At 39.8% G+C, this 131,941-nt stretch overlaps 5 protein-coding genes and 1 long non-coding RNA gene across 7 annotated transcripts; 3 read left to right on the top strand and 3 right to left on the bottom strand.

Moving 5' to 3' along the window:
* The first annotated feature begins 10,875 nt into the window (after nt 1–10,875).
* LOC145439456 (uncharacterized) lies at nt 10,876–13,392 on the top strand. Its single transcript, XR_013915221.1, has 4 exons — nt 10,876–11,013; nt 11,519–11,709; nt 12,267–12,365; nt 12,718–13,392. It is a non-coding gene; the product is annotated as an uncharacterized LOC145439456 (long non-coding RNA).
* Nucleotides 13,393–14,302: 910 nt separating this feature from the next.
* Nucleotides 14,303–15,517, top strand: LOC145440007 (baculoviral IAP repeat-containing protein 3-like). Its single transcript, XM_080317669.1, has one exon. It carries the CDS (start codon nt 14,303–14,305, stop codon nt 15,515–15,517), a length of 1,215 nt encoding a protein of 404 aa, XP_080173795.1.
* A 1,426-nt stretch (nt 15,518–16,943) lies between these two features.
* On the bottom strand, nt 16,944–18,158 carry LOC145440006 (baculoviral IAP repeat-containing protein 3-like). The gene has a single exon (XM_080317668.1). It carries the CDS (start codon nt 18,156–18,158, stop codon nt 16,944–16,946), a length of 1,215 nt encoding a protein of 404 aa, XP_080173794.1.
* Nucleotides 18,159–30,492: 12,334 nt separating this feature from the next.
* LOC145439454 (uncharacterized) lies at nt 30,493–31,602 on the top strand. Its single transcript, XM_080316938.1, has 3 exons — nt 30,493–30,595; nt 30,667–30,895; nt 30,977–31,602. Exons 1-3 carry the CDS (start codon nt 30,515–30,517, stop codon nt 31,138–31,140), a joined length of 474 nt encoding a protein of 157 aa, XP_080173064.1. The 5' UTR covers nt 30,493–30,514; the 3' UTR covers nt 31,141–31,602.
* On the bottom strand, nt 31,557–33,262 carry LOC145439455 (uncharacterized). The gene is made up of 3 exons (XM_080316939.1): nt 32,507–33,262; nt 32,157–32,446; nt 31,557–31,905 (listed from the first exon to the last, which is right to left on the bottom strand). Exons 2-3 carry the CDS (start codon nt 32,363–32,365, stop codon nt 31,728–31,730), a joined length of 387 nt encoding a protein of 128 aa, XP_080173065.1. The 5' UTR covers nt 32,366–32,446; nt 32,507–33,262; the 3' UTR covers nt 31,557–31,727.
* Nucleotides 33,263–38,960: 5,698 nt separating this feature from the next.
* On the bottom strand, nt 38,961–95,347 carry LOC145439459 (kelch-like protein 24a). Of its 2 annotated transcripts, XM_080316941.1 has the most exons (12): nt 95,228–95,347; nt 90,469–90,592; nt 90,213–90,366; nt 87,850–88,067; nt 67,394–67,537; nt 59,622–59,715; nt 55,916–55,992; nt 54,653–54,842; nt 54,331–54,462; nt 51,500–51,661; nt 39,212–39,365; nt 38,961–39,111 (listed from the first exon to the last, which is right to left on the bottom strand). In XM_080316941.1, exons 1-12 carry the CDS (start codon nt 95,290–95,292, stop codon nt 38,997–38,999), a joined length of 1,629 nt encoding a protein of 542 aa, XP_080173067.1. In that variant the 5' UTR covers nt 95,293–95,347; the 3' UTR covers nt 38,961–38,996. The 2 variants fall into 2 exon arrangements, with proteins under 2 accessions (XP_080173067.1, XP_080173068.1); XM_080316942.1 differs by lacking the exon at nt 51,500–51,661.
* Between the last annotated feature and the right edge of the window lie 36,594 nt (nt 95,348–131,941).

Below are 131,941 nucleotides of genomic sequence, written 5' to 3'. Positions count from 1 at the left end.
CCAGAAATCCTAATCACATAGAAACGGGATCTGCAGTAGTGTTGGGAACCCGGGAATTATCGATCCCTGGATCCTGGGATCTCAGGCTATTTTTATGATCCCGATCCCGGGATAAATTCCCATGAAATCCCGGGATTTCTAGAATGCATATGCCAAAGCTGAGTAGCGCCATTTCTCTTATTTTTACCGTAAGGCACTGTCAAATCAAAGTATCGACTGATTGTCTAAAACAATTCATATCTGTGTGATATCAAAATCAACTATGGCATGGCAATGAAATACGCAATAACTGTCAAGTGCTGCACCGGAATAAGTTTCAAACTGCAGAGTGCAGCCCCATCAATATATTTTATGGCTCTTTGCGCGCAACAACCAGATTTTGTATTTTTCAGTGTTAAGCCGCCGACGATCGATGCGTATGATCCAAAAACAAATTCCTTGACGAAACTGATCACGATGGACGGGATATCGATGCACAATTGTGAATCCTTTCTACCTTTTAAGTAATAAAATTCGCATACAGCATACCATACAGATATACCGTGGTAACAATTTCGATTAGACCGAATATTGAATCAAATTTGGCGTTTGTTCTTGTGCTTGTTACGAACGTTTCGAAATTGTATTCGAAAATGTTGAACATTTTATTAAACGTCGACTCGGACATGCGATCTGACTTGTCACTCTATACCAGTGGCTCTCAACCGGTAGTCCGCCGACCCCTGGGGGTCCGCGAAGCCTCAAAATAGTTGACCACCTAATTTGAATTTTTTCAATTCTGAAAATCACGAGGCCGTTTCGCTTCATTACTTGTAAAACTCCAGAGCTCACATCAACAGAATGGCCATCTGAGATGAAATATCCCACGGTGCAGACTCAATAGCCTACGGCAGTGGTTCCCAACCTCTATTTAGACACGCTCCCCTTTGTGATAGTGAAAAATTTCGCGACCCCTTATCGTCATATCACAAAATCCAACCGGGAGGCTAGCAACCCCAACAGATTGTATGTTGGCATGGCAGGTTATGACTGTGGATGAGATAATTTAAAAATATGAAAATCGATCTATATATGGATAAACATGCGTGAATTTGAGGTGAATCGCGCAGAGCGCTAAAAAAAATCAGTTGCCGAGTCTTCGCGCCCCTTTCAGATGCTTTCACGCCCCCCAGGTTGGGAACCACTGGCGTACGGAATACCGATTCAAACATTTTGCTGTTTGGAGATGTTTTGTTTGGGATTGTGGAAAAAATTGGATGAGTAAGGTCAATCACGGTGACTTCGAGATATTTAAAAAAATCTATTTTCTCCTGTGATATACACAGAGGTGGTGAGTAACGAAGTACTTCTACTTTTTTGAAGTACTCAAGTAGTTTTCCTCAAATTCTGGTACTTACTCAGGTAGATGTGATTTTTTTCTACTTCTATTTCTGCTTCGTAATATTTTCTGATCTACTTACTAACTTTTACCTATTTTCAGTTTGTCAAGTAGAAGTAGTTCAATCCCCCAATACGAAAGATAGCCTGAGGAATTTTGGGGCTGTTTTCACGGAGTATCAACATTTACCATTCATGAAAGTCAATTAAAGCGCGAAGATTTTGTTGCGCTTCGTGCACAGTAGTTATGGAGTGACAAATATGTTTTCACGAAAGTATCAGTGAATATAATTTAGGTATCGGATTGCTTGGTTCCGCTCACACCTCATTGTCGCCCATATCAAATATTTAATCACAGTAAATATGGCCAACTATGACGTTTGAAACTACCGTTTCGCATTCTAGCAATTACCTATCATATCGTAATCTTGCAGCCCATTACGTGTCTGACTAATCTGAAAAATCCAGCGTTTTTGAACGTATAATACCTGTTTTATCATATCACCTTTGAAGCTTAATGAAAAAAAAACATAATATATATTTGTCCGCTTTTTAGAAGAGGTACATGTATTTCACTTTCAATCGCGAGTATCATACTTTAAGTTCTGAATACTTTCAGTTCTTTTGTCGGCAGAACATACGTTTTGAAGCATGAAAGCAAATGTAGTAATGCCTCAATTTTCCGAAAAGAGACCTAAACCAAATATAACTTTTACGATCCAAATATTCTTATTAACGTAAATAAAAGGTTAGTATCACATTTTTATGTCAATACTATATTCCCATGATGCGAAAGAATGCTTATTCTGTCGAAAATTTATACCTTCTGCGATGCATCCATACGAATGAAGCTCTAGGCACCTTCCGCATTGCTGGATTCGCAGCTTTTGATACTTTTAGCAGTCGATGCGAACGAATAAAGACTGTTTTCAAAACTACTTACTAGTAGTAAAGAAATGGTGGATATAGCCGCATATCGTCTTTTAACTTAAAGAAACTAAATTCTCCAATAAAATAAAGAAACAAAGGATAACGGACTTACGCATTTTGCAGAAATGCAGAGGGTAGTTCCCCGCGTGACGGATTGCTGCAAGCGATCTGATCGATATGTGGCTGTCTGATTTCCGATTGAAATGAGTTTGGTGTAATATTTCTGACGTAATTTTCGCGGTTGTAGCGTGACTTGTTATTTATGAGTGGATTGATAACTGGTTCTGTCTGTTGATTTCAAAACCCGGCTGACCTATCGTGTCGCGCTTTCTGGAATTGAGTAAGGTTGCTATCTGCGTGTCAAAACTCGTTTGCGGTGAATATAATTTTATTATCAAGCGAGTAATATCGAAGTTATCGTATTCTTTGCTGTAATTTTCCACGTATGATCATCGAATCTTTCTGGATCTCTATGGTGTGTACTCCGACGAAACGGAAAAGTTCTCCCGGCATGACACGGTGTATAATCGTGGGTTGGTTGATCCAGTTTCTCTTGAATGTGATGGGGTGAGGGAAAATTTGTCCATTGAACATCACATCTGTGAAGTGAACGCTCCTCTTGATTCGTATATGGGAATCTATGCTATATCTCAAGTGCACGGTCAAGGCGTTGGGCCAAACGAAACGATGCAAATTCACGCTTGCCGTTTGAACTGGCATACTCTGGTCCGGAACGATAACCTTTCAGCTCCGTATTAGAGTGATATATGTGTATTCTTGATATCATTTTCAAGGCTACTTGCAGAATTACGTAACTCACTATCGGGCGATGAACGGATTCCGAAACTAGAAATGGTCCTGCCTGGCGATTTAAAACTCGGCTGACCTATCATGTCGATCAATGATTTCCGGTTCAATTGAATACGGCTGCTATCTGCGTATAATCAAAACTCGTTTGTGTTAAATTAAACTCGTTTGAATTTATTATCAGGCGAATATACTCAAGGTTACTGTATTCTTTGCTGTAATTTTCCGCGTATGACGATCGAATCTTTCTGGATCTCTGTAGTGTGTAACCCGACGAAACGGGAAAGTTCGCCAGGCGTGACTCGCCGTGTCAGCGTGTAATGGCGGGTTGATTGATTGATGGGTATATGATGACAATTTATGCTATGTTTCAAGCGTACGGTCAAGGTCACACGAATCGATGTAAAGTCTCGCTTGGTTGGATTGTCGTACTTGGATGGGGTGGGGGGCGGCTGACTAAGGGGCAACACATCCAAAACTACTTCCGTAACCCAATGTCAGTCAGGCGCAGAGACGAGCGGATGTAAAAATTTGGTATTCTGAAACCATCTTGCTCCGGCTTATATTTTAAAACTCAACTGGCGTATGATTTCTGTTGAATCTCTCAATCAATAATTCCCGGTTCAATCGAGTGTGAATGCAAGCTGTCTGTGCGGTGCACGCGTTATCAAATCAAACTCGTTTGTGTCATTGAGTCCATGGTAGGCCTATATCACATTGATATCATTGTAAGCAGACAGTTTTGAGTAACTATGTGGGATTCTATTGAAAACAGCTTTATGACAAAGAAGCCGAGATAAGTCCATCGCTGTTGCTACTTGCTAGCCGCCATTTTCAAGTGGTTTTTAACGACGTCCAAAGCTACTTCCCGCAGCTTACGACAGTAGAGGGCGAGTGTGCCAGGAGCGAGCCTCGTATATACGGTACAAAGGAGTGTGGATTTGAATGGGAAAACAAGGCATTGGGGGATCTTTACTGGATTACTTTTGGATTTACGTTTATCCGGACCCGGATTTGTGGATTTTACATGCTACTCGCGAAATAATATCGCGGGCAAGTGATCCCCATGAATCAGCCGTGATCGATCGGGGGTGATGCGATGATGTCAGTCGGGATTCAAAATACTCGTTTGGATTAATTACATCAAAGTAATCAGTTTTCTTCTGACTCGTGACTCTTGCATCGATGTGGTTCCTGTATCGAGAACTCCGATACTCGATTACATTGTACGCCGATGAATCGGGGCTCGTATACTGTACAAATGAGCGTGAATTCGGATGGGAGTACAGCGCATTGGAGGAGTTTTACTGGATTACTTTTGGATTTACGTATATCCGGACCCGGATTTTTTAAATTTTACATGCTACTGGCGGGATAATTGCGCTAGCAAGTGATGGCCATAAATCAGCCGTGATCGATCTAGCGTGATACGATGATGTCAGTCGGGCTTTAAAATACTTGTTTGGATTAATTATATCAACGTAGTCATTTTCTTCTGACTCGTGACTCTTCCGTCGATGTGGTTCCTGTATTGAGAACTATACGATACTCGATTCCATTGTACGCTGACGTATCGGAAAAGTTCGCCTCGTTTCGTAGGATACTGGTGGAATGGCTTAATTTCGCTGAATATGAGTTTGGGAATATTTGGCGTTATATTTGAGTGATAAAAAACTTATCTCTAGGCAAATAGACGTACTTGCTGAGTGATTATAGCCTGCGACCCAAATTCTCATGGTCTCTGTCCACAATCGCTTGTGAAGTGGTGCAATGAATCGGTGATCCGGCTCCTATTTTTCATATAATCCGTGTAAGCGACGCCTTCTAGAAGCTCAGAAGTGGGCAGTGCTACAAGTCGGTAGCTAAGGGACACAAATGACGAAAATCATCCTGGTGTAAATGACCGTATTAGTAGTCTACAAGCCCCATGAATATAACAAACAACGAATCAAACTCTACCCGCCATGCTATCAACTCCAGCAGGACGTATTTTCAATATATTGAGATATGTAAATTTCATTGCTAATATTTTCAATCTTGCAAGCGAACCATCTTAAGGCGGCAATAATACAAGATTTGTCGTTATCGGCTAACGCTCTCAAGGGCGATTTGGTGTATGGAGATGTGAATATTGATTACGACGGTGCGATCTTGGATGGTTCGCCGCGGTAAACAATCCTTCATATCAGGAAAGAATCATGCGCAGTCTGAAAATATAGTCGAACATTCGTACCATGCTACAATACCAAGCACAAAGCGTTATTGGAAAAACATTGCGATGAAGCAGCGATCGACATGCATTGTACAAAGACATAACAATAGTCACGCACACATACACACTAGAATACTAGTCAGATTATCGGACCACGACCTAACATATCGATCTGGCTTTCCGCCCCATGCCACCTCATTTTGTCGCTTGCCTTTCATATTCTTTGCTTTAGTTTTCATTCGGTGTGCATTCCTCTTTTCTACTTTACCTATGCCAAGGTGGGTATCTGATTTCAATGACTACTCCAAGCTCCAACTCGTTTCGACACCTTATGTCTTTCATTGTATCGCAGTTTTGTATAGTGTTTTGAAACGATGAAAATATTAATAAACTGACAATGATACACTAAATTCTCCCAAGAACAGCTACAATACAGTAACGGTCAGAGGTGGTCAGTAACGAAGTACTTCTACTTTTGGAAGTACTCAAGCAGCTCTGCTCTACTTCTGGTACTTACTCAAGTAGATATGATTTTCTCTACTTCTATTTCTACTTCGTAATATTTTGTGATCTACTTACTTACTTTTTCACTATTTCCAGTTTATCAAGTAGAAGTAGTTTTATCCCCCAATACGAAAGCTAGCCTGAGGAGTTTCGGGGCTGTTTTCACGGAGGAACAAGATTCAATATTTATAAAAGTCAAGTAAAGCCCAGAAATTTTGTTGCGCTTCGCGCATAGTAGTGATGAAGTGACAAATATGTTTTGATGAAAGTATCAGTGAGTATAATTTAGATACCGGATTGTTTGGTTCCTATCACACCGCATTGTCGCCCATTCAAATATTTCATCACAGTAAATATGGCCCACCATAACGTTTAAAACTACCGATTCGCAATCTAGCAATTACCTGTGCTAATCTGGAAAATCCAGCTTTTTTGAACGTTACACCTGATTTAGCAGATCACCTTTGAAGTTTTATGGACAAAAGACATGCAATATATTTTCCGATTTTAAGAAGTGGTATTTGTATTTCACTGCAAGTATCATACTTTAAGTTCGAATTACTTTTAGTTCTTTTGTCTGCAGAAGATACATGTTGAAGCATATAAGCAAGTGTAGTAATGCCTCTATTTTCCGAAAATAAAGCTACACTAAATATAACTTTAACGATCCATAATATTTGTTATTACCGTATACTAATCACGTAAAAGTGATGAAACTGTATCCGATACAACTTCCACGTGTTGCTGTTCGCCTAAACTTGGGGCCTTATAATATAGGGCAGGGCGCCATGCCATGATATTCTCTAAAAACGGGGTCTTCTGGTAAACAAAGTGTTAGTGTCGCCTTTTGATATCAATACTATAAATTGCATGCCCATGATGCGAAACAATGCTTATTCTGTCGGGAATTGATACCTCCCATGATGCATTAATACGAATCAAGCTCTCTGCCCCTGCCGCATAGCTCGATTCGCAGATTTTGACAGTCCATGCGAACAGATTAAGACTGTTTTCAAAACTACTTACTTACTTGAGTAGATGTAAAGGCAGTCAATTCTACTTCCACTTCAAGTAGTTTTAGGGGATCATTTTCGTTGAGCATTAAAATACGGTCTCTTGCAGAGCGTGACGGTCAAAAAAAATGTGTGTCTCAAATATTCAGCGGAAACCGCCGTGCATTATTATACGAGACTCTTATATATGGCTTGGAATACAGCACCGATGCCTTGTAATTCAGAGGCTGGTGTATCGAGAGCGTCCATGGCAGTTGATCGAATAACCATATGAGAAGATGGTCAAATATGATTGTTTACCTCTCTATTATAAATATTCTATTTCGGAGTGTTTCCTTGTATATTCCCGAAAGCGACGACATAGAGCCGATTATTACTGATCTCCCGATGTGAGAATGAAACTCGTGAAAAGAAGCTTGTGATCTATAATGGGTTACAGAATATTCCGATGTCAACGCTGACGTTCGTGAAAATGGTGCGATTCGTTATAGTTCTGATCTTGTGTGACTACCCCAAACAGTAGATTCTCGACTATAAAACGTTTGTGTAGCTATAATTCGTAACCAAGTTGTTGAACTAAGACATATGACAGTAGAATCGAATGCCATACATAAAAACTTATTCAAATACCTATACTAAGAGTGGGCATTACAACGTTGAGTCACTTGAAAAGTTGTCGTGGTAGCAGAATATTGTTTATGAATCGATATGGCCAGTAACAGTTGCATTGTTCGCACATTTAATGCTATTTATCGATATCGGATTTCCTTATGAAATATCAGTGTGATAACCAAGTGCGTGCCAACTGCTCTTTGTCGATGGAAATAAACACCTGTCTCCCATATTGCTGTCTGAAAACAATCTGTTTTCATGCAATACGCATATTTGCACGCCAAGTCCTGCTAATTATGTTGTCCGTTCGATTTTGTATTGACATTAAGTGTCTTGTATTGCTCCTTTGGCGATGGTAATTTGCCGGAAAAAGTCAGCACCTAAGATTAAAAATTACCCAGAGAACGAGCTCTGTCTTCGTGACCTTTCAATATTCACCTACACTGTAAATCCGCAAGGTCGCAATGAACACTTCATAACACTTTTTTCTGCATACAGACACACTTTTCGGGCATATAAACGCATTGGACCATTATCTTCGCAACGCTTCTTCGTATTTCTCCGTTTACATGTAACACTTCGCCACTGCGGCTTATTTTCAAAAAAATTCATACTTGGTAATTTATCATCAATTTTGCATTCATAAACCATCGGTACGTTTGGAGATCACACTAAATCATGTTTTATGTAAAATAATATTACTCACTTGACTCAACACTAAGTTTAAGGGTAATATTTCAATGAAATATACATATTTCCCCGTGACACAGAGGGGTCACGACCTTCGTTACGGTAGAGCGCGCTCGATTTCAGTTTGGATTTGAATTGGTGGTTCGTCAGGCTTCAGGCAGAGAGTAGGGTACACGAAAAACTTATGCGAAATGGATATATTGAAGCAGTTTCTACTACCTGATGGCGTAAAGTATCATAACATCCATGTACTGTAAGGTATGGACATGCGGTAAATGTTATTGAATGTATGTAATGTGAGTATAGTCATTAAATGAACTCGCTTTGACATTGCAGTAACGTTGTTTGTTTTAGATGTTTCAGTAGGCTACTGATATCCCTTATTCATATGAATGTTCTTTAGATGTTTTGTAGTATATGATTCGTCTGATATTATTGCTGGATGATCGAGCTTCGAATCTGATAATATACCAGACTGCGACCAGGTCCAGTACTACGGTACCGATGGGAAGCTGCTATAAAAGTAACTTTTTTGACATATAATGGATAAAGGGATGTTCTCTCTATACACACTGAAATATCACTATGTAGGCGATATTGTGGTCCATTGTTGACAAGTACTGCAATGTCAGTAATTGAATGCCGGTATGACAGTCATGCAACGGTTTTGATTGTTTTTTAACTGCAACACATTTTACACTGTACTGTTTATTCCAAGTGGTAAGGGGTTAGCTAAAGCGATTTTTTGACATGTCAAAATAAGTCAACCGTTAGGTCAAAAATTGCCAAAATTATTTACAAAAGCAAAATTTTGTTGGCAACTTGCATTTCGTTTGTATCATAGATGATTGCACTGTCGGGGAACTTATCATTTTACAATTTACATCTTGTAGCCTACTTTATAGTCCTACCGTTGTAGACGGACCATCATCTGCTCATTGTGAATCATAAACTATCAAATGAAACAAATACTTAACGTAGCCTATTGCACTATCCTAACTGAAGCAAGAGTGCGTGGGCATTGGTTCTTCTATTAGAAACCGTATGATGAAAAATTGCGATGTAGACAACTTTGTCATAATGAGAGAGAGAGAGTGCAGTGTACGCACAACTTCAGCGTTGCCAGCCAACAACTGCAGCTGGTGAACATTCTTTCCTAATTCTTGTCAAGCTACTTAGTTAGGACAGACACTTTCTACCCAAAAATCTAGGAAAGTATCTTTCGTTGTACTACAACCAATTTTTAATTATATCTACCATAATACGAGGTGTAACTAATACTAGAAATATTCATGGGTCAAGATTTTGATAAAATAAGTTCTTTTTCATGTAAAAATTTGTCAAAATTTCCATGCCAAAAGATTTTTCAGGTCAAATTACTTTGGAAGAACAGACAGCTCCAGCCAGAAATAAAGATAAGTTCCGGTAATACAATTCTAACACTATGTGAGAAACACCTACGGTAATTTAAGTATATGGGGTCAAAATTAAGGTTTCATCATCAAAATGTGTGTGAATTTGAATTTTTTTAGTCAAAATCTTACCTTTTTAGGTCCAAAAAATCGCCCCAATAATAGCACAGCCAAACAGACAATCTTTTCAACAAACCATGGATCACAAGGGGTAGTATTTGTTTTGCCCAATCCCCAAATTTGACTTTTCTGAGGTTATTGTGATACGGTAACTGAACTAAACTCTATTTTGCAGGTAGTATGGATTGAACTTGGCACCTTTTTAAAATGCATTTGCTGTATAGAATACTGGTAAGCAACACGGTGTTTTGTAAGTGAACTGGTATATCCTTAGAGAATGAATTTGATTCTGTTGCAATCGGTTATCTTTGTGATAAAGATTTTTATGAATGTTTGATGATAAAATTTCACAAAAATTGTTAACAATCCAGGAAGTATTCTAACTGTGCCAGAGTAAAATTGGTGGTAACGTCATGTGCAACTTTCCATTCCATTACTTAATTATTCTATGAAAGACACCCTTCTGTCACGCACAACTTATTGCAGTATGTATCCAGTATGATATCTGCGTGATTAATGAGCAGATCATTTGTATTGCGAATTTTGGCAACAAATATTTCTTTTCAATAGTCTTGGATTGATCTTCAAATTCGTTCAACTGATGTCCAATCTTTGAAAAGAGCCCCCTGGGTCTACCGTGCCTGCGCTATCAGACAATGTTGACAGCGACGTGAGGAGTCGTTCGTAACTGGTTTCGTGCCAACACAGTCATCTTATGCGATGCAGACCTTTGTCTCAAAAACCCATGGACACATGTGATTACGTAAGCCTATTTATTCATTTTATATATCACCATTGATTATGTACTTTGCTGGTTTTTGCAGTCCTTCTTTTCTCACAAACTATTTCGCAGAGTAGCTAACGGACTATTCGATAGGAGCTGAAAAAGGCTTCATCTCTGTGTACACTGTACACTGTACAGTGTACTGTAGACAGTACAGTGCACTATACACTGTACAGTGTACACTGAACTGTATACACTGAACACTGAACAGAGATGTAGTTGAACGTAATGAGCTCGTGTAACTAGTACTTTAACTATTGCTTACTGAACTATAATGGACTAGGTCAGTGGTTCTCAACCTGGGGGGGGGGGGCTGAGCACCTCTCTTGCGCTTCTGTAACTTACCTGTGTAAAATATTTATATTTACTGCTGCATAAAATTTACAATTTTCCTTTGGTATTTATTGTATTTTCTAGGAGCAGCATTTGGATTTGACCAGTAAAAAAAGCCGCCATGGCATGCCACGAATCAGGGACTCATCAAGTCTGGGTTGCAGCTGATGGAAAGACTATGATGTCCTAATGTGCAGGCATTTGTTGTTTAAGATACTGGTAAGCATCGCCATGTTTCGTAAGTAAACTGGTATATCCTTAGATAATGAATTTGATTCTGCTGCATTCGGTTATTTTTATGCATGCTTGCGGGTAAAATTTCACCAAAATGATTAACAATCCAAGAAAGTATGGTACCTGGGCTGGAGTAAAATTGGTGGTAAGGTCACATTCAATTTTCCATTACAATAAATAATTGTTCTATGAAAGACACCCTTTCGTCACATACAATACATCCAGTCTGATATCTGCGTAAATACTGAATGCTGGTGACCTCATATTTTGTGATACGATTGTTGATGTACAACGTTCTTTCGAGTTCTCCACTAGTTGCTGACGATTACCCCTGACGAGTCTCAGCCGAAAATATTCGGGCTCATTTCAATATGCATAATTGCATATACTATTTAATTTTATATTGAAGTTTTGTACCACGAAGACGCTGCTCGAATATTGAAGTTCCCTTGCATTGCAAATATTTAAAACAGATGTTTTTTTTCAACAGTCTTAGATTGATCCTCAAATTAATCCAACTGATGTCGACTCTTCGAAAAGACCTCCTGGTTCCTCCGTGTCTCTGCTAACAGACAATGTTGATAGTGACGTTAGCACTCATCTGAACGGATTTTGTACCGGTGCAGTCATCTTTTGCGATACATACTTTTGCCTCAAGAACCCATGGAAACATGTGATTATGTAAGTCTATTTATTCCTTTCATATATCACCATTGATTATGTAATGTGCTGGTTTTTGCAGTCCCAATTTTCTCAAAAACTATCTATATATGCTATATGAGCTGAAGAGAGGCTTGTTCTGTGTACATTGAACAGAGGTGTTGTTGAATGTAAAGAGCTGGTGTAACTTGTATTAAAACTACTGCTTACTGAACTATACTAGGAACATCTAATGGAGATCATTTCCCATGTCGTGCAAATTCCAATGAATTTCGTTAGTTAAATTTAATCAGGAATGAAGGATTTTGAAAGATTGAGAACAGTTACAATTACTGCAATGAAGGAAATATATTCAACACCTTCGATAAGATGTCACTAAGTTTTTGTACTAAAGACAATCGATGTATCCTTTGTCTGTTATATTTTCTCGTCTCAATTCAAAGCAGCCATAAAATCTTGGAATCAAAGTTATATGTAAAGCCTACCGTATTTCAATTATTATAATGGAAATCCGAACCCATAAGGATAACAAATCTACAATATTTATTGATCTTGTTTGCAATCAATTACATTTTCAGCCAAACGAGGTTGATGAAATCAACTGTCTTCTTCTCAAAGCCAAATTGAGAGACAAACAAATATAATCCAAGACCCAAGCGCATGTCTTATTGAAACAGGTACCGTAATCTTTCTTTTTTGTGGACCATACAAATTTACATAGACCTGCGACATTCTGGTATAACTGTCATTCTGAGTTACAGTTTTGCATTCTCACTGTTGCCTGTGCGTCTGAATGTCAATGTAAATGTCAAAATGGCCGAATTGAAAAAAACACAGACCCGATTCAAGATATTTTTATTAGTCGATATGCTAATTTTAGTCCTTCTCAGTGATAGGATTTTACATGTATCCGAGCGTCTTTCCTAAGCTTGTGTAACCTGCATGTGTGAAATATTTATATTTATTTCTGCATAAATTTAGAATTTTCATTGACATATTCAAAACTTTGGAATTTTTCTCATTTTCAAGGAGCACAACTTGGAGTCGACCAGTAGAAAAGAACAAACACCATGGCACGCCACGAATTAGAGATTGACCGAGCCTGGATTACAGCTGATGGCAAGAATATAAAACTGCTTCGGTGAAAATGGAGTATTCAGAAACATTCTTGACGATTTGAGCTGCTATGCATTGGATTATCATAAACACACTAAAGGAGTGGTTCTCAAACAGGAGAAAGGATTTGAAGCGGCGTGAAGCCGCTGTCAACTAAAATCTTTTTCGCACATGCATGCATGGCAGCTTGCATGGCAGCTTGTAGTTATTTCTCTGTCTATGGTCAGAATTTAATATTTGAATATTCTTTCATCAACAACCATTACCGTCACTGCCACTGGGATTTCTAGCGTCCCGGTTGCTTTTTTAAATTTTATTATACGACAATAAGGAGTGTGTGCAATTTTTTGCTATCATATGGGAGCGTGTCCAAAAATGTTTAAGAACAACTGCCCTAATGACTTCCAAATTTCATATTTTGCAGCAGACTGGTAAATAACAACAAAATCTTTTATGTATATCTGCAAAATTTGTATGGACTCCAAAAAAAAACGATTTCTTTGTTATTTAAACAAAAGTGATTGGCATTAAGCTGATATAAATACTTCTAATGCAAGCCCTAGGATATTTTTAGCACCAATAATTTCATTAAAGAGTAAAAGATACTTATGGTTTGTTTGTTTTGGGGTATTCATGGTGTTTGGCGACTACTATGGTCATTTACACCAGGCCGATATTCTTCTTATTTTTCCGTAACTGCCGACTTATAGCACGGCCCACCTCTAGGCTTTCGTAAGACACCGCTGACGCGGATGAGGTGGTTGTTTATCGTCGTAGTTTTTGTTTACAAAAAATTATAAATTTACAAGCCGTAATTTGATCAGTTTTAAATAAGTTGTAATGATTTGTGTTGGTCATGTTTTCCGCTAACGGACGTAACCAATGAATTTGATTCCATGCCCCTGTCACGAAAGTTTAGGATTCTAAATGATATTTTGTTATCACTATCCCTAATTCGCTGTGCATTCATTTTCATGATTGAGCGAGTTGCATGATATCTGTAGTGAGTTTGCTCGTGATCATTTGTGTTATTCGTGATTTCATCGACTCTTCCGGAACGGTTTCAACTGCTGATCTGAATTTATGAAACCCTGTCACAGCAGCTATTGGAAATTTCAATGTTTGCATGTATTTAATCACCCAGGTTGGGTATTATAAGCGTCATTTATTCATGAATCAATAAAATCAGATTTAATTTTGAGCCCTGCGTTCCGGTGACTGGTCAATCAGCCACTTTAAGACTGAACACTTTTTAGGTAAACACCTTTAATTTGAACACTTCGCAACACTTTTCGGCGTTCAATTTTTGGATCACATTTCGTGTTCAATTTTCCGGGCTGAGCAACACTTCAGAATTTACAGTGTATGGTTTTGAATTCACATCAAATGACATTATTGTTGCCAATATGTGAATTGCTATCGAAGATTCGTAGTAATGGTTTTGTGTGTTTTTAGGATGATATATTTCTCAAATAGTTTCCCAAAATGAGAGACTGTTATGGAAAAACACTTCGATCCGGATCCGCCAGTACAAGGATGTGTATATATCGCGTCGGGCTCTCACCGCTCCGAATTATATAGACTCGCAACGTTCGCCAGGTTTTCGAGATTATCATACCCAAAACGTGCAGATTTAGCATCTGACGGATATTACTGGCTAGGGTTCGAAGACAAAATTAAATGTTTCGGATGCAGTATTTCACTCGAAAAATGGGTTGAAAAGGATTCGAATGTAAGTTGTCATGAAGCGAGTTGTGTTCGACACGTATTCAATATTCCCGTTGAAAGATCGAATTTCAGGAGTCTATTACGGGAGTTTAAATTCCAAATCGAGACACCGCAAGTCAATAACAGCGACATAAAACTTGCGAATATCATTGACCGAGAACAGGCGTGTTTGATTAAGAACCTCGACTTGAAAAGGGAATCGAAGCGACGCGAAACCTTCAAGAAATGGCCTAGCTATCCAATACCCCACGCAGTAGGCGAGTTGGCGAAACAAGGGTTTTTCTATCTCGGTAACTTAGACAGAACGCAGTGCTTTAGCTGCTTCGGTGTTCTTCGCAATTGGAAACCCATAGACGACGTATCTGAAATACACCTTACACATTTTCCAAAATGTACTTTCGCGCGTGGTAGCTTTTCAGGAAATATCGCACTAGCTGAGCACGACCGCGGCAATTTGGACGACTTGCTTCACGAGAAAATACGACGGCTCACTATCAATGTGAAAGAACCAGATGAGCCCTCCGATGATGAAAAACACTATCTTGCTGAACTATTCCCTTGCCTAAACCCCGCGAATCCTGTAATGTCGTCCTTGTCACGAAGAATAGCAACCTTCGACGAAGGTTGGGATCCCGCTAAAATCAATGCTAGCGTTGAGCAACTAGCAAATGCGGGGTTTTATTACATCGATTCGGACAAGACGAAATGTTTTTACTGCAATGGCGGACTTCGGTGGGACCGGACAGACGAGGTTTGGACGGAACATGCTAAATGGTTTCCGCAATGCGAGTACGTACTTCGTATGAAAGGTATCGAATTCGGGCGACGCATCGAAAACACATATCCAAATCTCAATCGTCCGATTATTAGAAACCCCATCACGAAGTTGGAGTTGACTAAACGCCAAAATGTTCTGCGGAATCGTCAATCGAACGATGGATCACCGTTGAATTGCATCGAAAATGGGAGAGGCCGTGACGTGTAAACGATGTGAAATAAACATAAATGAATATGACTATAGCATGTGGACATCTTTGCATTGTTTCTAGACTTGTGGAACTGACGTAGAACGCAGTGGTGGCAGTCATGAAGTACTTCTATTTTTTCTCAGAATTGTGGTAGGTTTTAATATGTGAATTGCTATCGAAGATTCGTAGTAATAGTCCTATAGAATTTGGGTTCAACCTATAGAAAAAATTCTTATGGAGACGTATTATATACCGTTGGAAGGATAATTTTATCAGCTTTTCAATGATGGGTTTTGTCATTTTTTTTACCTTGGGGAAAAAAAGTTATGACCAAAAACGTGCCAGGGGATAAAGCACGATTTTGCCTAGCATTATAATACAATTATAAGCTAAAATACGATGAATACGATACCTTAATAACAGAATACAACATTGTAAATTGAAACATTACTATCAGCAAAGCAAACTAACAATCGGACAGCAAAAAAAATGAAACATAACTTTATTAAGAAGTATTTATCACACGTTTAAGGGGTAAAAGTTGACCGATACGGAGATAATAGGCGAGATTTCAGCGAAACAAAGGGTTTTTCTTCTATAAGCAAGGTCATGGTTAAACCAAGTATAAAGATGTAAAAACGATATTTACAGGTTTTACCTAATTACACTACATACTCAAGTGCCTTGAGTTGGACTACTTCTATTTCTATCAGTTGGATTGATGGGACATTCTAACTGGTAGTAAAACTGATAGAAATAGAAGTAGTCCAACTCAAGGCACTTGAGTATGTAGTGTAATTAGGTAAAACCTGTAAATATCGTTTTTACATCTTTATACTTGGTTTAACCATGACCTTGCTTATAGAAGAAAAACCCTTTGTTTCGTTGAAATCTCGCCTATTATCTCCGTATCGGTCAACTTTTACCCCTTAAACGTGTGATAAATACTTCTTAATAAAGTTATGTTTCATTTTTTTTGCTGTCCGATTGTTAGTTTGCTTTGCTGATAGTAATGTTTCAATTTACAATGTTGTATTCTGTTATTAAGGTATCGTATTCATCGTATTTTAGCTTATAATTGTATTATAATGCTAGGCAAAATCGTGCTTTATCCCCTGGCACGTTTTTGGTCATAACTTTTTTTCCCCAAGGTAAAAAAAATGACAAAACCCATCATTGAAAATCTGATAAAATTATCCTTCCAACGGTATATAATACGTCTCCATAAGAATTTTTTCTATAGGTTGAACCCAAATTCTATAGGACTATTACTACGAATCTTCGATAGCAATTCACATATTAAAACCTACCACAATTCTGAGAAAAAATAGAAGTACTTCATGACTGCCACCACTGCGTTCTACGTCAGTTCCACAAGTCTAGAAACAATGCAAAGATGTCCACATGCTATAGTCATATTCATTTATGTTTATTTCACATCGTTTACACGTCACGGCCTCTCCCATTTTCGATGCAATTCAACGGTGATCCATCGTTTGATTGACGATTCCGCAGAACATTTTGGCGTTTAGTCAACTCCAACTTCGTGATGGGGTTTCTAATAATCGGACGATTGAGATTTGGATATGTGTTTTCGATGCGTCGCCCGAATTCGATACCTTTCATACGGAGTACGTACTCGCATTGCGGAAACCATTTAGCATGTTCCGTCCAAACCTCGTCTGTCCGGTCCCACCGAAGTCCGCCATTGCAGTAAAAACATTTTGTCTTGTCCGAATCGATGTAATAAAACCCCGCATTTGCTAGTTGCTCAACGCTAGCATTGATTTTAGCGGGATCCCAACCTTCGTCGAAGGTTGCTATTCTTCGTGACAAGGACGACATTACAGGATTCGCGGGGTTTAGGCAAGGGAATAGTTCAGCAAGATAGTGTTTTTCATCATCGGAGGGCTCATCTGGTTCTTTCACATTGATAGTGAGCCGTCGTATTTTCTCGTGAAGCAAGTCGTCCAAATTGCCGCGGTCGTGCTCAGCTAGTGCGATATTTCCTGAAAAGCTACCACGCGCGAAAGTACATTTTGGAAAATGTGTAAGGTGTATTTCAGATACGTCGTCTATGGGTTTCCAATTGCGAAGAACACCGAAGCAGCTAAAGCACTGCGTTCTGTCTAAGTTACCGAGATAGAAAAACCCTTGTTTCGCCAACTCGCCTACTGCGTGGGGTATTGGATAGCTAGGCCATTTCTTGAAGGTTTCGCGTCGCTTCGATTCCCTTTTCAAGTCGAGGTTCTTAATCAAACACGCCTGTTCTCGGTCAATGATATTCGCAAGTTTTATGTCGCTGTTATTGACTTGCGGTGTCTCGATTTGGAATTTAAACTCCCGTAATAGACTCCTGAAATTCGATCTTTCAACGGGAATATTGAATACGTGTCGAACACAACTCGCTTCATGACAACTTACATTCGAATCCTTTTCAACCCATTTTTCGAGTGAAATACTGCATCCGAAACATTTAATTTTGTCTTCGAACCCTAGCCAGTAATATCCGTCAGATGCTAAATCTGCACGTTTTGGGTATGATAATCTCGAAAACCTGGCGAACGTTGCGAGTCTATATAATTCGGAGCGGTGAGAGCCCGACGCGATATATACACATCCTTGTACTGGCGGATCCGGATCGAAGTGTTTTTCCATAACAGTCTCTCATTTTGGGAAACTATTTGAGAAATATATCATCCTAAAAACACACAAAACCATTACTACGAATCTTCGATAGCAATTCACATATTGGCAACAATAATGTCATTTGATGTGAATTCAAAACCATAGGTGAATATTGAAAGGTCACGAAGACAGAGCTCGTTCTCTGGGTAATTTTTAATCTTAGGTGCTGACTTTTTCCGGCAAATTACCATCGCCAAAGGAGCAATACAAGACACTTAATGTCAATACAAAATCGAACGGACAACATAATTAGCAGGACTTGGCGTGCAAATATGCGTATTGCATGAAAACAGATTGTTTTCAGACAGCAATATGGGAGACAGGTGTTTATTTCCATCGACAAAGAGCAGTTGGCACGCACTTGGTTATCACACTGATATTTCATAAGGAAATCCGATATCGATAAATAGCATTAAATGTGCGAACAATGCAACTGTTACTGGCCATATCGATTCATAAACAATATTCTGCTACCACGACAACTTTTCAAGTGACTCAACGTTGTAATGCCCACTCTTAGTATAGGTATTTGAATAAGTTTTTATGTATGGCATTCGATTCTACTGTCATATGTCTTAGTTCAACAACTTGGTTACGAATTATAGCTACACAAACGTTTTATAGTCGAGAATCTACTGTTTGGGGTAGTCACACAAGATCAGAACTATAACGAATCGCACCATTTTCACGAACGTCAGCGTTGACATCGGAATATTCTGTAACCCATTATAGATCACAAGCTTCTTTTCACGAGTTTCATTCTCACATCGGGAGATCAGTAATAATCGGCTCTATGTCGTCGCTTTCGGGAATATACAAGGAAACACTCCGAAATAGAATATTTATAATAGAGAGGTAAACAATCATATTTGACCATCTTCTCATATGGTTATTCGATCAACTGCCATGGACGCTCTCGATACACCAGCCTCTGAATTACAAGGCATCGGTGCTGTATTCCAAGCCATATATAAGAGTCTCGTATAATAATGCACGGCGGTTTCCGCTGAATATTTGAGACACACATTTTTTTTGACCGTCACGCTCTGCAAGAGACCGTATTTTAATGCTCAACGAAAATGATCCCCTAAAACTACTTGAAGTGGAAGTAGAATTGACTGCCTTTACATCTACTCAAGTAAGTAAGTAGTTTTGAAAACAGTCTTAATCTGTTCGCATGGACTGTCAAAATCTGCGAATCGAGCTATGCGGCAGGGGCAGAGAGCTTGATTCGTATTAATGCATCATGGGAGGTATCAATTCCCGACAGAATAAGCATTGTTTCGCATCATGGGCATGCAATTTATAGTATTGATATCAAAAGGCGACACTAACACTTTGTTTACCAGAAGACCCCGTTTTTAGAGAATATCATGGCATGGCGCCCTGCCCTATATTATAAGGCCCCAAGTTTAGGCGAACAGCAACACGTGGAAGTTGTATCGGATACAGTTTCATCACTTTTACGTGATTAGTATACGGTAATAACAAATATTATGGATCGTTAAAGTTATATTTAGTGTAGCTTTATTTTCGGAAAATAGAGGCATTACTACACTTGCTTATATGCTTCAACATGTATCTTCTGCAGACAAAAGAACTAAAAGTAATTCGAACTTAAAGTATGATACTTGCAGTGAAATACAAATACCACTTCTTAAAATCGGAAAATATATTGCATGTCTTTTGTCCATAAAACTTCAAAGGTGATCTGCTAAATCAGGTGTAACGTTCAAAAAAGCTGGATTTTCCAGATTAGCACAGGTAATTGCTAGATTGCGAATCGGTAGTTTTAAACGTTATGGTGGGCCATATTTACTGTGATGAAATATTTGAATGGGCGACAATGCGGTGTGATAGGAACCAAACAATCCGGTATCTAAATTATACTCACTGATACTTTCATCAAAACATATTTGTCACTTCATCACTACTATGCGCGAAGCGCAACAAAATTTCTGGGCTTTACTTGACTTTTATAAATATTGAATCTTGTTCCTCCGTGAAAACAGCCCCGAAACTCCTCAGGCTAGCTTTCGTATTGGGGGATAAAACTACTTCTACTTGATAAACTGGAAATAGTGAAAAAGTAAGTAAGTAGATCACAAAATATTACGAAGTAGAAATAGAAGTAGAGAAAATCATATCTACTTGAGTAAGTACCAGAAGTAGAGCAGAGCTGCTTGAGTACTTCCAAAAGTAGAAGTACTTCGTTACTGACCACCTCTGACCGTTACTGTATTGTAGCTGTTCTTGGGAGAATTTAGTGTATCATTGTCAGTTTATTAATATTTTCATCGTTTCAAAACACTATACAAAACTGCGATACAATGAAAGACATAAGGTGTCGAAACGAGTTGGAGCTTGGAGTAGTCATTGAAATCAGATACCCACCTTGGCATAGGTAAAGTAGAAAAGAGGAATGCACACCGAATGAAAACTAAAGCAAAGAATATGAAAGGCAAGCGACAAAATGAGGTGGCATGGGGCGGAAAGCCAGATCGATATGTTAGGTCGTGGTCCGATAATCTGACTAGTATTCTAGTATGTATGTGTGCGTGACTATTGTTATGTCTTTGTACAATGCATGTCGATCGCTGCTTCATCGCAATGTTTTTCCAATAACGCTTTGTGCTTGGTATTGTAGCATGGTACGAATGTTCGACTATATTTTCAGACTGCGCATGATTCTTTCCTGATATGAAGGATTGTTTACCGCGGCGAACCATCCAAGATCGCACCGTCGTAATCAATATTCACATCTCCATACACCAAATCGCCCTTGAGAGCGTTAGCCGATAACGACAAATCTTGTATTATTGCCGCCTTAAGATGGTTCGCTTGCAAGATTGAAAATATTAGCAATGAAATTTACATATCTCAATATATTGAAAATACGTCCTGCTGGAGTTGATAGCATGGCGGGTAGAGTTTGATTCGTTGTTTGTTATATTCATGGGGCTTGTAGACTACTAATACGGTCATTTACACCAGGATGATTTTCGTCATTTGTGTCCCTTAGCTACCGACTTGTAGCACTGCCCACTTCTGAGCTTCTAGAAGGCGTCGCTTACACGGATTATATGAAAAATAGGAGCCGGATCACCGATTCATTGCACCACTTCACAAGCGATTGTGGACAGAGACCATGAGAATTTGGGTCGCAGGCTATAATCACTCAGCAAGTACGTCTATTTGCCTAGAGATAAGTTTTTTATCACTCAAATATAACGCCAAATATTCCCAAACTCATATTCAGCGAAATTAAGCCATTCCACCAGTATCCTACGAAACGAGGCGAACTTTTCCGATACGTCAGCGTACAATGGAATCGAGTATCGTATAGTTCTCAATACAGGAACCACATCGACGGAAGAGTCACGAGTCAGAAGAAAATGACTACGTTGATATAATTAATCCAAACAAGTATTTTAAAGCCCGACTGACATCATCGTATCACGCTAGATCGATCACGGCTGATTTATGGCCATCACTTGCTAGCGCAATTATCCCGCCAGTAGCATGTAAAATTTAAAAAATCCGGGTCCGGATATACGTAAATCCAAAAGTAATCCAGTAAAACTCCTCCAATGCGCTGTACTCCCATCCGAATTCACGCTCATTTGTACAGTATACGAGCCCCGATTCATCGGCGTACAATGTAATCGAGTATCGGAGTTCTCGATACAGGAACCACATAGATGCAAGAGTCACGAGTCAGAAGAAAACTGATTACTTTGATGTAATTAATCCAAACGAGTATTTTGAATCCCGACTGACATCATCGCATCACCCCCGATCGATCACGGCTGATTCATGGGGATCACTTGCCCGCGATATTATTTCGCGAGTAGCATGTAAAATCCACAAATCCGGGTCCGGATAAACGTAAATCCAAAAGTAATCCAGTAAAGATCCCCCAATGCCTTGTTTTCCCATTCAAATCCACACTCCTTTGTACCGTATATACGAGGCTCGCTCCTGGCACACTCGCCCTCTACTGTCGTAAGCTGCGGGAAGTAGCTTTGGACGTCGTTAAAAACCACTTGAAAATGGCGGCTAGCAAGTAGCAACAGCGATGGACTTATCTCGGCTTCTTTGTCATAAAGCTGTTTTCAATAGAATCCCACATAGTTACTCAAAACTGTCTGCTTACAATGATATCAATGTGATATAGGCCTACCATGGACTCAATGACACAAACGAGTTTGATTTGATAACGCGTGCACCGCACAGACAGCTTGCATTCACACTCGATTGAACCGGGAATTATTGATTGAGAGATTCAACAGAAATCATACGCCAGTTGAGTTTTAAAATATAAGCCGGAGCAAGATGGTTTCAGAATACCAAATTTTTACATCCGCTCGTCTCTGCGCCTGACTGACATTGGGTTACGGAAGTAGTTTTGGATGTGTTGCCCCTTAGTCAGCCGCCCCCCACCCCATCCAAGTACGACAATCCAACCAAGCGAGACTTTACATCGATTCGTGTGACCTTGACCGTACGCTTGAAACATAGCATAAATTGTCATCATATACCCATCAATCAATCAACCCGCCATTACACGCTGACACGGCGAGTCACGCCTGGCGAACTTTCCCGTTTCGTCGGGTTACACACTACAGAGATCCAGAAAGATTCGATCGTCATACGCGGAAAATTACAGCAAAGAATACAGTAACCTTGAGTATATTCGCCTGATAATAAATTCAAACGAGTTTAATTTAACACAAACGAGTTTTGATTATACGCAGATAGCAGCCGTATTCAATTGAACCGGAAATCATTGATCGACATGATAGGTCAGCCGAGTTTTAAATCGCCAGGCAGGACCATTTCTAGTTTCGGAATCCGTTCATCGCCCGATAGTGAGTTACGTAATTCTGCAAGTAGCCTTGAAAATGATATCAAGAATACACATATATCACTCTAATACGGAGCTGAAAGGTTATCGTTCCGGACCAGAGTATGCCAGTTCAAACGGCAAGCGTGAATTTGCATCGTTTCGTTTGGCCCAACGCCTTGACCGTGCACTTGAGATATAGCATAGATTCCCATATACGAATCAAGAGGAGCGTTCACTTCACAGATGTGATGTTCAATGGACAAATTTTCCCTCACCCCATCACATTCAAGAGAAACTGGATCAACCAACCCACGATTATACACCGTGTCATGCCGGGAGAACTTTTCCGTTTCGTCGGAGTACACACCATAGAGATCCAGAAAGATTCGATGATCATACGTGGAAAATTACAGCAAAGAATACGATAACTTCGATATTACTCGCTTGATAATAAAATTATATTCACCGCAAACGAGTTTTGACACGCAGATAGCAACCTTACTCAATTCCAGAAAGCGCGACACGATAGGTCAGCCGGGTTTTGAAATCAACAGACAGAACCAGTTATCAATCCACTCATAAATAACAAGTCACGCTACAACCGCGAAAATTACGTCAGAAATATTACACCAAACTCATTTCAATCGGAAATCAGACAGCCACATATCGATCAGATCGCTTGCAGCAATCCGTCACGCGGGGAACTACCCTCTGCATTTCTGCAAAATGCGTAAGTCCGTTATCCTTTGTTTCTTTATTTTATTGGAGAATTTAGTTTCTTTAAGTTAAAAGACGATATGCGGCTATATCCACCATTTCTTAACTACTCTTACTTACTTAAGTAGATTTAAAGTTAGTCAATTCTACTTCTACTTCAAGTAGTTTTAGGTGGCTTATTGACGAAGTACTTCTACTCGTACTTGAGTACCTTGTTTCGTCGCTACTTCTACTTCTAGTTGAGTAGCTTTCTTGACTACTGTGACCACCTCTAGATATACATAGCCATGTTTTCAGTAATAAGTTCAAGATAAGCTCCTAGATAGAAATGACCAGGCTTGACGTTATATGTTCATTAAGAAAAATTGTATGTCAATTTTGGTGGCATATATATTTGTTGCGATCATACCCAAATTTTTCGTCGGAAGTGCTACGCGTTATTATTGCATTCGCTACCACCTATATTTGCGGAAATGGATTTTTGGCACTCGTTCATATCAAATCGAAGGCACGGATTTCCAAGACACGACTACGTATTTCAAGAAATGCAGTTGCAGAAGTAGCTCTGAACCAAATGCGACCAAATGCATTCAACCCAATTTTTACATTTCAAGAAAAGTCATTTTGTTGCTGTTTATCACTAAGCCCACTGTTATCATTGGCACGAGACAGACACCGATTGCACGATAATTGAGCTAAATTTGAACTGAAACTTCGTGGGGGTCCGCGGGGTCCGTGACGGTCCGAAAGGGGTCCGCGATGACAAAAAGGTCGAGAACCACTGCTCTATACCCTCCTACTATTTATGTCATATCTCATGTTTCTAGTAAGGTGGTTCTTAACCCTTGCCAACCTGCGGAATACTTAGGCCAGGGCTGGCCAACCCCTGGCCCGTGAGAGGATTTTGAGTGGCCCGCGGGAAAATTTCCGAAATTAGTTGTATTATCAAAAAATAATTCCCCAGATAATTATGAACATTGTGAACATTGGGAACAAAAATTCGATTAGCCTGACCGTGAAATGTGGGATGTTGGTGACTAAAATATCAGTTCAGACGCATTAGCTTAGCCAGAGGCCAGCCACATTTTCGTAGATGGCCATAAAGTAGAATATTTATTTGACTTGGGAATTTTTGTTAGAATTTCACGCTATTTTTTGTCTTCCATTTTCTTTCCATTTAGTATTGGTATCCTCTCCAAAATTGAGTCTAACTATATTCCCTATTATGAGAGAACGTATCGTCCAGCATGCGACTTCGTATGTGCACTCGTAGAAACATCTTCGGCGATAAAACCTTGGCATAAAATGATAGACGCATGTTTGCCGAAACTTTCGATATTGATGTGCCGAAGCGTCTAATAATCCTGCCCTTGTCAAATCAGCCTAGTGATATACAGGGGCAACCCGTAATGCAAGCAACAATTTTATTTATGGAATTAATTTATTATCATGAGAAATTTTTGCGCTTCGCGCTGCTATAACAGTAATACACGCTTACTTTTCATGACATATTTGTTATCAATTCTGTTGGGTAGTAAGATAGTCTTGTTTTCACCGTTACTTAATCCCTTTCGCTTCTATCGGACGACTAATAAATTGGGCCGGGCACAATGATTCGAGTACTCGAATCTGAATCGAGTTTCAAGTCGAGTAGTAAAAGACGATTTTTTCGAGTGCTGAAATTATAAGCTCCTCACCACGGAAAGTTCATTTGTAAACGAGAATGATAGTTTCGATTCTAATTTTCACTGTTGAAGCCTTGAAATCTTGATTGGCGGTATCGTAGCATATGAAACGTATAGTACAAAGCTACGAAGGTTACTGGACGTGGCACCTTTTAAAGTCATGATTATCCCATAACATCGTCACCAAGTGGAATGAAATCGGTATTGTCCAAAAATATCGAAGTATCTTTTATGTTGTTACTCCCTAAAAACAGGCCCGAAATTTCTCAGTCTCTCAGTGTGTTTCTCTCTCTCTCTCTCTCTCTCATTTGGAAATACTTTAATTACCAAAATGAGAATAGCGAAAAGTTAGTAGGTAAATCACAAAATAATACGAAGTTCAAGTAGTGGAAAATTAGATTTACTTAAAGAGGCGCTGCACTATAAAAATCATGTGGTCTCAAATTGAAGAGCAAAACTAAACAAAATTGGCCGCGGCCATTTTCTTCTGAACGCCACCGTAATGGAGTTGCAATTTATTGAAATTTCCACAGGAAATTTCCACATTTCCACAGCCCGCCGTGAGCCCCAAACGTTTGTCTTGGCCTCCATGGAGTTATAAACCATATTCCTAGGGGATTCGCCCCCAGATCAGACCCCTTCGGGATGTGCGTTTTAACCCTTCTTCTGAGCGAGATTTCTTGTACACGCTAATATGCAACGTTTTATGCCCTAATCGTCTGAAGCGCGGAAATTATTTTTTCTTGCTTCATGATATTGGTAATTGCATACATATTGCTATATTTTGAACCTCTCTCAGCCCACGTGCACAGTTTTACCGCTAAAACCGAGTGAGGTGCTGTTTTACAAATATTCGGGAGGGCAGGTCGGTATGGTTACTTCTTTACATCTTGTTATTTCGTGACCTCCCGTCTGCCAGGTGAAAAGATCTCGAAATCGTCGAATTCACCAAAGCGTACTGCACTACAGACGCACACGATTCCCAATTGGTAGTTGCGGCAGTTACGGTCCTGTGGATACTCGCTTATTGTCTTGGTAGCTGGATTCCGAGAAGTTTGCAGCTTGCCGAAATGACCAAGCTTGCAGTTATTCCGAAATTCGCCGATATTCACCGTCCCTTGATCGAGTGCGTTTTCGTGTTTTCTTATATAACCGACTTAATTTATGCTCCCCCAACACACCGACGTGCTCGGCACTAACTACTAAAATGACGAGTAGTAAACAAATATTGGGTCCTTCGAACCATCTTTAAATTTTAACTTTCGGCTTTCTCTCGACATCCTTATAGGTGCGACGGTGAGAAAACTCATATAATAATCACGGGTAATGATTGACTTGTTTTACGAATTAAATATTTGAAAACGCGTCACGTAAAAATTGGAAATACAGACCGTGTAATGCGTAATGTGACAATGGCAACAAAGAAGGTTCGACGACTCTTGTGGCTTTAGTTGCAACGGCATAATTTGCTACATTGACTTCAGTCTGAATCTTGATTTGGCACGCGAGATACGTATAGGCTGCGTAATTGCGGCATGCTAATGCACAGGTTTGATAGGAAACGAATTTCTGGTTCCAGTTTTTACGTCCTATCGATTCAGTCCAGGCAGCAACATTAAAAAGCAGGGTTTATATTTTCAGTTTAAAGCAGTGGTTCCTAACAGACATGGGGTAATCGCGATTAGTAATCGTAATCGATTACGACGATTACAGCATTTTCAAGTAATCGTAATCGCAATCGATTACATTCGAAAAAATTCTAAAGTAATCGTAATCGTAATCGACCACTTCACATATCTAATCGATTTCTTTGTGAATGAACGATTACTTTTTATTTGTGCAATGAATATGACATAACCGAGCATTCGTGAATAAGGAAGAGATGTTATATCAGGTTATTGATAGCGCAAACGGTTGATTTTCAAACGCCACTGCTCATTATTACGTCAGAAGTATTAGCTTTGCTCGTCATTGCGTAAGAAGTATCCATACGTAGTAAATATATATTCGATGTACAATTGTAGCCTACATTGCTGTGTGATTGTTGGAACAGCGTAAGCATTGTTGTATATCAGGTTATCATTACAATCTAGACGCCACTACCTCGCAGCAAGAAAATAATCACCAGTCTGCCTAGTTTCAAATAGTAACTTATGTATTGATGTTTGGTTATGCTAAGACGCAGTTTGACCGTTGCTGCTTGGCGAGCAGTAGGCCTATGTATGTAGTATACGTATGTATTTGTACGTACACCGGACAAAGATTTGAAATTTTGTACTCCTCAAATAAAACACATTACGATGGTTTAAATCAACAGCTGCTGATATATAGGCCTATCATAACCGAGCCATTCTTTGCCGTTTCTCGTAACGGCAGCTTGCAGTATCTGTATTAAGTGGAAGGTTGAATTTTAAGTTCACTTTATCTTATTCTCAGTCTTATTCTCTACTAGTAGGCCATGTCTCATATGACTCTACTTGAAACGGGTGCCAACCGTTATTTCACAATTCTTCACTCTACATTTATACATGTCGCCATATAGCCATCCGCTTATACACCATGTCAGCGTGGGTTGTAGGTACAATCAGGACCAAAACAGTAATTCGTCCTCCACTCCAAACGTTGGTATTGGTAGGGTTGTAACCAAATCGCAATGTTCCGAGTCACAAGTCAATCTCACTTTGATAGTTTTGACTCGAGTCAAGTCGAGTCATTTTCAATTCATCCCCGAGTCACGTCCGAGTCCAAGTCAGTTAGTATAGGGTCGAGTCTGAGTCATAGTGTTTGACTCGAGTACGAGTCCAAGTCGGTATGTTCACAGATCAGTTTTCAGATCAATCCAGTTCAACCCAATTTTTTCATCTCTGCTCGAGTGATATATAATGGCTCGTATTCATAATATAGTAATTTTCATCATTTTTCACAGTCTATGGCCCTATTTCCAAGTATCAGGACTGATAGACGAAATACAAATAATGTGGTCACTTTACTATTCTTCGAAGAAACATGGAATGTCTGTCTTGGCCGTTCTAGTTTCGAGTCATGTGACTTGGTTTGAGTCATGCAAAATGACTCGAGTACAAGTCGAGTCAATTTACGCATTTGAAAAAATGACTCGAGTCAAGTCTAGTCACCAAAAAATCACGACTAGAGTCATTACAACCCTGGGTATTGGGGCTCCATAGGATGGTCAGTTTTCATGTTGATGACTGAATTTCGTCAATAATATTGGTAATTGAATTATATTGCTATTCATTCAGATTTACCGGTAGTGCTGGGGGCACGTAATTCCTAATTATAGCATCTGGTATGTTGTTATAATTACTTAATTGTATGTTGTTAATTCGTGACCTCACGTCTTTTATCAAAAGATACTGTAGTCGCCCAAACGTAGCAGACTAAAAGAAAAACTTTCGTGAGACGCACACACATTGTCATGCCTTCATTCCTCTGTGAGTGCCCCGGTTGGCATTTGCATTAATGGGGCTCAGATTTGAAGGACCGGACTATTCGTCACGCCCACAGAGCGCGGCTACTGACAATTGACACATACTCAAAGTTTTGGCCAAGGTCATTTATTGGTAGCACACTTTGTGGAGTTGCATGTTGGCCGGAATTGCATACGTCTTTTGGTGTGTCGTGGCGGGGTAATGACCGCCACCTAAATGCCTATTCCTATAAATTATGCATGCTTTTTTTCTTGAGGGGATAGGTATGTATTTCAAAATCAAGCTATTTAGAGACATTAAATCCTGAAGCTCGAAGAAAATTTTCAAGTTAAAGGGGCACTGCGCTCAAAAAATGATGTGGTCTCAAATTGAAGAGTAGAACGAAAAAAAAAATTTTGGCCGCAGCCGTTTTCTTCAGAACGCCACCGTAATGGAGCTGCAATTTATTGAAATTTCCAGAGTTGCAGCAGTCGCGGCTCCGGATAATCTCTTAACCCGTAACATGGCACGATGACTTCATCGTCGCACTTGCTCGTGTCAGCCGATGTTCTGAAGCAAATATGTCTAACACGCCAAGGTGGTGTAGATACGGCGTTCCACGGACGATATTCAGTCACTAGATTTTTCTAGTAATCGGGCCTAGTGTATTCTATTTCTTGAGGGAAGGAATAGATCATGTCCTATTCTTATGTTATGTATAAAACATTACCATCACCAATTAGTGTGCCCTCTGAACATTTCAAAATTCAGAGCGGTCATAATTGGTTTCGCATTCAGGTTGGAGAATCATAAGATGAGGGTTTGAGAGTATCTTAAAATTATGGCTTGGGGATTAGTAACATTACAATATAATGAATATATTATATATGTTTTAGGGTCAGCTGCGGAGTTGTGGGCTCAGGTTAGGTTTGCGTGCCGTTGGATTTTGGTTAGGGATGATGAATTTTCCTACAGTACCCGAACCACCAATTTTGAATGTCATGAATTTTGTCATGTTCATGGGGAACCCTGACTGGTGGTATTCGTGTTGTGGATAAGAAATTACTGTTTCTCTGAAAAACGGCTACAGAATAAAGTGCTTTTCAACCTGTATGACGGTTCGTACTTGTGCGAACGTCCTCCTTTCCCGAATCCAAAATATGATAACCCTACATTATAGGAAATAGTGTGCGATGCCAGTGTTGATTTGAATGCGAAGTATTGGAATTTCGGCACACATTCATATAGCGTTGACATAATACGTCGATTTAGGGGAAAGTGATATTGTTGCGAGTGAATATTGTTCATGGGTTCGCCCTTTAAGCTTCGAAAGAAATAACTGCACGATACCCGCAGAAAAAGCAACGAAGACCTTGAGAACAGCGGAAGTGCGATATCTGTGATTTTTCTACTGCAGTGATTTTAGTATTTGATTAATCAGCAATACGATACACTAAATGTGAAATAATGACGCTCTGTACCTACAGGAAGGGCTACAAATACAAAAAGTGATAAGCTTTTCATTTTCTTTTTGTGTAATAAATTCCAGCTGGCTGGTGCGAATTAAATTGTTTTAAAAAAAAAGTACGAATGGAGCTCAAAAAGGTTGAAAAGCACTTGTTGGTGTCTCTGGGTAAGAAGAAAGGTATGGAAGACTTGCTACTATGGACAAGAAGCATCACTAATCACTTGTGGTGGTGCTGTCAGTATTGTGGTCAAGATAGCAGTGTAAGTCTACATATCAACTATGTCTGACATCACAAATTAGGAACTTTTTATATAACAATATGCAATTGCAGGTGCTAAAAAGAAGATGGTTATCTCTTCTGCATCACATCACCGGCGAACATGAGTGGACAGTTGACGGGGAGACATATTCCTGCAGCCATGGCACTTTGACTGGGGATCAGTGCCTAAGAACTAGATGGTTGCAATGTGGATCTCCTAGTTTCAAAGCATTGAAATCTTTGATAGAAAACGAAAGTTTGATCCGGGATTTGGAGCAGATGACTCTGTTCAAACATACTGGTAATTTTTTGACTCATCACATCTGCACACCAGTTTTCGGAGCATGGTCAGATCATTACAATTCACACCTTACTTTTTTAGGATCATTGGAAGTTTATCACAACGTCATATTGAAATTTGCACCTAAACGTCTTCATTTTACTTATGACACGATGCTTGCACGAACCAAATTGGCTGTCCTGGACCACAATGAGAATGTTGGTAGATTTCAGGCGGTGACACGAGCAGGTTTGCTGTACAGATGAAATGTTTGCAAGTCAAGGTACTTAGTTACTTACTTTTTATTTGTTTAAGCAGGGGCTCCACGATACAAAAAATGTTACTCTCGGTCAGCAAAAGAGTGGATCTTGAAAAACATGTATGAAAAGAAGACGAACCACTATGCGAGAGAGCTTTTGAGGCGAACTACTGAGAATTGCACTGGCATCAACTTTCCCAGTAACATTTCAAGAAGTGTGCATCCAGTCAGCATTGCACCAGAACCAGCCCCCTCTAAAGAGGAATTACTTTCAAAACGTCGTTCTAGAACGTGACTTACTAATCCCTATCTTCAAGTTGAATGGAATGTGGTGCAGTGCTGCATAGCTAAATAGCTCAATTTCATTCTTCCACACTGCCTGACTGCCCCGTTGTAATACCCTGGCTATAAAGTCCTCGGATGTTTCTTTTTTATTATTTATTTTAATAAATAACGAGTAAGCAAAGTAGTCTTGATGTATCAGGCACTGCAGGCATTCGTGGAATATAGAATGCAAACAGTTCCAGTTCACTGTGTAATAATACAGCAACAGAACTGATTTCGACTTATATAGCATAGCCGCAGTGTTATCAATCACAGTTCGTTTTCTATCGGCCATTTGAAACCGACATACAGTCCATCATCACTAGGGTACTTTTTCCTTATAGCAGTCACGATGCAGGCTGGCAAGGGCATCCTGTTTTTGCTACCCAAAACGTCGCCATCAATAATCCATTCCAGTATGTGTCGATAAGACACCAAGCGATATTGTCTGCAATTGGAAAATATCAAAGTATATTGCAGCAATAAAAATAATGCTGAAAAGTAATAGCAGCATATATATGACAGTATAATGCTCCCAATTTATAAAGTGTAGGCATTTATATAAAAGCATGCGAGAAAATGTAAAGAATGCAGGAGATTGCCGTTTATATCCAGGAACCATGTCATAAGTCCCAAGACCCTGTCGCATACATATAGGTCCAATACTAAACAACACAAACAAAATGTTCTAGGACCCACTTGTTAGAAAGCCTTCTGCCAGGACCATGTGGTTGATTGTTATTATTCCAATTTTTCCTGTTCACTTTGAAAAACGTTTCAAGAATGGAGGGATGTATATGTACGAGAAAATCGTCATGTTCTGTTATGCAAGTCGACCCTCCATTCCCCAGAAGCTCCATTATTTGTTGTATTTCCCTGCAGCAGACGCGTTCATTCTGGTTTGTCATGGATGTACACGTACAGTTCAAGCAACTGCACCATTCATTGTTGTCAAGTGTCCGAAGTTGACTCTGGTTTTCTGACGATTCCTTTGACCAATACAATGAGATTGATAAATTGCATTCAAGAAACGCAGGTACAATACTTACAGAGACATGAGTTTGTGCTTCTTGAGTTGCAACAAGACGGGCGAATTCCTCCTCTGAATATTATGGCTCGAATTGATACAGCAGGCTCTCACCAAATATCGTGATATCATCGAAATCTTCTACATCTGTATCTTCATCAGAAGTTAATTCATCAACAAGATCTTCTTCCATACCATTAATAATTTTAACAAATTTTACGATATCTACGTGTCAAAGGAATTGCATGAATGAACTGATGGAGACAGAAGATTCGTTTGTGAAACTGAGAACAACAATGTTACGACAAAAAATTCCACAACAATATTGGAACTTTGATGAGAATGAAATTTTCGTGTTGATTATCTATACATCTGTGTCTTGAACAAGTAAACTAGACCGTATCAAGACAGTTGCTATGCCATGGGTAAATGATGCAAAATATCATGTGTCTGTCTCTTCCGCAAGACCACTACTCCAAAGGTTGTGCACTGTGCAGTCAATAATACATCTTGAAAATGACAGCTGTATCTGCATCAATATACAACTGTAACGGCATCTCAGTATCATTCAACTGGCAAATACTATAGAGTCGTGACAAGCTCCAGACACAAATCCTCCTGACCTAACACCGTACGTTGAGCGCCGCCTTGGTGTGCAAGACATGAGTCATTCATAACATCGACTGACAACTATCTAAAGTTCGTCCTCTGCGTAATCGCGTCGAGCAAGTGCGACGATGAAGTCATCGTGCCATGTTACGGGTTAACAGATTATCCGGAGCCGCGACTGCTGCAACTCTGGAAATTTCAATAAATTGCAGCTCCATTACGGTGGCGTTCTGAAGAAAACGGCTGCGGCCAAAATTTTTTTTCGTTCTACTCTTCAATTTGAGACCACATCATTTTTTGAGCGCAGTGCCCCTTTAATTAGCTCTCTTGAAAATACTTGATGATATTTTATGTTGATTTACGAAATACTTTTGAGTCCCCTTAGCGCGCGCTCCCGGTCCTATTGGGGAGTTTGGGGTGTGGCAGTTACGGACCTGGCAAGAATGCAAATCGTTGGGTGCGACGAATAGTCCTGCATAGGGTTGGGTAATTGGTACATTATGACGTAACAAGCAAATGAAATAGGATATATAAAGAAAGTTCTTATCTCATTAGACCTTTTCATCGCAAGCCTTATATTGTCTTCCAATATCTCTTCTGAAATTAGTTCTAAGCAGCAAAACAAATGTAATCGTGAGTAATCGTGATTACTTTTGAAATGTAATCGTAATCGTAATCGACTACTTCCTGATTTTGCTGTAATCGTAATCGTAATCGTGATCGCGGGATTCACAAGTAATCGTAATCGCAATCGATTACATTCGTGAAGTAATCACCCCATGTCTGGTTCCTAACCTTTTTTCCTCCAGCGCCCCCTTTCAATGATTATCGTGCTCCAGCGCCCCCAACCTCATATTGTAAGGAATGTAATAAAGATAATGAGTAAGCGGGAGGGCCGAAACAGCACTTCGTCAACCCCCCTAAAAACTATTGCCTTGCGCACCCATAGCGTGATAAACCAAACATCTGAGGGTTTCGCCCCCAAGAACCCTGTAGCGTGATTTCGATGGTCAGCAAAGTTTGTATGGCCTGGTCGCCCTAGGTGCCAAAATTTTCTATAATGCATGAATGAATAGGTGGTAATTACATATATATGTCGCTATAAACTTTTTATCCTCTCAGCCCACGTAATCAGATTTACCAGTAGAGCTGAGTGAGCTGTTGTTTTGGAAAATAAAGGGCACGTAATTATTAATTAAACATATTAGGGCGTGCCCGTAGGTACAATTAATTCGTTACTAGGGCCGTAACAGCACTTCATCCGCCCCCCCCCCAAAAAAAAGCGTTGGTCTTGGGCCCCCATAGGGTGATAAACCAAACTTCCGGGTGGCTTCGCCCCAAGACCCCCCTTCGGCTATCCGCTATTTGCTGATACTGGTTATCTACATTGGCAGTCCATTTACTGAGCCAGCTATTCTCGCCTACACGCGCGAAGCGCGAAAAATTTCACCAATTATTTATTGAATTGGTCAATATGATCGGGAATTGCATATATATTGATATCGATTTTTATCCTCTCTCTGCTCACGTAAACAGATTTACCAGTAGAGCTGAGTGATGTGCAGGCCTGTTTATTTTTGGATATTTGGATATTTGGTTTTATTTTTGGAGATTCTCCAAAAATAAGATTTGAAAACATCCAAAAATAACCTTTTTTTGGATGATGTTTTTTCAAGTTTTTTTGTGAAATGCATGAGTCAGAGCAGTGTAAATACTGTTGAAACAACCAGGAAACTCACAAACACACACAAAAACAGCATGTGTGTGCGGGAGGGGGTCTCCGAAACGCTAAAAGTACTTCCACTTACTGGAAGGATCAGAGGCGACACGACAAGGGTTAAAGAGGCGGCATGGTATGAAATCGTGCGAGTGTGGTGCGGGCGGGACCTTGTGACGTAGGCCAAATACCGCCACCTCTACAACAATAACTTCGTCCACACGATGATGGGACTGAATGGCTACCTCCAACGGCAACAGGACTTGATCCAGGAAAAGAAAAGTATGTGCCCCAAGTTTGTAGACACATGTTGGTTGTCAATTAAGAAGATGACCACTTGGTTGACTAGACACCGTACCAAACTCCTCGGGGTTATAAACGATAAAAGTCCGGCCTGTGCACCTCCGCAGCATTGGTGGGTCCAACTTATAATCCTCGAGCGCATGGCCACAGAGCTGAGCACTACCGTCACAAAGATTCAGGGACTTGGTCATCTGATCGTGGAGCATCAGGATGAGCTCCATCGCCTGGTCGAACGCCTTCGAGCTCGGTGCCCGCTGAGGACTGGGACAATGACACCTGCGGCAAGGAAGGCCCTCTGGTCATAGGGTGCTGGACTATCAAGTTCACTGAGTCACGCAATTCAGGATCAGAGTGTGCACTGTGCAGTCCTCGACCTTCTCGAGAATATCGACGAAGAAAAGAAGCAGTTCACGTTTGAGGCAGCCAGGATCCTTATAGCAGGGCTCATCGACGGCATAAAGAAAATTGAAGTTGCCGACAATGAAAGGGTTCTGGCCTGTCTACCACATCAAGTGGTGCAACCTCGTAGGCAGGACAGAACAAACACTTCTTGCTCTTTTAGATTCTAATAATATAAACAAGAGTGATGCAGATATGTAAGCTACTTTATTTGCAGCTCAGCGAATTGATCGACAAACACCGGGGTGGGCTGTCGAACAAGTGGACACCTGAGTAGATACACAATATATAAGACCAATTCCAATCCATGTCTGTCTGATACAAAATGGACGTCACTTTCAAGCGCATTATTGACGAGCGACAGTTCTTTAGACCCACATGGCTCGATGTTTCCCACAACTGCGACGGTCGAAGCTGATTTTTCGAAAATCAACTGGGAGAAAGGTCTCTACCGGGCGTCACCAACTGATTTTTATTTGGAGGGCATTCTTAAGGCCAAACACCTTGTGACCAGACTTGTACAAACTAAACATTTAGTTAGTTGACGGTCAACCAACTAACAGTTTTTTGAGTAGTTCTAGTTCTAGTTGTAGTTGCGGATTTTGAAAATTGCGTAGTTCTAGTTGTAGTTGTAGTTGCGGACTTTTAAAATTCCGTAGTTCTAGTTCTAGTTGTAGTTGCAGATTTTGAAAATTCAGTAGTTCTAGTTTTAGTTTTTGTTGCGCATTTCAAAATAATATTAGTTGCCGAACAACTAGAAAACACTCGTGTGTCCTGCGTGATGAGAACTCTCCTCGAGTGACAAGTGAGGTTACTGAGGGTTACTGATGTGATCATGACAAAGGATCAAATGCTCATTGTTGGATCATAGTTAATACATTGATTATTATTAGTTCACTGACAACTCGGCAAATTTACAACAATCGACTTGCCAGAATTACGAAACTTGGCGAAAGATTTTCTTGGGATGACTGCGACATCTGCGCCCAGTGAAAGGGCTTTCTCGCATGCTGGGATTTTGTATTCCCTAAAGAGGGCAAAACTCAACGAAAAAACATTTTCGCGACTCATGTTGATTCGCAGCAATCAGCAACAGCTGCAAAAAATGGTTTAGTTTGTCCTGCTGTACCGATTACAGAATAGTTCTGTTTGTCTGATTTTTCAGTAATTTCGTTGTACAGACGCTCATGTGGAAGGCTGGAACGCCGAATTCGAATAAAACAAAAATGAATGAGTTGATTGAGAGCAGGGTTGTAACCAAGTCACAAGGCTCCGAGTCACAAGTCAATCTCACTTTTATATTTTTGACTCGAGTCAAGTCGAGTCATTTTCAATTCCCACCGAGTCAAGTCCGAGTCCAAGTCAGCAAACAGAGGATCGAGTCCGAGTCATGGTATTATGACTCGAGTCTGAGTCCAAATCATTGTGTTGCCTGCTCAGTTTCCAGTTAAAGTCTTCTTAAACCCACTTTTTAAACTCTGTTTGGTGATATTGAATGGTTCGCATTTATAATATATCAATTTTCCTCACTTTTAGCAGTTTCTGGTCGCATTTTCAAGCACCAGTACCAACAAACGAAATCCCAATAGTGTGTTGGCTTCGAAATTACAATGAAATGTCGGTCTTGGCCGTCTGAACCTCGAGTCAATGACTTGCTTCGAGTCATGCGCAATGACTCGAGTCCAAGTCGAGTCAATACACAGATTGACTCGAGTCGAGTCGAGTCATTTCCGTATTTTGAGAAAATGACTCGAGTCGAGTCGAGTCATCTGAAAATCGTGACTCGTGTCCGACCCGAGTCGAGTCATGACTCGAGTCATTACAACCCTGATTGAGAGTTACATTTAGTTAGTTGTGTTTTAGTTAGTTAGTTGCCGATATTTAAATTTCGTTAGTTCTAGTTATAGTTCTAGTTGCGAGTTTTGAAAATTGAGTAGTTCTAGTTCTAGTTCTAGTTGCGGAATTTGAAAATTGGGTAGTTCTAGTTCTAGTTATAGTTGCGAGTCTTGAAAATTGAGTAGTTTTAGTTATAGTTCTAGTTGCGCTTTTTGGAAATTCCTTAGTTTGTACAAGTCTGCTTGTGACGAATATTAGACAGTTAGATCAAGATCACTGATGATGTCGATGTGTTGAAGAACATGAATACATGATAATAACATGAATACATGATGATAACATACTTTCGGTGAAGTTTTCTATGTATAGTATTAGGGCTAAAAACACCTTCATTTCTTATTTTTGGAGATTCTCCAAAAATAAAATTTAAAAACATCCAAAACTAAGCTATTTTTGTTATTTTTGGAGAAATCCAAAAATAAACAGGCCTGGACTGATGTGTGATTGAAAGGGTATAGGACCCGTTGGCAGGAACGAAACGACACTTCGTCAGACCCCCCGAAAAACTTGGGTCTTGGGCTCCCATAGGGTGATAAACCGACCGCCCCCCAATCACGTTGTTCGCTTTTGCTACGAAATCAGCTGTGCTGTTTAGTGAGCCAGTGCGAAGCGCAAAAATATTTGATAATTCATGATAAAATCGGTCAATAAGATCGGGAATCGCATATATATTTCTACAAATTTCTTGGTTGGTGTGTGTGCGCAGACTCGTCAAAACGTAGAGGGAACATTGTTAGGTGTCTTGGAAACTGTAGGGCCCGTAACTAATAATTAAACATATTAGGGCGGGTGGACCCGTTGGTATGACTTCGTTGCATGATGTTATTTCGTGACCTCCTGTCTGCTATATCAAAAAATATAGAAGCGCCCAACAGGGATATCGCCCAATAGGGATATCTAGTTTTATATATCCCTGTCGCCCAATCGTACTAAACTAAAAGAAGCACACGATTTCAAATTGGTGTTTCTTCACTGGCATATAATTTTTCCCTGCCAGATGGAGTTCGTATTCTGAGGTTCAGATTGCCAAGACAGGAACATTTGGGGCCAGTCATTTAGGCGCCTATGGACAATTAAACCTATATGTATTTTGTAGGCTATATATAACGATCGAAGTTTTCGGTGTTAATTCGCTCTGAATACTCATTAAGGATATGTCCTACTACCACATCATCTACTGCGAAGTCATTTTTCTCCAGCGCCCCCTATCGCCCCCCTGAGCCCAGCGCCCCCCATATCGCCCTCTGAGCGTTTCCGCCCCCTTCAAAATCGCAAGCGCCCCTTGGGGGGGGCGCTGGAGGCAAGGTTAAGAACCACTGGTTTAAAGGAACCTTTTCACGGGCCGCACGGAACAGCTCCGCGGGCCGCACTTTGACCAGGTCTGCTGTAGAAGTTCAAGTCAGAATAGTATTCGGACATGTCTGAGTCAATATAATCTGTGACCTTGTCAACAATCTTAACAAATTCGAAATGTCTGTATGACTGTTAAGTTAGGCAATTATTCTGTAGCCTACTCGGCTTAATATGGATGGCTGGGATACCACAATATATCTATAATGCAAGTTGGAATGTTGTATTCATAATTCGGTTACAAAAAGGCTATAACAGATTCACAATGCCGCATCGATATCGCGTCCATGGTGATCGGTTTTGTCACAGCTGTAGTTTTTAGATCATATGCACCGATCGTTGTCGTTAGCCCTCTGCAAAAAATACAATCGGATTGTTGTTTGCGAAATGGTGTATGATTGAGAAATTCCTGTTATTCCGTACTAGCCTCACTGGGTATCAAGAAAGGCGTACCTGTCTCCTCCAACCAGATAAATGATTCCGTCCAGGAAGTGACACATGAAACACGCACGAGCAAAGTTCGGTAGAGTCACCACATCCGCCATGTTCGAACTTGCGCAAAAGATTTCAAGATTTGATGCATGTTGACCAATTGGATTGTATCCACCTACAAAGTTGGTTTTGTTAACGAATTAGTCATCCAATTCGTATCCATAGATCCGTCTATCAGAGCTATTCGAACAGAAAGATGATAAATGTCAAAATCATTGCTAACCTACGGATATTATCCACGCATCAGAAAACCAAATACCGACCATCTGAAAATACAGCTTTTTTCAGGTGACATCAGCGTACTCAAGGTCAATATAGTCAACCATTTTACACAAGACACAAGACAAAACAAGACTAAGGGCATTATGCACCGAGAGAGTTGAACCTTGACAATGTTCAAAATCGCCTGATCGGCTTGCACCATTGTCTTGCGAGAGGTAAAGAAAGTTCAAGTTCTCTCGTTTTTGGGTGATATTTGAACCGCCACAGTCGGTGATTTAAACCAAGGTCAACGCGGAAAATTGTGAAAATTTCGCATTTGCTCGCGACGGAAATGGTCAGGCCGACAAGTAATTGATGTATTAAACGATTTAATGCGTTCTGGTGCAGAATTTAACATAGGTATGTGTGGAATTCAGAAGCGATGTAAACCGAATGTGATTCAACTATGTCGGCATAATACATGCATTGGCTACCGGTTCGCTACAACAGAACCCATGATTCATATATCCCTAAACCTTTCAGTTAGTAGGTTTAGGATATATATTCAATATAGCCCGATATGATAGGATCGGAAAACTTCCGTGCACGAGAAAAATATATTTTGGTGTCTCTTGTTGATAGTTATCGTTTAATAATTGGCATAGTATTAAGTAGCGGACAAAGAGTAAATGCACGGAAAGACGGCATTACAGTATACCCAGCTCTAACTGGAGGCGGCAGACCGACATCGTCAGAGGAGCCTTTGACAGAAAAGACTTATGGAATAATGCAGTCTCAAATTGAACAGAACGACAACGCATTCGACGATGATGACATTTTGGACAAGTCGTGCAATTCTAGCGTATCGTTTGAGACTGAAAGTACTGATAAATTATAGATTACTAACCTACGGGGTGAGTAATCTATTGATAAATTATCCCCGATCCAGATATCGAAATATGTGTTTGCACAAGTCGTCGCGACATCTTCGACTATGGATAAATCGAGGGGTGATAGGTTTTTCTAGATTGCACAAAGCCGTTCCAAATGACGAGCTGGAGTCTTGCAGTCCAGCAAAGCATAGACTTTTGCGGTTTTATTTTTAATACAGCAGCCTGTGTGTCGTACGCATGCTAGCCATTGTCTTCAAGCTTCGTAACAATCAGATATTAGGCGAGAGTTGCGATGCAGGGCCGATGAACTGAGCAGATGAACTTTCGGAGCGAGATCATTTGAACATTTCATGCGCGACAATGGTGCAAAGCGATCAACAATGATCTTGATCATTGATCACGGTAACGCAGGTCACGATCAACTCTGGGCTGACAATGGTGCATAAGGCCTGCAGAAACCTGCCGACATAGGCGTATAGAGATGCCAAAGTCACATCTTCGCTATTCGCAGTAACGGTGCGGAAAGAAAGGGTAAGACTGCAGGAATTTTATTGGTCAATTGCAGTGTCAGGCAACGACATTATGAATGACACAAATTCCATCAAATGAGTACATTTCAATTATATTCATGGGTTGTAAATCTAACCAAATACTGCTATTCCGAAACGAAATAGGAGGGAATAATTAAGTTATTTAGCTACAGAGACTAGTGAACTAGCGATATAAATACCTTAAAAAACGAAATAGCTTGACTGGTTCAAGTACAGTGGATATGCTTGATCATTTCGGAAAATCAGAGGTTGACCCGTTTGATCACGGACCCCATTTGTGCACTGGTCTACACGATTTTTGGCCACTATTTCATTTGGTCAACTTTATCCAATTTGGGGGCGCGCAATCCGAATACGGCGTTATGTTTGTTCTATCACATGCTCTTGTTGCAATATGTATCTCGATTATTACTGTTTTTGGTTACTCAAGTAGAATCTGCCTACTTACTGTCAGGACAGTGAGTCAGTAAATTTTACCTCCGATTCCACACATTTTCAATATGCCGACTCCGACTTTCGAGTCGTTAAACGAACCTGCTCCAACTCCCGACTATTTTCTTAAGATCACTCCGACCCGACAGTATTACCAATTTACTTCGAAAATTATATTACACAGTGACGGTTATACATGTGCAAACATATGATCAACGATGGCGTGCAAAAAATGTTTCAATGTGGCACAGCTTGAATAATTCACTATGCAATTAACACGAAAGAATGCCTTTGGAAATATCTTCCTTTTATAAGTATTTATAGCATAGACTCTCTAATATCCTATTATGTATGAATCATTCAAACATGACATATATCTAGGGTTACTCTTAAACAAAAATCAATTTAAAACAACCATGTTCAAAACAAGGCCCTAATTTAAATTATGATATTTTTTTAATCGACGACGTCACGAATATTCAATTTTTACTTCATAGTGGATTGACATTGACAATTGAAAATATAGGGTAAATATAGCTACTTTGACAAGATATATGTACTATTAATGTTGAACCGACTATTCCATCCCATATCGATATATGTCGGCTATATCCAGGCCACTTTAAATTGTACTTTTGGGTCTCAAAAGTACAATTTAGTATAAAATAAAATTTCTGTTGAGTATAAAATAAGGATTTTTTTGTTTAACAATTTTCGGTGTTTGTCAGTTCTCCGGAGTCTCTAAGAACGCATTGGCGGGTTTATCGCTTCCGTTTGGGCCCTGCTGGCTCCCACAGGTGCTGCTTGGCGGTTGGGTGGGGAGACCGGCAGCGGCGGGGGTGCAGATGCCGCATTGCACTGGGGTTCTTGCTGCGCAGTGCTGTGTGTGTGCCTTTACTCGCAGGGCGGGATTGATTTCCGCTTCATTGCATTCCACGCTCAGCTCATTTTCCTCTTCCTTTGTTCATTTTTTTTCTGTTTTGTGATCTATTGCAGCTCAAATTAAATTGCCATAACAGGCTTCCAAATTTCATCTTTCTTGCTCGCTATAATCTAAACTCTAGTGAGTGAGTGAATTATCTCAACTCTAGGTTGTAACTTGGTAACTTGATCCCTGCTGAACTGGACAAGACCGGAATATACTGTTGCAGTGTATATAACGGCACTAGGTTGCTTGGTTGAATCAGTTCTTAAGGGAGGAAGGTCCACCCAGATCATCAAAATGTTTCATACTTTTTTATTGCAGAATTACAAAGTATGGGACTGGCTCTTTCATAAAATATAATCATCTTGCATGATTTCAAGCAATAGGTAGGTTAAAATCTCTCCCATTTTAGTAGAAAATCGAGAATCCCCCCCAAAGTTTAAACTACCTCAAAAGAGTCACCAAACACCCTGTCCTTGTAATCGCCGGAGAGGTCCTGAAAGTGGTCAAGTCCCTGCAAGGCAAGAAAACTCTAGTCACCGAGCAGCACGCCAAGCTGATGAAGTTGCATGACAACCTGAAGGACTTGTGTTCAGTAACTACAGAGCTTTGTGAGGAGGATGGCTTCCAGGGTGAATTAGAATACGTCAGAGTGGAATCAGTTTCTGTTTCCATGACAAATGTTCAGGAATTAATCCTCGACGTAGGACTTTTTGTGCAGGCCAAACTTGATGAAATCTCGGAGGCTACAAGGAAAACTGTTCAAAGGGGAGTCGGCCTTCTGGTTTGCACCCTACTTCATGGCGTCTGTGATCTCCTGGCAAACCACGCGGACATCAAAAACAACGAGATACCACCGACTCTCCCAAAGGAACTGCTGGTTAAGTTGCGTCGTTCAGCTGTCTCTGACTTGGTTCGCGAACAGTCAGGACGGCTTCGAGCAGCTGGGTGGGCCGAAGAAAAACTCGAGGATGTCGAGACGGAGCACGCTCAACTGCGAGACTTTTACGGAGACCATGACAATTTCCGCATTACGTTGGAGGAGGAGGGCCCTGACAGCAGCTTCAGGGACGCTTGGGGTGTCCTCGAGGGTATGACCATACACCTGCCCACCCTAAAGGACTTCTGCGGAACGCTCTCGACCGTGTTTCCAACGACGGCACCAGTGGAGGCGGATCTTTTCGCCATCGGAATTAAAAAGGATGACTACCGGGAGGGCCTGACCGATTTCTCGCTCGAAGGCTGCCTTCATGCAAAACAGTTTCAAGAGCTGCAGAAACTTGTGTGATTTGTGGTTAGATCATTAAACTTGAAACTCCGGCAGGTGGAGTAACGCAAAACACGAGCTTGTTTTCACATAAAAGTCTCAGTATGGTACCCTCCTATGCCAGGAAAGCCATTTTTCATAAAAGTATAATTTAGTATAATTTAAAATTCTGGTTGAGTATAAAATAAGCTATTTTTGCTAAATTGTACTTAAGTACTATATATAGACCCCTGGCTATATCTGGTGGTAATTGACCTTAGGCTCATACATGTTTTTGCAAAGTATTTACACAATTATGGCATAACTTTGCAACTTAAAAATAATTTTTAAGGCCTTTATTATAACAGTGTTTAAAATATTTTAATCAAAGTGCTTTAAAACACCGTTTTCTTTAAATGCAACGCAACATATATCCAATACTGTATAATTGAAAGCTAGATAAAACAATCGAGTGTAGATCTTGTGTACGAGTCAGCAACTAATACATAGATGTAACTTACTAATTTTCTCATTATACACCATATTGATTACAAGCACGCACACTCTCACTACTAATAGACATTGGTCATAAATAAAATTTAGGAAGTAGTCCAATAGCATATGCCTAGTATACATGCACTTAGTCAAGTATTCAAGGACTAGGACTAGCACTTTTGTCAAATCATTTGTTCGACCCAAGCAGCTAAGCTACACTACAACTATTTTTAATTTTGTCAAGTGGGAAGCAGCGTTTGGTTATATTGACATCAATTTTACAAAACCAGACGATGTATTTACTCTGCCACAGTATCATGGTATAATTGCAAATATTGCAACAATTGGTGACTGCACCGCGAACATGCATACACCGATAATATTGTTCTATGCAACTGAATTGTAATTTGCAAATAATGCCGAATTTGATCTATATCAGGGGTGGCCAACCCTTTCGGCCAAAAGGCCACACGAGATTTTCGAACCATTGCGCGGGCAACTGGAATGTAGATAACCATTTTTTAGTCGTCTAATAGGAGCGAGCGGAATTAGATAACATTAAAAACAATACTTGTATTACTACGCTTTAACATTGATAACAATTATGTCATGATAACTCCGTGTGCAACTGTGCAGTGTGCAGTCATACCCTGGTCGCATAAAGCGCGAAATTTTTTAAGAGGTAATGAATGAATTCAATCAATCAATCAATATTTTACTTGCACATAGTGGAGATCACCTCTGTATACCACTGGGCTCATTTGGCGAGGACAGGATTATCCGCGTTCAGTCATAGCAGTATCGACGGTTTTGGTTAACATGCCTCTATCATTTTGTGCAAATGTTTCATCGCCGACGATCTCGCTGCGAATACACAAGCGAAGTCGCATGTTGGACGACACGTTATCTCCCAATTGCGAATATAGTTCGATTCAATTCTGTAAATTACGCGTATATATAATTTTCAGGCTAATGCTCCAATGCTACATGCAAGAGACCGAGTGACAAGAAATCATGCGAAGTGCTAAGAAAAATTTCAAGTCAAATAAATCTGCTACGGAATATTCTACTTCATGGTTATATACGAAGATCTGCCATAAACGTGACTGGCCCCTGGTTACGCCTATGCGCCGGAAGTCGTCATCAAATTTCTCAGTAGTTGGCCTTGCAATTTTACCTGATGGTATAACTAATTTCGAGAATTACCTCGCAGGCCACACATAACCTTCTCGCGGGTCACATTTGGTCTGGGGGACCACGGGTTGACCGCCCCTGATCTGTATCGTTACTAATAATTATGATTGATGGTACATATAAATCTTATTGAAAATCCTTGGAAAGCAATGGTTTTCATGATAAACAAGTTGGAGTCGGAGTCGAGTCATTTCCACTAACTCCGACTCCGAGTCTAGTCAATATTTTTCCGCGACTCCGACTGCCGCCATATAGTTTTCACGACTCCAACTCCGACTCCCATCAAGTGAATAATAGTCAAACTACGACTCCGACTCCATAGCCCTGCTTGCAGTACTTACTGTAGTGTTCATGTTTCACAACACTTCCACTTGTACTTCAACAGTATTTGAAATCGATAATTTGTTTTGCAGTTTTGATTTTGAAAAGTAGAAAGTACTTTAGGGATAGGATTGCACCACTGTCACGAGGTAGATTATCATCAGAACTGCGTGAAATAGTCTCTGAATCACGGTAACTGGATATATTTACGAAGTTTATACCAATGTGTTGTGTCATTGTGTATAGTCGTGCTGCGTTAGCCGAGAAGATACAACTTGCAATTTCGTATAGTCACCACCTCCCGAGTAACTACTGAAGTCCGTTCATTTAGTTTATAACCATCTTTCCCCGATTCCAATGATGTTTCGTCAGCATATCATAAGTGATGAAGAATTATCATAAACGAAGAATTATCATAAGCACACATGTTGAGTTTTCATGACAAGCGGATTAATGATGATAAACTCGTTCGAGTTACCATTGACAAGCAATTTTGTTCTTTGTAAAGGCAGGAATCGTGTCTTATTGCTTCGAAGCAAGCATATAGGACCACACATTTGGGACGCGTGCAAGAGGGCACAATTCTCCAGCGCAAATGTATAACGATAACGGAGTGTTAACCAAGTTAGCTAAGAAGCTAATAAATACAATCTGTAAACCAGGAGAGATGTATAAAGATTAAAACTGCAGACTACTAGCAATCAGACATGGGGTGATTACTTCATGAATGTAATCGATTGCGATTACTTCAGAATCACGCGATTACGATTACGATTACGATTACAGCAAAATCAGGAAGTAGTCGATTACGATTACGATTACATTGGAAAAGTAATCACGATTACTCACGATTACATTTGTTTTGCTTCTTAGGACTATAATCTTAAATGATATATTGGAAGACAATACAAGGATTGCGATGAAAAGGCTTAATGAGATATCAACTCTCTTCATACATCATGCGCCATTTGCTTATTACGTCATAATATACCAATTTATCGCACCCAACGATTTGCATTATTGCCAGGTCTTTACCTGCCGCACCCCAAATTCCTTAATAGGGTAGGGAGCGTGATCGAAGGGGACTCAAAAGTGTTTCGTAAACCAACATAAATTATAGAGTATTTTCGAGAATTTAATTAATTCTTGAAAATGTTCTTCGAGCTTTGCGATTCAAATGTCTCTAGTACAGGGGTCACCAACGCGGACCAAATGAGTCGCCCGCGGTCGCTGTAGCAAATATCCAAATGAGAGATTTGAAAGTTGAAGCTGGTTTCATATGAGCCACAGTTGAACATGGGTCGGCCGACCCCAAGGAACATACGAACGCAGTCGCTCGGGGCATTGCTCGTCTTCGCCCACGCGGCGGCTCAACGGGAATCTATAGTTAATATCCCCGAGTCTCGACGCGGAGATCGGCGCTTCAGCGCGCACTGCAGCAACGCAACTGAGCCTGGAGAAGCTGGTTTGAGTCCCGGCGAGTGAGCGTTTTTTGTTCTTGGTAAGGGGCGGAAACCCGGCCCAGTGCTCTGATTGTCTTACTCTAAGTGAAGAAATCCAACTGAGCGCGGATGAACGGCGGAAGTAAGTGGTAACCCGTCGGTCGTCGCAATAATCAGTACATACTAGACAAGAAGTAGCTTTTTGTTTCAAAACGGTTGGTGACCCGTGCTCCAGTAGATAGCTGGGTTTGAAATGCATACCTCTTCCCCTCAAGAAAAAACATGCGTAGGCTATTTTATGGGAACAGGCATTTCGGAGCCGGTCATTACAGCGCCACGATCCCACAACACACCAAAAGACATATGCAGTTTCGGCCAACACGCAACTCCACGGGATGTGATACGAAAGAAATACCTTGGCCGAAACTTAGGGTATTCGTCCATTGTCAATAGCCGCGCTGGGTGGGCGTGACTAATACCTCCTGTCCTTCCAATCTGGGCCCACAATGCAAATGTCACCCGGCGCATCCACAAAGGAATAACGCCAAGACAATTTGTGTGTGCGTCTCACAAAAGATATTCTTTTAGTCTGCTACGTTTGGGCGAGTACAATATCTTTTGAATATACAACAGACTGGAGGTCGCGAATTAACAACATACAATGAAGTAATTATAACAACATACCAGATGCTATAATTATGAATTACGTGCCCCAGCTCTACAGGTAAATCTGACACTCGGGGCTGAGAGAGGTTATAAATGAATGGTATTATAATGCAATTACCAATATTATTGACGAAATTCAGTTTTGAAAATTGACCAACGGTTGGACTGTGGGACGAATTGCTGTTTTGGTTCTGATTCTAGCTACAACCCACGCTAACATGTCAGGGTATATAAGCGGATGGTTATGGCGACAGGTCCAAATGCTGAGTAACGAACTGTGAAATAACGATTGACGCCCGTTTCAAATAGTTATATGAGAATAAGATATAGTGAACATAAAAATTCCGCCTTCAACTTAATACATAGGCTATATACTGCGAGCTGCTGTTACGAGAAACGGCTAAGCACGGGTCGGTTATGATATATATCAGCAGCTGTTTATTTGTAATGCTTCGTTGTGGAAACTGCAATGTTTTATTCGACGAGTACAAAATTCCGAATCTTCGTCAGGTGCACGTGCGTACGTAGTAGGGATGGTGTGAACGCGAGGTTCACGTTCGCGTTCTGTGTGTGAACCTGAGAAATTTAGAGGTTCACGTTCACAAACGAACCTTGGTAGGTTCTGCACTGTGAACCTTTTTCATATATTACAATTTCCACTTCATTATAACATCTTTGATTGAAATTTATTGCATTTCAACTGCGGGCCACTCTATGCATGGCGCTGGCAGCATAAAAAAATGAACACTAAACGAGCATACACCTTGACAATCTTACTTATTTTACTTGCTTGGTTACAACAGTTTGCTCGAAATATGCAGCATTCCGTTTGTGAATATTTAGTGACTCTCTGCTGTGAGCTTGACCCGCAATCACACAATATCAAGAGCTAAATACAATACGTGTATGTAGGTAGTCAGCGAATGAGGCTTATTCAACCAATCAATGAAATTGATATCGTTCCCTGGTGTAATAAATTCTAGCTGGCATACGGGATCAATCTTGAATTCATATGTTTATATCGGTAACAGTAGCAAGTATAGAAACCCGTTTTACACTTTGCTCAATATCAAAGCAGCAATACTCAGACGCCGAATACATTGTCCGGTCTGGCCTAGACCGTTAAGGAGTAACCTTATATTCCCTTGCATGTCCTCGTCGAAATTGTCGGCAAAGCAACGGTAGATATTGATTTTATGGGATTAATATATCATTTGATTGCTTTACTTGATTCATTTGGTGACATTTAAAACGGCAATATGTACTACAGCATTGCGGCCCGAGTCGTCGTTAGGTATCGTGTTTCGTGTACGTACATTATTATAGGACAGTGTTCTCAACCGCCGGTCCGCGGACCGGTGCCGGTCCGCGACGACATTCCTGCCGGTCCGCCAGGTAAATTACAATTTTATACTTTAATTTCAAGATGCAATGTTGAAGGCTGGTCCATTGATAAAATAAATAAAACATCAATTTCTAAACTGATTCATAACTTTGTGAGGTAACATTAGGGCTGGAAACATGTTCGATTTGATTTAAAGCTCAAGACGTTTCATTTTACGACATGCGAGCGACAAATACAGAACAGATACGAGCTCCCTCATCGCTAAATAGCGCAATTTGATCATTGGTTTTCGATTCATTCATTTTGTGAGGGAACGTAGCTGGGACACCCCAAACCGCTTAATTGGAGACGGGCCGAGCTTGAAAAGGGCCCAAAATCATTTCGCCAATGAACATAAATCGCATGATTTATAGGGATTTCGGCGTCAGCCAATACCGCGTCACGACGCACCAACACATAATGAAGCTTAGGTTAACATGGGACTGCGAAAGGTGGACCAAAAATTCGGCCGCGAGAAAACCGCTTCGGTTGTGTATGATCGAAAATTTTCGCCATTGGCGTGATCGTTTACGTTAACTCTCTGCTTACGCTGAGAAGAATAGATGTGATCACAAGTACAGGTGAAATATCCACATAACTGTAGGGTCTGGGGACGAATACCCCGGAAGTTTGGCTTATCGCCCTGTGGGGGTCCCAAGACCAACGTTTTTGTGGGTGGGCTGAAGAAGTGCTTTTTCGTTCCGGATTTGTGGATGGCCGGTATAGCTGCTGTAATGTGTTTTCTTGCGGCACGCATTTTATTCGTAGTTGGCAGAGTAGCCATCGTCTGATGGCAGTGGGCCTAAGCAAGGTAGCTCGACAAGATGCTTGGTTCGTCTCCGAAACGCTTCTACTCTCGATATTATCAAAGAGAAAAATATTATTGGAGTTGGCGTGGTCACTTAATCCCACGGCCTTCGGCGCGAGAGACTGTAAACGACTCTCGGCGGTAGCACGTTTATCTGACAAGGAAATTTAACCTCGACTCGGCAGACTCACTACCATAAAATCTATGGATGCCATCATGAATATAATTAACTACGATCAAAACCCTCTAAATGTCACTCTCTAGCACCATATAATTGCAAAAATCGGTTGCATACTCTACATTTTGGCCTCATTTTAATTTTGAAAGTTCACTGGTCCGCCAGACATTTTTTGAAATTTTACCGGTCCGCGAGGCGAAAAAGGTTGAGAACCACTGTTATAGGATATCACTTCATTGAAATGTAGGGTTGGAATTAGCAATATGATGTCATGTGACGTCATGAGGTTCACGTTCGCGTTCACACAGAACCTTTCAAAAAGGTTCGCGTTCTCACGAACCTGAACCTTTCAGAGGTTCACACCATCCCTAGTACGTAGGCCTCCTGCTCACCAAGCAGCAACGGTAAACTGCGTTTAGCTAAGCACAAGCAAACATCAATACATAAGTTACTATTTGAAACTATAGGCAGAGTGGTGATCAATATCCTGCTGCGAAGTAGGGGCTTCTGTAGTGTATTGATAACCTGATATACACCACGGGGGTGTTTATACAATCACACTACAATATTCATCACATGTCTGTTTACTATGTGTGGATACTTCTATGCAATGACGAGCGGAACTAATACTTCTGACGTAATAATGAGTAGTGGCGTTTGAAAACAGACGTTTGTGCTATCGCCAACGTGGTATATTATCTCATTCTTGTTCACGAATATTCAGTTTATGTCATAGTCCTTGTACAAACAAAAAGTAATCGTTCTTTCACAAAAAAATCGATTAGATATGGGAAGTAGTCGATTACGATTACGATTACTTCGGATTTTTTTCGAATGTAATCGATTGCGATTACGATTACTTCAAAATGCTGTAATCGTCGTAATCGATTACGATTACTAATCGCGATTACCCCATGTCTGCTAGCAATGGTTGCGTCAACATATATTTTCAAAATCCGAAAGGAGGTCCTGATTGAAAGAAGATTGAGACGTAGATTAAAGTTCTTGGAAAAATCAAGAGTCATTTTGTTCAACAACAGCCTAGGTTTCATTACAGATAATTTCAAGAACAATATTCAATCTGCTGCTGTTCTACGATCACCGTAATGTCACTAACGCAAGTCGCAATTTGATAAATTTATCAAACTGAGCTAAATTTATAGCGAAAAAATCTGACATGACAGAGCAATTCTGAGCTCATTATCGGATTCAGCAAACTGAAATTAGCCGAAATAAATCATTAAAATGTTGTTTAAATTCTTTTTGAAATTTGTAGACTAGTGGTATCTAGTTATAACGCAGTTTCGGCAGAGTTATTTAGTATTTGTTACAACCAAAAGCAATGTATTTTTGTCTACTTGAATGTCTGATCCGAATGTGTTATATTGAACATGTGACTCTTTCCCTTAAATTTAGAAGTGTCGTTTTCAGAGTCAAGACTCAATGACCGATGATATTTTGCAAAGTGGAGAATTTGAAGTCACAGTTTTGAATATACTGAAGCTTATCGTACCGAAAATATAAATCACATCGTCAAGTGTAGCTGCAGACGCATGGAATCTTGGTTTCCGCAAGTTCCCAACATCGTACCATTTTGAAGAATTCTGACTAAACATCTGAATCAGGGTTGATGTTGTTACGTCCGACTCCAGTCCACCAAATAAGTAGATAAATTCTAAAATAGAATAATGAAATTGACGGTTGTTATTAAACCATTGAGTTATAGCAACTAATACATATGCGACTGGTACTTTAGATCAGTGTTCTCAACCTTTCGCCTTCGTGGACCCTTTTTGGACCGCTACTAGAAATTGACGGATGTTATTAAAACCATTGCGATAGAGCAACTAATACATACGCGGCTGGTACTTTAGATCAGTGTTCTCAACCTTGCGTCTTTGTGGACCGCTACTAACTCCAATTTTGTACTGTAGGCTGGGGATTAACCGCAGCAAAATGACTATTCTTTAAAATAACATCATACTACCTATATAGAAATTGGGAAGCCTGTAGTATCTCAAAGCGAATTTTGCAGTTGCATTTTTTGATATAAACGGTCGTGTCTAGAAAATCCGCACCGTCGTTTTGATATGAAGAAATGCCTTAAATCCTTTTCCGAAAACATAGGTTGCACGGCACGTTTGGGTGTGGTCGCAACGTATATGGCACCAGAATTGAGAAACAGATTTTTATGAACATAACACGTCCAGTCTCGTTATTTCTATTTACCGTCTCGTTATTCCTATTTACCGGCTCATATCTTAAAAGTATTCTGAAATAGCGGTGATCAATGTTCCGTCTAAGCTGTGCGCGTGTGCGGCCGAGCACCGCTGACTAAGTCGCCTCGCACAGAACAACGTGTGCCGCGCACAAGAAAGCAGAAGTGATGACCTTTTTTAGTCGTCACGCACTGCTGTCCAAGGGACCGCGCAGTGAGTTGTTGAGTGCGTGTAGACCCGTGAAAAATTAGAGGGAACATTGGTGGTGATGTAGATCACAGAAGAAAATCTGGTTATCAACCGTTTTGTAAATTTAGAGGTTTCGCAGACCACTTGAGGCTAGTGATAAACCGCAACCAAATGACTTTTCTTGTAAATAACATACTATTTGTGTCGATGTTGGGAAGGATTAAACATTTCACAGCGAATTTTGTTGCTGCATATATTCAAATATGCGGCCATATCTCGAAAATGAGAGCCTTTCATTTGATATGAACGAGTGCCGAAAATTCATTTCAGTAGAGATTTGTAGTGCCGAATGTAATCATCACGCGTAACGCTTCCGACGTCGCCGTTGGGTACGATCGCAATAAATATGGCAGCAAAATCGAGTTAGAGATTTTTAATGAACACATACCGTCGAGCTTACTCATTTCTATCTAGTAGCTGATCTTAAAGTTGTTCTGGTATAGCGGTTATGCATATCACATGAGAAAATAGATTTTTTGCCAAGAAATGTTTTCCAAAACACGAACAAAACATCTAAACAGCAATATGTTTGAACCAGCATGCTATTAGCAGTTTGTCAAATAAAATAGGTTAGTGCAGTGATATATTTCATTTCAGACGGACATTCTGTTTATGCCAGTCCTCAAGTTTTAGCAAATATGAAGTGAAACTCCCTCGTGATTTCTCTAATTTAAAAATCTAAAAATTAGGTTTCAACCAGCATCACAAATTAGAGGTTTCACGGACCTCAATGATTCGACGATTTGGCGGAACCGCGGTTGAGAACCATTGCTTTAGATGGATATATAATTTCAAATTATGTCTCCAAATACGTTTGTGGTCGAGTACAGCTGATGAATGATATCATCAAGCAAAAAATGACAGTCTACAGATCCCAGATATCGTCGTGGTTGAATTTGAAACATAAATCATGTGTTTTAAAGAAAATACTTAAAAAGGTGTGTAAGGAAGGGGTTCATCATTTCTAGCGCATATCCCTAAACGTTGCTGCAATACTGATCAATAAGATGCGATCCAGTGATAAATGGACGATTTTTGAGATAGTCATATTGTATCATCAAAAGATCCATAGATTAGGGACCGCCTAGTTGATCTAGCTAGAGTTTCATTACCTTGTAAGGATATAGAAGTGCAATGCTTCTCCTATTATGTTATGACATGGAAATACGAAATTCAGTGTTCCAATAATAAGGCGAGAAAATGGAAAATACCAACCGAAATATGTATTTAAATTAAACTAATCACTACCAGTAAAAGGGTCATTACAGGTAATACTAGGGTTACCATACGTCCGAGAACGCCTAAATGTCCTCCGTTTGGCAATTCGTCCTCCTTTACAGCTTTACATGATATGAGTGAAAACAGATTTGAGTGAAAATGGGCATAAACGATTTTAAGGGCTTCTTGGAGGTACAGAACTTCAATATAAAATTGAACAGTGTATTCATACTGAAATGAACCCGAATATTTTCGGCTGACACTCGTCAGGGGTAATCGTCAGCAACTAGTAGAGAATTGGAAAGAACATTGTATATCAACAATCGTATCACAAAACGATTTTACATAGGAAATTCGTGGATCGATCGCCAGCGACCTTTTATTTTAGTCAACACCACTAATTTTACCAACAAGTGTGTAAATAGGGAGTCGAACGAAAGTTATGAGCTCAAGTTTTTTTTAGTCAACCCATCTAATTTTTCAGCAAAAATAGAAATCGGCTGATTTCAGTTTTGATCATCAACTTTTCCGAGTTGGTAAAAGTGCAAGTGTCCTCCTTTCCCGATTCCTGAATTTGATACAACGTTGTTCATGTTTATATCATCAGATATTTCGTCAGCAGACACATGATATCTTCATAATGATGGTTGAAACGTACCTGCGGCGACAGCCATGACTGAGCCTTTAAGAACATGTTCGCTTCTGGCAATGAAACTCCATTTATTTTCACGTGGACTATATCGCTCAATTAGGTTGCTATCTTGATCTTGATCGTTGATGTAGATGTAATCTACGAAAAACAAAAACATAAAATTGGATAAAGATTGACTTATGACTAGCATCACAGGAGTTGATACGCCGAACACGGTGCTATTACACGGGGCGCAGTCGTAGTGCGTTTCTTAGTTTCTGTGAATCATTGCGCTCAATGGCAATTGCTGCCGCGGATGTTGCAATACAGTATCTCTACCATATTTTACCATTCAAAGCAACTGCGCGTCCCCATCGTCCCCTTCGAACGGCGATAGCTTCCCATTTTGCATCGCATTCCCTGTATTTGATGCGATAATTCTTTTGATCACCCTCATTTAGTTCAGACACAAACGCATACAAATAGTCCTCCAATACCAAAACTGCAGAACGAGAGCGCCTCATATCCTCGTGCAAATCCTAGAAGGACAATGTCATTATTGCAAGTGGAATGATGATAATAAGTATTTTAGTTAAGCTACTTCGTCGTTGCATTCTCATATTATTTTTCGTATATAGAGTCCAGTGTTGGGATCAAGTCACTACCTTCGAGTCACGAGTCATTGCACATTTTGACTCGAGTCAAGTCAATCGATTTTCGAAAGTGACTCGAGTCAAGCCAAGTCCCTCGATTTTGGAGGTGACTCGAGTCAAGTCAAGTCAAGTCACGAGTCAAGTCAAGTCACGAGTCACGAGTCAAGTCAAGTCAAGTCACGAGTCAAGTCACAATTCAAGTCAAATTGCCTTTTCGGAGTATGAGGCATGATTACGTCATTGCATTTTGCTGGATGTCTGAAATACATATTCAGTACATGGTTATTGATTCTGAACCGATGAACAAATAGACGCAGAACTGTTAAACTAAGTAAGTAATTGCATATAGCCTCAGTTCATAGTTGCTAGCCAAAATAGAGAATAGAGAAACGAATTCATAAGATGCAACACATTATACCCAATTACAGATTGATATGATTCAATTCGAGTCTACGCCAATGGTTGAGGACTATACAAACTATATTCGAATTCTATCAATTAAAACAAGAGGTTTGGTTAAGGTAAGAACTGAGAACATAAATAGATATTTTGCCATTAAATTACATTACTACTTGTTTACGACAACATAAGTGGTAAGCTTCGATCACTCCGTTCGCAGTCAATTTATTTGTGAGATGACAATGGAGGCACGATCATTGAACGATTGGTCGCTCTCACGGGTTACACCAGCATTTCGCGAACAATCCAGACATATGAAAGATATGCAGTGGTTTTGATCGACACCGATTACTTGATGACTTGAAATTGACTCGTGAATTATGCTCCGAGTCACGAGTCAATCCACATTTCTAATACGTCGAGTCAAGTCGAGTCATGTCATTTTATCAAACTGACTCGAGTCAAGTCAAGTCATACGAAAAAGTTGACTCGAGTCTGACTCGAGTCAAGTCATGACTCGAGTCATCCCAACACTGGTATAGACTGCGAGTATCATATACCTGCATCTCTGTCCAAATGCCCTTCTTAACTTCGAGACTTCGCATTTTCATAGAGGTATGGTCGAATACAACAATCCCTAAGAACATTCAAATCGTGATCATTGACGTGATCATGTCGTGATCATCGTTGACATGTTACAAAGTCCATATCTCAATCACTACCGTACACGAGGATTCTTCAAGCCGGTCGTCTAACAGCAGGCTCGTGAACTACATTCAATCGTTCTCCGTAATGAGAGCAGGGCAATGGGGCAGTGACCACAAACATTTCCGTGCAAAAAAAAAATACGAAGATTGCGAAATTGCGAAATTTTTCTTGTACATACAAGTGATACATTTCAACACGTTTTCGAGGGGGAAGAAAAAAATGCCATAAAGCTATATACTTCATTGTCAAAAGATATCCGAAACTCAAATAACTTGCATCTACAACATTGTCACAAACGAAAAAAAAAACAATTTTATCATATCTGTCCACTCACAAAGCATAAATGTACGGGCGAGTGTCGTATTCGTAGGTCGTACACTCCAGGAGTAACATAATGAATTGTTCGTTTTGTACCTGAACCTAAGTTGGTTGGAGACGAAGTTGTCCTTGTAGTCTTTAGGCCATTTATCTCTTAGTTCAGTGGTTTTTAACGTGGGCTATATCGCCCCCTAGTGGGTGATTGAGAAACAACGGGCTGCAATACCAAAATGTGCGGCTGGGGGACGATACGGGGCTACAATGTCAGCGAGATATATTTAATTAACAAGGTCAAAAAATGCACGTGGCGAGGGCTTATTTTTCATAGGATGCGACAAGTAAGGTCAACTCAACAGACATTAGACGCGGAAACCGGTTTACCGAGCACCTATACTCGAAAAACTATCTTTTATCAGTCAATTAAACAGCGATCAGCGTCAGGAGAATAAATTTTCCGTATATAAGTCGTGTTTTCACGATCCATTAATATTGGGAGGCGACAATTTGTGTCGAGATGGATAAAGGAGCGATGAGTCGAAAAAGGTGGGTAACCATGGTAATTTAGTTGGTTGCCATGCCACTCATGTGATTTATTCAGTCGCCGTGCATTGTTTGAGCTGTGAAATTAGTTCTGTCGTTGGTAATGCAATTTCATTTAGATATAAGATTAGCCCAGGGAGCTTATTAGTGTCTATCAGTTACGGCTGCTACCTTTAAATCGGCGAGAGCCTAAGTCGTTCAATAACTTACTTTCTTATCTGTATCTCTTGAGCGCGGTTTACATTGACAGGGTCTCAAGGGGTCATGGACAAGTGGAAAGTGTGGTAGCAAGCAAGATAGGATTGTTAGATCGTGGTCCAACTCCTGTCTTGCAGAACCTGGGCATTGTGCGGCCCGCGGTTCGTGGAAATTTAAACGATACAATCTATTCATCACCCTGCTTAACACATACTTTTAGTAAGACAAAGTAAGAGTGGTTTAGGGGCTTCTGAAGACACTGATAACGCATATGACCTTGTTTCTCCAAATTGCCTCTTGTTTTGGAGATAACCCATGGGTCTATTTTGACCAAATTCTCCCATTTCCGCTGTAATGGCTAGATAGAAAATCAGCTCAGTCCTAATATGAAGTTTAGAAATGCAATATACTTGTTATTTTTTCATAGAGAAGACGCTCCTATAAATCAAAATACAGCAACAGATTATATTCAAGGGTATTAGATGTATAATAGTTGTATAAATGACTGGAGTTTATTTATGTACAAGTATAGGCTACATGATTTATGTACTTGTACATAAATAAACTCCAGTCATGTATACAAGCATTTACCTAGAGACTCAAATAACGTGGCATTAATTCAATCAGTTTTATGTCAACCACCTATTCTGAATGTGAAAAAATCAGTTGGAATATAATATTATTAATTCATTTTGAAGCATAATTATTCTTTGTACGATTTACGCCTATAAGTAATTAGGCAATTAGTAGTTTCTCAAACGGTTCCAGCAACGTTCTGTCATAATATGTTCATCTCGTCTGCCCTAACATTTTTCTATTGTTGTTTTGATGTTTTGTTGGAACCTCAGCCCTTGCTAATCAACAAGATCAACAGAAAATATGTCAAGATAACTAAACAGGAAGTGGAATTTTATGTTCATGTTTGTTCCATGTTTTCCATATACAGATACGAATTTGCTGACGAACTGTTTATAGTTGGCTGCTTTGTAATCATACAAACAAAATTATTTTCACATTTCGGGATACATTCCCTGCAGAGAATTCCTTTCTAAGATGAAATTGCATCTTTCATCCGTAATGGAATATAAAATCAATTAAATATAACAGATTTTAGCTTCCCGTTTGATAGGAAACCGTAGGTATACCCACATTGTTGACTCAGGAGGAAAATTATTCATTTCAAAGGCAAAAGAAATCAATTTTTAGGCTGGACAGTTCAATTTTTAGGCTGGACAAACTGCTTCTTTGACAAACGAATATTTCGCACCAAGTCATGTTAATATTGATTAGGGTTAGGCCTACCATATACGTCCTCCATTAACAGGATTGTACTCTTTTTTTCTGAAAGTGTCCTCGGAGGACGCCCAAATATCCTTTCGAGAATTTTGTTTAAATATAGCATAAAATTGGAGCGAGATACAGTAAATCAGCACTGAAGTAACGCTTCGGCGGCTATTTCGAGACCTGGGGCGGAAAGTCGACTTTTTGTTGTCAACCGACCACGTAGTGGGAAAAATTTGCCGATTTTCGGGTTTTCCCCAGGTATTGCAACGCTGAAAATTCTGAAAAGGTGTCCTCCTTTCAGATTTCCAAAATAAGGTGACCCTAATATTGATAGAATGAACGAGAACGACACGGGGGTTCTTCGTAGTTAATTATCTATTCATGCGCAATATAACTAAAGTCATGTGAAATATCCGAGGGTACAGACAGTAATTCTGGGCTTTCTGGGGGTATAAATATCTTCCGGACAAGAGGCAATCTGTCAAAACTAATGTGGCATTCGTAATCAGCAACCTCGAAAACCCCAGAAACAGCTTTCAGATGTTCTGCCAAAGTTGATATATTTTCATTTTTTTTGGCCAGTGTTATTGATATTGTGTTAACAAAACTACTGTATTAACTGAATCGGAAATGCCTTTACTTTGAACTTTAGGTTATTTATGTTCCTTGACTAACTAACCTACGTACGTCGTATGATTAGTCCAAGTTCAAAGTGAGACCAATGTAGTGAAATATACATCGCAACAAATGAAGTTTCAAATTACTGATTTCATATTCAAGTTCAAATCCTTTTTGGTGCGAGTGTTACATTAGGAATTACGAGGTCTTTTTAGTTCATGATGAACACCGTGCGTCCGTGCAGCGAGAAGGTCTCCGTGTTTCAGTACTATAATTTGAGTCGGCAATACGATTTAAAACCATGCAGTGGACTGTGTATGATGCGTAGAAAACAGCATGGCTATTTACGTTAGCCACACAGAGCTCGAGGCGCAACATATCAACACATACACTTATCATCACGTGGTAATAATGTAATTAGCTGCTTTTAAATTAGAAATGAAACTGCACGCCGACGGGTATAGTCCAAACTGTGTTCTTGGCCCGCCAACGTATTTCTCCTTCACATTTAGCTCTCCGTAAAAATAATTGCCCACCGCTTCCGCAAGTGGTACGAGATCGTAAAAAGGTTGGAAATCCCCGATCTATACATAGACTTACTTGGCTTAAGAGTTGTATCGCAGGACTTCCCTTTGTCGCCAAAAATGGATTTCATCACTAACTCGAAGCATTCTTTATATTTTGAAACCGCAGCCTGTGGAAAAAATGATGCAGTTTCTGTCTACAGAGTTAACAATATAGCTTATTGGTCCATTGAGCTCACATTTCAATACAATTATCATATACTGCTCAGAATCTATAATATGAAATGCAGCTAGCGACCTTGCAAAAAAAAACTCATTTCCAAGGCGTGGGGCCCCCCTGAAAAGCTGTTGATGATACTAGACGTATTATAGTTGGACGCGCGTTGTGGGTGAATCAATCGCAAGAAGGCTCTCCAGGCAAGATTTAGGTGATGTCATGATTTTGAACTGTTGTAATCTGTTCGGTGATTGTGTGGAACGATATGTAAGAAAACATACTTCGTGGGAACTGGTTCGCCAAACTCTTATGATTGGCGACTTTATAGCTTCAACATCAGTAACTGCATCGAAGCACACTACTTGTAACCGCATATATTGGTTTCGGTACTTCTGCTGAATGCGACTCCACCTCACCAATCGTCGTCTAGTCGTATGCTATTTGTGATATGCCTAATTTAAAGTTTCAACGGTAACATCGAACCTGAGCCTTACATAGTATACCACATATACGCAGTGATTATTTTAGGTACACCCGCAGGTTCCTTGCTCATGCATGAGCATGACTATGTCGAACACATGGGCTGTATGACAAAAAATGATCGTTGTGTTTTTCACGCAACGTACTGGTGCTTATCTGAGAACATTGACGACGCACCAACTGTATAATTGTAAATTAATTATTTAATGCTTGGCAAAATCGAGTGCTTGAGCGATTCGATTACGAATCGACTGTTAGGCTTCGAGTCGTGTATTCGAGTATCCATCATTTTTACGTCACAACCGTGTGGATTATGTTAGAAGTTCGAATATGTACGTTTTAGCTGACTACAACATTATAATGTCAGTTATACATCATATCAAAGATGATATGATACTTTTTGGACCATAAATCTATTTCCTTACAATTTGTGACCATGGGAGGGTTGATCGCGACTAAACATATATGTCATGTGATATTGTGCGTAGCTTTGTACTATGTTTCGTATACAGTCGTGGTTTACAGAGAATATTAACGAAATTATAATTCTCGCTCATAAATAAAATATTAGTGGCAGCAAGCACATGACTTCAGTACTCGAAAACATCGCATGTCAATACTCGACCCGTATCACTAGAATTCTTACTGAGTTCACATTGAAGTACTTGTTGTGCCCAACCGTGCTAAGAATCAGTCTATGAGACTAGGAAGGATAAAAGTTGATATCAATTTCAACAATAGTATTTACGCTAATAAGCGCCGCATTCTGGCGTTCAAAATAATTAGTCCGCTATTTTCGTGATAGCCTTTTCAATCGCAACGGGCATTGTATTATGCATGCCTACAAATTGGAAATCATTCCTGCTCGGGAAAGTAACTCCAATGATGGTAATTGAGAAATGCACCAATGTTGCATGAAAACTATGTTATAATATGTAAACAATTGCCGCGATGCGAGAAACTCGATAAGAAGCCAGAGCTCTGATGTTTTGGGCGTGCCAGGTGATTTGCTGATTTGATGCGCGCTTTGTTAAATACTTATTGTAGTAATCAGTTCCTTGTATAATTCTTGTCTGCCTTATAGCTACGTATTACCAAAATATGGATATCCTATTAGAATTGTACCGTCACAGATAATTAAGATTGCACACAGTTGATGTGAAACCCCGCATCACCTGAACGGTGTCTCCGAATTACTTCATTATGTCGCATTTAATATGGATTAGTGCTCTTCAATCGATGTACATTGTGAATCCGAGGGTAAACAAGAATTCGTCTAGGATTTACCAGCACAAACGAAAGGGTATACAGCGGTGCACCACATACTGGCCGCACTAAAGCAATGGTTCTCAACCCTTTCAATATTTTTGCACCATATCAAATAGTTTACGGTACGCAGCACCAGATCAGATTTATGTGGTTCCAGAATTTCAAATAATAGAATATAATGCGATTAATACGAGGTGTGGCAGCAAACAGTTGTGGTAAATAGGCCTGATTCATCAATTCGTTGAGTGCCTATCGAATTATATTTGCTTGCTGCTGACAACGCATAGGCCTACACATATACACCCACACGTTCATGGCGTGAGTGACATTTTACTGTTCAGGCAACCGTGGAGCACTGAAAAAAAAGTTGAAGACCACCAATTTTAGAACGGTGTACCACTCAGTTGGGTGTACCAGATCCGCATCAAAATGGACCAATGACTAGTTATCACAACAACCATGCAGGTTTATGCCTCGGACATGTTAGCCGGGCGTGCAATACCGTACAATGTTCATATCAACTGTACGTAGCTTGCAAGTTACATTTCTTTTTTAATGTCATAAGCAAATTGTTCTCATCATTTAAACGTTGGTAATCGACTTTTATCGGTTCCTTACGGCCTACGGGTGAAACAAGATGGAGTTGAATTGTGTTCCGATTGCGATCTGCCAATAATGATTCTTGAGGAGACGGTCGCGAGAGCTCAGAAATATTGAGTTGGTACTTCCTGCGTGATGCTTATAAATAGAGCAGTGTACATTAGGGTTGTCCAAGTTTGGAAAATCTCAAAAATGATTGGTATCAATGTCTCATTCTACAGATTATGGATAAGAAAACAGCAAGGAGCCTGCAACAAGCTCCAAAGAAAGTCGTCAAGATTTGTCGCAAAGCGTTTGAAAGCAGTGTTGGGATGACTCGAGTCAACTTTTTCGTATGACTTGACTTGACTCGAGTCACTTTGGAAAAATGACTTGACTTGACTCGGAGCTTCAAAAATGGGCATTGACTCGTGACTCGGAGCAAAATTTACGAGTCAATTTCAAGTCATTAAGTAAGCGGTGTCGAATAAATCCCTGTATCTTGTGTATGTTCGGATTGTTCGAGATACGCCGGTGTCACTTGTGAGAACAACCAGTCATTCAGTGATTGTACGTTACAAGGTTCCTTCATTGTTAGATCACAAATAAATTGACCGTAAAGTAAAAAAAATTAATGTAAATAGCAATGTGTCTCTGTTTCTTAGACGGCTCCCATTTACCAAACTTCTTGTGTGATTCAAATCGAACGAATATATATCGTGCGTTTATATTCTCACGGATGTGTAGATGGGTAGTGTATAGGCTATTGTACCATATCAATTTGTTGTAACTTCTCGGAGCTTCTTATTAGGTCCTATACTTTGGTTGATAAGAACTGACTGTAGTAGGTAGCTGTGCAATCTTACGTGTGCGTGAAGGATACACCGTCTTTTTGCATGTATATTTAACTAGATATTCGTTATTTGATTTAGATAAATGATCATTTAATGTCTTTCACACAGCTAGCAAAATGTAATGAATCATCACTCATACTTTGAAAATTCAATTTGATTTGAATTGTGACTTGACTCGTGACTTGACTTCACTTGACTCGACTTGACTCGAATCACCTGCAAAAAACGAGTGACTTGACTTGACTCGAGTCACCTTTGAAAATCTATTGACTTGACTTGACTCGATTCAAAATCTGCAATGACTCGACATGACTCGTGACTCGAAGGTAGTGACTTGATCCCAACACTGTTTGAAAGTAGCTGCCGACGAGTGGGCGTGCCAGCGACCAGAGAACGGCGACAAGACTAGTAATCACGAAATCACGGCTCTCGATTTGCTAATCAGCTATGCTTCAATAATCACGACGGTGGCTGCTTGCTGACTAGTTGTTAAAGGACTCTACTAACGGCGGTGATAGTATAAAAGCGCATTGTAGGTTGGTTGGCAGATAATGATTCAATATTATTTCAGGTCATGTTCAGTTACGAATTACAGGTTGATGAACAAACAGCCGCTGCTTCACATAAATTTTTAAAACACGACTGGCTTGTTATGAAGGAAACCGCCATAGCCTACATGCCTGTTTTGACCGAGGGATCGCGCAGAACAGGCGGAGAAATACTGCGAAGGCGTCTGTCTCATTGCAGAAGGGCTGCATCATCATTGAGTACAAATATAAAGGTTAACAATTCCACTACTTTGTCTGATCTTATTATGATCCAGTTGCGGTATAATTGAAGTCTTAAATGCTTTAAGGATTGGCTGAATCCACCGTTTATATGATGGGGACTTATTGGGCTACTTATCAAGACTCTCGCAGCAAAGTGAATTCACTCTTAAGTGCTGTCAAACTCGTCAACGATACCGCAGACAGAGGTGTGAAGTTGAGCAGAGACTAAGTTGGCGTGACCAGCAAAAACACAGCTTGATGGTGGTAGAGCTTAGCATGTCCAAATGTCCTGAATGAATCTTGAATCACAACCGACTGCAACACCACAGATGCTGGAATAGAACCAGACATGGATATCAAACAAGCTACAAATACATTGAAGCGGTGCGATAGTTACACTTCTTCGTGGTTCCATTATCTAAGCTACCTGGTCGGCCCATATAAAAATTTCCTAGCAGACAAGATTTTGTACCGCATCCATCTCACATATGGTGTGCTGCAACAGTTTGCGATGACTAATATATTTTACCTACGCCCAGAAACGTAGTCCCACGGACGTGACTGCAACCATATCCGACTAGGTATTTCTCAGATTTATCTTTAGCTCTAAACGTCATTCGCCGTTTCACCTCTGTCATGCCTACGACTCTTGAGCTATATACAAGCAAACTTCTTTTTAATGGCCATGCCAGCATCGTCTGTGCTTACTTTTACACCTCTTTCTGCGACATCATTGATGACTTTGACAGCACTCAACGATGACTAATATACTTTACCTACGCCCAGAAACGTAGTCCCACGGACGTGCTTCAAAAGTTTATGTGAAGCAGCTGCTGTTTTTTCATCATCATGTATTTCGTAACTCAACTTGTCCTTAATTAATCCTAAATAATTTACAGCCAACCAACCTACAATGCGCTTACAGAATCACCACCGTTAGCAGCCTCCTTTAACAAATAGTCACCAAGCAACCACCGTCGTGATCATTGAAGCATAGCCGATTAGCCAATCGAGAGCTTTGATTTCTTGATTACTAGTCTTGTCGCGGTTCCGTGGTGGCACGCCCACTCGTCGGTAGCTACTTTCAACCACCTTGTGACAAACGACTTTCCTGGGATCTTGTCGCAGGCTCATTGCTTCTGTTTTTCATCAATAATATATAGAATGAGATATTGATATCCATCATTTGAGATTCTCCAAATTTTGGACAACCCTAGTGTACATATTTGTGGGGGCATAGCCAATAGCCATAGGGTGTCTCAGGGGGTCCAGTTTAAGAACCACTATGCTACATGGTGGTCTGGTAATCTCGAGCTCTGGTTAGTGCATTTCAGATACGCTGCAGGCTTATTCATCCTGATATCAACAGGCCAAAGTATGCCAACCTGCAGACACGCGGTCGCATGCAGTCGTTAAACAATAATTTTTCGTGTGATGGCGACCGTCAATATATGTAATCGCAGTCCCATCGTACAAATGCGAACCGCGGAGGAAAACGATGTAAGTAGTAATATATAAAAGAAACAATATTTTCGACGGAATTAATTTTCCAGATGGACCTGGCACGTCTTACTTGAAAGGCATTCCAGATAACGTTTGCTACTTGAAAGGCATTCCAGATAACGTTTGCTAACATTTATCCTCGCGATTTTGGTACATAGATAGTAAGCCTGTGTGGGTGTTTTGCTACTACAATCAGGAATTTTTATACGCAAGGTATATCTCTAGAAATCAGTGATGGCACAGAACATCACAAGGGCTCTCCGTGGTGCGAAGTTCCCATTAGTGAATTCAACACGAGTATATGACGTCCGGCTGGACCATGACGACTGTCCGCCGGAATGCGGCCGTATGATATACGTATTAGGAAGTTGTGAATGCCCCTAGACTAGGCTTAGGCCTACTCTAAGGAATCAGTGAGTTATGTGGTCAGGGGTGTACGAATTTCGAGTAAACGTTAAAAGGGTGTACCACGACGAAAAAGGTTGAAGAGCACTGTAATACCTCACTATGTAGCCTACGTGGTTCTCAACCATCACGTCGCGGACCGGTAAAATTTCTAAGATATTTGGCGGACCGGTGGACCTTGAAAAATTGAAATCAATCAAAAATTTAATGTATGCTTGCATTTTTCTGCAAGTATGGTACTATAGCAGGGGTGGCCCACCGTTTTGCTATTCACGGCCGATCACATATGGCCGATTCGAGGACATACAAGTCCTAAGGAACTAACTGGACGGGAAAACCCATGTTAAACCGTACATGTTCATTTCTGGTTAACTTCGGACTGCTATGCGCACCGAAATGGCTAGATAGTGGTAATGTTATGAGTGATTGTTTGGATCGGTTATGGTCGCGCCAGGCGCGAAAATTTTTCCGATTCTCGAATGAATTCCGTCATTAATATTCGTATTTTCACATATCACTATTAGATATTCATCTTTTCTCAGCCAATGATATTAGATTCATCGGTAGAGTAGATGCAGGGAGCGTTTTCAAAAAGTTAGGGCAAGATATACATGATGATGTATCTTCGCATGGTCCAGTTGTTATTACAGTCATTTTGTTGCCTTTTGTTATTACTTGACCAAACGTCAGGAACGCCGGTAGGGTAGAAAGATATTGGAATCTTCCAAATGTACCAGAAACAAATTCCTTTCGTGAGGAGAGCACGGATTCAAAGTTGGTATTTCTATATTGGGTGCTTCATTTTCCTCTGCTGATCACATCTGTACTGTGGGGCTCAGATTGCTAAGGGCGCTAGGACTATATTGAAATCGCAAAATGAAGTCGCATTGAATCGCACCTAGCGAGAAGAAAAATTCAATATTAATTAAAATATATCAAATTCTGGAGTGAATTCGTAAATTCAATTTTCTTGTCGACGGTCGCCAACACATACTAATTGAAGTACGGTCGCCAAATATCGTTCTTCGGCCGCAGGATGGCCACCCCTGTACTTGAGAGTGACATTTTTGAGAGTTTCGTTCGTAATTAAATCTTTTTATGATGAATTTTACGGTAGTTTGTGCTGAATGTTGAGTCGAGGTAAAACTGACTTGCTCAGATACATAGGCTAATTTAGCGCCGAAGGCCGTGGTTTAACCGACCGTGCGAACTCAAATAATCTTCGACACTATCCAGAGATGAAGCGTTTTTAAGCATGACCAAATCACCTTGTCGAGCTATCTTGCTCATTTCCCACTACTACGAGACGTAGCCTACTACGAGTAGAATGCGCCTCACGAAAACACCTGGCAACAGCGATACCTGGCCATCCACAAAATTATTGAATCGAAAACTAATGATCGTACGAATTACGCGGTTTGGAGAGCCGGCTCCTGCATCGCGAGTCGCTCGTATGTCGTCTCCGGAGATAGCTTGTACTTCAAGTCAAATCGAACATGTTTCGGGGCCTAATACGACCTCACGAAGTTCTACATCAGTTTAAATTTTGACGTTTTCATAATTTTACCAATGGACAAGCCTTCAACATCTTGCATCTGGAAACTAAGGTACAAAATCCCAATATACCTCGCGGACCGGCAGAAAAGTCGTCGCGGACCGGCAGTTGAGAACCACTGCACTATATGACAGTTTATAGTAAAAATGATCTGTCTCGCATATTTACGTCCCAATAGGTATGCGCTAAGTTTCAATGAAGATAGAACGAACAAACCTCCTCCTTCACAAGAAACATTCGGTAATTTACCGGTGTTTGATCGAGATCTATATGTTTTAACAAACTGAACAGTGATTCAGCTCGCGACGGGTCGTAGTTGATCCAGATCATAAGGGCTTTGCATTTTGAACGGTCACTTTCCTGAATTTAGATAAGATCAATTCGAACATAAGCTAGCGTCATTTTTTCAAGATTATATATGAATGAAACATTTCCCTACATTCCCAACAACAAAACACCAAACAGTCAGATATTTCGTTAAATTTCCAGATTCTGGTAAGAAAATGGATGAATCAGGTGTCTGGCTTGTCGTAGTGAAGTTATATGCGTCAAGGAATAAAAATTGCTTTGGTTTTCAGACTTTCAAAGCCTGGTCATTCCCTGAATGCTACGTTATGTTCCAAGACATCAATATATGCGAATAAGTCGGCTTTTTAATCAACGTTTTGCAACAAAAATTATCTTCTGTTGCTCACAACAGTACCCTGATTTTAATGGTGAATAAGTAAATCAACCTGGCGATTAAGGGAACGGCACTGACGACAAACCATTACGCTTAGTATCGGTAATCTTAAAACAGATTACTCCACTCCACTGCACTACAATACAGTTAATTGTGAATTTCCGAATCATTCACTACATGGCATCAACGGATAATGGCTCGTGAATATAATGCGCTTGGCATTCCAAGGAATAGGAATAGGAATATTTTCTTCGCACTGTGCGATTTAGTGTCACTGGCTTCGAATGAGATGAAACGAGTCTAATTGCATTCTATTCTATGTCGCTCGAGGTCGTTTGGGTGCTTTACTGTTATAGTATCGAATGTGACTATGGAACGGAAACTCCCGTTTTCACATTGTTAAGTCACGCCCGACTGAATCTAGCGACTTTGGTCAATCGCAGCGCAACAATCGAACAATTTGCCTTAGGTTATAACATTGCCAGGTGGATGACTAAAAAATAAAAAAAGGTCATCTTTTCCGCTCAGAGCTAAAATCACCGTTTTTCACTCCGAAATACCCGCCGGATCGTCACTTCTGTGCTAATTTGCAGCATATCGCTCGCAATTTGCTCTAAATCTGACCTAAATTTTCAAAAAAGAGGACAAAATCTCAAAAAAGAGGACAAAAGGGCGTCCTCCGAGGACACTTTCAAAAAAGTCAAAAAAGAGGACAAATCCTCTTAAAAGAGGACGTATGGTAAGCCTAGTCAGTGGTAATCTTGAAACTTGCAACAGTGTTAGATGACATCATCAAGATATACAATTCTGAAGCTAGTCGCTCATCTGGGCATGCAACACAATCAAAATCAACATAGTTCGAGAGCGGCTTTTGCGGAAAATCCGTTACGCGCTAGGCTGCGCGCACCTATATACTCGACTTCGATAACGAAATTACCACCGTAATCAGTTAGTGGTAATCTTGAAATTTGCTACAGTGTTAGATGACATCATCAATATATACAATTCGAAAGCTAGTCGCTCATCTGGGTATGAAAATTAAAATCCACATGGACCGATACCGGCTTTTGCAAAAAAAATCGTTATGCGCTAGGCTGCGCGAACCTATATACTCGCGTAAAATCTATTATGCGATAGCGCACTTTGCGCAAACATATGCAATATACAAATACACGCAACTTCAAAGAAGCATTTCGGCGTCGGCCAATATTGATCACCCTATGTAGGGCCCAAGACCAACGTTTTGGGGGGCCTGACGAAGTGCTGTTACGGTCCTGCATCCAGCCTATAGGCGTGCCTGCGGAACAGATTTTACGCAAAAACCTGTGTTGCTCTATAGCAGTGCTTTTCAACCTGTGCGACGGTTCGCACTGGTGCGAATGAAAACAAATGCAGTGCGAATGACGAAGGTGGTGCGAATAGTGCGAATGAAAATCAGAAGCAAGTGCGAATGACGAAGGTAGTGCGAATGATGCGAATGAAAATCCGGATCAAGTGCGAATGAAAATCGTGAATAATTGTTAAATTTTCTGACGTGGAATAATTCAAATAAACTTTTTTAAGATCAGTGTAACTTTTGTAGTTGCGACGCAATTGTAAAAACTTGATACGACGCATCGCTAATCGTAGCTCTCACAAGTAGGGCTGGGCAAAATCGAGTACCTGAGTGATTCGATTCTGAATCACGTAATATGCTTCGAGTCGAGTCGAGTAATCGAGTATCACTCATTATGACGTCACAACAGGATGTACTATGTCGAAGTCCAAATATGAACCTTTTATGCCACCACAAAGAACGTAATGCCTGTTATCCATCACATTAAAGATGGTTTGGTATTTTTTCGATTATACCGATTTCATTTCACTTCTTAACAATTTTTTTGGATGATAATGACTTCGGAAATGTGCTATTTCCAGTAACGTTCGTAGCTTTGTACTGTGCTTGGTATGCTGAAACACGGCTAATCAAGGTTTCACTGCTTCCTCAGTGGAAAATAGTATCAAAACTATAATTCTCGTCAGTAAATTAACTTTCAGTTGCGAGGACCGTATAATTTCAGTACTCGAAAAATCGTCTTTTACTACTCGACTCGAATCATTAGAATTACTACTCGATTCAGATTCGAGTACTCGAATCATTTTGCCCAGCCCTACTCACAAGCCGTAGTTAATTAATATTCCCGCACTTCAATTATTACGTAACGAAAAGCCTGGTTTGGAAGCTGGTGTAGTGGCAGTATAGAGATCTCTACAATCTCTATAGTGGCAGACAAACAGTATATCAGCCCGTCTGAGCCTGTGACAGGCTGAAAAAATGACGTCAAAGTGACTTTCTGCTTTCTTTCGCTAAACAATCATCATATATTCGTAATAACTGTCCGATTTGCGCGAGGCACAAGGATAGTAGTAAATACCATCATTACAGACTGACATTCGCAAGTTACTGTAACGCAAATTTTACTCCTTCAAGGGTTATCAAAGTATGGACCGCGAAGGGTAGAATTTTGGATCGACACGGTGCCAGAGCTATCTGTTAATAGGTATGTAATATTTGTTGAATTTATTGCAAAAAATCCTGCGACAGCTTCTACAGATCCAAGATCACTGTGTTGGGTACTGTAGCCAATAAGCGAGACACGCATTAAATATGGCTTTATCATGAGAATTCATGATAAGATTTGTCCGACTGTTTTTCTCTGGAAAACATGGTCGAAGACCGTTGGGATGAGATAGTGTAGGGGTGTGCTACGAGCGAGTTCAGGCCTATGAGACTCATTCATTTCGAGGCCAATCCCTTCTGCGTCGGGGCACGTAAAGACGTAAAGTTTGTTGCAAAGAAATAAAGCAAAAGCCTCAACACAAACATGTGGGTTTTTCATTTTTTTGATAAACTGGAGCCTCGCGGGACCTTTGTGTCAGCTCTTAAATACGATTTCCGCAGATTTCTTCACTCGCAAAAAATACGCTGCATTTTGGATAGGAGTGCAGAACAGATTTCAAGACCTGGCCATCCAAGCCCTAAGTAGACGTTTTTGTACGAATTCCCAACAACATTGTTTGGCCAAGAAGGGTTTTAGTGAAATAATTGAAAGCAAAACGAGCGAAAAAAGTTGCCTTTTTAATGAGACACTTGATAGCTTAAGCTACATAGTAGCCAATTTGTTGCACATCTGAACAAAATGTTGTTAAGTAGGCCTATCTTCATCTTCTTTTTGTTTAACAATTTTCGATTAGTTTGTGCGAATGAAACTTATTTCACAAAAAAAGTGCGAACGGAGCTCAAAAAGGTTGAAAAGCACTGCTCTATAGATTTTGAAGGTGTTTCCATAGCGGGAGAGATGACGAGATTTCGTATCAATTATTCGGATTATGCGTTCTAACTCTGTGCGAAATTTAAAGGCTCTTCCTACTCAGTTGGATCGGTAATTTCGTTACCGAAGTCGAGTATGTACTGTATAGATGCGCACAGCCTAGCCAATAACGGATTTTTCGCAAAAGCCGGTATCAGTCTATGTTGATTTTGATTGTGTTGAATACCGAGATCAGCATCTAGCTGTCGAATTGTATATCTTGATGTCTTGTAACACTGCAGCAACTTTCAAGATTGCCACTAACTGAATAGGGTGGTAATTTAGTTATCGAAGTTGAGTATAAGTAATAAGTATATAGGTGCGCGCAGCCGTAACGGAGTTTTCACAAAAGCCGCTATCGGTCGATGTTAATTTTGATTGTGTTGCATACCCAGATGAGCGACTAGCTTTCAAATTGTATAATGTATATATTGATGATGTCATCTGACACTGTAGCAATTTTCAAGATTACCACTAACTGATTAGGGTGGTAATTTCGTTTTCGAAGTCGAGTATGGTGCGCGGAGCCTAGCGCGTAACGGATTTTTCACAAAAGCCGCTATCGGTCTATGCCAGAGGTCTCAAACACGCGGCCCGCGGGCCGCATGCGGCCCGCCAGAGCATTTTGTGCGGCCCGCGACGACATTTTAGATTTTTTTTTAATTTCACAATATATAAGTGTCACATATATCTTTTCAGGTTATAAAGTGAAAATACCCTCTTAAATTGCCCCGAAAGCCTTGAACTAAGGAATGTAAACATGGAGCGTCAACGACCGATTTTGCAGCTTCGTTCCGCTTCGCTGAGGCTGGAGTGGAGATTTGTTTTGCGTAAGCGACGGTAGGATTTCTGGCAACCCAAAAGCTATCTTCCAGAGAGCAGAATTTACTGAATCTGGTCTTTATCGAAAGCTACTGTCACACCGATTCCGATAATATAAATTAAAATATGATCGCTACCTGATCCAACTAGAATCCGCCCTCCAAGTCTGAAATATCGGCATTGTTCCAACAATCGGAGAGTCGCAACGGGTCATTTTTATGGCCATTGTGTCGCGGTTTTACGATTGTTCTGAACAGTGCACATTTCAGATGTTGAGGGTGATTTTTCGTTAAAGACTGGATCGTGACCATATTTTTATTCATATTTTCGGAATCAGTGCTGCAATAGCTTTCGATCAAGACCAGGTTCAGTAATTTCTGTGATCTGGAAGATAACTTTTGAATTACCAAAAATCCTACAGTCGCTTACGCAAAACAATTTTCCACTCCAGCCTCAGCGAAGCGGGACGAAGCTACAACAAAATCGGTCGTTGCCGTTCCATACTAAAACTATTCATCAAACTTCACTATCACATTAATTGCAAACGCTACCATGCAGTGGAAGTTTCACTATGTCGCCACATTTCCAATTCATGATGACAAAACCTGACCCTTCGACGATTCGTGACTGAAATTTGTGAGTTGGACTTGGACGTGACCTTTCTTAGAATAACTCAGACTCGGGCTAACTCGATGGCAAAATGAAAATGACTGGAGTGGACCAGACATGGGGTAATCGCGATTAGTAATCGTAATCGATTACGACGATTACAACATTTTCAAGTAATCGTAATCGCAATCGATTACATTCGAAAAAATTCCGAAGTAATCGTAATCGTAATCGACTACTTGCCATATTTAATCGATTTCTTTGTGGAAGAACGATTACTTTTTAGTTGTACAAGGACTATGACATAAACTGAAGACGAACAGTGAACATTCGTGACCAAGGAAGAGATATTATACCAGGCTCGTGATTGCACAAGCGTCTGATTTTCTAATGCCATTGCTCATTATTACGTCGGAAGTAGCCTATTAGCTTTGCTAGTCATTGCGTAAGAAGTATCCACAGCAAATTGATATTCGATGTACGTACATTAGTGTGATTGTAAGAACACCCGCCGTGCTGCGGTTATCAACACGTTCCACACGCCAGTACCTCGCAGCAGGATAATTAATCACCACTCTGCCTATAGTTTAAAATAGTAACTTGTGTATTGATGTTTGGTTATGCTTAGTTAGCCTTATATATCATGTTAGCGTGGGCTGTAGCTAGAATCAGGACCAAAACAGCTATTCGTCCCCCAGTCCAAACGTTGTTCATTGGCTCCCATAGGGTGATATTTTCAAGTTGAAGACTGAATTTCGTCAAAAATATTTGTAATCCCATTATATTCTTATTAATTTTTAATCCTGTCTCTGCCCCCGATTTTCAGATTTAACTGTAGAGCTGGAGGCACGTAATTCATTATTATAACGCCCGGTATCTTGTTGTATTACTATAGTGTAGGCCTATGTTGTTAATTCGTGACCTCCGGTATGTTGTATAATCAAAAGATATTGTTGTATCCCAAACGTAGCAGATTAAAAGAAAAACTTTCGTGAGACGCACACACAAATTGTCATGTCTTTAATGCTCTATGGGTGCCCGGGTGGAATGACGGGACACCGGACTATTAGTCACGCTCATCTAGCGCGGCTATTGACAATGAACACATACCCTACGTTTAGGCCAAGGTCTTTCTTTAGTAGCACACTTCGTGAAGTCGCGTGTTCGTTGAAACTGCATATGTCTTTTGGTGTGTCGCGGCACGGTATTGACTGGAACTTAAATGCCTATTACTATAAATTTGGGTTGCTTTTAAAACAAAAATCAATTTAAAGCAAAAATGTTTAAACCAAGGCCCTTGTTTAAAACATATTTTTTATTTTTTATTATTTTTTTGTTATTTTAAGCCATGACGTCACGAATGAGGATTGACATTGACAATTGAAAATATAGGATAAATATAGTTCCTTTGACAAAATATCTGTACTATAACTGTTGAACCCACTCTTTTGAGGGTTCCAACCTTCCCATATCGATGAGCGTCAACTACATCGGGTGGTAATTGTCCGTAGGCTCATTCAACATGTTTTTCGTAAAGCATTCACACAATAATAGCATAATTTTACAACTTAAAAATCCTATTTTGTTTTTTTAAGCGACTTTGTTTAAAACATGTTTTGAATGAAGTGTTTTAAACAATCATTTGTATTAAATGCAACCCTATTATAAATTATGTATGCTTTTTTGTTGAGGGGAAGACGTATGCATATCAAACTCTAGCTTATTTAGAGCGAATTTTCAAGTTAATTTAATCCCTCTATAATTTATGTTGGTCTACGAAATACTTTTGATTCCCCTTATTCGAGCTTGCTCCTCAACCTATTGGGAAATTTGGGGTGCGGCAGTCATGGACCTGGGTGCGATAAATCGTTCTCTATAAAAATGGGCAATGGGTACATTATGACGTAACAAGCAAATGACTCATCTTTTAAAGAAAGTTTGTTATCTCATTAGGCCTTTTCAGCGCAATCCATATATTGTCTTCCAATATAACTTCTAAGATGCAAAATAAATGTAATCGTGAGTAATCGTGATTACTTTTCCAATGTAATCGTAATCGTAATCGACTACTTCCTGATTTTGCTGTAATCGTAATCGTAATCGTAATCGCGTCATTCAGAAGTAATCGTAATCGCAATCGATTACATTCATGAAGTAATCACCCCATGTCTGGAGTGGACTGGACTGGAGTGACTCAGAATGCCGTGAATTTGTTAGAACCATGGACGCAACAAACTAATCGCGCACCAGGGGAATAGTAATAGATCAGAAGGTCGCAGCGTGGTATTTCGCTGCAACAAACTAATCGCGCACCAGGGGAATAGTAATAGATCAGAAGGTCGCAGCGTGGTATTTCGCTAACTAAGCAAGTAGTTATGGCAACCATTGGCAATCTGTTAGTTACATCTTTGGTCGCTAAACAATGTTATTAAGGCTACTTAAACGTTCTGAGAATCGTAGTGGTACGCTCCAACGATGTAACAACAATGGGCCTTTCAGCGTTCCGACATTTCAATCACTAGGACACATTCATTATTATATTTATATTATATTTATATTTTTTCTGCTCCTATATTTGAAGATACTTGGCCATGAGATTAATAACCTACTTATCAGATGTATACCCGAATCCTGGATTGGAATTACATTGCTCAACTTGAAAATGTTTTGATATCAGAGCAGTCTCTCTATCAATATGTTAAATTCAAAATATTCATAGTATAGCTGCCAAAATTATAACCCGATAGGTTTTATGATGACATCATACATTTATCCGCCCATATGGTGTCTATATCTTATAAATAATATATATCAAGTACAACAACAATTCTATTCAAATAGTTATAAATGTGATGATTCTTTTCGTGCCAGGCCTAAATTGGTACAAGAGTACACATTTTGGCGATGTGTGTTTTTGTCTACTGTCAGTCTGCTGGATTGGCTCACTTTCAATAGAACAATTCATTCCCGCAAAATAAATCCTACTTGAAAGACATAGAATACCCCTATAAATGCTGCGGCCCGCGGCGTCGTCAAAACTGGAAAATTGGCCCGCGAGCACATTTGAGTTTGAGACCTCTGGTCTATGCTGATTTTGATTGTGTTGCATACCCAGATGAGCGACTAGCTTCCGAATTGTATATCTTGATGATGTCATCTAACACTGTAGCAAGTTTCCGAATTGTATATCTTGATGATGTCATCTAACATTGTAGCAAGTTTCAAGATTACCACTGACTGATTAGTCTAGTAATTTCGTTATCAAAGTCGAGTATCAACAAGTGTGATATGCCATTTAACCTAAGGCAAATTGTTCGATTGTTGCGCTGCGATTGACCAAAGTCGCTAGATTCAGTCGAGTGTGACTTAACAATGGGAAAACGGGAGTTTCCGTTCCATAGTCACATTCGATAGTTATAGTGTCACCCGGCGTCTGCTAGTAGTTAGTATGATCGGTCGTGAGCGGCTATTGGTTCTTATGGGCCCGCTGGTGATGTGCCTGGAAACTCGTGTTGGTGATGGTACCCTTTTGACCCCCCCTTCCGCTCGTGATGTGCCATGCGTGGGATCTCTGGTGATGGTACCCTTTCGGGTATAGGTTGCGTCGGTGATGTGCCGTGAAAACTCGTGTTGGTGATGGTACCCTTTTGACCCCCCCTTCCGCTGGTGAGGTGCCATGTGTTCTTATGGGATCTCTGGTGATGGTACCCTTTCCGGTATAGGCTTCGTCGGTGATGGTACCCTTTCAGACCCCCTATCGCTCGTGATGTGCCATGTGTTCTTATGGGATCTCTGGTGATGGTACCCTTTCGGGTATAGGCTGCGCCGGTGATGTGCCTGGAAACTCGTGTTGGTGATGGTACCCTTTCAGACCCCCTATCGCTCATGATGTGCCATGTATTTTTACGGGATCTCTGGTGATGTGCCATTGTTTATCATGGGATCTCTGGTGATACCACCCTTTCAGGTATATGTTGTGTCGCTGACCTGCCTGATAACGTTACGGGTATAGGGATCTCTGGTGAGGTGGTGTTGAATATCAAGTATAGTAAACAGTGACGTCATTACTTAGCATGTATACTCAATATTATTATATATGACCGATTCGAGTTAATCCCGACGTTTACGGCGAGCGCGACTTCGATCTATCGTTATTCTTATGGACGCGGCGGTGATTCGTACTTTCGGGTATAGACTGTGGGTGGCATGTCGTACTTTCAACAAAAAAGGCGTGAAAATAGTTTGCAAAATCTAGGAATCAGTCGCTTGGTATTTAGTTTACCACAGAGCCGGCGTAGACGGCGATTCGAACACCAACAATAGCCGCGTTCACATACCATCACTTCAAAAAGATGTGAAATATTTCCTACGAGCGCTGACAGGATAACACATCAGACAGCCATCTCTCGTGGTTTGGTGTTACAGAGACAGGAATCACGCACAAGTAATATTTTAGTAATTAGTTTGTCACAGAGCCGGCGTAGACGGTGATTCCAATACCAACAATAGCAGCGTTCACATACTAACACTCCAAATAGGTGTGAAGTAGTTTGCAAACCCTGCGATCGCTGACAAGATAATGTCTCGGACATAACCATCTTTCGCGACTTGGTGTTACATGCATATCGATCGCTCACGCGGTGAAATATTCGTAAGCAGTTTGGCACAGAACTTGATACTGCTCGTAAGATTTAATAAGTAACGAATAACAGACCGTCAGTGTCGGTAACTTGAATAGCGACAAATTGTCACTTATTTTTGCTCTAACCCTAATCCTTTGTGAAGTGAACGCTTATTCAAAAGGTGTGAAATAATTTTAAAATCCTACGACCGCTCACAGGGTAATGCTCCAGACATAGCGATCACTCATGATTTGGTGTTACAGACATACCGATCGCTCACAAGGTAATATTTCCGTAACTAGTTTGTCACAGAGTCGTCGCAGACGGTGATTCGTAAACCAACAATTTGACACTTTCTGGTGGTCGCTATATGTTTTGACACTTTGGAACGTGGTTGACGGAAGTTGTATGATAAGAATCATGCGAATATTCAAGCAATGTGTCAATTTGTCAACTTGAAATGAAACTTACTACACAGCTCAAGTTGATTCGTATCTGAATGTGTTAATTCGGTACAATTCTAATTATTTCGAGAAATCTTTTTAACGTGATCTTTTGATTCGACCGTAACCTGAATATTACTGACGCCGACTTTCAGCCTGATCGAATTATTCGCACAGTCCGCGCCGCTGTTTTCACACCTATAGAATCAATACCAACTATAACTCTACAAGAATCAAGAATCACAAGTATGTGCATTATACAGTTATTATCTTTATCAACATGAATTTAAACTCTTAACAAAAACACGCAACTAATCATTTGCCAACTCTAGCATTACCAAAAAATTCAGGTATTGTTGATTGAAAATCCTTGAACCCGTATTATTAAGAGTGTTATAGTACGACGTCGGAATCCACTCGCGAGATGTACTAAAGGTAAATCCAGATAATCCAAAATGAAATATTTGGACTTTGACATAGTCTGAATTGAAATAGATTGACAAACATGACTAACAACTTTCAACCCAGTCACATTTAGAGATTATACGCACATTGATTCGAAACAAGTAATGAAACATTACAACTCTATTCGCGACCTGTCTTTACGTTTGTCAAAGAGAGTTTCAGAAATATTATCACTATGACATCTCAACATTTTAACATCTTGCCATCAACAAAAGAGTAAAATACAAAAACCTTGACAAGTCAATCCGTTTGTAACTCACCGAACCAAAGCAAAAAGTGTCCATACGAAAAGTAGACAAGACTACGCAAGTAACCACTACAACCCACAACCATATCAAGTTCGGTTTTAGGCATATACCACCAACTCGTCTTTTTTGTTCAACTGTAAAAGTCGTTACTATGCCGCAAGACAAAGAAATTACTATGCGGTATATTTTGTAAGACAAAAGTAATTACTTCTCGGTGTCGGCGACTTGAGATTAACATATTATATTTGAGTATACGACATTTGAAAGTATGACCATCGTAGTTTCTTACAATCGAACGCAGGTGTTATATCGAAAATTATCGTGATGTAAACATAAGGATTGTCACATCGATTTAACATATGAGATTTTGTAATGGTCTATCATGACTTGATTATTAAATTATTCGCGTTAATTAGACCCGGCGTTGTGGTAAAGGTTATTATGACAGCAACAAACTTATCAGTACCGTTGTTATTAACATATTGAGTTGTAAAACTATGCGTGTCTGAAATGTTCTTGAATGGAAAATTATTCCACCTTGGTACATATCACCCTGCGTATCGCGGATATCAGAAAATATTTTACAAATGTAATTGTCTCCACTAACCAAGACTAAAGATGAAACAACAATTTCCTTTGTTAAACAATAACCGGTACAATACTTTATCATCGTAATCAGCAGTGAGAATTGAAACACTTTCGCACATTATCCGGTGTCAAGATATCACACTAGGTGAATTGACCTACCGCCGCTTGATTAATACCTAATCCATTCGCACCATTTCACATACTTTGATCATTACAAAAGTAAATTGGAATATGTTTGCTAGATGCATTCAATTCAGTTAGAAATGTCTGGTACACAACAATCGTAATATCAAGGAAGTACTTGCTATACGCTGTAATTCACTTAACGTGTTTTGTATTGTTGTTCATTTGTAGTATTGATTGTTTTTGAACCCCCAAATAATAATTCACGACATGAAACCAAACCGCTGAAAGTCGTTACCATCACAACGAAACAATTTGTACGATGTTTGCCAAATGTATCCTATAGTTAGGTGTACTAGAATTATTTGTCTAACACATACACCGACAATGCAACCGAACGTTTTTCCGTTATCATTCGCTAAAGTAAATGTCATCACAATACTCATCAAGCTGTCATCTGTAAATCAAGATTACATCCAACTTGTAACTGTATCGTTTAACTACCGGGCTGCATCAGTTTGCTATTTTTGTCATTTAGTGACTGCTGAACATACCAAACGATACACATTCACTTACGAAATACTGTGTTGATCGTAATTTCCATCATCGTGATAATCGAAGTACATTTGTTTCGAGTTCATAACAACCGACTACTTCTCTATGACACGACGAATTTTTGAAAAGCTATGCTTAGAAGATTGGTGCATCTCGCGAAAAATAATATACCACTCATATTGATACTGTTACTCCATTGACCGGTATTTTCAAACGAGTCGATTTTCAACCGAGCAAAATTTATTACTTGAGTTGTCCCGCTTACTATATTTAAATGTAAACTCACCCGTCTTTCAACAACAAACAATGATAAAAAGTACACAAGCAAACACAACAAGTTTTACTTTTGTTGGGCACTAATTATTTTTCCACACATCTCATTTCATACTAAGTGTATATGAAAGATATTCACGGCACACGAAAATATTCGATATTCCATGCTACGAACATACGCAATGATTGGTGACGCTTTCGCACTATTTCGATTTAGTGTAACAAAAACAACAACAACAATTTTCACTCTCTTGACTTATGAAAACAACAGACGAACCTTCATTCAACATTTTGTTTTTGTCAACTAGTTACTTTTTCAAGAGACCCCCACAACTCTTACAAAAGTACGAAAGATATTTACATCACACAAAGTAATCAACTTTACTCGATATTCTCACATTACGAAACTAAAGAATGGTTGGTTTGACTCTACAAACTGTTTCGTTACCTCAAGAACTTTATTGTCTGAATGGTTGTTCATGTGTCTTAAGAACCAAATAGTTCAACACAGCACTAGTACCAACAGAAACATCACAGTTGTTAACACAAAAGTTTGTATGTGCGCAGTATGCGAATACCACGTGTAAGTCCAGCACAATTGCAGTATCCAACCGAGATTAGTTAACACCAATTTATTACAACGGAGCCACGTAAACTTTCGTGAATGTAAGGCATACTCACTTCTCGAGATTCTGTCAATGTCATAGCAATAAAACAGCTACTCCAACAACAGAGTACATACGTTTTCTAGTAACGACTCTCGAATCTTACACACAGATCAATCTACTTTGCTAACGAAAAGTGCTGAGTCATCACATGATTATCCTCACAACAACCAGTAGATGGAGCTGTATTAAAATGTTCCTAACCCTCTGCACACCAGTGACAAATTGTTTTGTGAATCGAGTTGTTGTTCCGCGTCAAGTCTCTGTGTTGAAGCGTACATTAAACAGCACAATCCAATTAAAACCATGAATCTATTTTCATTTCCTCACAAACTGTCACATACAGAAAAATAAATTTTATTCCGCCAAAAACATACTTGTAACCAATCGCTTTCATTAAACACACAACACCATAAAAGTATTTACTTTCTGCAGCATAGACATTCCGATGTAATCAAGATATATTTTTATTAATCAAGATCATCGACTTCTGTTTACGGTGTTGGTGTGTGCATGGCATACATGTGGGGCCCGTATTAAAATGGAAACGACACGACTGAATGTAAGGAGATAGAAGTCTATCGCATAGATTTACATGTGGTCTTCGCTACGGTTTCAAAAACGAATCATCTCTTTTGCATTGATCGAGACCGAACAAGTTAGTTACATGTATTCGCGGTCATGATTGTGTTTGTCATATGCGAATGATAGGGTTACTGTCAAATCTACATACAACAACCTTCTGACACTCATAATAGTGTTTTCATTCTCTCCCTTCTTAATTGTAGACTCACGACAAGTATATTGTACAACTGGACAACTACGTTTAACAAGACCAACCGCACTGAGCACACGCCTCTTACCCTAGTAACAATATCGTTTCGTTTGGAAATATATTTTTTCCTAGAGTAGCAAACTATTTTCGTTTAGAAATATATTTTTCCCTTGAGTGACAAACCCTTTTTTCACTTGGAAATATATTTTTTTCTCTGGGTAACAAACCTTTTTCACTTGGAAATATATTCTTTTCCCTGAGCAACAAACCATTTTCACTTGCCGATCCATCGTTTACCTGAGTAAAAATATCATTTTCCTTTGGAGATCTGGCGTTTACCCATACTAACAAACCATTTTCACTTGGAAAAATACTTTTACCTAGAGTAACTAATCATTTTCTTTTGGAAATGTATTTTCTCCCTGGGTAACAAATCCTTTTCGCTTGGAAAACTGTCATTTACCTGAGTACCAATACCGTTTTCACTTGGAAATCTATCTTTTCCCTAGGTAATAATACCATTTTCGTTTTGAAAACTGACAACCACACCGGACAATTTGATATTTTTGTATATTGGTACAACAGACGGTGACAAAATATACACCAACAACGACTCCATACATTTGTGTAATCAAATATTCAGTTGCTCTGATGCATCCATCAAAATCATTGGTTACTCGCATGCAATAACAATGTGCTGTTGTACATCGATATGTATGTTTCCGGAATTGGTGAATAAACGGGTTTCCGATATGTACGTGATGTTCGGGTTCGTGCTTTGGATTTTCCAGAGTCAAAATGTCTGAATAAAACACCTCCTCGACTTTGGTACACGGATAATGGCATTCGGAAAGCGGATGAATTTATGTTCTCCATCGCCCTAACAACTCCGGGTTATTTGCGAGTTTCCCTCGGGTCTGTTTACTATATTGTGTCTTTACTGGTCAATACATGTCGCTCCAGTCAGCTGAAACCGGATCACTAATCTGAGAAAGTGTGTTGACCGGATCCGGATATTCACTCATGAACCAACGACCAATATTCAAGTAAACATGTTACAGCCCGTGTTTTGTCTCCATGGAAAATACCAATGCATACACCATCACACCAAGTACGTCACGATTGTTCACAAGTATTCGCGTAAACGAGGTGTACATACAATGTGTCGGTGTACAAACATCGTGGAAAACAAATTCATGTTCTCAAGTATCATCATGCGACGACTCTGTACATTCAATGTGGGCATATATGACACACGACATGATACAATGGACAGTGCATTATGCATACCGATGTATTCTCAGTCAAATATGCGAACCATGTACTATCATGCATCCCGATTTTCGCTGAATATCCACAACACCAACAAATCTGTACATTTCTTTTCCCTCGACCTTGACGATAGAGTTGTCATCCCAATGTATCAATCGAGTGTATGGTTCATCAGGTGTAAAATCCAAATCAAATGTCACCAAGGTATCGTTTTTCATTTTTCATTTTTCATTTTTCCACCGCTGCATCTTGTCTGTGTCGTAAAACAACGGTGTGAGGCCAGAGGAATCTATGGACATTTACGGTTGTTGTGAGGATAATCATGTGATGACTCAGCACTTTTCGTTAGCAAAGTAGATTGATCTGTGTGTAAGATTCGAGAGTCGTTACTAGAAAACGTATGTACTCTGTTGTTGGAGTAGCTGTTTTATTGCTATGACATTGACAGAATCTCGAGAAGTGAGTATGCCTTACATTCACGAAAGTTTACGTGGCTCCGTTGTAATAAATTGGTGTTAACTAATCTCGGTTGGATACTGCAATTGTGCTGGACTTACACGTGGTATTCGCATACTGCGCACATGCAAACTTTTGTGTTAACAACTGTGATGTTTCTGTTGGTACTAGTGCTGTGTTGAACTATTTGGTTCTTAAGACACATGAACAACCATTCAGACAATAAAGTTCTTGAGGTAACGAAACAGTTTGTAGAGTCAAACCAACCATTCTTTAGTTTCGTAATGTGAGAATATCGAGTAAAGTTGATTACTTTGTGTGATGTAAATATCTTTCGTACTTTTGTAAGAGTTGTGGGGGTCTCTTGAAAAAGTAACTAGTTGACAAAAACAAAATGTTGAATGAAGGTTCGTCTGTTGTTTTCATAAGTCAAGAGAGTGAAAATTGTTGTTGTTGTTTTTGTTACACTAAATCGAAATAGTGCGAAAGCGTCACCAATCATTGCGTATGTTCGTAGCATGGAATATCGAATATTTTCGTGTGCCGTGAATATCTTTCATATACACTTAGTATGAAATGAGATGTGTGGAAAAATAATTAGTGTCCAACAAAAGTAAAACTTGTTGTGTTTGCTTGTGTACTTTTTATCATTGTTTGTTGTTGAAAGACGGGTGAGTTTACATTTAAATATAGTAAGCGGGACAACTCAAGTAATAAATTTTGCTCGGTTGAAAATCGACTCGTTTGAAAATACCGGTCAATGGAGTAACAGTATCAATATGAGTGGTATATTATTTTTCGCGAGATGCACCAATCTTCTAAGCATAGCTTTTCAAAAATTCGTCGTGTCATAGAGAAGTAGTCGGTTGTTATGAACTCGAAACAAATGTACTTCGATTATCACGATGATGGAAATTACGATCAACACAGTATTTCGTAAGTGAATGTGTATCGTTTGGTATGTTCAGCAGTCACTAAATGACAAAAATAGCAAACTGATGCAACCCGGTAGTTAAACGATACAGTTACAAGTTGGATGTAATCTTGATTTACAGATGACAGCTTGATGAGTATTGTGATGACATTTACTTTAGCGAATGATAACGGAAAAACGTTCGGTTGCATTGTCGGTGTATGTGTTAGACAAATAATTCTAGTACACCTAACTATAGGATACATTTGGCAAACATCGTACAAATTGTTTCGTTGTGATGGTAACGACTTTCAGCGGTTTGGTTTCATGTCGTGAATTATTATTTGGGGGTTCAAAAACAATCAATACTACAAATGAACAACAATACAAAACACGTTAAGTGAATTACAGCGTAGCAAGTACTTCCTTGATATTACGATTGTTGTGTACCAGACATTTCTAACTGAATTGAATGCATCTAGCAAACATATTCCAATTTACTTTTGTAATGATCAAAGTATGTGAAATGGTGCGAATGGATTAGGTATTAATCAAGCGGCGGTAGGTCAATTCACCTAGTGTGATATCTTGACACCGGATAATGTGCGAAAGTGTTTCAATTCTCACTGCTGATTACGATGATAAAGTATTGTACCGGTTATTGTTTAACAAAGGAAATTGTTGTTTCATCTTTAGTCTTGGTTAGTGGAGACAATTACATTTGTAAAATATTTTCTGATATCCGCGATACGCAGGGTGATATGTACCAAGGTGGAATAATTTTCCATTCAAGAACATTTCAGACACGCATAGTTTTACAACTCAATATGTTAATAACAACGGTACTGATAAGTTTGTTGCTGTCATAATAACCTTTACCACAACGCCGGGTCTAATTAACGCGAATAATTTAATAATCAAGTCATGATAGACCATTACAAAATCTCATATGTTAAATCGATGTGACAATCCTTATGTTTACATCACGATAATTTTCGATATAACACCTGCGTTCGATTGTAAGAAACTACGATGGTCATACTTTCAAATGTCGTATACTCAAATATAATATGTTAATCTCAAGTCGCCGACACCGAGAAGTAATTACTTTTGTCTTACAAAATATACCGCATAGTAATTTCTTTGTCTTGCGGCATAGTAACGACTTTTACAGTTGAACAAAAAAGACGAGTTGGTGGTATATGCCTAAAACCGAACTTGATATGGTTGTGGGTTGTAGTGGTTACTTGCGTAGTCTTGTCTACTTTTCGTATGGACACTTTTTGCTTTGGTTCGGTGAGTTACAAACGGATTGACTTGTCAAGGTTTTTGTATTTTACTCTTTTGTTGATGGCAAGATGTTAAAATGTTGAGATGTCATAGTGATAATATTTCTGAAACTCTCTTTGACAAACGTAAAGACAGGTCGCGAATAGAGTTGTAATGTTTCATTACTTGTTTCGAATCAATGTGCGTATAATCTCTAAATATGACTGGGTTGAAAGTTGTTAGTCATGTTTGTCAATCTATTTCAATTCAGACTATGTCAAAGTCCAAATATTTCATTTTGGATTATCTGGATTTACCTTTAGTACATCTCGCGAGTGGATTCCGACGTCGTACTATAACACTCTTAATAATACGGGTTCAAGGATTTTCAATCAACAATACCTGAATTTTTTGGTAATGCTAGAGTTGGCAAATGATTAGTTGCGTGTTTTTGTTAAGAGTTTAAATTCATGTTGATAAAGATAATAACTGTATAATGCACATACTTGTGATTCTTGATTCTTGTAGAGTTATAGTTGGTATTGATTCTATAGGTGTGAAAACAGCGGCGCGGACTGTGCGAATAATTCGATCAGGCTGAAAGTCGGCGTCAGTAATATTCAGGTTACGGTCGAATCAAAAGATCACGTTAAAAAGATTTCTCGAAATAATTAGAATTGTACCGAATTAACACATTCAGATACGAATCAACTTGAGCTGTGTAGTAAGTTTCATTTCAAGTTGACAAATTGACACATTGCTTGAATATTCGCATGATTCTTATCATACAACTTCCGTCAACCACGTTCCAAAGTGTCAAAACATATAGCGACCACCAGAAAGTGTCAAATTGTTGGTTTACGAATCACCGTCTGCGACGACTCTGTGACAAACTAGTTACGGAAATATTACCTTGTGAGCGATCGGTATGTCTGTAACACCAAATCATGAGTGATCGCTATGTCTGGAGCATTACCCTGTGAGCGGTCGTAGGATTTTAAAATTATTTCACACCTTTTGAATAAGCGTTCACTTCACAAAGGATTAGGGTTAGAGCAAAAATAAGTGACAATTTGTCGCTATTCAAGTTACCGACACTGACGGTCTGTTATTCGTTACTTATTAAATCTTACGAGCAGTATCAAGTTCTGTGCCAAACTGCTTACGAATATTTCACCGCGTGAGCGATCGATATGCATGTAACACCAAGTCGCGAAAGATGGTTATGTCCGAGACATTATCTTGTCAGCGATCGCAGGGTTTGCAAACTACTTCACACCTATTTGGAGTGTTAGTATGTGAACGCTGCTATTGTTGGTATTGGAATCACCGTCTACGCCGGCTCTGTGACAAACTAATTACTAAAATATTACTTGTGCGTGATTCCTGTCTCTGTAACACCAAACCACGAGAGATGGCTGTCTGATGTGTTATCCTGTCAGCGCTCGTAGGAAATATTTCACATCTTTTTGAAGTGATGGTATGTGAACGCGGCTATTGTTGGTGTTCGAATCGCCGTCTACGCCGGCTCTGTGGTAAACTAAATACCAAGCGACTGATTCCTAGATTTTGCAAACTATTTTCACGCCTTTTTTGTTGAAAGTACGACATGCCACCCACAGTCTATACCCGAAAGTACGAATCACCGCCGCGTCCATAAGAATAACGATAGATCGAAGTCGCGCTCGCCGTAAACGTCGGGATTAACTCGAATCGGTCATATATAATAATATTGAGTATACATGCTAAGTAATGACGTCACTGTTTACTATACTTGATATTCAACACCACCTCACCAGAGATCCCTATACCCGTAACGTTATCAGGCAGGTCAGCGACACAACATATACCTGAAAGGGTGGTATCACCAGAGATCCCATGATAAACAATGGCACATCACCAGAGATCCCGTAAAAATACATGGCACATCATGAGCGATAGGGGGTCTGAAAGGGTACCATCACCAACACGAGTTTCCAGGCACATCACCGGCGCAGCCTATACCCGAAAGGGTACCATCACCAGAGATCCCATAAGAACACATGGCACATCACGAGCGATAGGGGGTCTGAAAGGGTACCATCACCGACGAAGCCTATACCGGAAAGGGTACCATCACCAGAGATCCCATAAGAACACATGGCACCTCACCAGCGGAAGGGGGGGTCAAAAGGGTACCATCACCAACACGAGTTTTCACGGCACATCACCGACGCAACCTATACCCGAAAGGGTACCATCACCAGAGATCCCACGCATGGCACATCACGAGCGGAAGGGGGGGTCAAAAGGGTACCATCACCAACACGAGTTTCCAGGCACATCACCAGCGGGCCCATAAGAACCAATAGCCGCTCACGACCGATCATACTAACTACTTCTGCTAACTATTAAATTATCTCAATTGAAAATATAGGGTCAATATGGATATTGAAGAATAAGATTGCCTACCCCTGCATTACACCTTAGCATATGCGATCGCTTGCTAACTCTCAGCATCATACCTATTAGGCTACCAAACATCACATATACTTCATGGTACCTCCAACCCATCTGCAGACAGCAGAAAATCCAAATCTTTCGCTTCAAGTTTCTTGAAATCTTCCATTTGTGCAATATCGAGAAAGTTCTTCAATGCAAAGTCATTGCAAACAGAAACAAGTCTGGGGAGACCGTAAATATTTGCAATCTGCCTTGTCGCGAAGAATGTTGCGCAGTCAAGTTCATGTTCCAAAAACAGAGCAATTGCATTGTACAGCCCTACAATAAAAGATAGAGATAATATATAAAGCAAGTGGTTTCTATTTCATTTCTATAGCTAATGCTTCTGATAGCAAGACCATATGAGACATTTCCATTATGGTGATTAAACGAAGAGAACAGTAACGAGCTATATATAAATCTCCAACTGTTCACATTTCCGAATATACAGCAGATTTTAGAAACCCTTATACTTACTTTTGCCGCTGAAGATAACATAACGTTTCAAATAGGATTTCAATGCGTGTGCGATTAGGTCGGTGTTATGGCTGATTAAAACGTCTTATGCTATATGCTCTATCACAACCAGAAAACAGTAAGGCCAATAATAGTCGAAGACATGTAGCATAAATAAATATTTCTCCTAATGCTGTAAGTACTGTGATCGGGCCTAATTGCCTGTAGCCAATGATAGTCAAGGTCAAGACGGGTGCGACATCACAAATGATGTGTCCAAGTTCAGTATGTATCTTGATATGAGGTCGACCGATATTGATTTTTGCAGGCCAATACCTAATACCGACACACTCACAAGTCCGATAACCGCTGACGTAGGCCGATATTGATATGGAAGGAGCAGAGTAGGCTACCATTTCTCCGAAAAATATTATGTATTAGAGAAGATGGCACTTGTACATGCCACATAAAGCTGAACAACAAACGAGCAAACCGAAATTAAGAGGAATTATTGCTGAATTGCGCACATTCATTGATATTTGGGATAACCCATAAGGCAAAACATGATACAGAATTGCAGATCAGTCCATTCTAAGTAGATTGCAATGCATGAAGTAGGGGAGATGTGGTACCGATGGATCACTGGGACCGAAAATACTTTGAAAATTCTCTCTGATAATTCCATGATTACACTCCGTGAACTTGTCTACAGTTGCTTGCTGGTAAAATCTTTCCTCACATACAAACAAATTCGACGTGCGCGAGCTTTGGGGTCTCTCACAGATGTTTTTTGTTTTGGGGGGTGAAAAGTAAATTTATATCGACATAAACATTTTTCTTTGTAACCTTCAACACGAACAAACCAGCAATCATTTTGATTGTGAAGTGTAGGGCTTGTATCAGGCTATATAATGGCACCTATTATTTTTTCAGTACTTTCCTTAAGTGGAATTTTTTTCGATTCATGTATAAAATTCTTAGGGTGGGGACCGATGATACAATAGCCAAATCAAGCAAAATAATCAAGCATACTAATCATAAAACAAATGAAACATGCCTACGTACAGAAAATCTTTATGTAATAATTGCATATGATGTTTTATCGCTATAACGAGGTATTTGGAAGCCACACTGTCGATTTTCGGGCAATATGTATGTACCCTCAAATTTATAAGTACGAGCCTAAATCGAAACGTGATTTTATGACAACATTTGAGTTAATATTTATTCTATTTTTCGACGGTTGTGATCAAACATTCTTCTTTGGCTTACTGTAGCTTAGATTATAATACTGAGCAAGAAAAGTTGTCACATCTGAGGTATTTAGGGTATATGTGTCATGGGTCCCCGGGTCGTGTGCCATTGGACCCACCGGGTGGGGACCGATGACACGTTCGAGCAACAAATTTTGAACGTTCATCAATATTTTTTGAAAAGACGGATATTCATTTATACGTGCGCGATAGGTAGAGCTTGTATCAAAGTGCTGAGCCAGCAAAAGACTTGCCGTTTTCGGCTGAACATTTTGGGGCCAGCGATAATTTTCCAATTTTTGATCCATCGGTACCACATCTCCCCTACAGTTTCTCGGCATGCTCACTAGTTAAACTAGTCTTGCAAGCGCAAATCAGTCACGTAGTGCACTTTGCGTCGTTGATTTCGCGAGATTAAGAACACGGAGCATTGAATTTCCAATATTTTACAGTTTTTTTCATATAAAATATCGGCCATCAATAGGCCGATATTGTTAATCGGCAAAGTTCCAAATATCGGTCTTGACTGATCAGCCGACCTCTAGTCCTTACCTCCTCGATCCGTGAAAACACTATTGGTTTAATCCCAATTAAATTCGAATGTTGGATTTGAAAAAAGCTATCGAAGTAAACCTTATTCTGTTGTTGAGTATACACAATAAAGATGAAAACCTAGAAATCGTAGCTCCAGTTCGGTACCTCTGAAAAGACTCACCGTGTAATCCGAACATATGGGCAACGTGCAGAACATCTGCCTGCATTTCATCAGAAACAGAAGCTTCTCCCGTGTACATGAAATCAACACATTTCTGAATGGAACTCTCCTCAGCATCATGGATTTCAACAACTCCTTCACGAGTTTCCTTTGTCTAAAATCGAATTTGAAGCAAAATTTTGCTTTCTATCCAACAAATTCTAGCTTCTGAATATATTCATAGCTAGGCCTATTATTTGCACTATGTCCAACTTACATCATGACTTAGCATGGCATCGAAGTATTCCGAGCTGGCGGCAACTACGCATTTATGAACCGGAATGCCCTTTCGCCCTGCAGTCGTAATAACAAAATCACAGTACTTGCTTTCTTTCCTGAAACTGAGAAATGAAAATATATTTAGCGTACAAAGTAGGGTCGCGAATTTTAGACAGTTATGCAATTATATTGAATTTTTACAATGCAATATCCAATCTCCATATAAACTGGTATTATTCATATCTATTTGGCACAGAATAATGAATCTGTCGGGAAATCTGACTGATCTCAAGGTTAAATAAAGTGGCTCTCAGCCTATTAGAATGCTCGGTAGTGTCGCGAAAATATGTGGTAAACAAGGGAGACGGAGACAAAAATTAGGGATTCTGAGTGTGTTGTTGTTATTGTTGATGTAGTGGTGGTCGAGAACCGCTGGTTTAGTATAGGCCTCTACATAGAGGGTAACGAAAACGTGTTAAAAGTGAAGATTCGTAAAATACATTACTTAGGCATGATGCAATATAATTGCAATACACAACGCTATCGTTCAAATTTCAAATTCTAATGGCGGGGGAAAACCGGCTATGTCAAATCAGGCGCTTAGCCTTCAGGCTATAGGCCAGTGGTCGGGAACATATGGCTTACGAGCCATATATGGCTCTTTTGGGTATAAGATATGGCTCATTGGCATATTTTCAATTTTATCGATATTGCAGCAATTATTATTTCAACGCCTAGAATAACTTAATACTCGTGGCAGCATAAACAGGTATTTGAGAGGTCAAGACAGTGGCGTATCCAGGGTTACGGGCTTGGACCCCTTTACAAAATCCTCAAATTTAAGGTGCTTCGGCCACAGTGACTAATATCACTCGCGAATTCGATGTACCCAGCATCGCGCGCTGCGTAGTCTTGGATGGCACAACACGTTGGTTGATCAAAGAGAATAGCACGACAAGGGGACGCCTATATGACGATTTAGCTTTCAAATGCACATTGTCTTCCTGATCTGCACCGAGAAATGAACTGCCTTGGAAGTGGGAAGTGACATTCAAATTACAAATCCAATTTACAGACAACGCTTTGCCACCCACGTTCGTCATCGATTAGTAGCTTTCTAATACTGCCGTTAAAATGTAGGCGTGTATAGTGCAACGTTTATGTTACCGCCGAATTGAGAAGTCGATCAATATTTAGATTTTTGGAATCAGTACTGCAGGTATATATTAGAATATTATCATGTATTATAAATTCTCATCTATTTACGATGAATTGCGCTGCCACAGGATGATTAGTAGCCTGAGACCAGTTTTTACTGAGAAATATGGCGCCTACGATTAATCCCATGTAAGGAGTTGAAATTGTACTACCATGACGTCAAGAATTTTCAATCGTGACGTAACATGTTCCCGACCACTGCTATAGGCTCTCATAATTCCGATTCCACACAACCTGCGTTTGTTACAGATTTGGAACGGTTGGTAATTTGCTTCATTACTCCATATGAATTGGAGAGCTGAAATTTAAATATAAAACTGTTTAGATCGGCGAAAAGATATATTTCCCTCATACCAGTAAATTGCGTCTAATATCAAACTATTAAATCACCCGATCCAGGTCGCATTTAGAATTTGAGGCCTGGCACATCGTAGCGACATTTCACCGAATTCTGTAAGATGAGCTGGCTCTATTGTCGTTAAAACTTACACTTTTACTGACAGTCAAGTGTAAAGTTGGTCTTAACCACCATAACGCGATAAACAAGATTCCTTGGGGATATTCGCCCACCAGATAGCCTTTATACCAGCGGTTCCCAACCTATGGCTTCGCTTATGTATTCGTCTCATTACTATAATTAGTAGGGCAAGATTTTGCAACTTTTGCAACTTTTTTTTACAGCTTCCGGCAGCTTCCTAAATACTCGTAAGATAAGTAGAATGCTGTTTTAAGCTGTTCGAAGGAATTTTATAGTGCAACTTTTTGCAACTTTTGTACATTTTCTTCATGCAACTTTCTCGATTTTTCATGAAAGTATTTTCGATTTTGGTGAAATACACGGCCAAATTAGACTGAAACACTGTAAATCAGCACCGAAGTAACGCTTTTACGGGTATTTCGGGAGCTGAGCCGGAAAATTGACCTTTTTTTAGTCAGGTCAAAATGCAACTTCTGCAACTTTTTTCAAAAATAAATAAATAAATGCAACTTTCCACGGATTTAACTGCAACAAAAACTTGCCCTACTAATTAAGTATATTGCTCATCTCACATAAGCATCAATCTCTTTGTGCCATGTATGGTTTTCATTATTTCTCGAACCATACAAATGGCCATCGGTGTTGTGCTGATTACGAATTTGAGGGTAAATCTATAATACAGTAATTACGGAGTAAGCGCGACAAAATCCAGCCTATCCAGGTTTGCCGCCAGTGGTGGCCCTACGATTGGGGGGGCCCTGGGCGAGACTTCCAGGGGGCCCCCTATAAGTATGTAATCGCAGCTTCTGGGGGCTATACCCCCCACACACCCCTTTCGCCTGCCAACTTAACATGCATGCAGAGACTTCATGATTATCGTTATATGAGACTTTAATAACAAATGCGGAGATTTCATGATTATTGACTCATCTGAACGGAATCATCTTCTTGATTGGTACAAGGACTTCCACGTCTATTCGCTACAACCCTTGAAAAAAGCGCTAAAACCAAAGAGGGGGGCCCCTTAGACCAGGGGGGGCGGGCGACCGCCCACCTCGCCCACCCCAAAAGCCACTACTGTTTGCCGCCTATGTAAAAACAGGGTTACTGGTTAGTCAGAAAAAGTGATGCCAACGAGGCAACATTTCCTCATTTTGTGGACGATTATCGTCAAATTATGTGAATGCGGCCATCGGTTAAAGCAGAGCATCTAATGAAATACATCGGAGCCGGAGCTACTATTCATAGAGCCGGCTCCAGCTACGACTCGGGTTAAAATACACGGCTCCTTGCTCCGGCTCCGGCTTCAAAGCCCTGGTGTGGTCACGGCCAGGTGACGAAATTTGCCACCGTAAACATTATTACAAAAATGGCAGAAATTACAATGGGCTCGGACTCGGGTTTTGCTGGTACGAATCGAACCAAATTTGGAGTGAAACGTTTTCAGGCTACGCTACAATTTAATCGGTGAATCACGGAATCCGGAAAAATAAGATATTTTTGAACAACCACAGTGTTTATGTTAAAATATAGTTAACAATTTCCGACGGGTTATAAACGAGTCGATGACAGGTTTTTGTAGAGCTGAGAATGTTCACGATCTAAAAACAGTTGGGGGTGGTAGATGACAACCTGGAAAATCACGGACCAAAATACATTTTCTGAAAACTCCGGGAATACAAGCATACTTCATCATTTCCCTAGACGCAGTTTGAACCATACAATCGCAGACATTTCGTAATACGGGAAGTCGTACATTGCTAATATTATTGTTTGCAACGAAAGATGATGTTGGAATTGATCTCATATGATCAGCGATATAATGTAATACACTAATATGTATACGAGCCTGAAGTATCAAGATAAAACAACGGTATGGATATTGAGGTAACATTACGATATTATTTGATTGGTCCGGCCTGTGAGCGATTAGAGCAGTGGTCGGGAACCTATGGCTCGCGAGCCATATATGGCTCTTTTGGGTATAAGATATGGCTCTTGGCCAAATATTTATTTTTGTGCTGATTTGATCAATATTGTAGATAGTTGTTGGTAAATTTTCATCACGGGCAGAATAATTATTCTCGCGGCAGTATAAACATGTCTTCGAGAGGTAAAGACAATCCCTTTTTCAGGTTTAGGGGCTCGGACCCCCTGTTTTCAAAATCATCAAATTCAAGTTACTGTCACGCCGGCGGCCAATATCACTCGCGAATTCTCTGTACCCGACATGAAGTTTTGCATTGTGCGATACGTTCATTAATCAAAGAGCATAGCAGACATGGCGACGCCCATTTCAAACCGCAGTTTTCAAATACACATTGTCTCCCTGATCTACGGTGCGAAATGAACTGTTGTGGATGTGACAATGTGACATTGACAATTACAAACTCGAATTAAAAACAACGCCATAGCTATCCACGTTCTTGATTGGCAAGTATAGCTTTGCGTAGTGTGTAGTACCGGCGATAAAATGTATGCGTGTAGCGCAACGTTATGTTACCGCCGAATACTTTGAGAATCGAGAAGTCGACGAGTATTTAGATTTTCGGAATCAGTCACATTCGATTCATATCAGTTATAAAAAATTCTAAGCTACTTACGATGAATTGCGTTATCAATGGTGACGCTTGGCCCGTCAGTGCCTTACCTCTCGTTTCGAGCTTTGTTGTCGAACAATAAATTTTTTAGAGAAAATATGGCGCACACGAGGAATCTAATGTATTGAGTTCGAATTAGTGCTGCAATGACGTCACGAATTTTCAATTGTGGCGTAACAGTTGATTGGCATGTATGGCTCTTTGGGAGTTGAGATGGAAAAATAGGGCAAATATGGCTTATCGGACGAAAAAGGTTCCCGACCACTGGATTAGAGGGTTGTAAGTCAATCCGTCCGCGGCATATGTCGAGTTTGACATCCCTGCTGCATACTGTACATAGTCAATTACTATCAACAATTTACCAATATTATCACGGCGGCAGCAGTAACCGAGTCAACACAAGATCGTCTATGATCGTCTAAGCATAATATTATACCTAATAAATAATAGTATACTTGTACCTGTTCAATTTTGCAAGAACATCCATTCTACATTCCTCTGTGTTGATATTCAGTTTCCTTTCCATGGTAAAAGTGACAAGAAATTGGTGGACAAGAGGGCTGCTAGCCGATACAACTGTATAAAACATTGAATTCAATATGTGAAACTGCCACGCAATTATTTACCTACATTAGGTGTACTACTACGACTACGGACAGTGATACCTATTTTCACGCAATTCTTCTTGAATGACGGTATCGATAAAATTTCAACAGTCGTTAAACGGGCGAGTTGAGGATTGACAACTTTATTCGTGTAAGCAGTGGTGTGGTTCTCAATCGCTTTATTGCAGCGGTCAAGTTTCCCGTTTGTTTTGCTTGTGATATAGCCTACCAGTGCTTCCCACAGCTCGTGACTCAATTTTAACGGAACGTCTCATTGTGCGACCCACCATGAGATATGACCAAACGTAATTCAACGTGCGTAATGATTCGTGTGATTAAGTAAGTAGCTAAATTAGACGCCCACAAGTGAAATTGTGTTACAATTTGAGCATACGACTGTATCAAGCAGACAAGAATAGTCCGACACGCAATAGATGATTGCAAACCAATAAAGCGCGTTTCAAGCAGTAATTCGCCCCTTACGTCCAACGCAAAGGGGTCCCAAGTATTACTTCCGTTGCGGCAATTGTTCACCATACCTTTTTCGAGTATATGGAGTGAATTTTGCGCTCCAATCTAAACGGAACCTATATACGGTACTTATGGGGCGAAATAAACAATATGAGGAGAGCGTGCATTTGCCAGTCTAAGCTTGAGAAAATATGTATCCGGTATGCTCGGCAAATCGAAAAGAAAATTATAAATTTAGAATTGACTTCGCGGCCCTCCGGCCCTCGCAACAGTCACGATTGAATGACATTACGATATCTGACAACTATGATCCATGAGATTTCACATTGCTACAGTAGGCCTATTTTATAAACGAATTTTGGAATTTATTTTACGCAATAATGATATGTTGAAATTGCTCCGAATAACCAGCGTGTAGTTTTGTTTTCCATGACTCTCGATAGAGTAGACATATCGTATGGTTATTGATGTAGGCTACTTGTGTTATGTCCTTAAATATAGCATACTAGTCGCGTCAATGCTATAATTGAGCTGCTATGTGGCTGCATTGCATTTGTATACTACTCACTTCCAAGAGAGGATGATTTCCGATGTCGATTACCCCAGAAACCATACCCTCAATGGTGAATTTTTGAAACGGGACAACAGTAATCCAAGAATCAGGGACGCGCACTGATTGGGGCCACCTCAACGGTCTGTGTATCGAAGTGCCTGAAATTATCCCCGTTAAAAGTATACTATGATTGACCTACAACACACGTGCTTCCTCGTCGTCCTACTACCACATCATCAGAACAAAATTACATAAAAACACATCGCTCTATCACGTATGACGGGCGTCAAGGTGTGGTAGAGTACTAGAGTATACTAGTACTCTAGTACTCTACAGTCGTCAAGCATATCCACATTCAAGTCGAAATACAGGCAGTTTTTACTGGGGAAATGCTAGTCATCTATCATGGTTACCGTACCAAAATATGACATTTAAACCTTGTCTGCTACATACTGATGCCACGTTCATTTTCACTGCTAGTCCTGTTATGGTATCCTTCCTTTTTATCAGGTGCACATGGCTCTTATTTACATGCTAATTCTAGACAAATGAGACTGAGTTGAATCGCTTCTGCCGTGAGCACGAAACGAAAATCTTACGTAGTTTATCAATTCGGCTTAAATGAACTAATACGCTGACTAGGGTAGTCGCCACACCGGCATTTAACACAATAGCGACGCAAATGACGAGCGGTTCTCCGTGCGAGACACAGGTAGACTTACAGCAATCATTACAGTCCACGCCAGTACAGTACGACGAATGATCATTAACACAAAAACGTAGTCACAACCAAACTGAAGTCGGTGCCAATGTAACGCCAAACATACAACAGTAAGGGCATCCTACTATATTTACATTATATCACAGGGGTTCTTAAAGTATGGGTCGCGAAAAGTATAAATTTAGGTCGCGACCGCCCCAAAGTGATTGCAAAATTTCTTGCAACAAAAAATTCATCGCGCATGATTTCTACATATGCAGTAGGGGCGTTCAAAAAATTCATTTTTTTTTCAAAATTCATATGTTCACTTGTCAAATCGTCAGGTTACCAAAAATAACGTTGGACACCAAAATTGACTCAATTCCAACAAGTAGACGTCGAGGACAGCTAAATTGGAATTTGGGTCATTCTTTAAATAAAAGTATTTACGGCGGCAAATTTCGTCACTCTCAACTCAGGGATGGCAGGGATATCGTTTCCACTCGTTTTTCTCTTGACAAGGGCCTATGGTGGAGTTAGGATGAAGAAATCGTCATTTACCGAATAAAAGGTATGACACGGATTAGCTGGAAATTAGTCCACTTCATTGAAATAGCCACGTTAAAAGGATGGTGAGATAATTTTCAAATAGAGAAGTCAACACGCTGATATCAACGACTACGAAAAGGAAATGAACTGACAAGGATCAGGTAAAATACGGGTGAAAATGTAACTTAAGTCATAATCAATATGTATATTATTTGTCGTTCCGATGTAGATTTCTTCAGAATACAATTTGACATTATATACCGTATCATTTGCTCCTCAGCACTCCTATATTTCACTCTCAGGCGAATTAAGGCTATTGAGAATTGTTTTCGACTTTGAGTGGAGACACAATATTGTTCTGTTATGATGATGATGGACTTGGGTCATGTACCGATAGGATGCTCGAGAATTATCACCCGTGGATCATAATAATAGTTACAGATTTTGCTATCAAAAGTTATTGTCCTCTCTTGACGTGATTCTCCATATTCGATGAACACCATCTAATTCAGGGGTCACCTAGACGCGACCCGCAAGGTCATATTTTGCGGCTCGCGACCTATAAGTTGAGATTTCGTAAGAACGCCAAATAAAGTATTTTGAAGTGCAAAAATTTATTTCAGCTTAAAAATATTGTAGTTGTTGTTCAAAATAAGATATTCTCCAATGTTCCACACCACGCTGTTCCTCACTGGCTGATACGGCTTCGGCGATAATAGCATCTCATGGAAGAAAAATTAGCTGATATGAATGGGCAATGAGCATGAAGCCTTGACGTGAAATGGCCCAGACACTGCCAAATCCGAGACGACTTGCGACTTCCACAGAAGATAAATCTTATCGAGGAGACAGTGTCTTCGTTAACCTTAATATCGAATCTTCAGTCGCTTGAAAGTGTTCTCAGGTAGGCTATCTTGCGCAGCTCATAGTTCAAAATAAAATTCAAAATGATGATCATGATTTTCTTGTTGCATTTGTATTCATAGCGCAGCTCAGGAGCAAATGCGCACGAGAGTGAGAGTGTGAATACGCAATCGATTGCGCAACAATGTTAAATACGCTTGCGGTTTGCACTGCTCCTCAGTCCTCCCCCGCTTCCAGACGGGATTGTTGCATCACAATACCATACTCCGTTACAATGCAACATTTGAGGCTGATTTTGGAAGTTTTCAGGATCACTAGCAGAGTAAAATTTTTATTTCACAATCAGTAGCGCGGTAGCTTTCGTTTGATGTCAATTTTATCAATTATCGTGTCCGCAAGCTGGTCAAAAATCATCGCAAAATTGCCTTTTGCCAAAAGGAAAATGTGCCGTAGATCAATCGCAGTAAGCCGTGAGATTTGCTTCTGTCCACGCCATTGTAGGACACTATGGTTGCGCTGTCGGTCCTTTCTATATAGGCGCATCGGTACACGGTAGAAAATCTAGTAGATTTACAAAGAAATTTCTATAGATTTTACAACGAATTATCGGTCGGAGTGAATAGCTGCGTGTAGCTTGTTATTTTACATTTTAATACGTAATATTAACTTATTTTAGCTGCAAAGACAAGCTACAAGAATTTCTTCCCAAGATTACTGACAGTTACTCGTTACTGCATTTTACGAGGCTATTGGCAAAATTGATTAGCTTCCAAACCCCAGCAGCCAATGGTACGTGGAACTGAATGTCACTGTGATATCATTCTCGTTGCGATTTGATCTGATTCAACCTCGTTCGCGAGACAGGGGTAGGTCATACAGAACTGGTTGACCCTATAGTACTAATTCCGGCATGGTACATAGTAGGGTAAAAGAAACAACTGACAATCGTAGCTAATGTGGTTACGCCATAGCTGTTATATTATATCACAAGGCTATGGCTACACGGTCGGTCTAGGTTAGGGTTGCCATACGTCCGTAATTTCCCGGACATGCCCGGAATTTCACTGTTCCAACTTGCGTCCGGGAGGAATTTCTAAAATATGCCTAAATGTCCGGAATTTTGAAGACTTGACGTAGGCTCATATTTTTTCCGTAAATCAACATCATAATGTTATTTTTGGGAATATTTATGCTACATGATACGTGTCTTCGCGCTGCGCGTGATTTACTATCACATTTATTGATTTAAATATGGGGACTACTAGGGATGGTGTGAACCTCTGAAAGGTTCAGGTTCGTGTGAATGCGAACGTTTTTGAAAGGTTCTGTGTGAACGCGAACGTGAACCCCATGACGTTACGTGACGTCATATTGCTAATTCCAACCCTACATTTCCGTTAAGTGATAGCCTACAATGATATGCACGATATCCTAGCGACCACTCGGGTCACATAATAGCACAATGCTTAAGTACATATTGACGTTTTAATCGTCGCTAAATGTATCAACTGGGGCAATCAAATGATATAATAATCCCATAAAATCAATATCTTCCGTCGCTTTGCCTGCAATTTCGACGACGACGACGACGACCATAGCGGTCTAGGCCAGACCGGACAATGTATTCGGCGTCTGATTATTGCTACGTTGATATTGAGCAGAGTGTAAAACGGGTCTTTATACTTGCTGCCGACAGTACAGCAATAGCCAACACCCCAATCGCACGGATTTGGTTTTTATGACTCAGTAAACATACGAAAGCAAGATTGACCCTGTACGCCTGCTAGATTTTTTACATCGATTTCATTGATTGGTTGAATAAGTATCATTCGCTGGCTACCTACTTCGCTCTTGATGTTGTGTGATTGCGGGTCAAGCTCAATGCAGAGAGTCACTTAATATGCGCAAACGCAAAACTGGATATTTCGAGCAAACTTTTGTAACAAAGCAAGCAAAATTTTTGATATCGTCAAAGTGCATGCTCGGTTAGTGTTGATATTTTATGCTGCCATAGCGTCATGCATAGAGTGGCCCGCAGTTGAAATGCAGTAAATTTCAACCAATGATGTTATAATGAAGTGAAAATTGTAATATATGAAAAAAGGTTCACAGTGCCGAACGTACCAAGGTTCGTTTGTGAACGTGAGTCTCTAAATTTAGGAGGTCCACACACAGAACGCGAACGTGAACCTCAGGTTCACACCATCCCTAGGGACTATAGTATAGTATACGAGCCTCGCAAAAACTGCAATAAAACATATATAAAAATAACCTTCATTTGCTGAAATAAGCCTAATTGTAATCGCAATTATAGGATAACGGTATATTCCTAGAGATGGTTAAGGCCGTTTAAATGCTTTATTTAAAGATAGTGGTTCCAAACGTGGGATCGTTTGCCTTTATTCTGGGGTTGCGAAGATTTTGAACGTAATCAGCTTCTAAAATAACCCGTGAGTAAGTCTGCGCAAAGGTACTGACTTCTTTTAGTAATCAGCTCGTCAAATTTTGATCTGGGCCACGGAACATTTTCAAATTGGAAAAGGAGTCGCGACCATAAAAGGTTGGACACCACTAGATGTGGGGTGTTTATTACGCTCCCTGTACTTTTCAAGCCATTATCCTCCACCAGCTCTACCGCCAACATACTCCTGATCCGGATCGTGACCACCTCTGGTCTATAAGCTGGGTTGCCATCGACATGGACCCAAAAATAAGGACATTCGAAAAATTAGATTGGCATTAAAAGCGTTTATGTACATATACGTTGTATTTATACGATTAGGGGCATATCACATTCCAGAAACAATCTGCTCCGGTAATTCCTTGTTAGCATAAAATGCTTCATGGACCTCACGACAGCTCAGGTCTAGGTTTACCTTTACTCAGGGCCGAAACAGCACTTCGTCAGCCCCCCTAAAAACACGTTGGTCTTGCCCCCCATGGGGTGATAAACCAAACCTCTTCACCTCGTTGTGATTAGAGGCGTCAACCAAGATGGAAAAAGCCTGTATATAAAGTTTAGATAAAATCATTTTTTAATCGTGGAGCAAGAACTCAAGTAACAATGCTTGTAGTCTAAGTTCTGGCCGAAGCAAACTTCTTTGCGATGTTGCAATGAGGGAATATTGCTTTGAACAATTTCTATGTCCAATCGTTGGTGCGGAATGATTGCTGGTGTTTGCCGTATGGAATGCCCAGTTACCCTCAGCAGCAGCAGTCTTGTAGTCTCGGGTCGTTGGTGTTGATCGACTTGTGAAAAAATTATTCATCGACTGGCTCTAATTAATCAATATGACACACTTCTTGTGTTTTGGGGTATCAATATGAGTTGAAATACCGGTCTTTCCTATGGTCTCCAGCTCCAGGTTAATGTTGCAATTGCACAGTGGCGGCTCGTCCTATAGGGCAACTGGGGCATTGCCCCACCTAAAATTCTGTTCAATAACAATTCTTTACCATTTATAGACGCACAACAATCTATATATACCGAAATCACAGCGAAAATCGTATTCTTCTTGTCCTTTCGCTTGTAAATGCCCATATATAGCGAAGTCTCTGCGAAAATCGAATCCTCTCCTGTGTTTTCGCTTTGCGAATGCCTAGCCGGGGCTTGCCCCGGTTGCGCTCATAACAAGCTTTGACTGTCTATTCTCTCAAAGCCACGCACAATAAAGAAACGGTGATTTACTCTCTCCTATTCATAAAATTACCGAGCAACCGGGGCTCAATAGGTCTGTGCCCCTAAGGTGTGATGTAACAATCGTATCTATATCTGAACTCGGTTACCGTCATATGCGTTTAGTTGACCTTTGCTGGTATAGGTCGATTTTGATGGTGTTTCACACCATGAAAACTCTTGAAACTTGGTATGTCATGTCGTGATGGTGGTATTTAACATTGCCCCAAGTTTCAGGGTTTCTACTTAAAGTTTAGGGTAGTAAATCCGTTTCCGAAGTTGAGTGTGTGCTGATCCGTCATGTATCGCAAACAGATTTTACTCGAAAGCCGGTATTGGTATCCATTGATTTTGACGATGTTCAATACTGAGATCGGTTATGATATTTGGCACGGTAAGTCTTAATGTTAGTATCGAACGCTGTACCAAGTTTTAAGTTTGTCACTGAACTATGTTAGTGGTAATTTCGTTTCCTAAGTCGAGTGAGAGCTGACTCGTCATTTATCGTTAACAGATTTTACGCAAAGCCGGTATTGGTCTCTATTGATTTTAACGATGCTCCTTACCTAGATCTGTCATGAGATTTTGCACGGTGTGTTTTGATTTTAGTATCGAACGCTGTGCCAAGTCTCAAGGTTGACACTCAATGATTAGGGCAGTAATTTCGTTATCAAGGTCGAATATGGTAGAGATGTGCTCAGATCTGACACTTTAGCCTACAACGCATTGCGGATTTCACGCAAAAGCCGGTGTATCTGTGGTAACGTTAACTGTGTTCCATACTGAGATAGGTGACGAGATGATGATATCATTCTCATTTGCATTCAAATATTTACTTTGATATTATATTCTCCAATGTCAATTTCACCGTGAAATTGTGGCCTTCAAGCCATTTGCTTACAACCCCCTGTCAAGCGCGATAGCTATTTCGTTTTCGATGTCGGCTAACAGCTGATCACTTGATCAGCCTATTCCTAAGTAAATTTTACGCAAAATTCGATCTGTTTGCATTATTTTGACAGTGTACCATACCGAAAAGGGCCATGAGGCTACTTCTCGATGATGTCATGTAACAGTGTACGGCTTTCACCCACGCATATATTCGGTAATATAGTTTCCAAAGGCGATTTCGCAGCAGACCTATAGACAGTAATAAAACCATATGTGTCGTGTTACAGTCTCCAGTTTCAAGGCCAAAATCTCCTATGCTGTACCGAGACCGAGTTTCCGAGACTGCTATTCTTGGTTCTTCAGAATGATGTTTTGGATTCAATATGACAGGCCCAATGTATGAGATAACAATTGGGTATGTGTCCGAACTCGTTGACCTTTCCAATTAGGCTTACGCAATCTCTCGAGTTATAGTCATTTCCATTTCTGCAGATAATTAGTCAGGTCTAGTGCGAACATGAACCGCGTTGAATCTTTGTTCCGTACGCCGTTTACGCAGTTACCACACTTCAAGTCACAGCTCACCGGCAGACCTCTCGTGGCACTATAGAGGCACATACGTTAAAATCACTGTTGTCGGGAAATTCATGTTACCGTAACATCATTAAGTTACTTGTTTACGTTGGAAAACGTCATTGTGACGTCATCTTGATAAAAAGTCGCTTGCAGCCCTTGCCCCACCACCCGATATTGTCACGAGCCGCCACTGCAATTGCAGATATTGCAATGTGCGAAGCACTCGTCCTTCCAGCTTCGTTTGATACCTTAAAATTCTCTCTCATAATCGTCACGAAAAACGTTTTTATGCATGCTCATTTCAACTACCAGATTTAACCTTATTAGTAGCTAACACTATATGTACAATATAATTTAGATAAATTTATCAATGATTTATAGCTTTACTTTTTAACCCAATTGTCGACGCCTTTTTTCAGTACGCAATAAATGCTGCCTTCCCTACAGCTTATTCTGCTTTAAACTAACCAGCAGAAACCTGGCAATGCTTTTTACTGCTAAGATGACGTCCGCCGCGTTAGGTTGGTACAGTCGAAACTGCTGTACCACTCACTGCCCTAGCTAAGTTATTGCACCACTTCGAAGTCAAATCAAGTGGTTCGTACGCCACGGAGTTCCTTTCATTCATGATGTCATATATTCGCGACGCAAAAGCTTAATTTTAGAATATTATGCAACACATATACCAGAGGGAAATCATCGAAGTTCTGTAGTTGTTGAAAATAAGACAAAATAAGGACGCAAGTCAAAAATAAGGACATTTCTTAGAAATAAGGACAGTTGAGTTTTCTAAGACGTGGCCCTTCAAAATAAGGACAAATCTTAGAAATAAGGACGGTATGGCAACCCTGTCTATAAGCAAAGCTTCGCAAGTGTGACGTCATATTGACAGACAATGGGCCCATAACTCATTTTGAAATCCACTAGTGGGCGCTAAAGAGGATCAGGAACTTAGGTCACAGAAATGTTGTAACCCTATTTTTTTAATTCTCTCATCAACAGTTATAACCTTCCATGTCATCAAACAATCTGTTGGGGCTGCTAGCATCCAGGGTTGTTACCAAGTCACAAGGCTCCGATTCACTAGTCAATTTCACTTTTATTGTTTTGAATCGAGTCAAGTCGAGTCATCTTCAATTCACCAACGAGTCAATCCGAGTCCAAGTCATTGAGCAGAGGGTAAAGTCCGAGTCATGGTATCATGACTCGATTCCGAGTTCCATTCCTTGTGTTGACTGCTCAGTTTCCAGTTAAAGTCTTGTTAAACTCACTTTATATAACTATATTTTGTGATATCGAATGTTTCGCATTTATAATATACTAATTTTCCTCACTTTTAGCAGTTTCTGGTCTCATTTTCAAGTACCAGTACCAATCAGACGAAATCCCAGTAGGATGGTTACTTCACAACTCTTCGAAATTACAATAAAATGTCGGTCTTGGCCGTCTGAGTCTCGAGTCAATGATTTGGTCCGAGTCATGCGCAATGACTCGAGTCCAAGTCGAGTCAATACACAGATTGACTCGAGTCGAGTCGAGTCATTTCCGTATTTTTAAAAAGTGACTCGAGTCCAGTGGAGTCATCAGAAAATCGTGACTCGAGTCGGAAATTTTTCACTATCATAAAAGGGGCGTGTCTGAAAAAGGTTGGGAACGACTGATCTATACGAAATATTGGGCTGCGCCCTGGTAACGCCAATGCATCGGACATGATAATTTAGTCATCTAAATCCCAAATTTCGCGGTAAAGTTAATCATATTTTTGTTACTGGTTTTTGAAATTTTTTTGTATATATATTTATTCCCGAGAATTACCTCGCAGTCCACTCAAAACCTTGTTGCGGGCCACGGGTTGGCCGCCCCTGATATATATACAATATCAATATATGTTTAATTATCCATTGGTGGCTAAATGGCTGGCGCCGAATGCTCCTGTCCTGGCGATCTAAACCGCACAGGACAAATTCCATCGCGCAGGGATAAATTATTTGCCAGTAATGAAGTAGCAATTTGAAATCGTGTGCGTCTTTTAGTTTTGCAGGAAACAAAACGTCGATATTGTCAAAAATTTATTCCACTCGAAGCTTTTCGACTGGCTCTCATCAGAAGCGAACGCAAGTAAATTTAGTACGTTGTGACGATTTCTATATCTTTTGACATAGCAGATATAGGAGGTCACGAAATAGCATAATGTAACGAAGTAAATGGAATATACCAACGGGTCTGCCCGAGGATGTTTAATTACACTGGTCGATACAATTTTTATTTGACTTCGATCAGACAATTGAGTAGGACTAACTTTTGGGCGCTGAATTCAAAAATGACTTCCATTTTTCTCTATCGCGACATGTTTTTGGGTTAGGCACCCACCACATTCTCTCATAGCCCACAAAGTAACACTACTTTTAATATTTTATGTTTAGTGTATAAAACGTTTCAAAATCCACAAGCAATCGAAAGTAAATCAATATACTTCAAATAAACGTTTGCACTGTTTTATTTGGTTGATTTAAACTGATATTGCGTCTACAGGACAAATAAAGTGCAAGTTTCAGGTCCCAAATTTACGCTAACAACCCATAATTCTGTAGGTTGTCTAGTATAGCCTACTCGAGCAATAGTCAGTTATCTGAGCAAGCTGTAATCGATTCTGGTATCTTACCCCGATCATCTTCAGATGTTTGAATAAATTTTCCTCTTGCCCATCTCTGACTATGTCAAGGTTGTCAGGGAAATTATTCAGACATTTCAGCTGTTTTGAATGTCTGCCGTCATACACATAAACATATGGCAGTGGCATATGTGTATCAGGGCTACATGTGCAATTGTGCATTCTTATTGTCTGACTACTAGGAAAACACAATATTTCAAAGCTGACACATATGATTCAGTCGTGCTCGTGATATCGCAACAATTCAATGTTTCTGTATCATTCTCAATGTTTCTGTATTATTCACGAAGACTAACTAAGTGTGCAATTGTTACTGCACCTAAGACGTTGCTCTTTTAGAGAATGCCACTCTTTAGAATCCTTTTTGGGCTACCTATAGGCATCGAATTTTCCATTTGCTTGAGTTATAAATCGGGATTCCAAACTCATGTAGCCTAATCCATGGTAGCAATATCATGCCAATGCCAGTATCACGGTAATACACAAAGCTACCGAAAGTATAGGCCTGCGAAGAAAAGGTTGTTTCTGCAATCTCTTGATCGAGAGTGAGATACCTTCTCTACCTTGCGAAGTAATCTTTTATCACTTCGTAAGGATGTTAAAAGTTACGAAGGTTTCTATTCCAAGTCGCAAAGCTTATGTCACATCAATAACTTGTGTTGATGGACTAGTCTACGTTCTGAATCATCTTCGGTTTCAAAATCTTCATAATTAGCCTGCTATCCCTAAGATCGTTATCTTGATCCAAATTATCGAGCGTAAAGGAGGTTAAGGATACCCTGGATAAGCTGAATGCGGCATTGGACCTATAGCTGATAGTATATGTCATGTTTATTTTCTTGCCATATCCTGCAGTTTGCATCAAATATGTGTGTGAAATATCCCCGGATGATTGCATCGTATAACCAAAAATGGGTGAAAGCATCGGCCTAGGTCGATACCAGTACCCTTTTCCTTGATAATTAAATTGATCCCTTGGTTACATAACTTATTATATGGTAAGAGTGTGGATTTGTATATAGTATGGAAAAGTAATATGGCTAAATTCACGAAAATTTACATATTTTGGGCATATGTCGTAGAGCAAAAACTTGATGTGATAGAAGACAAGTTTTGGAATCAGCACGCCAACATTAGCCTAAATCAGGTGCAAAATCAAAGTCAACAAACTTTTCGTTCAAAATTGTTGCCCAGTGTTATTATTTAGGAGTCCTACGTTTTCCCACACACCTCACCGAACTCTACCGGTAAAATCTGGTTACGTGAGCAGAGAGCGGATAAAAATTGATAGGAATGTATGCAATTCTCGATCGTATTGACCGATTCCAATATGAATTATATAAATTTTTCGCGCTTCGCTCGTTTTGGCGACGAACTAGTCAGGTTATGAAATGCAGCTGATAAGTAGCGGCATAAAGCGTAATAGTTGAGGCAGTGTTGGGATCAAGTCACTACCTTCGAGTCACGAGTCATCTCGAGTCATTGCACATTTTGACTCGGTCAAGTCAAGTCAATCGATTTTCAAAGGTGACTCGAGTCAAGTCAAGTCACTCGTTTTTTGGAGGTGACTCGAGTCAAGTCGAGTCAAGTCAAGTCAAGTCAAGTCACGAGTCAAGTCACGATTCAAGTCAAATTGAATTTCCGAAGTATGAGTGGTGATGCAAAGTCCCTACATTTTGCTAACTGAGTGAGAGAAAGATTAATTGGTCATTTATTTTGAATCAAATAACAAATATGAAGTTAAATATACATGAAAAAAGGCGTTTTATAGCTCACACACACTTAGAACTGCTAATAAAATACGTGATTAACTGCGCATAGCTAATGCTACTGTCTGTTACACCAAAATAGAGGATCGAATACGAAGCCTCGAGAAGTCGAAACAAATTGATATGGTACAATACACTACCCATCTAGACATTTGCGAGAATATATAAACGCATAAACTATGTTGGTTTGATTTAAATTATACAAGAGGGTGAGGGTGCGTAATGTGAGCACTGAGCCGTCTAAGAAACAAAGATACGTTGCTATAAGATTAATCTACTACTACTACGACAACGTAAGCTGTGCGGTCAATTTACAATCAGTGAATGACATGGTTGCCCTCACAAGTGACAACGGCGTAACGCGAATAATCTAAACATACATAAGATAGGGTGATTTAATCGACACCGTGTACTTGATGACTTGAAATTGACTCGTAAATTTTGCTTCGAGTCACGAGTCAATTGACATATTTGAAGCACCGAGTCAAGTCAAGTCAAGTCATTTTTGCAAAGTGACTCGAGTCAAGTCAAGTCATACGAAAAAGTTGACTCGAGTCTGACTCGAGTCATCAAGACACTGGGTTGAGGAATGTCTGGGGCCCCCAGTAGTTGGCTTTACCACCCTATGCGGGAGGGGCAAGACCAACGCAACGGTATGATTTTATAATGACCACGGAATGTTGGTATAAGCGATTAAATCACTTCGTTCCAACAAAAATATTTATATAACAAAATCGGACAAAGGTAACGGAGTAGTCATTCTCAACAAATCAGACAGATAGAGAGCATTCTTCAAGATTCCTCCAAATTCATTTCTCTTGGACACTCGAGTTCGAATGATAATCCGAAAAAGATTGAAGGAAAACTGCAGCGTCGTCTCTAGCTCTACAGAATCAGAAGGCTATCCCTAAAGGAGTCTATGAATTCATCAGACCGTGTGGATCGCAAATGCCGTGTAGGTATGGCCCGCCGAATATATATAAAGCTGAAACGCCACTTCGTCTGGATCGTCACAACACAGTTTAGCATTATGATAGAAATAATAAAAATTTGCTGTTGTACAACGAAAGATACTTTCCTACATTCTCGGGTACAACCAGTAAGTAGTACAGGGGTGGGCAACTAATTTCCTCCGCGTGCCAAATGAGAAGTAGAAAATACGTTAGCGAGCCGAGTGAAATATTTTAGCTATGTTCTCCAGCGTATCTTCATTTTATTTCTAAATTACGTTGTTTATAAATGCTGCTCAGTGAATGCATTGATGTTTGGTAATGAGAAAGTGACGTTTAATTAAAAAATATCACAAATAGACGGCATATCTAGGGGATCTCCCTTGGGACCTATTTTTTGTTACGAATGTTGATATACATTGTTCTTTTGAATTCTCTACTAGTTACTGACGATTACCCCTGACGAGTGTCAGCCGAAAATATTCGGGTTCATTTCAATATGAATATACTATTCAATTGTATATTGAAGTTCTGTACCTCCAAGAAGCTGTTCAAAGTGATAAAGGAAAACCGGAAGATGCATCATCCTTAAATTTTGTGCCCAAAATTTAACAAGACACTCCCTCCATCATCTCTATCGTATAATCTGATCACGTGGGCTAGAAAAAGATAACTAATTGACAATAATATATGAAACAACCAATATAATCGACGAAATAAATTTTCCAGACATAAAAATTTTCCTTGCTCCGCGCGATGCGAACGGGTGTTCGGATGACTTTTCCTGACATTTATACTCGCGATTTGGTCCGTAGATAGTTAGCCTGCGGGGATGTTCTGCTGCTACAATTAAAAACTTTTAAACGCGAGGTATATCTCAAGAAATCAGTGACGGCACAGAACACTACAAGCGCTGTCCGCAGTGCGAAGCTCCCAGCAGCTAATTTAACAAGAGTATATGACGTCCAGATGGGCCACGATGACTCTCCGCCGGATTTCGACCGTATGCTATATATGGAATCGAAGCACTGCCGTGAATGACAAGGAGGCTGAACTCCCCTGGCTACAGGCTTACTATAAGGAATCAGCGAGTTATCTGGTCAGGGGTGTACGAGTTTGGAATAAATGTTAAAAGGGTGTGGCGCGCCGAAAAAGGTTGAAGAGCACTGGTATAGTAGGGTTACCATACGTCCTCTTTTAAGAGGATTTGTCCTCTTTTTTGAAAGTGTCCTCGGAGGACGCCCTTTTGTCCTCTTTTTTGAGATTTTTGTTCTCTTTTTTGAAAATTTAAGTGACATTTAGAGCAAAATGCGAGTGATATGCCGTAAATTAGCACAGAAGTGACGCTCCGGCGGGTATTTCGGAGTGAAAAACATTGATTTGAGCTCTGAGCTAAAAGTTGACCTTTTTTTTTAGTCAACCGATCACAATGTGGGAAAAAGTCACCGATTTTTGAGAATTCTTCTCCGGTTTTGCAAGTCTCAAATTTCTGAAAAAGTGTCCTCTTTTTAGATTTCCAAAATATGGTAAGCCTAGTATAGCCTGTTCATATTCAACGTTTGGTTCCTACTGTTGGGTATAGCTACTGTTTTTTTTTCGTCCAAGTTGGAATTCTAGCAGGGATCTCCAGTCATGGTGAACATCTAGTCAAAAATCTCGAAACCGACTAGATGCGCATGGAAATGACTTTCGATTCGTAGTTAGCAAATTTACAACGCTGATGGCACAATTGGTGGACAGTAAACAAAACAAAAAACTCATGTTTTAGTACAGTGATTCTCGACCTTGTTTGAAGCCAGTAGAACTTAAAAACAAGTGTTGCGGACCGATGAACCGTTAAAAATTCAAATCAACCCTAAATTACGACAATGGGATACAACTCCAATGTCATATTGGGAAATCCATTTGATGCTGTCTCTTTGATATTAGATATTTATACGTGGACCGCCATCGGTCCGCGGACCGACGATTGTGAAGTTTTAGTAGACCAACATCCCTATTCTGAATAAAATATGATTCGATCAAATCAGTTGTTCTGCAAGAAGTGGTACGCGTGATACAACATCGTAAAAGAGTTTAGAACCCCTGATCTAAATATCGACCTACCCGGATCAAGAGATGTATCACATGCCTTCACCTTCTGTTCTTCAAGAATTGATTTAATCACTAACTTGATGCATTCACTTGATTCGGCACCTGCAGCCTGTGAAAAACAAATGAAGGCATTTCCTTCTACTGAGTTGATGATATATTAGTGCATTCTAGCGGTCCATATATTCATCAAACACTGTTCGGATGGCTTAATATTAGGAGCTGACAGAGAGCTTGAGGAAATTATGATCAACTAAAGTTCCAAATGATTTCAGAAACTTCTTTTAGGAACATAGTGTTGACAAGCTGATAATGATGTTGATGCTACCAGATGTGTTCGTTGTTGGCAGGTTGTGAATGAATTTGAACAAACTCTTTCCATGCAAAGTTCAGGCAAAGTCATTGCTCTCAACCTTGATAAGCTTGTACCCTCTATTGTGATTGCGTGGAACGATATGTAAGCTAATAATAAAGCATTAGCACAAAATCAGGGTAACTGAAAATATTTGCGAAGCTACCATAGATACTTGTTGGTATTGTGACTAGTTATTCTACGTTAGGCCCGAAGATGTATCTTTTGATTTGGAAAGTGGCCAGCTACAAGTAACCACTAGAAGCAAGCTAGGAGACTCTGTTACCGAAGATACTTAGACACATGCTGATACCCAGAGTATGTCATCAAGCGGGCAATAAATAAGAAGTTACGTCATTATACGATGATATCAAACCAAAAGAAATTTCCGGCAAAGTTTCTCCTGAAAGTATAGAATCTAACATGTCATTTCCGTCCCAATAGGCAGGCATTGTTATTTTTGGCATTTCGGAAACCAGATGCCAAACTTGCCAAAAAGAAAATTTTGAAAATGTCAAAAGTGCGGCTTTTTAAAAATATAGATTTTTATGAAAGTTTATAATCGAAATGTCTACTGGTATTAAAATGCGTTTGTATGTGGCGGCACAATTCCCAAATTGAGGTACATTAACCCTTCAGGGGGCCGGGGACTAACTTCCAAGGATTACTTCAAGGGCAGATGAAAATCTTAATACTTAAGGTCGAAACCAAAAAGTCGACTAATGAAATCTGGGTTTACGGTGACTTTGTGGACTCTGTGGACAGCGAGCAGGTAGTATATGATATCCAGCAATTAGGAAGTAGATCAGTGGTTCCTAACCTTTTTCGAATGATCGCCCCTTTATCAGGCTCGACACAAATTTTCGCCCCCCCCCCAATATTTCCGGATGCAAAAGTAAGGACATATATACGGGAAATCTATTCATCTAACTCGGATCATTGGTGAATTGACCACATTTAAGGTCATTTTTTCTAGCAGGTTCTCTGAAAACCGGTTTGCGCGTCCATTTTCCGTTTAGTTATGACTGGGACGAATAATTTTCCCTAAAGGGATGATTTTGACCTAATAAATCACAATTTTGACATTTTGTGACCAAATTTTAAATTAGGTGTTTTCCTACAAATGTTAGAATTGTACTACTTATCTTCATTTCTGATTGGAACTGTCTGTCCTTATAAAGTAGTTTGGCCTGAAAAAACTTTTTTAACTGGGAAACTGACAAAGTTTTACATGAAAAACTTTTTTTTAATGAAATCTGAACCTATGAAGAATTCCAGTAGTTGTTTCAAACATTATAGTGAAAATAATTAAAATATGTTGTAGTACAACGAAAGACACTTTCCTACATTGTCGGGTGGAATGTCTATGAGGGTGTTGCCGCAGAATTTCACCCTTTAATGAGTTCGCCATACGCCACTGCTTCTTGATTGTGACGCAAGAATGGTTTATTGTATTTCACAACTACACGTGCTTGATTCATTTGGAACAGCGCACTGTGCTAAAAGGGGTGATATTTGATGTGTATTAGTTACGGCCGTATTGTTGTAGTTAGGCTCATATTTGGCTTTGATGTGTAGGCCTATTTAACTGTCGTATTTGATTGTAATAAGAATTTGGTATAAGTAATTCGGTCAGTTGTTTTATCGCTGGGAATTTGTATCATCAAAAAAACGTACTTCATCCAAGAAGACGCGTGCTTGACATACAACCGAAGCATAGACAGCTGACAGTGCAACGTGGTCGTGTACCCATAATAGCCTTCAATTTCTGCGGTTACAAGTAGATTGCGATGAATGGAGAAATGACGTTCAACTGCAGCGGTTGTTGGCTGGTAACAGTGATGTCGTGCGTACACTGCTGGTGACACACCGTGTTGCTTCATTCTGACAGTGTTGTCTATACATCACAATTTTTCATCATGCGCTTCTTGATATAAGAACCAATGCCCATGCAGTTTTGCTTCAGTTATGATATTGCGGTACGTTCAGCATAACACCATGACAACCTATTTGTCTCATTTGGCCTTTTATGATTCACAATGAGCAAATAATGTGCCGTCTACAAAGGGAGGCCGATGAAGTAGGCTAAGAGCTGTATAATGTCAAATAAGCTCACCGACTGAGCAAACATTTACGATACAAGCGAAATGCAGGTGGCAAATTTATTTTGACTTTGTAAACAATTTTGACATGTCAAAAAAAATATCCCCAGTTATAACCTTTTTTAGTTAACTTTCGTGTCATATGCAGAATAAGCCGTCATCACGTGTATTTTTTGACCGTGTTAATTAAATATATCTTACAGGACGTTCTAACATTTTCTCCCCCATCGCCCCCTTTGGCATTTTCGCCTCATTGTTTCTCAAAATCGCCCACTGGGGGCGATATCGCCCACGTTGGGAACCACTGAAGTATACGATCCTGGTCCGTAACAGCAGGGTTTTTGTTAGTAATCGGCATTTTTGGAATCCTTGAATGAGAGTCTAAATTGTTGGAATTAGCTCAATGACTTGGCCAGTGGTTATCAAACTTTTTTTCGACACGCCCTCCTTCATCGTTGTGAAAAATTTCGCGTCCCCCTTGTCGCGATGATATTAAAAAATGTTAATGAGAGCAATCAGAATGCCAGAAATTCCCACGGATATACTTTTGTGCCATTGAAAGTTATGGCCGTTGATGAGAAAACTCTGAAATATGAAATTCGGACAATATGCGAAGCAATAACAATGAACTGAGGGTAAATCGCACAGAACGCGAATTTTTCTCAAGTTAACTGCGGCTTCGCGCCCCTTTTCAGATGCTGTTACGCCCCCAAGAGGGACGAGCACCCCAGTTTGAGAACCACTGGACTAGGCATTCATTCACCGCCGCTCGTGTATTTTGTTCACGTAGCCGCCCCACGCGACATGCTGTATTTAGCTCAATGAGTATATATAATTCTATTCACTTTTAACTTGGTATTGAAAATGTCTGCATATGATTCAATCAAAGGTAGTCTGCCCCAGGTTGGACAATACGGATGTAGTTTCATCAATGAACATACACAGTGCGAAAGGCCTAAGTCACTAATAAGCAACCACTTTGCCATACATAGGCTACATACATTCAGTCCTATCCCCGATCTTTCCATTTTCAATAGTTTTCATGAGTGGTTTTATGATCTGGGGTAAAATAGGTAACTTTACACGCATATCGAATCGACTACCGTATTGAGAATAATTATTGCACAAGCAGTCAGATTTGTATTGGGTGAATTTGCTTTCGAACACTGTTGTCAATTCGTTTTTTATTCTCGTTGTTTGACGGCACAATGTGGATAGCCTACTACATCTTTTGTGACTTTCGTTTTATATGAAAGGCCAACCTAAAGCGTTTTTATGGTTGATTCGGGTCTATAAATATGAATTCATGGCGATGCCAAAACTGCCAAAAATTAAATCTGAATTATGTCAAATATAAGCTGTTTGTGTTATTTTGGCGTATGAAGAAAATAACAATGCCTACAAACAGGGTCTCACTCATTTTGAAAGTTAAAATGAACAAACCTCACTATCCAAAAGAAACAGTCTGTAAGATAACGGCACTTTCTTTAACTCAATGTGTTTCATCATGCTGAATAGGGATGCAGCTCGTGAAGAGTCGTAATTGATCCAGATCATAAGAGCCTTGCATTTTACGCGGTCACTTCCCTGAATTTGGAAAGAAATAATTCGAAAATAAGCTAACACTATTTTTACAATGTCGCTTTAAATTAAATCTTACAGCATTGAAATTGGGATTATTGGCACTATAAACCAGGTTTGATCAATTTTGACTTCTAACAACAATGATTGTTTGCAAGTCAATCGTGTTGCGATCCTATTTACACAACTTTGAATCGGACTCACAAAGCCCAAATCCATTAAATTCCAATAATGACTGTAATTGCGCTCTGGAAAACATAGTATAACAGCTTCGGATAGAATTACATAATCCTCCGCTGCCTGAATTGCCGTCCCTTTTCCTATTTAGGAATCTCCACTTTCGACACATCCCAAGAACAAAATATACTTGACATTGCGAAATACCAAGATTTTAGTAAGAAGACGGACGGGTCTGATGCCTGCGTTGTAATAGTGAACTAATAACAAAGTAAACAAACATAGCCTAAACACTCGATGGCTCAAAATTCTGTGATTTGATGAATTTTGAATCATGACCATTTCAACGATGCCATTTTACATTGGATGAATTGAATTAATGCGTATATGTCGTTGTGAAATCGGTGTTTCCTACTACAAAAAATATTCCGTTGCTCACCGTACGCATATTGATGTTAATGCTATCAATTACAATATTCAGTATAGTAATATCAGTATAAAGTCCATAATACCTTGAGCCCATCTGTAGACAGCAGAAAATCCAAATATTTCGCTTCAATTCTTTTGAAATCGTCCATTCTTGCAATTGCTTCAAAGTTCTTCAATGCAAAATTATCGCAAACAGAAGCAAGCCTCCAGCAATCGTAAAGATTCGCAATCTGCCTTGTCGTGAAGAATGTTTCACAGTCAAGTTCATTCTCCAGAAACAGGAAAATTTCATGGTACAGTCCTACAATAAAATGTACATAGGGAATCAGGGATGCTATACTCATATTAATCAGTGACGTCCGGTGAGGTTCATGGTTGGTGAGACACTGATTCCTTTAGAGTCAGATTTGTAAATCTATTAAGCCCAAAATGATAGTAGATTCATTTGACGGGTTATTTCTTATCATATTAGCTGAGTATTGAGTAACACCCTTCACATACCGACTACGTTACACGGTAATTCGTATCCAGAATTGTAGATTGGAATGAAAAGTAGGCCTACATTACAGGTAATGTTCCCTCTAATTTCGGGCGAATCTGCGCACACTCACCAACTCACTGGGCAGATCCTTGGAAAACAGTGCGTAACGACTGAAAAAAAGGCCATAACTTCGGATTTTTTGTGCGCAACTCAGATTTTCTGTGCGCATAGACCAGTGGTCGGGAACCTATGGCTCGCGAGCCATATATGGCTCTTTTGGGCTCTTCGCCAAAAATTTTGTAATGAATTGATCAATATGGCAGCGACTTGTTGGTAAATTTTCATCACGGCCAGAATAATTATTCTCGTGGCAGTATAAACATGTTTTTGGGAGTCAAAGACAATGCCTTCTTCAGGTTTAGGGGCTAGGTCCCCCTCTTTTCAAAATCATCAAATTTAAGTTACTGTGACGCCGGCGGCCAATATCACTCGCGAATTCTATGTACCCGACTCGAATCTTGAATTGTGCGATACCTTGATTAATCAAAGAGCATATAGCAGACATGGCGACGCCCATTTCAAAACGCAGTTTTCAAATACGCATTGACTTCCTGATCTAAGGCGCAAAATGAACGGTTGTTGATGGGACAATTACGAACTCGAATTACAAACAACGTCATAGCTATCCACATTCTCGATTGATAAGTATAGCTCTGTGTAGTACCGGCGATAAATGTAGGCGTGTAGCGCAACGTTATGTTACCGCCGAATACTTTGAGAATTGAGAAATCGGTAAGTATTTGGATTTTTGGAATCAGTGTGACAGTCACATTCGATTAATATCAGTTATAATAAATTCTATGCTGAGTAATTCCCTGTCAAAATGCAAATATGTTTTAAATCCGTCTCCACACCCTCTCAGATTTTTCTCTAAATTTATATACAAATAAAGTATCCAGTTCTGAGTATAACAAAATTTATTTCGGACAATTTCGTTGAACGGCTCTAGAGTTATTGCAGTTTGAAAAATGATGATTTTGTGATTACTCAACCATGGAATTTGGCAACACAAAACCTGTGTATGATTGTAACTGATATAGCTAAGAGGTTAGGTTTGAATGTTATTTAGCAATAACTATTGGTGCATGTTCTTCACTTACCACGAATTTCCCCGCTCCACAGTATTGGGTCAAGGTTCAAAACGCGATTTCAAAATTGGCATATGTTAAAATCAGTGATGCATAACAATATTTTTCAACTCATCTGGTGCAATTCTATTTAAACCAAAAGTCACAAGCAAGGTGTCATTTGAAAGCTGTTTCCAACTAGAATGCACGAAACTTAGTTTTATTATTGATATTTGACAGCAACATGGTTAAAAATATAATATGGTGCATAATGCAAAATAGGTCATTTTTTAATTAATTTTATTATATTAATTCAATGATTATCTGATTTTGCCATTATTCTACTCCTTATATGATAATGTGTTTCAGTAAATAATTATTGCCATGCTCAGAGAGTACTTTTATTTATTGCATGTGCATTATGCTTGCAAGGGTGCTTCTGGGTTTACCGACTATCAGTAATTCGAGTCGTGAATACATTATTTGAAGTTGATGCAGTGCAGAACTTGAGTATATATTGAATTTTAGAGTCATCATATGTGCCAATTATGGAATTGAGCCAAACAGATTAGTCAACTACAAGCCAATGTTGGACAAAGCAATTGAGATGGCCGAGCAGAAACCATCGCATACTGTTGTCCATCCAAATAATATTTCAATTCGTCTTCACACCCTCTCAGATTTCTCTGCAATATCATGTACAACTAAAGTACCCAATTATGAGTAGAATAGAATTTAATTAATATAACTTTATTGATCGGTTCTTGAGCAATTGCAGTCTCATAATTATAACTGCTAAAATCATTAATTATACAGGCTGCAGGTAGTAGGCTAATGCTGGTGAGCAATGATTGGTGGTACATGTTCTTCACTCACTAGGAATTCCCCTCCGCATTACAGAATCAAGGTTCAAATCTTGATTTCAAAATTGACATACCAGTATGTTAAAATCAGTGATGCGTGACGATATTTCTGAACTCTCTGGCACGACGATATCTAACTCAAATTTCATAAGTAAGGTGTCATATGAAAGCTGTTACCAATTAGAATCCATCAGAATTGGTTATGATATGAATATAAGGCAGGAACACGGTTAAAAATATACTTTGACACTTTATGCAGAACAGGTCATGCACTATTTAGAGCGCATCTTTTCAATGAAGTTTTAGACAAGTGGCAGTCAAATATCACATGCAATACCAATTCAGCAACGTTCCACTCTCTCCAAGCTTCCATTTGAGACCTTCTTCGAAAAAATCGGTTTAAATAGAATTACGCTAGGCAGAGTCGCATATCTGTTACGTATGGCTGATTTTGAAAACATGATGACTTTGAATTGACATTTGACCCCTAACCCCCATTAGTAAAGTTAAAAATTTAGGGGTATCACAATAAGCATATACCAAAATCTCTTACTACAGAAATTTATGTCTGCCCGGCAGCAATTTGATCACTATAATGCTAATTACAATTAGACACAGGTTCCAAGCGGTATAGCGTCACGGCCAAGTGAGCACAAAATGTCATTTTTCAAATTGCAATAACTCTGTAAAGAATTGTCCGATTTTCTTGAAACAAAGTTTGTTATGCACCAAATTTAATGCCTGATCGATGTGAAAATTTTCAACTTGATATGAAAAGGTGTGGAGACGGGCGTTTGCATGTTGAGAGGGAATTACTCTGCTACTTACCATGAATTGTGTTATCAATGGTAAGATGTGCCTTTACCTCTCGTTTCGAGCTTTATTTTCGAACAATAAATACCAGTTTTTACAGAGAAAAAATTGCGCATACGAGGAATCCCATGTAGTGAGTTCGAATTAGTACTATCATGACGTCACGACTTTTCAATTGTGACGTAACAGTTGATTGGAATGTATGGCTCTTTGGAAGTTGAGATGGAAAAAATACGGCCAATATGGCTCTTCGGACAAAAAAGGTTCCCGACCACTGGCATAGACCGTGTCAGCACTGCGCATTTGCGCACGTGCGCAGCTTAGAGGGAACATTGATAACAGGTACATCAGTTAGAGAAAGTTTTACTCTGTAATGGACGTTTGTAGTCGCAACTGCGCAAACCTCACTACACCGTCGCTTCGCCATGTCATGGTCAATTGGTCATAGTCGGATAGATTATCATTGTCGGATTCTTGGTTTAAAACGTTCCGAAGTAGTCATTCATGAAGATCGGTTCAAAATACGATTAATCATGGTCATTGAAGGTTTTCACAATTAACTTTGAATTATACGGTCGACAGGTTGGGCATATGATCACTTGCCTACCTTGACCGCATGTCTTGATATTAATGATCTAGCTTCTAGCACAGTGGTTCCCAACCTCTTTTGTCTTCATTACCCACTTCAGATTTATTCCGAGCGTTCATTTCCCACTGCCCAAAACATTTGTCATTACGGAGCAGCTATTTGCTTGTTTGAGTACACAAGACACACAACCACATCAGTACGCAATACAATCGCCTATAATTGCCACATAAAGGTATTGTGAACCGATATCGGTAACCCTCAAAATTTATCAAAAGCGTTATTTCATGTCATACTGGTCGTGCTGGATGTTTGTGAGTTAAAAATTAATTTTTGTGGAACAACACGCAATATAATTTTCGATACATAGGCCTACATTACAGAGCAGCTAACTTGTAACGGTAGTTGCGCATATGTCTCCGTAAATATGTAGACTGTCCTGTATATTGTGTTTATCAAATGGGCCTATTCCCCACCAGAAGCCATTGAATTTCCTACAGGTTGGGAACCACTGTTCTAGCATTTATAATACAAATTTCATTGCTTATTTTTTTGCTTATTATTATTTTTTCTGTTTCGTACCTAATCTAGTTACTGACTATAACAAGATGACACTTTTGGTTTAGCTTGCTAAACTTATCGAACAGTAAGAGCCTTATATAGGCCTACCTTTTTTATGGGGAATTTGAACGACCTTTGCAATTATAAGAAAATGAGAGAATTTACTCATTATACATAATTATATTAGCAGTGTAAATATATATTTCAGAATCAGGGTATGACTGATCGAAACAGCTTATCCTCGGTGTCCCATGGAAATCTTTCCTGAAAACCTGTGGGGTCAATAGTCAAAGTTACTACCACATCGATATTATTACTTATCAAGAATGCTATCGGTCACTTCAGCATCACAGTGCATTTAGATGTAACAAAATGTTGGTTTAGGCCCGGTGTAATTTGAAATTTGTATTAAAACTACATTAACGCCTTATTTTATCAGTACGTGTATGCATAAACGATGAAAAGCTGGAAATTGGAGTTCCGGTACGATACTCATCAAAATACTTACTGTGTAATCTGAGCCTGTGAGCAACTTTCAGCAGATCAGCTTGCCTTTCCTTAGAAACAGAAACCTCTCCCGTGTACATAAATTCAATACATTTTTTAATGCTACTGTCATCAGCATCCTGGATTTCAACAACTCCTTGACGGCATTCTTTGGTCTAATAAAAGAGTAAGGAGCCACATTTTGATGTTCACCCAACAGATTCGGGTTACCAAATACACATCATAGTCATCACATTATTTTAAACTCACATCATAACTTAGCATTCCATCAAAGTATTCAGAGCTGGCGGCAATTACGCATCTATGAACAGGTATGCTCTTTTCCCCAGTCTTAATATTAAAATTACAATACTTGCTTTCTTTCCTGAACCTGAACGAGAAAATAAATTTAGATTATTCGGTAGGGTCGCAAATTTAGGCTAGTATCACACAATTTCCATATAAAACGGTATACTTCTTGTCAATTTGCAACAAAGTGAAGAATCTGCATGCAAATTTCATCGGTCTCAAAGTTGAATGCATCAAAACTTAAGATTTGTAAATTCATGATTCGGCATAAAATTTGGATCGGATGATCAAATAATGTAAAATGACTGATCAGTAGGGCAAGTTTTTGTTGCACTAAAATCGCGAGAAAGTTGCATTTAATTTTACCAAAAGTTGCAGTAAAAAGTTGCATTTATAATTTTTGATGGATTATTACGGTATGAGATACTCGGAAGGCTCCGTTGTAAAACCTAGTTCATGCAGATCTGTCAAATTTGTTACTTTGCCATTTAACGGTCTGACGAAACCGCCCAAAATTACATTTTTCCGGCACACAGCAATAAATTATTCAATGTGGAATAATTTCCCCAACAAATTCCAAACAGCATAGCGATAACCCCCTCCTGCCACTAAAACTAGTAGGAATAACACATCCCAAACACCCTAGGTATGCAAACTTGACGCAAGGCATTACAGAATCATCACTCTTGGCGACTTTAACAAAATCAATCGTCGGAAGAAGGGGACCCACGAAAAATGTAATTTGCGGCGGTATCGCCTAGGCGTTCGTGAAATGAGAGACTATTTAAAATTTAAACAACAGAATTATTAAAGCGATCTATTTACATATTAGTCGGGCATCGTAGAGTTTGGGGGGGAGTTGAACTTCTCTCCATTGTGTCATAGATAACAGTGAGATGCAGCTAACCCCTCATATAGGTCTTTGTTATGCAAATCGAAGAGAAAATAACCATACTTGAAATAGTTAATAGCATGTTATGTAATCACTCCTTTACATTTTTACCCAATATTTGATAACAGTTGCAGTAAAAATAGGCTATGAAAAATAGAGAAAAGTTCCAAAAAGTTGTACTATAAAATCTCTCCAAACAGCTCAAAACACCATAGTATCTAGGAAGCTGTCGGAACCTTTTAAAAAAAGTTGCAAAAACTTGCCCTACTGATCAGGAATACAAATTCAATACACAATATGATTTTGGTGTCTTATTCACACTGCACATTGCCCGCTCACTAACTGCCAACATATAGCATTCTGACACCAATACCTAAATTGAGGTGAGCGGGCCTCTTCAGGATCCGTGATCTAGTTTTAGGGGTTCCTCGAAAGTGCAATGTTAAACTAAATCATCATGAAATTGCAGAATATATACTTCGGAAATCATGTTGGGGGGCTGTAACTTTGGTAGTCATCAGTTAGATTATTTTAGTCATGGATTAGCTTAAATAGAGTTGCGATTGCTGTGATGATGGTTTTATTTTATTTTAGCCATCGGCTTCTGAAATTTTTGGGGTACGCGCCACCGCCCACAAAACTTGAAGGTGTCCGCAAACAAAAAGTTCAAGAATTGCGAATATCCCTCAAACGTTTTCGAATAGCGTACCATTTATTGCCAGTATAAACTGTAAATTCTAACAAGTGTGGTGCTAAATCAGCCGTTGAGCGGCGTACAGTTGCTCATGTAAATCAGAATTCCTATCACCTGTGCTTATCGCGGATCGGGCAGATTACACTAGGCAACAATTTTGAACAAAATATTTGTTGATTTCGATTTTGCACTTGCTTTAGGCTAATTTTGGCGTGCTGATTCCAGAAATGCCACTGGTTTTCTTCTATGTCATCAAGTTTTTGCTCTACGACATATGCCCAAAATATGCAAATTTTCACGAATTTAGCCATATCACTTTTACATGCCATATAAAAATCCACACTTTTACCGTATAATAAGTTATCTAGCCAAGGGTTCAATTGAATTATTAAGAATAAAGGTAGTGGTATCGATCTAGGCCTATGCTTTCTCCCATTTTTAATTAGAGGATGCAACCATCCGAGGATGTTTCACTCACATATTTGATGCAAAGTGCAGGATATGGCAAGAAAAATAAACTTTGCATTTACTATCAGCTATAGGTCCAATGCCCCATTCAGCTTATCCAGTGTAACTTTAAACTGCTATATGCTCGATAATTTGGATCAAGATGAAGATATTATGGATAACAGGCCCTGATGATGTAGATTTTGAAATTGAAAATGATTCAGAATGTAGAGTAGTCCATCAGCACAAGTTATTGATCTGACATAGGCTTTGGGACTTGGAATATAAATTTCCGGAACTTTTAACATCCTTACAAAGTGAGAAAAGATTACTTGGCAAGGTAGAGAAGGTATCTCACTCTCGATCAGGAGTATCAGCCTTTTCTTAGTCGGCCTACTTTCGGCAGCTTTTTGTATTGCCGTGATTCTGGTATTGGCATCAAGTGAATGACAAATGCATATAAGTAGCTCAAAAAGGATCCTAAAGTGTGGCATTCTCCAAAATGGCAAAGTCGTAGGTGCAGTAACAATTGCACACTCAGTTAGTCTTCGTGAATAATACAGAAACATTGAGAACAATACAGAAACATAGAATTGTTGTAATTTCACGAGCACGATTGGATCGTATGTGTCAGCTTTGAAATATTTTGTTTTCTTTGTTTTTTCAGACAATAAGAATGCACAGCACATGTAAGCCTGATACACATGTGCCACTGCCATATGTTAATGTCGAACAGCAGACATTTAAAAAAAAACTAAAATATCCTAATAATTTCCCTGAAAACCTTGACATAGTCAGATATGGCCAAGGAGAAAATGTCCCCCAACATCTGTAGATGATGGGGATAAGATACCAGAGTAGATTGGAGCTTATATATGTTAGCTGACTATTGCTCGAGTATCAAATTAGACAACCTACAGAATTATGGGTTATTAGCGTAAATTTGGACCCTGACACTCGCACTTTATTTGTCCTGTACAAGCAATATCAGTTTAAATCAACCAAATAAAGCAGTGCAAATGTTATTTGAAGTCTAATGATTTACTTTCGACTGGTTGTAGTTTTTGAAACGTTTTATACAATAAACACAAAATGTTAAAAATAGTGATATTATGTGGGTTTTGAGGCAATGTGGGGGTGTATAACCCAAAAACTTGACGTGATAGAATCTATCTGACGGAAGTCATTTTTAAATTCAGCGCCCAAAAGTTAATCAAAATCAATTGCCTGATCAAAGTCAACAAAAACTGTGTTGAGCAGTGTTACATATGATCACACTTGTGAATCTGCTTCCACTTTTTATACTCGTCAGATAGCTATAATTTAGCAATGGAACTATTTTGATCTAAAAAATGCCATACTTCGTCACATTCAAGTAAATATGGTCAAATATCAAATTATTGATTCCTAAGCTAAGTGCAGCTTAAGATTCTCTGGGTCGTCGCTAATCTTTCGTTTTTATGACTCGTCGAAAGTTTTGGGTTCCCTGAAGGCTAGCAGATTAGCGTAAGTGTTTCGCGGATTTGTAAGGATTAAGAACCACTGCTTTATACGTACGTAATATTATTAATTATGACTCAACACAATAAGTGAATCAAATCACAATTGAGAATGTAAGCAAAAATGAAATGCAGTTTTGAAATATTGTACCAAGCAAGTGGTTCTCAACCGGTTTGCCGCAATTGTTCTGTTCAGGGGTGCCGCGAGAAAAGGTGGTTAACGAGGTCGATGTAAACGCACCACGTAACAAAACTTTGCAACATTTTAATGGAGTAAAAATTTTGATTTATTGTGTTTTGGTATTCTGAACTAATCACAAAAATGAAAACATGTTTCTGAAGTGTTCCAAATCTTCGAGAAATATCACTCTTTCCGATTTCTCGTTTCACCTTAAATTTCCCTCTAATAATCCGCATAATTCGCTACAAACACACGACCAAAAAGAAGTAATATGCACAAATATCGGCTACATTATGTAAGGATGCAAACACTTCGAAATTGCATTCGAGTGTTGATCGTCGTCGCGACAGGACGCATCATCGTAGTACCTGTATCGGTAACGTCGATTCAGCCGTATTCGCAAAGACAAGTCAAAGTTTAGGGAAGTGTTTGCAGTTTATCGTCATATCGGCTTCTAGACACTATAGATTCAACAATAACCGCAGCTATACTAGGTAAAACCGTGAAATGCCAGGAAGTGGTGGAGCGCATAAGCGTTCCGCAAATTCGGAGTTGAAAGGGCCCGCGTCGAAGGAAATGGCTTCAGATTCAAATAGAGTTAATGGTGATCTTTCGGTAATCATCAAAGGGGTTAAGAAAACTATGCGGCAATGCAATCCATTAACGATTAATAAGGCTCTGTTCAAAGTGCTTGGTGGTAACTACAGTGATATCAGAATACTGCCTTCGCGGGACATTCTAGTCAAATGCGCGAACAGTTATCAGGTCAAGAAATTGCTCGCTTGCGATAATTTAGGTACCACGTCGACACCAATCGAGGTTAAAACCGAACGCCATATAGTCAGACCTTCCGAGGTTAAAGGAGTGATAACGAATGTGCCGCTTGAAATGTCGGACGACGAGATTAGAGAAGCGCTAACAGAACAACACGTCACATTCGTGCGGCGATTCTCATACAAATCAGATGACGTGGTTAAATATAACAAATCGGTCTTATTGTGTTTCGCGTCTACAATTCTGCCCACTGTAGTGAGGATTGGATACATGCAATTTCGAACACGGGTTTACAATCCGCCACCCGTGAGATGTTTAATTGTAACAGATTTGGTCACAAGTCGAAGTATTGCCGCAGTGCTCAACGTTGTGCGAAATGTGGGAGTCGACATAACGCTGATAAATGCGAGAATGATCCATGGTGTGTGAATTGTGGAGAGTCTCATTCGGCTCGTTACACGGGTTGCTCGAGATACCGCCAGGAAGCTAGAATCCAAGTAATCATGGCTAAAACGGGGGTCAATTATTGGAGCGCCAGACAGACACAGCAACAGGATACTGAAAGTCTTCAGCCCTTCTCGCCTACCGAATTTCCGCCCTTGCCTAAGTCACTCCATCTCAGTAGTGCAGGTAGCGCCGAACAAAGTAATTCCGATAACGCTCATGCTGGTGTCGCACCTACCAATGAAAATAGTTCGCGCAGTCCTCGTCCAAGTTCCGATGGCAATCTGGTAACCATCCCTCTTGCAGCATTATTCAATTTTATAGCGGAAGTCATCAAAAACACAATAGTCAGTTTTGGAGCAGGTCAAGAGGTACGCACAGACGAAATTATTGCAAAATCGGCCGGTGAAAAGCTAGGAATATCGGTGCAAAAAATTGTTTTGGTGATCAGGCGACTCAAAACTATGAAATGTCGAGGGTAACATCGAACTGTGAAAACCCGATGGATCTATCGGCTGGTAAAAAGAGAACCAGCAACCAATCCGCACATGATCATGATCGTGGTGACAACAATGTCCTCGAGCATACACCGACATCTTCAATATAGTGCAATGGAACTGCCGAGGCTTGTATCGTAGACTCAACGAATTGAGACATTTTCTCGAAAATTGTATGTTGGAAGCGCCCGAGATCATAGCCTTACAGGAAACACACTTAATTAGCCGATATGTTCCGAAAATTCCTGGGTATAATTTAATACGCAAAGACCGCAACATCCACGGCGGGGGAGTTTGTTTGTTCGTGAAAGAAAATATACGCCACCGGGAAATCGAAGTTCCCAATATTTCGCCGATAGAGGCCCAACTCATAAAGTTGGATGAAATCGCCATCATGAATATCTACATACCACCGAATAAAGCAGTCTCTCTGCAGCTTATGAAAACGTGTTTCTCTTTCTGTGATTCTAAATTCGTGGCGGTGGGCGACTTCAAGGCACACCACTCCTTGTGGGGCGCTAAGAATGGTAATCGGTATGGAAAACATCTGTATGAGGTATTAGACGACAAAGATTTGATAGTCATAAACACCAATATAGGAACAGGACTAAACATATCGTATGACGCTGGCGCAACATCACTGCTTGATTTAACAATTGCTTCCAAAGACATAGGACACAAGATTGAGACAGTGGTCACGGATCATCTTTTAGGAAGTGAATATTTTTTGATCTTCAATCATATTTCGATCTCAGCGAATGTGACGGCGCAACATTGTGAATCTTGGGCTATACACAAAGCAAAGTGGTCCGAATTTCGATGGTCAGTTAATCGGAATCTCTCTCTGTTGTGCAATAAAGAGCAGGTGACAATACAAGACATCACAGAAGCAATAATCGCAGCAGCTCGAATCAGTATTCCAGTCACAAAACCACATAGAAAATGTAGCATTCCCTGGTGGAATGAAGCGTGTGCCCGAGCTATGCGTCTGAAACGGGCTGCTTATTTGAAAATGAAGACCTCGTTTCACATTGACCTTACTATAGCGTTCAAAAAGCAGAGAGCGGAAACTAGAAGAGTGATACAATCCGCTAAAAATTCCAGTTGGGAATCATTTTGCTTTCTCTGAACAATACAACAAAGTTATCCAAGGTCTGGAGAGTCGTCCGGTCGATGTCCGGATCCAGATCATGGAATACGATTAGTAGTCCTACATCTGGACATCGCATACTTACAAGCAATAAGGACAAAGCAAATGCATTAGCGTGTAGATTCGCCTCATTCAGTAGCGATGATAACGTCGATTATGAATCCGTGGCCAGACGGCAAGCATTCGAAAGAGAAACGCTTCAACCGATATTGGTACAAACCGATCAAGCTTCAGACATGAATAATCCCTTCACAATGAGGGAATTGAAGAAAGCGCTGAAAGCGAAAAAAAGTGCATCTCCTGGACCAGACGGCGTATGTTATCAGATGATCAACAATCTGGACGAACTCTGTCTCGACCGTATGCTTTCATCGTTCAATGCTACGTGGAGTGATGGAAACTGTCCTGCCAGCTGGCGTCACTCAACAGTCATACCGTTACTAAAAGGAAACAAAAAACCTAGTGATCCGGACTCCTATATCGCCCAATATCCCTAACAAGCAATATGTGTAAAATAATGGAAAGGATGATATCTAATAGACTACGTTGGTGGTTAGAGAGTACAAAACAGATTTCGCCAGTTCAATACGGCTATAGGATTAAACGCTCAACCACAGATTGTATTTTAGCCCTGCATGACGATATCTACAAAGGCATTTGGAACAAACGATCTACAGTTGGAGCTTTTCTAGACTTAGAAAAAGCTTACGACACCGTTTGGAGAGAAGGCGTTATCTTCAAGCTCCACAAACTGGGCATCTCTGGTAACATGCTGAGATGGATTTATTCATTCATCTGTAACCGTACTTTCCAAGTTCGGGTAGGTGACAGCTTATCCGATTCATTTTCCTTAGATAATGGGATTCCACAAGGCAGTGTTCTCAGTCCGTTAATTTTTACGGTTATGATGAATGACCTCCCCGATGTAATCGATACTAGTATCAACCTATTTGCGGATGACGCTTGCCTATGGGAAACTGGCTTAGATGTAATGACAATCTCGTCAAAATTGCAGAACTCTTTAATCAACCTTTATCAATGGTGTGAAAAATGGGGTTTGCGGGTCAATGTCAAGAAGTCTGTCGCAATTATATTCACTAAACGTAGAAAACTACCACCTGTTCAATTTTCAATAGGTATGACAGAACTCCCAATAAAGAAAAGTTGTAAATACTTGGGAATTATTTTCGATGCTAAACTGACTTATCGTTTGCACAAAAATGCTGTTGTCGAAAAATGCCTAATAAGAATGAACTTACTACGTATGCTCAGCGGCACAACATGGAGTGCCTCCACGTCTTGCTTGCTAGCGGTCTACAGATCTATGATCCGATCGGTAATCGAGTACGGATTCGAAGCGTATTTGTTTTCACCTTTATATGTTATGAATTCGATCCAAAAAATTCAGAATACCGCTCTACGGATATGCAACGGGGCAATGAAGAGTACTCCAGCCTTCGCTCTTCAACATTACTGCGCTGAACCACCCATACCAATAAGGCATCTGCAAGCATGCTACAATTATCGAACTGTTATAGCGTCGTTGCCGAACCACCCGTGCGCAACAGTAATTGATGATTCTTGGCACGAAATTTTCCCGGACTCGACGTTATTTATGACCTTTAATATGAAAACTAGAAATGCGAATCTCATGCAAATTAATCTACAGAACCAAGTAGTAGTTCCTCTCCCGCCATGGCAGGAAATATGTTTTCGAATAGATTTGCACCTAAAATCAAGAAATGCAAAGTCTGACCTACCCACAATTGCCATGTCAAAGTGTGATCGCTACATCACAGAAATGTACTCGAACCATGTCAAAATATATACCGATGGGTCAAAAACTATTCATCAATGTGGTGCAGCTTTCGTAGTCGAAGAAATTCCGTTTTCTCACAGCGAATCTCTTAGTAAATATTCATCAGTATTCTCATCCGAATTAGTTGCAATTCTGCGTGGCTTAACCTGGGCAAAAGAAAATCTAGGTTCTCGAAAACTCGCCATCCTATCGGACAGTCAAAGTGCCCTTACAGCCATTAACGCCGGCTCTACTAATAACAAACTAATATATGATATTATTCAGTTGTGCGCAGATCTCGACAAAAAAGGAGTGGAGATAAATTTGATATGGATCCCTGGCCACATGGGAGTTGGGCAAAATGAAACGGCTGACGAACTAGCAAGAGCGGCTGCATCCACGGATCACGCAGATGACATTGGAGAACCGGTCGAGCTGTCTGTTCCAGAAGTGAAAACGCTCATAGCATCCATATGCCGCGAGAAATGGATTGAAGACTTCAACTCGTCACATGACGGGTCGGCATATTACAAAATACACGCACCCATCGCAGAAATTCCTGCGCCGCTGTATTTTTCACGAAGGCACTCCTCGATAATCCTGAGGTTGAAATCGGGTCATTGTCGGTTGAATCCGCATCTTTATCGTATAAAGTGCCGCGAAGATGGCCTGTGCCGCACGTGCATGGCCGAAGAGACCGTCGAACACTTTCCGATTGTGTGCCCAGTATATGCTTCTCAGAGACAATATTTGAAGAGTGCGGCGAGACGGAACCACGTCGACATGAGAGTACGGGCCATATTATCCAGTCCATATACAATTCAGACTGTTATTGAATTCGTATTAGCCACCCGATTAATCTAATTTTTGCGGATATAATATTTTCGACGTGGTCTGGTGCACAAGACCTTAGTAGTTAAGCACCATTAACCCCACATACAACTTCGAAATTGTTTCCTTGCGTGATTTGCGTCTATGAACTGAGAAATGAGCGTTCATCATGATGCAACTCTACATCCCTTTGTATATCCTTTCCAAATCAGAAATATCGTGCTGAAAAACTTCACCACGTTTCGCGCTTACATCACCCATATTTAGACTACTAAAAATCAATGTGAGAGTGCAGGTAATGGGTTTTTAACGACATGCTCCAATCCATTTTTTCATATACTTTTTCATCCAATTTCATATGTTATTTCGAGAATAGTGTTCAGTGTCAGCTTGGGAGTACCATAAACAAAGAAAAGAAGAATGCTATGCATAACCTCCTTGGAATCTTTATCAGAAGTCAATCATTTTCAAATCTCGGCAGAGTTATAAGTTGTATCTGGCATATAGTTAATACTTTCATGGAGAAACTTCGAATTTTGTTATCTTATAACTATTGGACAGAATGGCCAACGGGTTGACCTGGATCCTTATCACCATTACGAGGGAAGGCTCATTTTGAACTTTAGAGAATATCTGGTTATAAATAGACGCCACTGGCTTCGATCCTGAGCAATTCCTATTTCTTTAAAAAAGTTGTCAACATTGCTGCATAAAAAGAGAGTAGCTTACCTACCACAGAAAACAACTTGAAAATCTTTCATGCCTTTTTCACGTTGAAGAACGTCGACACGTGAATTTAGCAAGTTCCCTAGTTTAAACCTTCAAGTCAAAAGTTCCGCATTTGATTTAGTGAGTTCCGCATTTTTACCTAAATCATTGAGTTCGTGTTGGTTCGGAAAGTGCGATTCAGTATAGCTATATGAGAGATGCTGAAGTGGTCATCGGGGTCATTTTATGTACCTTCAATCCCTGTCGAGTCTTCTGAAAGTTTTTAACCTGATAATTGGGGCAGTGACAACTTACTATTATGCGGACGGAACAGGTGCTTAGGAGGATGGCATAAGGATATGCAATATCAAGTAATTTTTAGTTCTTCTGGGCCTTGACATGTCACCGATACAAAAATAACATACATCTATAACAGTGGTTCCCAACCTGTGGTACGCGTACCACTAGTGGTACGCGAATGTCTTGCAGGTTGTACGAGAGTAGATTCAGTTTTTTTTTCGACCGAAGGGAGCTATTAGTTCAGGTGGGTGTGATTTTGAGTTTTTCGAAGCCGTCGTCGTCGTGGGCAGGGGTAATCCCACCAATAACGGCCTACGGGGAAGAGATCTAGTCTTAAAGCATTGGCATTCTTACCTAACCAAATTCCGTTTTAATATAATTGACCACAAGAATTCCAAATGGATCCACTACAGAAATGATATACTGCGCCTTAAGTTGGGTAGTATATTTTCTGTTTCGCTGCGTTCGGCAGCTCAACACAATGCAGACATTTTTGACCGCCTTCGGCGCGCGTAACTTATGTAGGTGGCACTGCATAAAACCTCTAAATGGTACGTGGGTGGAAAAAGGTTGGGAACCACTGATCTATAAGGTGTCGGGGTTCCCTTAAGATTCTTTAATAGCATATGGCATTGAATGCCGGTCTCCACTAAGCCAAACATCCAAATTTAATCGGCGTGTTCCGCAGATCACATGAAATGCCTGGTTTTACATTGATCTCCCAATT

The sequence above is a fragment of the Botryllus schlosseri genome, chromosome 5, assembly GCF_051294905.1.
Source record: "Botryllus schlosseri isolate E-star chromosome 5, Bs_hap1, whole genome shotgun sequence".
Classification (NCBI taxonomy): Eukaryota; Metazoa; Chordata; class Ascidiacea; order Stolidobranchia; family Styelidae; genus Botryllus; species Botryllus schlosseri.
Note: the sequence above shows the minus strand (reverse complement) of the source record. Positions and strands in the feature narration are given on the sequence as shown.

Coding starts and splice junctions, on each gene's coding strand:
- LOC145439454 (XM_080316938.1), top strand. CDS start 30,515: ATGGAAGACTTGCTACTATGGACAAGAAGCATCACTAATCACTTGTGG. Junction 30,596..30,666: donor ATTGTGGTCAAGATAGCAGT/GTAAGTCTACAT, acceptor ATGCAATTGCAG/GTGCTAAAAAGAAGATGGTT. Junction 30,896..30,976: donor GACTCTGTTCAAACATACTG/GTAATTTTTTGA, acceptor TTACTTTTTTAG/GATCATTGGAAGTTTATCAC.
- LOC145439459 (XM_080316941.1), bottom strand. CDS start 95,292: ATGGAAAGGAAACTGAATATCAACACAGAGGAATGTAGAATGGATGTT. Junction 54,463..54,652: donor ACGCGCAGTTGCTTTGAATG/GTAAAATATGGT, acceptor TGTTTTTCGTAG/ATTACATCTACATCAACGAT. Junction 39,112..39,211: donor TATCTGGTTGGAGGAGACAG/GTACGCCTTTCT, acceptor TATTTTTTGCAG/AGGGCTAACGACAACGATCG.
- LOC145440007 (XM_080317669.1), top strand. CDS start 14,303: ATGGAAAAACACTTCGATCCGGATCCGCCAGTACAAGGATGTGTATAT.
- LOC145439455 (XM_080316939.1), bottom strand. CDS start 32,365: ATGACAAACCAGAATGAACGCGTCTGCTGCAGGGAAATACAACAAATA. Junction 31,906..32,156: donor GGCAGAAGGCTTTCTAACAA/GTGGGTCCTAGA, acceptor TTCCAATTGCAG/ACAATATCGCTTGGTGTCTT.
- LOC145440006 (XM_080317668.1), bottom strand. CDS start 18,158: ATGGAAAAACACTTCGATCCGGATCCGCCAGTACAAGGATGTGTATAT.